The 144,179-nt window shown below is 40.4% G+C and overlaps 1 pseudogene; it reads left to right on the top strand.

Annotated features, from left to right (window-relative positions):
* The first annotated feature begins 76,056 nt into the window (after nt 1-76,056).
* LOC123800327 (NADH dehydrogenase [ubiquinone] iron-sulfur protein 8, mitochondrial pseudogene) lies at nt 76,057-80,456 on the top strand (annotated as a pseudogene).
* Nucleotides 80,457-144,179: the final 63,723 nt, after the last annotated feature.

Here is a 144,179-nt window from a genome sequence, read left to right as displayed (position 1 = left end):
CAGGGAACAGAGCAAGTGACCTTTGCCCTTGACCTCTGAGGCACTGCACTGTATGGGAGTGCTCAGACACAGGATTTCCTGGACCCAACCTCTGTTGCTGACAGTCCCTTAGCTTACAAAAAAATTCCAGGTGAATAAAGGACAAGCCTTGTTTAGAAGGACGGAAAACAGTGATCAGACAGGCCTTGATGGGCCCCAAATCAGGGAAAAACATCTTTCCGAACTATAGCATCTGTCTGTCCAGGAAACTACTGGACTATATCGAAAGGATAGAAATTAATCTATAAAATTCTAATGCTAGCATGGCTTCACAACCTTATCAAAAACTCTGGCAATGTGACCCTTTGTGTGTGTGTGACAACTTCTTTTCCAGTGGCTTAAACATTCTGGTAGTTTTACTTTGATGTAAACTCTTCCCAAGTGATACTCAGATCCGGATCTCACTCATAGTAGTCCCTTGAAACATGCCCACCCATCACTGGGTAAGTGAATGAGTGATCAACAAAGCAACATCCCTTTCTAGCAAACATTAGCATTTTAATCTGAAAAGCAAATAACAAAGCTGTCTGAGAGTCAGCATTTTACAATCTGGTTTCTCTAAAAGCTTTTGATACAAAGGTTCTTACAGAGGTTAAACATTACAACACATTTTTTAAATAAAAAAGAACAATTCAAAAATAAAATAATTTTCTTTCGGTGCTAAATCAAATACATTTAAAAGACCATTTCGAATCTTGCAAAACAACGTGAGCCTTAATTAATACACAGCAGAGAAAGTTCATTATATATGAAGTTGCCTCTCGGCTATTTTTAATCTTTCCATATAACGGCCTCCACATACAAGAACCAGGGTGCCCAGCTCTGTCCCCCCTTCTCCTGTTCTAGCTTCCATAGCGGTGATGGTAGCACTTTGGAGCAGGGATGAAGGAGACTGAGCCCTAGCCAGGCTGCCCTGTCTTTGGAGAAACCACTTAGTATCTCTGGGAGCCGCGCTTCCCTCACTTGGAAAATGAGAGAAGAATGCTTGCCCTACCCACCCCCCCCTCCGAGAGTGTGGAAAGGGCTTTGAAAATGTTAAAGCAGAATATAAATGTAAAGCGCTCTCATGACAAATCACCAAGAGAGGCCCTTCTGGCTTCCTTAGAGTGGCTCCATGGCCATCAGCCTGCCCCCAACTTTTAACTGGAGGGTGTGGGAATTTCCAGGGAGGTGGTCTCAGCTGGGAATGAAAGGCACTAAGTATTTCATCTTCTAAATTCAAAGGCACAAGCACAACCATCTGAAAGGGTTTATTTCAGAAACACCCATTCTGAAAATCCCACCCTAGCTGCCTACGTAAAGAAGGCTGGGGCTAGGGGGAGTCCCCAAACTTAGGTCATGAGGTAGTAACTCTGTATTATGGACTGCATTGTGTCTCCCCAAAATTCATATGTTCAAGTCCTAACCCCCCAGTGCCTCAGAATGTGAGACTGAGTCTGTAAAGAAGTAATTAAGTTAAAATTAACTCATTAGAGTGGCCTCTAATCCAGTATGACTGGTATCCTCGTGAGAAGACATTAGGACCAGAGATGGGTATAGAAGAAAGACCATGTGAGCACGCAGGGAGGAGAAGGCCTTCTGCAAGCCAAGGAGAGAAGCCTGCTGACCCCTTGTTGTTTAAGGGGCCCAGCCTGAGACACGTCGTGACGGCAGCCCCAGCAGACTAATGCAGTGTACCTGCATCTCTCTCTCCGTGAAAAAAGGGGACACACTGGGCTTGGCACCTCTTTCTTCAGCCCAGTTCTTTTCCCCACTAGGTAGGGTCAGTGGTGACTGGTCTGAGGGTTGCTGAGTTGCTGAATCGCCCGGGTACCTGATTATTTGACCCTGCCCGGGTAAGAAAGGGGGCAGGAGACCGAAGGTGAAACTGGGAGGGAACCAACCACCGCCACTCAAGGAGAACACCTGAGTCTCCTTTGGGCTGAATGGAGCTGTGCCGAGTAGCTGGCTTCCCCTACCACGGCCTTCCACTAGAGCAAGGGGACCTCAGCCTCTTGAGGTTGAGGGGGATGAGAAACAGCAAGAAGCCCAGGCTCGGCAGACACCCACGCCAGGAAACAGTACAGCAAAATACCTCACCTGGAGGAGCCCCTGAACAAGCCACGGGTGAACTGTCCTCAACAGCCAGCGTTTGGACACGGATGGCCCAGGGAGGGTGAACAGCTGGTTGGGAAAGACATAAAACAAACAAAACAAAACACCACAGCAACCTACTGAAAAGAAATGGTAAACTTGGCTGTTGGACACAGAAAATGTGTTTCCTCCTGCCATCATCAGGGAAGACGATCGAGAGGGGAGACTCTTCTACTGAAGGTTCTGACAACAATCCCAGTGCGGGGAGGAGGGCAGTGTCCGCACCCCCCAGCAATTCTCCAGCACCAGCTGGGTATCCTACAGTTCCATTCAATTCTGGCACTATCTATCCCCGCACACTTCACTAACGGCAAGCCCAGGTGGTCACCTGTGCTTCTGACTGCCTGGCTCTAGACAGAAGGTTCCAATGACTGCCTCTTCGGGTTTGATTCATTTGCTAGAGTGGCTTGTAGACCTCAGAGAAACATTTTACCTAACAGCCGGATGGAAGAGATACATAGCGCGAGGCGTGGGGCAAAGGTGAGGAGCCTCCAGTCTATCTTCCCACCAGCCACTCTCCCCAAATCGCCCAATCTGGAAGCTTTCCAAACTGTCCTTTTGGCATTTTATGGAGGCATCATTACAAAGGCACAACCGATTAAATCACTGGCTATTGGCAATTGAACCCAATCTCCAGCTCCTTTCCCTTCCTGGGAGTTCAAGGGATGGGACTGAAGGTTCCAACCTTCTCATCACAACGTTGGCTCCTGTGGCAACCAGGCTCCACCCTTTAGTTACCTACTGGCTTTCTAAAAGTCACCTTCACCGAACAAAGACACCTTTGTTGCTCTCATCACTGAGGAAATTCCAAGGATTTTCAGAGCTTTGTGCCAAAAAGCAGGGACAAAGACCACATATATATTTGTTTTAAATCACAATATCACACCTTCCTTTTCCCCAAACAGTTCCATCCTCCAAGTGAGGCCCACGAATGGATAAAGTAGAAATGTCTTAGTAATACAGTTGGATTACAGAAACCAATGGACTCATGGAATTGGGAGGAAAAGAAAAGAAAAAAGAAAAAAAAAGGAAAAAAATTTTCTAGTCAGAATGGGAAATTTGGGGTCAAAAAGCGCAGTCTTGAGACTCAGGGGGAGTTGCACGTTGTGCGGAGCCATTACACAGCTTCTCGGCCAAACCCTCACACGGGTGAAGCGCGGTAGGCTTCCCGGCAGGCATTTACTCACACGTGGTACACCTGCCCACGCCTCAGTCTCATAATTTACCTCATCCTCACAGTCTCACTCCTAAACTTGAACCTCACCTCTGCAGCAGACGAACAGTGTGATACAAGTAAGACACCCGCTCTGGCACGGCCTCATCTGTAAAATGGGGACAATAATCCATCTTGCAGAGTGGTTTAAAGAGTAAATGATACACAACATTTAAGATCAAGTCGGGTACATACTGATGTCGGAAAAACCTTAGGGTTCGAAGCCGACGGTCAAGAAAGAATTCTTGAGACATCTTTGGTGCAAAAAGGTGGTTTTATTAAAGCACGGGGACAGGACGTGTGGGCAGAGGTCCTGAGGGGTGGTGATGATATACCTACAAGTTGGGAAGGGGTTAGGGACAGCACAAGTCTCTAAGGAATTTTGGAAACAAGGTTTCCAGGGCCTTGAGGGGGCTAGCTATTGTTGGGAAAAGGTCATTTATTACCATCTAATAAAACCTTAGTCATGAGACCCTTCAGATGTATATCGGTGGGCCATAAGCCTGGGGGATGATGGCCAACACGTATCTTGGGGGGTTTAGAGATAAAGGAAATTTCTAAAGGAATTTTTATGTTAAAGTAGACTTACAGGACCCTGGGCATTGGGCTAAGATTGCCTGTTGCCCTTAGCAACGTATTAACATCAAGGCAGTTAAGTCCCTAGGCAAATGTCACTCTGCCAGTTTCAAGGACTTGTCAATGGGCTGTAGGTGATGAGGGAACAGAAGGCAAGCTGAGGACAAAGCAGAAGTTGACACCCTGCAAACCCCCGCCCCCCATGTATGCAACATTCCTCAGGCACTCCTGGCTGCCCTAAAACTAAGGAAAGGAAAAAACAAATGGTTAACTGACAGAGATCACAATCCTGTGAGAACTGAGTCTCCCTCAGTTTACACATGTCCTAGTGATTTACAAGGAAGAAGCTTTCTTATCAATAGCCTAACTTCCAGAGACCCATAATTCAGTTTCCTGAAGCCCTAACATTACCATCCCCTCCATAAAATTGAGGGAAGCTGAGGCAGAAGGAAATGCAAATAAAACAGAATTTCTTTTGGACCTGCAGCCCATTGATAAGGACACAGTGAGAGTGTATTGGCTTGACAACAGCAGGGCCTCCAATGTCCTGCGAGTCTTCTTTAACATATGGAAGTGCTTTCTCAGCCTCGCCTTTCCCTTACCTCCCCCAACCCCATGGTATATAATCAGCCACCCCTCACAACCCAGGGCAGCAGCTCTTTCTGCCCACGGGTCCTATCCCCGTGCTTTAATAAACCACCAATTTTGCACCAAAGACGCCTCAAGAATTCTTTCTTGGTCGTTGGCTCCGGACTCCACCCCACTGAACCTCACATATATTCCACAACCTCATCATTGGTAGTAAGGAAATTTAATTTTTCTTCTGCCTTTGTTTCCCACGTCAACTCTACATTCTTTTTTTCCCTTTCTTTCTTTTTTATTTATGGGAGAGAGAGAGAGCAGGGGAAGGAGCAGAGGAAGAGGGACAAGCAGACTCTGCACACAGCCTGATGCACGGCTTGATCTCAGGACCCTGAGATCATGACCTGAGCTGAAACCAAGAGTTAGACGCTCAAGCTACTGAACCACCCAGGCGTCCTCCCCCTACTATATTCTTGATAAATGATAGTTACCATTATTAACAGCAATAATTATATGAGAAAATCTTACATTCTAGGAACACTAATCTATCGATGTTATCCAAGCAGAGATATTCATTCCCAGTGCAAGCTCTTCGTCTAGAAAACACACGGCACTGTAGGGGCCAAGGGCAGGCCACCCCAGAATTATGTCACTATGGCATATTATTTTAAACAAAAGAAGGCAGCCTATACAAAGCAGGAAATAGATCTCTCATGTGAAAGCTACCCTCCCTGTTCAAGAAGGTAAAGACACATTCTTAGAGAAAATTTAGATCTGAGAAAGCTGTATAAACAATCTTTGTTACTTCTGACTCATTTACTACTCCAGCCCAAATTCTGTTTAGAGTTCCTTACTAGTATTAGAGGCAGGTATATGGGTTCTAGCAGGAGGCCTGGAGACCAGCAAAGAGGAAGTCGTGGCCACCTATCTGGCAAGTCAGAGGTCTATGTGGCAGCACTCCAAAACAAAGCCACAAGAAGCCAGATCAAACCAGACAGGCCCAAGATGGTTGGTAAAGGAGACTTGAAATGCCTGACCAATTAAGGAAGAAAAATCACGAAATTCTGCTTCCAAGAAATCTCCACCTTAAGTAATACATATTCTATCCCCCAGGTAACAACTGTCAATGCAAAATGGAAACCCAAACCCCAGGGCTCGCAGCTCTTGCTCTCTTGAGCTCACCCACTCTACATCGAGAGTTTACTTTCATTTCAATACACTTTTGTCCCTCTGCTGTGTTGTGTCTGTTCTTGAATTCTTCCTTGTGACAAGACCAAGAGTCTGAGGTGACATCTTTGGGATGGGCTGGATCGAGGCCCCAGGGCCTGGAGTCTCCCCAGTTCACCAGGCAATACTAACTGAAGCTCCCAAAGTTAAATTTTCTTTGTCCCGTCAATTCCTCACAGATTTATTGTCTCTGACTAAGAAGTACAAAAATTGTCATTTCTTTAGTTTGAATTTCATTGTTGGCCCTTTATGCTTATGTTATAAAACTTTGTTTTTCTCCTGTTAATCTGTCTCATAAAAATTTAACTCTTAGGCCAGATGGAAGAACCTTAAAAATTGGAAAAATTTCTTCTTCCTCCTCAGTACCTACCCCATAACACATGACCATGGGGGCCACATCAAATGTCACCTTCTCTATGAAACCGTTTTCAATGCCATCCTTGTACCTCTTTCATCCTCTTTGCAACACTACAGAAGAAACTTCTTCCTCCTGCTAGGTATCGTTCAATTTGCTGAAAAAGTACTTAGCACATTAGTTTTTCCAGCTAAACAACAAACCCTCTAAAGGTTCAGAACATGGTTTATTCAGTTTTGTGCCTAGTAGGTAGTATGTGCTCCATGTTTAATACCTTGAATTAGATGGTTAGCTCCTGGATTCTTACCTACATGAGGCGTTGAACTAGAAGATGCTCTGTGGTGGTTGCATCAGAATCATCTGGAGAGCTTGCTGAAGTACAAGTACTTGGGCTACATCATCAGTGAGCCAGACTCAGCCAGTTAGAAGGGATCCAGGACATTTTAATAATCACTCACCCTTCCACAAGCTAATTAGTGTATAAGTGAGACACCCACAGACTGCTCCAGCTCTGGGATTCCATGATTACATGAGTCAGCTCACATCTGAGTGTGCCCTTTGCTCATTTCCCAACTCAACTCTTCAGCCTTTTTTAATTATGGGAGAAGGAAGAAAGACTTTGTTCTTTTGTTTCCAATGTAGGAACCAATTTTTACTGAGGACCAATTGCTCGTGGTTGAGCACAGAATTGCTTTAGCATTCAAATTAGTTCATTGTTGATGAAGCATTTCTTGAAATTATTTCAAAGCCCACAAACTAGCCTTTTTTTTTTTCCTTACAACAGTCTATCAAGCATCATGTACGGTACTCACAGTTCAAAATGGTCTTTCTGGAAGCTTTAGGAATTGTTCTCTAGCTCTAAAGGCCCATGAGCACAATTCTGTGAGACTCCTCAAGTCTCCGCCCTACAAGTCTTGCATTTCAAACCTGGTCATTTTTTTATTATGTATCCTCTCTCCTCCAACCCAAGTTGCAATATTGAACACTATTTTTTTTAAACAAATGAGAAAAAGTTGTTTTAAGGATGCAATATCTAAAAATAACATATATTAGCGTAGTCCCAGGTATTAAAATAGAGATTACCTGGCCATTTCTCATTTTCTGAACTATACAGCATCCTTCCAAACCCTCCCCTTCAACTCCCACCAAACTTATGCAGCTGGACAAGAGATAAAGCATTGAAACCTCTGGAGAAAGATCTTAGACCTATGGTCACCAAGAAGAAGAGGAAGAAGTAAATGAGGCAAGTGGCTGGAAGCTAGAAAGTTGTCTTTATCTTGGCACCTTCTACCAATCAAGAAGAAAAGTTGTTCATATTTCCCTTTCCTGAAGAAAAGTATAGAAGAAATGAAATTGGGCATATTTCCAGTCCTCAATTGAATTGCTGGTGAACTCTGATTAATTATCCTGGGGAATTCTGGTTGAAAATCCCACATAAATATGCTATTTCAGCAAGTGTAATTAGAAAAAAATAACATATCTACAACATTGCTTGTTAAGAATGCTGCATCCCATAATAAACATTAAATACCCTTTTTCCTTTAAACCTGATAATTACCTTTGCTCTTCCACAAATATTAGAGGCTGTTCTGTCTTCTGGTCCTGATACTCCACTACCTACCACCAAGCTCGGGTTTCCGGAGAGACAGACCATAAGCGGCCCTCACAAACACACTGATCCTTAAACATGCCTTCTTCCTCGAAGTTCTGTCCCTTTTCCACCTTGAGGAGCTGGAAAGGTCCATGTTTAAGAGTGTTGACCTCTACATGGCACAACGCACCACCATTTCTCACCCCTGTGTCCACAGCAAATTTTTAAATTGTGAAACATACCACGTACATATGGACTAGGGTGTGCATATATATATCAGATATATGGGGTTTACGTAATAATATAATCACCAGTTTATGTTACATGCACGTTAAGAAATAGAACATTAGGGGTATCTTAAAGGTTCCTCCTGGACTGTGGGCCATGTTTCACTGCTCTCAGAGAAAACCATCAGGTGACTTGTATGATAATCATTTCCCCTCTTCTTTTTATAGTTTTATACCTACATGTACATATTTAAACAACCTAATCTTGTATTGCCTGTTTTTGACCTTTACGCAAATGAAAACATACTGCGTGTGTGTGTGTTTTACACGCGAGCGCGCGCACGCGTGTGTGTGTGTGTGTGTGTGTGTGTGTGTATTTTTGAGATTTGCTTCTCTTGCTCAGTATGTTTGTAAAATTCTTGATGCATGAAGCTATGGTTCATCACGACCATTGCTGTATAATATTTCACCATATAAATTAACCATAATTTTTGTATCTGTTCTCTTCTTGGTAGACAGTTAGGTTGTTTCATGTTCGGGTTATGACAAACCTGTTTTGATTGTCCTTCTATGAACCTTCCGGTGCCCATTACAAGAGTTTTTCTAGGATAGCTAGCTGAAGGTAGACTTGCCAGACTGGAAGATATACACATGTACTTTATGAGATAATGTCAAATTGTTTTTCAAAGTGGTTGTACCATTATACTCCCACCTGCAGTATAGGAGAGTTCTACGTATTTCCATCTTTGCCAACATTCTCTAAAGACAAACCTAGCCCCCTTAATCCTTCTCAGCACAGAGCTTGAAGATTTTATTACAAATTTCTCAAAGCTGGCATATAAGAGAAAACCTGTTTGTCATCTCCAATATAGAAGGAACCTTCAATTTTCTTTCTAAAACCTTAGAATCTGGAGAAAGCCTGTAAGAAGCCAGCTCCTAACTCCCAGTCCTTAAAGCTCCACATTGGCCTCTCTCAGCCTCCCAGAGTCAAAGGTACCCTAATGCAAGAGACCTCCTCAGTCTCCAAATACATGTTTCTGAGGCTTAAGATCAAAACTGTAGGAAAACATGTTTTGTTTTGTTTTTAAAAAAGAGAAAAAAATTTAAATAATCCTTCCCATCTTCCAACCAAAATATTTTATTTCTAAGATGACTATTTCTATCACACTCAAAATATTATCAGTGAGATAACAGTGGGAAAAAGAGTATCTGGACATGAAGAGAAAAATACTACAAAAAAACTCAAGAATTTTATTTTCAGCACTAAAGCATCTGCACTTTTTTAGACTTACGTATTAAAAAAGGTATTGAAAATTTTCTTGCTTTGCTGGTCCCCTAAAGGGGCTCTAAGGAGCAAATAAAACATGGAGAAATCAGGCTAAAATTTCCAAATATGTGCCAAGAAGTCCAGTCCTCAGGTTCCCCCAAAACAGAGCAACATAATCACTAAAGCCCAGAAAACGGTTGCTCTTCCCTCTTTTCCAGCAAAGCAGAGAGGTTGTCCCCAGAACAGAGCAGTCTCTGTGGTCCATTATGTAGACCTCTTACCTCTTTAAGAGTAATACACAAATTGCCTGAATAGTACCCAATTCACTTAGTCATTATTTAAAAGCACCCAGTCATGTTTTCTTTCAACTCAATGTGTGACTCAGGAAAATCAGTTAAGCACAGTGGCCCCACTAGTAAGTGGGGTGCGGGGCCAGACGATTTCTGACACTCTACTGCACTTTTACATTCTTTGATTGTTACTTTTCATATCTCCAGGTTGAGTGCTACTGGTCTGATTGACAGCCTAATACAAAGTATGCTTTTACGTAGGTCAACTATAATTGTTCCTGAAAGCATTTGCTCTAGTTGAGCTATGAACCTGCCAAGTTAATTTATGAAGCTGACGACTGATCACCAAGCAGACAGCTTAATAAAACACGATTACTACTAATTTCTTAACTTGGCCGTCAGTCTGTGCCTAGTGGCTTTGCAATGGAAAAGAGTGATGGCAGGTACTACTGGGTGGCTCCCAGCAGCCGTTTCCCCTTCTTCTTTTTTTTTTTTTTTTTAGTCTCATTTTCTTTCTTGACTGCATATGGGAGTGGGTACATGACTCCATCCTGTCCAATGAAGCGAAGATGGTGACTGCTAGGTGCTTCTGGAGATGGCTTCTCTCTCTGATGAGAGACAAAGGTATAAAAGTAGATGACTCTAACCTGCCACTTCTTCCTTCCTGCCTTTGGATTTTGTCCTGACAGGACATGATGGTTAGAGCTGTGTTACCTATTTAGCGACATGAGGAAAGGCGTGAATGAAATGCTGAAGGCAACCAAGCTGAAAGCAGGAAAGAGAGTTCAACGACATTGCTGAGAAGCTCAATTATCCCTAGAACCACTGACCCCTGGATGTTTTGTTACATGAGATCAATAAATCTCTAAAATTTACTTGAGACACTTTTATAAAAGTATTCTTATACGTACTGCCCGAGACACACTTCTTCATACAAAGGTCTACGATATCTAAAGGACATTGCTCTGAGGACATGGATGCCTCCGGGCCTAGCTTCACAGTTGATGAAATGATTCACCTCACAAGATGTAGAGGATTTGGTCCTCTGCCACCTCTTAGCATTGGCTTTAGGCAAATCACTAAAATGGACGAGTTATCATGCCCTCTCTTTAGCTGAATTGTCCAGTGGGAAAATGAGGAACATACTTAGGGTGCAAAGAAAATGCACACAACATGAAAAGAAGTCTAGCTGTAATAAATACCCCGGAATTTTACAATCAGAAAACTTAAAAATAAGTTATTTTAATATCAAATATACGTAAGTTCTACAATTTACATTAAAATATTGCTCTGAATTTGAATTTGGTCAAGATTTCTAGAGCACATTTTCATCCAGCTTTTCTCTTATCCCAGACCTACTGAAGATGGAACCTTGTAGGCCATTGTAAGTAGTTGGAGACATTGAGCCTAGCCAGAGAAATAGGACAGGAAAGAATGAAGAATTTCAGAACTGCTATGGACTAGTGACTACTGTAAACTTCCTATTCTTTCTAAATGGAACTGTTTATCGTACCCTCCTATTCCTTCTCCGTGAGTGTATATTAGAAGGAGGGAGATAAGATAAACTCAGTCCATAGGTCACCAGACCAGGACACACCTCTTCTGAACATGGAGATTATCCCTATCACCTGGAGATCTTGCGCTGTGCAAAGAATGAAGTTTCCAGATGGAACTTTGACTTGTCCTCCTAAGGAAGTGGCTGAGTGTGCTCTTCATGTAGACAGAAGAACAAACCAAGGATTTGGTAAGAAGGCAAGAAGGCAGACTGCAATGGAGATGATTTGTGCTCATCCATATTCTTTCCCCTTCTCCCTTCTGGGCAGATTAGAATTCCCAGTCACCCTGCAGTTAGGCAGGGTTGTAAACTACTTTCATCCAGTGAAAGAAAAAAAGTGATAGGCATTTCTTCTAGGCCAAAGTATTCTGAAGCCAGTATGCCATCCTGACAGTCTTCTCATCTCCTTTGGCAAGAAATGAGATCGTATTTTAAGATAGTGGCCTACAAGATAGAGGAAAGCTTCCAGAGAGAGGAAAGTGTCTCCTACCCTGCATTAGATTTTTAACAAGTTTGTGGCTCTAAACCACTGGGCCTTTGTTATTAAAGCAGAACTTATTATATTCTAATTACATTCTAATATAATAACATGATGGGGAAAGGAGGAGAACTAACATCTTTCCAATACCTAGGTCCCTGATGCCCCCCTTCTTGGGCACTATGCCTCTCCAATGCCCAAAGACAACCCCTTATGCAACACACCAGGCCCACTTCCTCTGACAACCACATTATATCCAGAAACGATTCCCTTTTCGTTGGCCATCAAAACTTCTTCCTCCTATCCAAGGTCTTATAACAAATATACGAAACAATTCACATTTAAGCATTACCATTACAATAGCAAGCTCAGATTTTTTTCAAGGAAGAAAGTACTCTTAATTTTGCTCACTTGAGCCTGTATCCTATATCTATATATAAATCAGTGCCTACAGGAATGCTTTTGCGTGGAATCTTATAAAAATGACAGTAGGATTTATTAATCACTGACACCCTGTGATTAAAGCTATTTATAGTTAATTTATATATAGCTAGAAAACCATACAGGTTATGCAGGTGTATCTGATCTAGTCTCCACTTTTTATTGCTAAGGAATGGTGATCACCTCTCATCAGAGTAGCTAAGCAAATACTGTAACCTCCTTGATGATTATTCTACTCTGCCTGAGTAGTCCTCAACATTCCACCTCATACTCTTCTCTCTGGGGCATGCTAATGTTGCTTCTGAGTCCACGTGACTCACACATGTACACTTGTCTGAATTAGTTTATTATCATCTATGCATATAAAAGAAAATTTCAAATTCTTTTAAAAATTAAAGATTATCTCATGAAGTTCAGAAGGAGAGGAGAGTCCAAAGATGTATTTTGATCAGTGGCTCAACAATTTCACCAGGAGCCCCGGTTCTTCCCTCATCTCTTCTTTCCCACTTTCTGCATTGACTTCATCCTATGCTTGTTTCCCTTTGTGGTCCCAAGATGGCTTTCGCCTTTCCAGAAGTCTCATTCAGATAGGACAATATCTAGCCCAAGGTAGAAAGAGGATGCTCACTTCCCATATCCCTTTTTAGGAAGGGGAAACTTCCTCAGAAGCCCCACAAACATGTCTTTCCTTTAGGTCTCACTGGTCAGAGTCACATTACACATCCACTCCCAAACCAAAACCGGCACTAGGACTAAGAACTTAGAACAAAAGTTCTCAATGAGTAGAGGATGGAGGTCTGCGGGAACCCCAGGCCATTTCACGGAATCCATGAAGTCAAAATGATTTCTGTAGTAATGTCAAGATGCTATTTGCCTTTTTCACTGCACTGCCATTCACGTAATGGTGTGAAATCAACGGTAGATTCAACTACTATCAGCTCCAATCCAAATAGAGGCACTATACTGTGTTAGTCATTACATTCTTTACTGCCATGCACTTGCAGTAAAAAATAACATTTTACTCAAGAATGTCCTTGATAAAGCAGTAAAAATTGTTAATAAATCTTGACATGTGAGCCCACATCTTTTTAATATTCCGTGTGGTGGAATTGGAAGTATATGCATGAAATACTTCTGCGGCATATAAAGCATGTTGGTTGTCTCAAGAAAAAAAATCACATGTGCAACTGTTTGCTTTGCAAGCTGAACCAACCACTTTTTCAGTGGAATACCATGCTTTTCTTGAACAACAAAAATGACCAAAAAAACTAGAATTATTCATACTTGGGTATTTAGCAGAGATTTTCCTTGGTAATGAATGAAGTAATCTTGCCACTTGAGAGAGAAAGAGGGTGGGCAGAGGGAGGGAAGAAAAAACAATTAATGACCGTGTTGTTGCCAGTGAAAAAAATTTAAGTTTTCAGGAGAAAATTAGAACTAGGGAAAATTTGTTCTGCTACCATGAGCTTGATACCTTCCTTTTTTTTTTTTTTTTTAAAGATTTTATTTATTTGACAGAGAGAGACAGAGAGAGAGCACGCACGAGCAGGGAGAGCAGTAGGCAGAGGGAGAGGGAGAAGTAGGCTTCCCGCCGAGCAGGGAGCAAGGCGCAGGGCTCAATCCCAGGACCCTGGGATCACGACCTGAGCCGAAGGCAGATGCTTACTGACTGTACCACCCAGGCACCCCAGCTTGATACCTCCCTGATACTAAAGACTTTTCTTAGGAGATTTTGGGGATATCAGTGAATGTGATTGTGATTTTTTCTATATTAACATTTGAAGAAGAGCAGCATAACTCTGTGAACCAACATTCTTCGAAGAACCAGTGCATGATGTTGTGAACTGATGTATGCTTAGAAGTGCCATTCACTGTGTAGGATAGGTCAGTGGGCTTTAACAGGACAGATGAAAAGTCCATTAACATGGCTTTAATTTCATCAATTAACCTTGAAAAACCACCGCTTGTTAAGTTTTAGTATAATATCCAAGAGGAATATCCACAGTTATCTGAAAAGTTGACTTATTAAGATATTTCTCCCTTTTCCAACTACATATATGCAGTTTTTATGCCCTAATGAAAATAGCATATTGCAATAGATTGAATGCAGAAACTAAAAGGAGAACTGATTCCATCAAATAGTAAAGATATCTGCAAAATTGCAAAACTCTTCCCACTCATTTGTTTTGAAGAATATAGTCCTTTGCCTTGAAAACGTTACTTTAGTAAACATGTAGCAGGTTTATTATAAAATGTACTTATAACTATTTAAAAATATTTCTAAGTTTTAGTTTCTACAATAGTTAGTGTTGATAGAGATAAACCACAAAACAGAAGCTCATTTGTGTCCTCAATTCTTTGAGGGTAAAGAGTTCCTGAGACCAAAGAGTCTGAGAATCATTGGCTAAGGCTAATCAGGATCCATCATCAGATGTCATGAGATTTACCAGAAGCACATGGATTTCTGTTGTATAGGAAGATACATGGATAAATGTAGAGTTCTGTTAGCAAAGAAAAAGGGAGCATCTGACACAGTTATAGTGGAAACCTTCACTTCCCTCCAATATGTTCTGCAACACATTAGCTGCAATGCATTTGAGTAGTTAATAGGAATGGCTTTGTGACATGGCAGCTCTCAGTTTCCCTTGTTGCCATGTTCAATCCCTTCAGCTCTGATTCTGCAGGCTGATTCACGCGGACAAACGGAGTAAGGGGCTCGTTCCTCCCACTGCACTCATCAGGCCATGATCACAGATGGAGATTCTTGGTCTTAGTGCAACCAGAGGGGAGAAGTGTAGAAATAGGAATTGAGAAATATTAATAAATGGTTACCTTCAGGGAGTGGTGCCTTTATATTTTCTTCAGAGCAGGAACGTAGGAGCAAAACCTGGTTGGAAAGGAGTCTATGGGACTTGTTTTGAAACTCTATTTGTTGAGCAAGCATGCAGTCGCTTTTAATCCATGATTTATAGTACAGATACATAAGAATAGTAAAGCTTGGTGAAGATGCTTTTATTCACACATTACTTCAGATTTAGAAAATGACAACTGTCCATCTCCAATTACGAGTGACCTTGGGATGCGGCAGTTGATGGATATTTAAGAGAAGGGAAGTTACAAGGGGACTCCCCTATTTCTAACACACTCCTGGACACTGCCTCGGCCTTGAGGAAGGTGGGAGGAAAATTAAGGGACCATGGGATAAGGCGCAAAAATCCACTGCTAAGTCAGGGGTGCTAAATAAACAGTACTACTCAGGAGTAACACGGGTGAACAATTTCTGGTCCTTTTGGTACTTGAGCAATAAAGTGTGACAGATGACAGGATAAGAAGAACCTTTTGCTGGAGACTCAGCTAAAAAATATTTCCCTCTGCTTCCAAGATTCAACATGCTTAACACATTTGATAGAGTCCTAGCAACCGCTGAGATGCTGGTCACGAGGGTAACAGCATCCACCAGATGTTGCAAGCTTGCTTGAGAAAGCGACTGAGCATAGGATTTGGGGTAAGGGAAAGCCATCTAGATGCCTGAGTCTGCCCAGGAGTTCTTAGTATCAATAGAACAGTCTCTCCCATGTAATATCTGGTGTATGTATTCTATAATTCCATTAATTAACCTGTATAATACAACATTGTGCTGAAGGCTCTTGTCTCAGGTCTCAAATAGTCCCAGGAGTTTCCTGGGAAGTCACTGGAAAGTGGTAGGTCATCTAACAATATTTCAGTTAAATTGATTAACTGGGGAAACTCATCATAAATCTCACGGATGGGTGAACTACAACTTACTAATGTAACAGCAATTATACCTCATGCAGGAATAGCATTTAACTCTTTACAAAGCCATTTTACTCTGTCATCCTCATAGAATCTAACCTGAAATTACCTCACCTTATCCTAAGAACAACATGCAAGATATGCTTTATCTCCCTTGGACAGATAGGGAAACTGAGGTTTAAACCCACATACACTTTTAAGTGATTTCCCCAAATTCACAAGATAAAGTAGGAGTCGAAACATAATTTGAGCCCAGGTATTCCAAATTCCACATCATAGCTGCCTGTTTACACACTTGCCCTGCTACACCCAGGAATATGAACTTAGCTTCTGAAGTCATCTGACTTGCTCATTTCATGACATTCCTGTCTTGACACAGAGACGGTCCCTCCGCCTCCCCCTTCCTCTCTGCACTTGGTTGGGCCGCCTGCTTGGCACACTACCACTGTCTGCGGCCTGGTGCTGTGGAACGCGCTTTCGTCTCTCCTGTAAAATCCTTGAGAGGGGGTGGTGACCAGCCTCACTGATCTCTGTGGTTGGTTGGTTGGTTTTTCCCACAGAACCCTGCTCAGTGCTTGGCCCATAGTAGAAGCTTAGTAAATACTCGTCCCTGGTAGATGAAATGCTCACACATCTGCCCTGAGCACTGAATGGTTCTGTGAGAAACTCACTCTCACGATAAATCAATTCTCCTGTGCAATTGCCTCTTTCAAATAAAACTAGACCTGATCCTGCAGACACAGCTCGAATTCAACCAGGCCAGCCAGCAGCATTCCCAGCCTACTGGGATCTTCACAGCCATTCTGGGAAGACGAAGAGACGCACTTCCTTCAACAAAGGCCTTGGTGCCCCGAGCAGCTGGGAGTGCTGTCATCAGGCCGTGCTCAGCTTCAGCTCCTTCAGGGATTGCCATGACTACGCTCCCTCCAGGAACCCTCGTATTTATGAGCGATCTGTGTGGGGGTTCAAAAGACCTGGCTATCTCAATTCAACAACAGACAGACCCTAAAGGGCCATTCTAGCTCCAGGGCTCCCTGTGGGGTCAGTGGAGGGTGTCACTAATCCAATGCGACCTTTCAACCTCGCCCTCTGCCCAGCCATTCTTCCTGTCCCTTGCCCAGCTGGGGCTCTCAAGCACTCCCCCTAGGAAACATCCTGCACATTAGCTCCATGTCAGAGTTCCCAATCCGAGACACACCCTCACTTCTTCTAGGATTTGAAACAAATCCGGAAAGGGTTCTAAAGGCCCTTCCTTATTTCTGCATTCACCTTGTGGAATTAAAGCCAACCAGGACACTGCTCCCTCTCCCTTGTGCAGTGAAAACAGCTTTTCTCTGATTATATAAATAATACAGGCTCAATATAAAGTATTTTTACAAAACACAAAAATAAAAGTCATGTGAGTGTTATCATGCTAATTGTCTTTAATATTTTGGTGACTATCCTTGCACTCATCTCTTTACGTATACATATAGTTTTCCAAAAATCTGGAAAATTACATAAACAGTTTCTTGGTAATCATGGACCCCATAGGTTATGCACAGATCCACAATATATATTGTACAGACTTTTGGTTTTGCCTAGTTTTCCCTTCTCCCCCTTTCCTCTGCGATCCCTACACATCACACAGGAAGTGATGTTAGTTACTCAGTACATCTCCTTATATTGACTTCTCCATGATGTTACTCACATACACACATGTGCATAGATATTATAGGTATTTTTACCACTTCTTCCAAAAACGAAATCGTTTATTCTTCTGTATCTTGCTATTTTCACTTAATATATTACGGCTATCTCTCCAAGTAAAGTGGTATAGCCTCATCTTGTTGCGTCATATTCCACCAAAGGAATGTACAACTAAACATTTGAATCCTCTGCTTTTTTTTTTAATGGGTGTCTGCATTATTTCTAGATTTTACTACTCCAGTGTTGAATTAATCATCTTTATACGAGTGCTTCTACTTCTAAGAGATAGGTTCCCAGAAATGGGACACGGGAATACTGTGGCCAAAGATGTGTACATGTTTATACATGTGTGTGTATATATACATATGAAGAGCTCTCTGTAGAGATATCTATTGGTTTACTTTCCAAAAGAGATGCAATGATTCATAATTTCTCAAGCGATACTTGGGTGGGTGTATTCATTTTCCTGCTATTTCATGAGTAGGTATTATCTCTTTTTGTCCATCTGATGATTTAAATTGCTATCTTACATTAATTTGCATTTCTCTAGACACTACAGAGGTAGAGAAATTTTTCATATATTTATTGGCTGTTGGATTGGCACATTCTGATCCTTTCTACATTTTCTATTTTTAATCTAGATCTCTACTTGAAAATTGTTCATTATTAGCCTTCTCGTATTTTGTTTTTAAAGATTTGAGAGAGAGAGAGAGAGTGCACCTGCAGGTGTGGGGGGGAGGGAGGCTGATCAGAGGGGGAGGGGGAGGGAGAGGGAAAGAATCTCAAGCAGACTCATGCTGTGCATGGAACCCCACACAGGGCTCAATCCCAAAACCATGACCTGAGCCAAAACCAAGAGTGGGATGCTTAAGTGGCAGAGCCACCCAGGTGCCCCTAGGCTTCTCCTATTTTAAAACATAAATAGGAAGATATTTGTAAGTTGAACATGAGTTGTACTGGTAGCAGGGAAGTAGGGGTTGGGAACACTGTCTTAAGGGACTACTTAGGAAGGCTGATTAGGGGCAACTAGCAAGGAAAGAAAATATCATTGTTGAGCTACCACTTTGCCCTATGTGCTTTGCCTACACTCACTTCTCATTTTCTCAACATCTCTGAGAAGTCAATACTATTATCCTTCTTACACAGGAGGAAACTGAAGCTCAGAGATTTTCAGGAGCATCTCAAAGTCACTCAGCTCCCGATTCATAGCTGGGCTTTGCGTTGTGAGCCAGGGCCCCTGTCCTACCACCACTCCACGCAGCTTCCCAGCACACTGGAAATTTTACAAGCTTTTATTTGTACCCTCTCCACATAAGGCATCGGGTCCTGTGTGAGCTTCGCATGCTCCCTTTACAGGGTCAGGAAAGTGGGTCCCAGAGGCATAGGGGTAACAGCTAGGGCAAGAGATAGTCCAATATTTTATAGGACTGGATGGTTATGGAAAAGAATTTATCTGCTATAAATACCTATTGCATGAAGCTGCTACCCCATCATTGAATAGTTTCACAGGAACCTATTACACCGCCAAAGCTCTTTAGGGAGCAATAACATAGATGTTGGTATTTTAAGAATTGATTTTTCCTCAATTTGTTGTTCTCTTGTACCTCAATGAGCTTCCTTAGGACAATTACTTTGAATTCTTTGTCAGGCAATTTGTCGCTCTCCATTTCTTTGGGGTCAGTTACTAGAGCTTTATTAATTTCCTTCAGTAATGGCACGTTTGCCTGATTCTTCATGATCCATGTAGCTTCGCACTGGAGTCTGTGCATTTGAATGAGCTTCTTTCAGTATTTACAGACTCTTTTTTCTTTTAAAACAGGCAAAGACCTTCTCCTGCCAGGTCTCCTTTCTGATGGGATTGCCTCCAGAGTATCAGTCAAGTGAGACTGGATCCAGGTCACATGGCTGCTGGTTAACAGGCCTGTTACCAGGGGCATGGATGGGTGTCTCCTGCCGGGTCCCTATGAGATCAGGACCAACTCTGAAGCCGCAGTAAAGTGGAACTGGAGGTGGGTCACAGGGCTACTTCAGGTCCCATGGTTTTGTGGTGTGGAGGGCTAGGCAGGCGTCAAAGAAGGAAACTGGACACTTATCTAACGCCATACACAAAAATCAACTAAAAATGAATTAAAGACTGAAAAGACCCAAAACCCTACAACACCTAGAGGAAAATATAGGGAAAAATCTCCTTGACGTTGGTCTTGGCAGTGATTATTTGGCTAGGACACGAGAAGCTCAGGAAACAAAAGCAAAAACAAAAACACAAGAGGAACAACTAAAAAGTTACTGCACAGCAAAGGAAGTCATCAAAATGAAAAGGCAACCTATAGAAGGGGAGAAGGTATTTGCAAACCACATATTCAATAATGGGTTAATATCCAAAATATATAAGGAACTCCTACAACTCAATAGCAAAACCAAAACCAAAACCAAACAGAAGACTAAAAACAAGGCAAAACAAAAATTCTATTAAAAATGGACAATTGACCTAAACAGACATTTTCCCAAAAAGGACATACAAATAACTGAGAGGTAGATGAAAAGATTTTCAACATCGCTAATAATTAGGAAAATGCAAATCAAAACCACAATGAGCTATCAGCTCACACCTCTTAGAATGGTTATTTTTCAAAAGACAAGAGATAACAAGTGTTGGTGAGAATACAGAGAAAAGGAAACCTTTGTGCAGTGTTGATGGGAATGTAAATTGGTACAGCCACCATGTGTGACACTATGGCGTTTCCTACAAAAATTAAAAAATAGAGCTAACACATGATCCAGCAATCCCACTCCTTTTCCAAAGGAAACAAAATCAGTCTCTCAAAGAGAGATCTGCATTCGCAGGTTCACTGAAGCATTATTCACAACAGCCAAGATATGTAAACAACTTCCATTGTCTGTTGACAGATGAACGGATAAAGAAAATTATAGACTAGAATGCTATATAGCCATAAAAAAGAAGGAAATCCTGCCATTTATGACAATATGGATGAACCTAGAGGATATTATGCTAAGTGAAATAAGCTAGACCATGAAAACAAAGACTGTATGAGCTCACTTGTATATGTGGTCTATGAAAACTAAACACATAGAAACAGAAGAGTGGTCACGGGGGACTGAGGGGTAGGGGAAATGGAAGATGTCCATCAAAGGGTAAAACTTTCAGTTATAAGTTATGGAGACCTAATGTACAGTATGGTGACTATAGTTAAGGATGTATTACACACCTGAAATTTGCGAAGTAGATCTTAAGTGTTCTAATCACACACAAGGTACTATGTGAGGTAATGGACATGTTAATTAGATCAATTGTGGTAATCATTTCACAATAAATACTGAGATCAAAACATTACATTGTATACTTATATACAATCTTTATTTGTCGATTATACTTCAATAAAGCTGGAAAAAATGAATAGATTTTTATGGGTTCAGTCTCTTTTAATCTTGGGCATGTCAGCCTTCTTTTTCTTTGTACCACATGTGATCTCTTATTCCAAAAACCCGACAATGACTATAATGACTAATGACTATAATCATTATTAATAATAGCAGTGTTAACCCTCATTCTATTCATACCAGATTTTACCAACAGCTATTTTATTATAGCAGGGCTTCTAGGGGCCAGCCACTCTCTTGCTTTTCCATTCATTGCCTCATTGAAACAAAGTGTGGATAAAGTCCCATGCATTAGTCATACTAACCTAAGGTAAAGGAGGACATATAAGGTGTATTTAAATTATCCTCTTTGCTGTCCACTGGAGGCTTTTACCCCTCAAGCTTCCTGTCATGCCCTGTGGGTCACTGTTGGATAGTCTTACTAATGCCTGGCTCCACTTGCCAAGTAAAGAGAGATGGTGACACTTAAAAAAAAAAAAAAAAAAAGCCTGCTGTAAGTAGGTTGCTTGCATACGTTATCTTGGAAAACCTCATGTTCTGTTCATCAATCTCTGCACTGTGGGGAGGGTAAGAAGCGGAACGTGCTTGGCTCCGGCTCCCAGCACTTGCATTAGGAAATTATTGTCTGGTTGCTTAGAAGTCCATCTGCTCCTGCTGGGTATTGCCGTGCTTGGAGGTCTAAGCCCTGTAAGTCATACCCAGTCACTGCCAAGGCCTCAGATTCGCTGCAGCAGAGGTGATTAGGGTTGCACGTGGGGAACAGGCTGCAGGAATAGACGGCTTTCCAAAGCTCTGATTTTTTCATCTAGGTGACCTATGGCACATTGAAAAGAAAGGATGCGCAATTCAGTCACCAAGAGCTGCTTTCCTACAGCTCATACACTCCACACCGCAGTGCGGCTCTAGGTCTTTCCACCCTGCTCTCTGCATTCAAAAGGCAAATCGGGGCTTTTAGTAGCATGGTGAGCGGTGTGAGTCTTTCATTAATAGGTCTTCCTGAACTAGGAAACACACAGGCAGCTCTCTAAGGCCTGTCTGCCACGCTGGGCACACTGGTGCCGAGGATCCTGCCCATGGATGAAGCTTGGGAGGCAGAGGAGAAGCCAGGGAGGAGCTCTGGGCCGGAGACTCGACTCAGGGAAGGTCTTGGGGAGAGGGTAAAGTGGGTGAGCAGTAGGTGCTGACAGTGGAGACTCCTGTCTTCTCCAATGATTTGTCCTCTGTTGTGCACTTAATGGCTTCATTTTTCTGGAATTGGAAAGTCATAAATATACTGTTTCATGCTGTTAACCTTCCAAATCAGCTGCTGAGATTCTCCCTTGATGTGGCAGTTGCATTTTTCTTGTCCTGACTCGATGCCCTTCACTGGTTGCAGAAGACATCCCTTCCAAACATCTCTCACACAGCAACACTCTCCCTTTTCCTCAGCGAGGAACTCACGCTCTATGTCAGTTCTCTGCTACAGACCAGCGGCAACCGGCACAGCACCGCGGCAAATCGGAGCCAACTCTTGCCCCACTTCCCATGAGCTAGCCTGCGATCCCCTTCGGCTCATAAGTATGTAGGCTGAGACGTCCTACAGAAAACACGGACTGGAAAATTAGCAGGATGCATTACTAAAGTACAGAAACAGTCCAGTATGTCACCGCAGAGGGGCCGGGTGCTGCTAGAAAAGTGATGCTGAGACTGGTCCTCGAACCAGTCTCTCTGGGCTCTCTCTGGGCTCTGACATGAGGTTCCCTTCAAGCTATCCATTTCCCTATCCGGAAAAGGGGAGCTCTCAGGCCCTGACCATTCCAAAGCTCCCAGCAATGTCTTGGGTGTCGGCCAACACACAGTTCCAACGTTTTCCTATATTCTGTTTCTCCTTCGGAGTGTCTACCATGGACCACTGAAGATGGGACCAAGGGCTCAAAAGGGAAAATTCCGCCTATCCAGGACCTCACAACTCCTAGGTAACTTCAAAGTACAGAGGAGGCTGGGTATAAGCCTCCCCCGACGCAAAGGTGGATAACTACTTCCTTCTGCCATCCAAACCGCTAAGTAGTAGTTTTACTTTGGGCAAATAATTTGTACCTCTTTGAGGTGTTAGGAGGGAAGACCTACCTTACCAGACCATGGTGAGGATTAAATGAGATGATGCAAGGGACTGAAGATGACAAAAGTGAATAAATGTCTTATAAATGGTAAAACTGTGGCACTGATATTAAGTGTTATTGTCATTATTCTTGGTAATTATTTAGTTTATGCATAAATGCAAGCTTTGATGAGGATCCAGTGTAATTTTTAGAGCTTTTGTTGAGTGATTCTTAGCATTCCTGGGAATATCTGAAACATAAGACAGGAGTTCTCAGCCAGGTTATATTAAAAGTTTGAATTAATAGAAACCATTGTGTCGGGCTCAAACATGAAGTGGGTAGATGGCACATAGACATTAAATTCCTGGCTAGTCTCAGTCTGAAAAACTGCGAATGAAAAACATTTCCCTCTTACAAAATCCTTAGAGGGTCATCATTTTCTCAAATACCTGTACAATTTCTGAAGGGTGCCTTGCTTCCATTTTCAGCTTATAAGCATTTTCTAGAACTCTATTAAACATGCTGAATATTGGATGCAGACAGAAATTAATTCCCTTGGAGCTGGGCTTCCAGAAAAAGCTACTTCTCCTCCTGCGCCCACTTCTGCCCCATTCCTGCACCTGTGCGGCCATTCAGCAGGCAGCCTCTTTACGCCCCCGCCTTCACGCCAACACTGTCGGCACTTACTGCTCATCTGATTTCCCCTCTCCCCGACACCTTCCCTGAATTTGCCAGGGAGAGGAAAATTAGTCCTTGTTGGAATTTTTGCAATTATTTTTCATTTTTTGCATCATATATTCTGCCTCCCCAGTTGGTCTTCACCGGCCCCCAGTGACCACTGAATTCCTACTCCTCTGTGTTGTACTCATGCTGCAGAATTCACAGCAGCACATACCAACTTGGAACCGTAACTGGAAGAAGTTCAGGCAGCTTCCCCAAATACGTGGGTTACTCCCCAAAAGTTATATATTTGAAGACTCTGACTCATGAACTCTATAATGTATATAAGCAGAAACATTTCCTAAGAGAAATGACGATACCACAGTTTTATTTTTGAGACACAAAACACGAGAAATAAAGGAATTTAATACAATATAATGCAAAGAGCAGACCATTACTCACGAGAAACAGCACCTTGCTTAGCAGCTGACAAGAATTACTAGCGAACTTCCTGCAACAGCAATCTCCATGAGCAATAACTAAAGAATATGGCTCTGCCTCTCTCTCACCAGATGGCCAATAGACAGACACTCCTGCAGTTAACTAGCAGAATTCAGACTCACAGAAGATCATGTAACACAAGCCGTCAACAGTGTTTCTCAGACTTTGGTCTGTGTAAGAATCACTGAAAGAGCTTTTTAAAAATTGAGATCCCCACACCCCAGTCTCAGAGATGCTGGGCAAGTGGAAATTCAGGTAGAGACCCTAAAAAACAAACAACAAAAAACAAAAACAAAAAACAGCTGCATGTTTAATGTGCACCCCAGGGAGTTCTGATACAGTTACTCTACACTTAAAGTAACAGATATGTACTTCTGAATTTTCATTTTTCATCTGCAGTGTATCTGTATGCCCAAGGTCAAAGACCCACTTATCAATAGAGCCAGGACAAGGAATAACTAATCATAATCGTCATCAGTTAAATGTTTTACAGGAGACTAGAAACAAATCTCCTGCCTCCCGTGCAAAAGAGTCCCACCATCTACCTCTTGCTTCCTTACATACCTTCCTCATCGCGCAGGCATCTTTAAAGCATTTACTGAGCATCTACTATGGTCAAGACACCACGAGTAATACGTTCAAAGACAGAGACCTGGTCTCTCTCCTCTTGGAGCTTATAGAGTAGCAGATAATTGTTTATAGATAGAAGGAAGGATAGGAAATAAAAACAATGAAAGAAATGAGTTGATTAAAAAGATTAAGGATCCACTCAAAATTCATGTAGTTAATGTGACAAGAATGAAGAGGGACATTTCAATATAACAACTTCTCCATTTATTCTTTATTCCACAAGTATTTATTATTATATGCTAAACACTATGTTAGGCATTAGGGATACAGCAGAAAATACGAAAGAAAACATCTTTGAATTCTGGAGGGGTAATTCTAGTGGGATGAGAACCAGGTAACTAACAGTTAAACCATGTAATTAAACAACATAATTACACATGAAGAAAAGTGCTCCAAAGAAAATAGATTGGGGAATGCCACGGAGTGAGAGGAGGAAGGGGCAGAGGGTAGTTTCAGTAGGATGGCCAGGAAAAAGCGACTTTGGGGAAATAACATTTTATCTGACACCTAAAACCACATAGGCACCAATTATGTATGCAAAGAGCTAAGAAAAGGAGTGTCCCAGGTAGAGGGGACAGCAAGTACAAAAGCCCAGGTATAGGAGTAAGCTCGTCACCTTAAAGGAATAGAAGGAAGAACAATTGTACATTTGAATGCAAGGTAAAGAGTGACAAGAAAAGTGGGATAACATGAAGTCCAGGATGTGGTCAGGAGCCAGAGGCTCTGGGATTGTGTAGGCCACTATACAAAAACTGAATTTCATACCAAGGGCAGCAGTTGGCCATGAAAAGCAGGGAGATTATTCAAATTGCATTTTTAGAGCTCAATGGATAAGCTGTGAAGAATGAATTAAAAGAGAGGATGGACATAAGGAGGAAAACAAGAGATTACTACTTACTTGTCAAGATGTTTCATGCTCAGAGACGAAGGAAGGACATTCACCAAGAACACGGAAGAGCGAGGACGACGTACATGAAGACGTAAATTGCCACCTTAAGTAGATTCACTGTGTGCACAAATCCTCTTGGTGTTCAAAGTGCAGCACAGACTGTCCAGTCTGGCATCCAAGACCATCCACCCCGGGGCCCAGCCCACACCATCGGATTTATCTTGTCCCGCTCACCCCCGTGTCCCAACATGATTGGACTCCTGTTCTCCAACTATCCTTTCCATGTCCAGCACAATGCTAATTCCTTTCCATCTCGGTTTGTTCTTGCTAAAACTCTTCATCTAAATGTGAGGCCTTACAAATATTTCTTCCTCCCCAAAACCTTTTCTATCAGATACAATCTAGGCCTTACAAATGTTTCTTCCTCCACCAAACCTTTTCTATCAGATGCAATCTCTTTTTCTTGGGAAAAAAGACTTCAGTTCACACAGTTATGCCCAGCATGGTCGCCATTTGTTTCTTATATCTTTCCTTCCCTAAGAGACTGAGCTGCTTAGAGAAGAAACGGAGTCTCACTTTTTATTACCCATGATGCTTTGCACAGGACTTCAGAATGGAGCAGTTCTATCACCTGAACTTGATTAACTCTGGAGCTTCCTTCCTCCCTCTTACCCACTGCCTGAACACATGCTGTTCCAGCTTGCAGTTCTATGGAGAAGGCTACGCTCTGTGATGGCCTGGCCCTTCATTCTTGTTCTGTCATATGCATGGTATGATTTTCAGTCTCCTGTCTGTTCAACAAATGCCTCTTCATCTCTCAAGACTTAGCCAAGGGTCACTCTCTTTATGAAGTATAAAATGGCACCCTCACCCTCTCTTCAAGAACTGACACCTCCCCGTTAGAGGTTCTCCTCCATACCATGTGAACTTAAAATACAACGCTCTATACACCTTATTTAACATGAAATGTGTAATATCTTGCAGGCATTGCTAATGTACGAAAATAAGTAAATGCGAACGCTAAGCCGACAATAAAAAAAAGGCCAAGAGATAAAAACTACAATAGACAAGAGATGCCATTTGTTTTTATAAAGTGGAAATCCCTGAGCGGGCAGAGAAAGTGGAGTCCCCAAATGGCTGGATCCCCAGCTAAACCCTCTATAGTGAAGCTCACCAGTTCAAAAGCCCTGCACTTACAAAACACACCAGCTTTGTGTGTGTTCCTCACTCTTAAACACACATATCCACAGACTAAACATTCGTAAAAAGCCTCTACTGAAGAGAAAGGGAATTCAGAAGCTACAGAGACAAAGACAGGGAGAGATTCCTTTAAAACTGTAATTAATTTCTCCAGAGAGGAAAAAATGCTATAAAAAGGAACATTCATATCATTTCAAAAATAGCTCTTAAAAACTAAAAACATGTGAAAGCAGGAATACACACACATACACACACTGGAAAATACAATTGGGAAGATCTCAAAGTTCCCCCCAAGAAGAATAAAATAACTGAGAGATTAAAAAAATATTTAAGAAGGGGCGCCTGGATGGCTCAGTTGGTTGAGCCTCTAACTCTTGGTTTCAGCTCAGATTATGATCTCAGAGTCGTGGGACAAAGCCCCATGTCAGGCTCTGTGCTGGCCATTCAGTATTTTCTCTTCCCCTCTACACTTTGGGATTTTCTCTTCCCCTCTACACTTTGGGATTTTCTCTTCCCCTCTACACTTTGCCCCTTCCCTCCTGCTCGTGCATGCTCATGCGCGTGCGCGCGCGCGCTCTCTCTCTCTCTCTCTCTCTCGCCAAAAAAAAAAAAAAAAAAAATTAGAAGACTAACCTGAGTAATTCAAATACCAGAAAGTATAGGAAAAATGGAGAGGGGAGCAATATTAAGAAATAAAATACAAAAACTTCTTAAAACCTATGTTTCTATAAGAAGAGTATCCATTGAAGCCTCAGCTTAGTGGTTGCAAACCCTCACTAATGCACATAATTGTCAAATCCCACAGTTTTGGGTTTAAAGAGAATATCTGAGAAGGTCCCAGGGGAGAAAAAATAGAAAAGTCATTTACAAATAATCAGAAATAATATCATCAGTGTCTGGAATACTGGAAACCAGGGAACAATGGAGTCATGCCTTTAAAATGTCTAGGGAAAATTACTTTCAGCCTGGAATCCCATCCTCAGTGAAACCATGATGTATGTTTAATGGTAGGATAAAGATATGTTCAAGGACACTAGGTCAGAAAGCTACTAGAGGATGGGTATTCAAAACAGAGGGTATTCTATCAGGAAAAAGGGGATCTAATCCAACCAGAGGGAAAAAAAGAGAGAAAGAAAGAAGTGAAAGGTATTTCTAGAATTTTCCAGGGGTGGGGGAAGAAGTGAAAGATATTTCTGGGGGGAAGTTGTGGGATTTAAACTGCACAGCAGGCTTAAAATAAAATGTCTCAGATTGGCCAGGAAAAGATTGCTCTCAAAGGAGAAAACAGCGTAACTGATCAAGATTACCTAGTACGTCTGATCACAGCGAAGAGGCTTCCAACACTGTCAGAGAGTATCGTGATAAGCACACAGAAAAGAAAAAAAGTTGCAAATATTAACTGTAAAACGGAGGCAAGAAAGAAAACATGACACAATAGCATTTTCATAGTCCTGATGCTGTAAACACTAAATACTGATATAACCAAATGCTGATATAGTTATATTGAGTGAAGGTGGGGGGGCAAGTACACTGGAGGTGGCTGGGAAATGCAGGTTATGTATTAGATCTCTCTACATCAAGAGGTAATCTAGAATTTTTTTTGTTTCAAAAATCAAGAGATATCACTATAAACATGTCAACGACATAGAAATAGCTTAAAAATCAACTTAAAAAATGAAAAAGATTGCCTCTGGGGAACAGGAAAAGAGCAAAGACAGGTAGGAAAAAGAAAGGAATAGCAGTGTGTTTTATTACTCTTGGCAAAAAATTTAAACAGACTTTTGATGTATGAGCTACTGAGACCATTCTTCTTCTACTCTTCCCTATGTGAGGGCAACAACATACAGAACGGTATGTTTCACTCTCTGAAGAACAGTACGCTTTGCAAAATGATGATTTGTTGCTATAAATGACCCAGAAACATAATGATTTTGAAGGTGTTTGGGCAGTTTTTATATAGTATGGAGCCAGAAAGTCCGTTCTGAGTGCATGAAATCTGCCTTATTCAAAATCTCCAAAAAAAATTCATGCTATTTATGTAGGCCATAAAATATGATTAGCCAAAATGGGTTAATTCATTCAGTCATTCTTTTACTGAATGGCCACGAAGTGTCAGGCACACCAATGTTGAGCCTAAAAACAACAGGAAACAAGCAGAGTACTGAGAGGATCAGATTTGCATTTTAGAAGCTCCTGGGCTGTTCTAGGGCCTGGACTGAACAACAGTTAATAATACCATACTGAATACCTGCAATTTGCTGAGAGAGATTTCAGGTGCTCCCATCACACACATACACGCTACAGGAGAAAATGTGCTAATTAGCTTGACGGTGGTAATCATTTCACTATGTGTATCAAATCGTGTTGTATACCTTAAATATACATAATTTTTATTAAGAATAAATTTTAGAAAATAGGTAGTGAAGACTAGAAGGCTTCACAATAGTTCAATTAAAAGCTGACAGACAAAACCAGGGTGGTGACAAAGGAGATGAAGAGAGAAATGCATTCATTTGAGACAGATTTTGGAGGTGATATCAATATTTTTTTGGTGGCTAATTGGATTTCAGGGTTGACAGAGGAAGGCATTAAGGATAATTTCCAATTCGGGGCAACTGAGCAACCAGGTGCTTGGTGGTGCCAGTAATTGGGATGGGCAAATTACATTACTCAACCACGTAATGATCTTTTTTATGCCTCTTCCTTAGAACTGGGTTTTCAGTCAGCCGAAATCTATGAACGAGGCATCTGGGAACTTCGAAGAACATCAAGTCTCACTTCTTGATATTGTGGGTTCAGACCCACAAAGGAAAGGCTCTCTATTGCCCCTTCTGCTCAAACAGCCCTTGAATAAATGAATTTAGTTTGGGGTCCAGATTTTTTGTACTAAAACTAAAAGCTGTTCTTCTCATTTTATTGCTTTCTTAGGACTTTAGTAGGGTGTTCTATGTCTAATTGTGTTCCTACCGGGCTGGCTGAGAGCCTGACTCTGCTTCCTAACCCCCTAGAAAACACATCCACAGCTCTGGTGGCACCAACCAAAGCCACCCCAGAGCTCGCTCCTCTGAGTGGCATGAAAAGTGCCTCTATTTGCTTTGGAGCCTTATTAAGAAATAATATGTTCTATGGTCAGGAAGATGTGGAATCTATAATCTGTATGCATGGTGGAATGGATTCTAATGGAACCACAGGACTCCACAAGATCGAGGAAGCAGATGCACCTGCTTCACCACTTGGGGGCTGTTTAACCGGCCAGACAAGAATTGAATATCTTAATCATCTTCAATTGTATAAATTCTGTGAGGCAAATATTTCCAGGTGAAACTCAACTTGAATCCAATTTTCAATGACGGACTCTATTGTGAAGAGGCAGATGATCAAACCGATGGAGAAGGGACAAGAGGGGTTGGACAGGAGCCACGTGGGATGAGGAGCTCACACGCTCTTATGATCCAAACCTGCCAGCATCTGAGAGTCTGTCCAGAAAACAACTGGAGAAAATATCAGACTGAGTAACTAGATATGCTTTTCTTGGGCTTAAAACAATCAAGTCTGCTTTGAAACTGTTGGGGAAAGCATCTTTTACCTCTCCTCTATCAGTAAAATAAAGAAAACCATTAACTTCCTAAGGGATACATTCATGTGTCAGCACCAAGCCAGCAATACAGATTCAGACTCAAGATGGCCTCATTCCTTCCACTACAAGTGTTTAAGAGTCATTGACACACTAGTTCCTTTTCGCTGTCTCCATTGTACTTGCCTGGACTAAGCTAAGGAAATAAGTAGTATTTCTCTTCTCAACTTCCTGTAAATAAGACATTTTTTTTTCTCAGCTTGTGTGAAGATGTGTTTGTGTCTCTCAATGGACTTGTATGACAAAAAGCCTTCCAGAGATTTCCAAAGGGGCAAGAGAAAATGCAATCAAAAAATATTTCCCTTATGAGGAAAGGTTTCTGATGTTGAATAAGTTAGAGTATTTTAATAAAGAGAAATAAAGGAATGTTCCAGTCATGAGGAAAAATCTCATGTGGGGGTTCTTGGCAATATTTATATTTATATTGAGCATAGTTTAACAAGAAAGCAGAATATAAATACTACTGAAACCTCAAACTTCTCACACATTTTCTTATTATTTTCTGAATTTTTTAAAATACAAGAATGTGCAAGCTCCTCTTACAGTCGATTCTTCAGGAAGCATGAACAACTCAGTAAGGAGCAAGTTTAATCTATAGGAGTTAAATAAACACACATGCGCACATGCACACACATTTCTCTACATAACGTCCATGAAAATACTCTAAATATCTTGTTAGTCATTTAAATTCTAGTATAGTCTTCAAATTAGACATTAAAACATAGGTTAAGCATACCTTAACTTCATAAACATTTTATTATCATTGTTCATGCTTCATCTGTAAGTATATCCTCAGCAGTCCACAGGCATATCTCACAGAAAGCTCATTTTTATTTCAATTCTTAAGGAATTACAAAAAAACTTCCTTTCAGACTTTCAAAAATGTGGCATTTGGTTGTGTCAAGTATATCCCCACCCGTGACAAGAAACGTCTGAACTTTGAGTTGTCTATGAAACAAGCAGTTTCTTTCACAATATAGTTTTGTTAAGGTTTCTCACCCTTTTGAATCGCAGGCCAATGTTCATCAGAGACCTGTTGGAACCCTGCAGCATATTCTCATTTCAACAGTGCTCCAGGACCTGTGTTGATGAACATTGGGTTTGTAGGTCTCCTCAGGATAGTTTGGTACCAATATTTGGAAAATGGCAATTCCTCAGAGCCAGACATCCTTCTAACACATGTAAGAGCTGTACTGATATCTTTTCTGGGCTACTTTTCTTGCCCTTCTAAGTTCTTAAGTCTGTCACAAGTTGGGACTGATATCAGACAAATTGGGCAGTATAAGAAAATTATCTTTCTCCACTCTCTTTCATTGTCTAGATCTCTATTCTGGGGCTTACTCCAGGAAACACCAGTACCCCTGGGCTGGTTCGGGCTGCCTAGACCCTTGTCCCAGATTCCGTCTCCTTGAATCATATAATCCATATTCCTCAGGAGAAAGATACAAATCAGGACCTACACCAACCAATCTGACCAATGACTGTGTTATGACATTAATAATTATTAGTGGAATAATAAGAGGGCGTTTCCCCAAACCCCGGAATGAGTCCATTCTGTCAGCTACTATTCTGTTCATCATGTAAAAGAACAGCACACACATCACCGTTCCTCCCACCCTGTGTCCATGGCAGACAAATATAACTGACGGACTACACTTCCCTATGGGGTAGACAATGCCTCAAAGCCCTTTGCGGAATCCTACTTCATGTAGTCAATGCTAATCTATGTTAATTATCTATTGCTGTATTCAGATTACCCTAAAACGCTGTGACCTAAGTCAACAAATATTTATTACCTCACAATTTCTGTGGGTCAGGAATACAGGTCTGGCTTAGCTGGGTTCCTCTTAACTGAGTTAAGATCTGTTTCTAAGCTAACTCCTTATTTAGCAGACCACCTTAGTCTTTGTTGGCTGTTGGCCAGAGGTCTTTGTCACATGGTCCTCTTCATAGGAGAATTCATGACATGGTTCGCAACATTTTGCAGAGCTAGTAAACAAAAGGGAAGGGAGAGGGAGAGAGAGGAAGCCATAGACTCACTGTCACCGAGTCTCAGAAGTGACATTCTATCATTATTACTGTATTTTATTGGTTCTGAGTCACTGGGTCCTGTTTGCACGCAGGGGGAGGGGGTTACACTAAGACATGAAAACCAGGAGGCAGGGATCACTGGGGGCTATCTTAGAGATGGCCTACCTCACTATCAATTTATCAGACTGGACATGCAACATGGACCTTCCTCCAGAAATTACTGTTAAATAATTTCAACTGAAGGCATGAAAACTTGAATTTAGTAAATGATCAAAATCTAAAATGAAATTCTTTCTTGAGCTATTGTAGTTGTGGGTTTTTGTTTGTTTTTTTGTTATTGTTTTTGAGAGAGAGTGTATGCATGAATGGGGCAGAAGGAGAGGAAGAGAGAAAGAATCTTAAGCAGGCTCCACATCCAGTGTGAAGCCCCACATGGGGCTTGATCTCACAACCCTGAGATCATGACTTGAGCTGAAATCTAGAGTCAGATACTTAACTGACTGAGCCACCCAGATGCCCCTTGAAACTATTGTTTTCAATGGACACATGTCTTTGGCTTCTCTTAAAAATGAAATACCTAATTTTGGAAAATAGTGATTTCCTTCAGAATTCCAAAAAAAGCAATACTAGGTCTGCAATGAGATTTCCTCCTGTAGATAATACTTATAGTTTCTTATTTAAAAATGTAATAAATAGCTTTTTAGAAAGATTACAAAACCTGGACAAGCATAAGAAAAATAAATTTACCTCAGATTCTACCTTTCACAAATAAACTCAACAGTTTAGCCTCCTCCCCACGGTGAGTATACATGTGTATTTATATTTTACATTGTAAAATTTCACACTTGGTTGTGAACGTTTTAGTATTTACCCAAAGGGAAACAAAACTGGAATGTTACTTTATCAAGTATGTGTCAAGATGGCTCATTCACTTGCAGGTATATGGATGTAGACATTAGGGGAAGAACTGTAAAAACCACTTGGGTCATAGCATGGTGTGGGCCTGTGGTGACTTTGTTATGCCTTGCAAAAATCTCTCAGTGCCATGATAATGGTTTAGCAATAAAAGAAACCCCAAGAGAGGAAGGCATAATATATTTTCTCTGCCGAACTGGATTGAATGGTTACGACAATAGTTAAGAGCCTTTTTAAGAAAACAGATACAACAAATCAATGATTTGATGTTTAGTCTATTACTTTTGTTTAGTATACTTTTTCATATTCTGTTTACCATGTTTCACTAAGATAATTCCCGCTATTGAGTTTACCCATCTGAATCTTCTTGGCCTCTTCATAGTGTTTTAGGTTTGGGTTTACTAGCAAAGTCTAAGAAGACCACTTTATTCCTGTAAGTTATCTTTAAAGCATATTTTACTAACAATGTTAGAGCTCAAATGTGTACCTCATTAGGTCATTGGGAGGACTGAGTAGGACAATGTTAATAAAGGGCTGGTACATAACCAGCATACAATAATGGTAACAATTTGGGAAGGAGAGCTGAAGCCAATCAGCTTCTCTGAACTGGACTTTGCTTAGAAATTAATGTGTATAGGAGAAGATATTTGCAAATGACATATCAGATAAAGGGCTAATATCCAAAATCTATAAAGAACTTATCAAACTCAACACCCAAAAATGAAAAATCCAGTCAAGAAATGGGCAGAAGACATGAACAGACATTTCTCCAAAGAAAACATACAAATAGCTAACAGACACATGAAAAATTCTCAACATCACACATCATCAGGGAAATATAAATCAAAACCCCAACGAGATACTACCTCTCACCAGTCAGAATGGCTAAAATTAACAAGACAGGAAACAACAAATGTTGGTGAGGATGTAGAGAAAGGGGATCCCTCTTATACTGCTGGTGAGAATGCAAGCTGGTACAGCCACTCTGGAAAACAGAATGGAAGTTCCTGAAGAAGTTAAAAATAGAGCTACCTGATGACCCAGCAATTGCAATACTAGGTATTTACCCAAAGGATACAAACATAGTGATTCCGAGGGGCACACGCACCTCAGTGTTTATAACAGCACCGTCCACAATAGCCAAAACAGAAAGAGCCCAAATGTCCATCGACTGATGAATGGATAAAGAAGATGTGGGGTGTGTGTGTGTGTGTGTGTGTGTGTGTGTGTGTGTGTGTGTATACATAATGTAATATTACCCAGCTATCAAAAAGAATGAAATCTTGCCATTCACAATGACATGGATGGAACTAGTGTGTATTATGTTAAGCAAAATAAGTCAGTCAGAGAAAGACAAATATCGTATGATTTGACTCATTTGTGGAATTTAAGAAACAAAACAGATGAACACAGGGAAATGGAAGGAAAAATAAAATAAGATAAAAACAGAGAGGGAGGAAAACCACAAGAGACTCTTAACAATACAGAACAAACTGAGGTTGCTGAAGGGGAGGTGGGGGGGGATGGGCTAAATGGGTGATGGACATTAAGGACGGCAGTTGTTGTGTGAGCACTGGGTGTTGTATGCAAGTGATGAACCTCTAAATTCTACCCCTGAAACTGTAGTACTTCATTATATGTTAACTAACTAGAGTTTAAATAAAAGCTTGAAAGAAAAAAAAAAAAAAGGAAGTCATTGCATATATACAGTGAGGCGGAAGAGAAGACTCTGAAAAAGCTTTAACTCCCAGGTGAGTTGTAAAGAGGTCAACAAAAATGAAAGAATGGAAAGAACCTTCTTTTTTTTTTTTTTTTTACTTCTGTTTGGTACCCATTTATTTCTTTAATGGTTCATAGAACATTTTAAGAAATTTCAGAAACTGAATAAACCTTGTTGCAGTCATCTGAACTCTGACCTGGGAAATTCCTTCAGACTCCCCTGTTTCCTCCTTGTGCATCTCTCCTCCATCTTGTTTCCCTTTCAGATTCAACCTTACTCAATCTGTTATTGTGGCAAAGATGGCTAATTTTCAATCAAAGATTCAAGCTCTCCCTGTGCTTGTTGATCCTTGGCTAGGAGAAGATGGTCTAGCTCGTGACTATTTCCCAGCTCCCTGCAGAAAACTTAACTAGTTCTTTCCAGGGGAACGTGAGGGGAACTGGTGTGTGTCACCACCAGGATGGGATAGTTCTCTTTCCCCGTGTGCTGGCTGAAAGAAAAGGGAAAGTCAAAACAGAGGACAGAATTAGCCTGGTGCCTGAGTAATTATATGGAAAGCCACCTGTGACACACAGACATTGGGTTGTTAAATAAGTGAGAAATAAACTTTATATTGTGTTAAGGCACTGCAGTTTGGGGGCTTCTTTGTTATATAGCAGCTAGCATTCTAAATAATTGTTCCCCAGTTCCAGACTATCTCACTACTGACCAGCAAACTCCATAGAGCTCTATCTCAGCCAATTACTCTTCAGCTGCACACATTCCATCTGTGGGTGCTTAGGACTGTACCCAGTTACCTAGCTAGGGTGCCAACCTACCTCACAAACCCATCTACTCCTCTAGACCTCAAATACCCATGAAGAGAGAGGACATAATGTGTTTGCAAACAGCTAGCTCTGGTCTCTGTGTCTCCTTGAAATTTCACTGTCTTGTCCCCAGGTTCAATCAGAGAAACCCTGCCATAAAATAACAACGAGTGGATTTTGAAAACTGAGGCACAATTTAATGGATACAAGATACAGCAAAGCTAATTGTGGCATCAGATAGCATTCAAGACATACTTCAATTGCTAAGGCAGAAGACAAGGCAGGGGTGAAAAGTCCAAATTCATTACCAAGCACCAGTAGTTTAGGCATCTGCTATACGGAATCTGGAGCCAGTAGCGATTGATCTCAGTTTCCAGGCACTGGCCGACGTTCTGGGATATAGTTGAGCCCCAAATAACAAATACACCATACCCACTGACAGTCTGCAGCGGAGGAAGGCAGACCTCAAGTGTCTCCTAGGTAGAAGGCAATTGTCAATTCCACTCTATCCGTGCAATGCTGATGGACTCTCTCTAGAGTTCTACTCCGCGGCAGTTCGCCCCCGGGGCTGCTGAGACAGTCCATTTGAAGAACATACCCACAGCTGTGTATTGTACCTGCTACAAAAGGCCAGCAAAATTGGCTGCAGCCGTTCCCCCAGTCACCCAAGACCTCTGGTGGTCCACATGCAACTGAATGTGACTCTTCTACCAAAATCAACTTCGAATGGAGGCAAAAGACATTTAATTTAGGACACACAGAAGACACTGAGGTCATTACAAATTAGGTAAATAATTTTAAGAAAGTTGCCATGTCTATCCCTAATTTTATTAGTTTAATTTGTTAAAGATTAAAGCCCGTTAAGCTTTTGGCTTTATATGTGTTTGGATAAATAACAAAGCATCTTTCTACTGTCATTTCTTATGGCAAATGTAATTCATAGAGCATGCAAACTGTATTTATTTAATTTAAATGGATACTGGTTCTTCTTGTAGCTTTGAAACAAAATACGCTTCTACTACGTCTAAGACCCAAGTCACCAAAGTACAGCCAAATTGTTTAGCTTCTGGTGCGTCACTATGGAAGCACAAATCTTGCGTCAGAATAGCAGTAGAGAAAGGCTGCTATCAGAATTGAGCCAGTGCCAGTAGAGGCTGTATTTGTTTCCTCCCTCCCTCCCCTCTCTATTCCTTTCCTCTCAGGAATGGCTAATGACAAATTTCTTATAAAGGGAAAAAAAAGTGGTAACTCTGATGGAGATAATAAAGTCATAAAATCCATGTGATTCCTAAGGAAGCCACTAATAGAAGCTCAAATTATATCTGATTACAAATTATCTAATCAATTAAACCATAAGGACTGTGTATGCCCCAGTGAGAAAGAAAAATAATTATTCTAGGACATTTTTACTAAAAACACATTCACCTGAAATAATGAGGCAATAAGCTACATATTTTGGTCCTTTGCAAGAATATACATACTGTCTCAATTCTCCAGCTCAATTTGCACATGTGAAACGAAGCCCTACATGACACATGCATAGACTGTGACTTATACCATAGTATTGGCCCACCTGGACTTCAGGACTTGATCCACCTGGTGGCTGAACTGAAGACTCTTTGTCAAGGTTAAGAAGAGGGCTTTGGTGATGGTTGCTCTATTACCCCGAGCTAGATAAACCTACGCTTTCACCGCCAACTATTTCACATAATATTTACTATCTCAAGTAATAATGAATTTCTATATTCTAAAATGTTAGTAATGAAACAGGCCTGATAGAAGGGGAGAGAGTGAAGAAAAGAAGGTAATTAAAATGTTGAAAACATCTCTGTGCCACATACCGGAGAGAAGCTTCACATACATGGCTGCATTTAGTCCTACAGTACCACCATGTTCCTTGTAGTTCCACCACAGAACTATATTTCTTGTTTTACAGATGAAGACTGAGGCTTCAGGGGAATAAATCATTTGCCCCAAAACACACACCTAATGAGTGCTGGGGCCGGAATTATAATTTCTCTGTTTGATTCTAAAGCCTTTGTCCATACCAATATCCTCCTGCCTCTCAATTTCTCTGTGCCACGCTCCTCATTGGTGAAGCTGTAGACTTAAGCTTGCTAGTATAGTCTCAAAGGAAATAAATTTGACTATGTTCCTACAAAGCATAGCAAGATCTAGGCAAAAGCCTGGGGCAAATCATTCTAACTTACAACAGATTAAAATTATATATAAAATCATCATTATACCAAATTTTCCTTTTAGACTGTCAAACTGAATATGTCCCAGAAGATAAAGACGGCAATAACACTTGGTGACTAATTCTCAAGATATTCAATGTGCAACTATAAATCAAAGAAATAAGACATAACAAAAAAGAAAAATAACTTTAAGATGTTGTCGGTGCTTTCTGAAAATATACTCAGTGTTGCCTTGATGTAGGGTGGCTTTTTCTGTTGGTGAAACATATAAGATCACCTAACCAAGGACTTGGCAAAGCAAAAAGGAAAAATATCAGAGTCAAACTTTATCCAAATTGTAGCTTTCAATTTTAAGTAATCAGTAGGCTAGATAGCTTTCAAGATAGTTTAGGCCAGGGTTGGCAAACTTTTCCTTGAAAGGGCCAGATAGTAAATATTTAGGATTTGTAGTCCTATCACAACTATTCCGTTCTGATGTTAGAGCAGGAGAGCATAGACAATACATAAACACATATGAGTGGCTGTGTTCCAATAAAACTTTATTTACAAAATATATGTGGTGGGCTAGATTTGGCCCACAGGTTGTCCTTGGCCAACCTTTGTTTTAGGCTTTGTGTTTTGCTCAGGTTGGGAGTGGAGGAGGTTCCCTAGAGTTAATGTCCCTTACAAAACAATGGGCTCCTGATGAGGAGGGGAAGGGGGAAAAAAAAAAGAGATGGAAGGAAGGCCTTAGCATTGCCTTGGTGCTAAAGCCAACCCAAAGGTTAATGTCTTCAGAGACGCTGAAAGAAACTATATAACTCTTGTCTAAAGGTAAGCCCTTTAACTTCAGGAATTTCCTCATTAGCCAGACGAAAGGCTGATGGAGATCAAAGAGTTTGAGAATAGTTCTTCAAATGAAGTCTTGTAGAGTCCGGATATGTAAAACAAATTAATCCACTGACACTCTGGTTAAAGCTGGAATGAAAGCCTCACCTCACAAAACTGATCTTGGGTCAACTAAAATGCCCACATCTCTTTCCCCCAAAATCCGAACTTCAAGTGCAGGTTGAAAGCCACCGTGCTAGACAAACGCAAAGGCTCTAATTCTGACATTCTGTGACCGTGTGATTTAGTATCTCTTTATTCCTGCTCTTAAGGTATATCTCCATAACATGAACAATACACCTGTTTTAAGAGGCCATTATCTGTGGCATCTTCCAAGTAAACAGACACCAATCACTAGATCTCTAAAAGGGCAACACAGCTGCTTTGATTCAACCTAGCGTTACTGTTCCTTTCTCTACAAAAAACTGATTACTCACAATTGTTTAGCTGTTCAAAAATTCACCAAAAAAAATTTCAGTAACATAATTCAGCAGGGCTTGTCTTAGTGTCCGTGCGTATTGACTTGAATTCAGATTTATCCCAATTTTAATCTTGTCTTCCTCTGCTTAGGCTGCCATCACAAAACACCACAGATTGGGTGGCTTCACTGAGAGATTTATTTTCTCATAATTCTGACTGCGAGAAGGCCAAGATCAAAAACAAGCACGGTCGGCCTCGAGTGAGACCCGTCCTCACTCCCTCCCTCTCTTCTTTCCTCCTCGCCATGCGAGGACACAGAGGTGGGGTCTGTTGACAAGCCATCTATGGACAGTTTCGGTGTAGTTCACCCCAGGTGAAGTTGATTTGGGCGTCTTTGCTATTTTTAACTTCTTTATCTAACGCCATCCTTCTCGTCAGATGTGTTATGAACTGGTTTTGGGTAATATCATTTGGAAGCAAACATAAAAATTCGATGGAAATGTTGCTGCTGTGCTTGGAACCGGGGCACTAACAGCAAGTATCATCTGGGATTTGCTTCTTTGGATTAAATGTAGGAAGCACTCCTGAAGCACTCTGCCTCCCAGCATGACAGTGGAGTGCTGGGCTTAGCGGCCTCTTTCAAGCAACAAGTATGTGGGTTACGACGGTGTTGCCAGCAGCGGCCCCTCTGCGGTCACCGGAAGTGAGTGACTTCTGGGAGGCTGACGCACAGACTGACGGCAGGTTTCATTGGGCGGAAACACTGCCTGGCTAGTAATCGAGTTTGGGTTTGCAGCAGAGGTGGACATTGTCCTGCTGGTAAGGTTTCAACTCCTGCAAATGCCTTCCTCTAGTGTCTAGCCCAACGCTGGGTGACAAAGCAGCATTCGGGGTAGCTTTCCCAGGTGTTCAAAGGTCAGAAGACAGCCTCCCCTCTGAGATTTAGGACTACTCGGGAAGAGAATACCCAGAAACACTGAAGGGGGCTGTTACTGCAATTATGGTTGGGGAGTAGAACAAGTGTGCTCCTCCGAGGACAGTTCTAGTTGTTTTTCCAGAAAGAAATGCGGCCCATTTTTAAGCACATTTGGTCAGAGCAGCTGTGGTGTTTTATGCAGCATTTCCTTTTCTCTCTCTCGCTCCTTTAACACCAACAATAAAGTTTACTTTTTCTTCTTTTATAACTTCACAATACATAATGCATAGTCACTGCAATTACTCCACGAGGCAGCATGGTCTTGCATTTATCCCATTTTATCACCCACCGGAGGACACCATATTTCCTATTACTGCTGGTGAACTTGATGCCATTATGTGTAATTTCTTCCAGATGAGCTGTAGCACTTAACTTTCTACTTCAAAATACTGAGTTATGTTCAAACCAAGCCCAGCTTCTATAAAGCGATTTCCCAGGGCAGAGAATTCAAGTCTAATTAAACACACTGCTTCCCCGTCAATGTCTTCTCTGTGACCAAATTGTTTCTGAAGAGGTAGGCAGGTATCAGATAAAGCATGGAAATAATTTTTAGGTGTTGGGTGGACATTAATGAAGATAGTAGCATATAAACTGCTAAAGATGGCGTAACAATAGTCACGAGTGAACAAAAATAAATTCTAGAAGGATTTTTTTTAAAAGCTGTAATTCAAGGCTTTTTGTCTTGCTCTGCTTTATTGCACATGCATAATACTTTTTGTGTTCAACACAGGAGGAAAAACCCAGAAATATAAATTTAAGAGAGACTTTCTGGCATTAAGTGTCTACCGTGTACTGATGTGGTAAACAAGCTATACAGTTCACTTCTAATCCTCACAACCCACACAAAGTATTACAGACATGCAATCCCTCATCCAAAATCCTGAGAGCCGTATGTGCTCCAGAATTCAGAAGTGTTTAGGTTTTAAAAGATAATAAAGCACATATGTGGCACGTGTTCTATAACAAAGTGGGGTCTGGTAGAGCATTTCGTAGACCAATTACAGAATATCTGCAGTGAAACATGACTCATCACATTAAGTGGCATTAAAAAAACCATACATGCTAAAAATGGTTCATCAGTAACCATCAATATATTTGCCACACACTCATTTGATTTTTTTTTTTTCAGAAGCTTGTGGATTTGTATTTGTGAATTACCTGTTGTAGGTGTTTAGACAAATTAAAGAAAGGTTAAATACAAAGTTGATACCGCTAGCATACAGCTAGGCTGGGATTTGAATCCAGGACCTTCTGTCTCCAAAGTCTATGTTCTGACAGGCGAAGATGGATAAGAGAAAGCAGAACAAAATAGAGGTCAGGCAAGGGGAGCAACAGGGCAGAAAAACAAAAGGACAGCAAGTCGAATAAAGAAAGAGATAGATATAACATCAGTTGCCCAAGGGGAGGCAGAGGGACAATGAGAACAGTCATCAAAAATGGAAATGGGATGAGCAGAGTGGGAAGAGGAATCATGTGCCAAGCGATCGGACTGATGGGTTCTGCACAGACTGCGAGATGAGGCTATGGGGAGGACAGAAAACTTCTCATTGTACCAAAATTGTCTCCAATTTCCATAGCTCACAACTATTTATTAAAATATATGCAAGCAATGCCTACTATGTGCCAACACTAGGGCTAAAGCTATGAAAAAGATGGGCGTGTCTCTGCACTTATTAGCTGTGTGACCCTAGCAAAATTATTCAACTACTTGGGTTGCAATCAGTTCATTTGTAAAATAAGGATAATAATATCTAGCTCACAGACAGTAACTGATCAGAATTAAGTGATACGGTACATGCAAAGAACCAAGCGTGGTGCCTAGCACAAAGCAAATGATGTTGTTTTCCACTATTATTATGAGAATTTTATTCTTTGAGACAACAGAGTTCTCCAATCAAAGGAAAACTGTCCAAGTTCTGGAAGTATTTGCAGAAAGCAAACCACAGTACCAAGTACCAACTTCTGGTTGAATATAATTGCTGTTCAATCAGCAATCCTGGTGAGTTTGCTCTATTTTCAGCTCCACCCCTAACTTGTTGTGCTATCCTGAATGAGTCATGTAATAGCATCTGCTTTCCTCCTCTGTGAACTGACTTCTGCTCTCTTTAACTCAAGGGTATTGGAGACGGCACTGGGGATAAATGAAGAAGAAATCACTGCGCCAGCTAATATGCTGCTCCAAAACATGGGTTTTTAGAGAACTCTCTTGAACTTTCTGATCGGAAGACTAGGAAAGACACACATGGAGAGAAGGCAAGCTTCTCTTACATGATTGTACCTGAATGAGAGGAGTCTGCCTGGGTGACCACAGCACAAGCAGAGGAAATTGGCATAAACATTGCTTTTCTCAATCCTGCAGTAACATTCCCATTCAAAAGTGCAATACTCATTTGAATACAAACATTTTCTCCCAAGTCAGAAAATTGAGAATTGCTAAGAGAACTGATCTATTTCAGCTGCCTTTATAGAACAGGTTGATAATCCGAAGGGCAGTTATTTGTTTCTGGTAACATCAATAATATATTTGGTGGGCAATTATTTTGATTGAAAACCACCTATGGTGCTTTGCCTACCTATAGGATTGCATCCTGTAAGGGAAAAGAGTCAAGACCTTGGATATATCCAGTGCCTTGGGTGCACAATTAGGAAAGAAGTCTCTAGGAGCTAATTAACTGAAAGTACAGTGTTTACTTATCTATTTGGTCTAAATGAAATGTGGAGAACCCATGCTTGAACTTAAGGAGAAAGTTACCATCTTGTATACAAGAAATTTATATATGGAAAAGTTGGATCATATGATGACGGTGCCCTCTTATCTATGGGATACAGTTCCTAACATTTTAGGGCAGTAACCAAGGGGCATAAAAGATTCTCTTTTGTCTGGGATAGAAAACTGAAGGCGTGAGACAGAACCTTAGTGAATAGACTTAATACTCCCCCCCAAATACAGACACCACCCACCTGAATTTTCCATCTTTTTTTTTTTTTAAGATTTGAGAGAGAGAGAGAGCATGAATGGGGCGGATGGGGGGCAGAGAGGGAGAGGCAGACTCCTCACTGAGCAGGGAGTCTGATGCGTTCAGGGCTCGACCTGAGGACCCTGGGATGATGACCTGAGCTGAGGCAGATGCCTAATCTACTGAGCCACCCAGACACCCCTCATCCTCCCACCGCTCTCTAGCCATACGCAACAGCTTGCACACTGCCAACCCTGCTATGAATTCTCTTTCAGTCTTTGTACACTGTGTTCCCTTTGCCTGGAATCCTTGTTCATTCTCTAATCTCTTTGTTAACTCACCCTTCATGTTGACCCTGACTCCTCCCTGACCTCCTACATCTTGGTTAACTATCCCCTCTTTTTGTGCTCACATCACACTTGTCCCTCTGCAGGATAAAAGTTGCTCTCCTTATCCGTCTCTTCCACTTGACAATGAGCAAATTGAAGGCAGAGGCTCTGTCATATTCACAGTTGAATTCTCAGAGGCTAACACAGTGCTAGCCACATAGCAGACACTCAGAAAATACCTGTGGAGGGCACCTGGGTGGCTCAGTAGGTTAAGTGTCTGCCTTTGGCTCAGGTCATGATCCCGGGGTCCTGGGATCCAGCCCTGTGTGGAGCTCCCCTGCTCAGTGGGGAGTCTGCTTCTTCCTTTCCCTCTGCCCTTTTCCCCCTCTCCTGTGCACGCCCATGTGCACTCTCAAATAAATAAATCCTTAAAAAAAAAGAAAAACAAAGGATCTATAGAATGGTGCGTGAATGAACAAAGGAGGTGACGTGCATGGAATTAATCAAAGGGGGACTGATTCGCTAGCTCAGCCTACCACTGCCTCTATCAACATCACAACAAAACTTCTATGAAGCTTAGAAATGAATGCGGGTATTTCTAGCCACCTACAGCGCTGGCAGCTCTAGACCTTCATGAGGCTTTAATTCTAGTTAGGAATTTAAGTAAAGTTATGGTTATAACCTCAGTGAAAGAAAGAAAACCTGTCTTGGCAACCCATTCGTAGTTTTGTTGATGAAAATGAACAAGAGTGAGAAATGGAAATCTCATTAGACTTGAAAGTATTTTTAGTTGGAGAACATTGGCTTTAGACTGCCAGAAAACCAAATGGAAGAGAACTGTAATGAACTGTAAATATGTTAGTGAAAATGGTCAAGTGGGATCATGCTTCGAAGAATTGCCTACTCTTTCTACCCAATCACAGTCTGGTTGCCCAGCAACCACTCCATATGGGAATTGCACAGCATGACGACATATTAGATCCTGATGTCAGAAGTGGACTGACAAGCCAAAACCATTAAGTCTTGCAGTCTGGCTTACATTAACCTTAGTAAACTGTGAACGAGTCTCATCCTTTGCCTACACAAAAGGTGAAGTCTGTCACACAAATACTTCGGGTGCCCTGAGATACCTTGGATGTGTTTAAGGATAGCTGAATTCATCACACACACAGACTCCATTACCTGTGCTATCCCGGACTCTTTCCATAGCACTAGTTAGCGTACCAGGGATGAAAGGTGGTACCTAGGCTGGCCATGGCAGAAAGAGAAAGAAGATGACCTGTGTTTTTCTGTGCCATTTCGAGTCTCATATTCCTTCACTTTTACTGACCTCTCACTTTTACTGTCCACTCCCCAAAAGAAGGGAAACCACAAACTACAAAGCTAATGTTCTTGTTGGTTCTTTTACTTTATCAATAGGAGAAAAGAACACTGTAAAATCAAGTTACCATTTATTAAAAATTACTATACTATTCTTATATATGTTATGTATGCCAAACATTCTTATATGCACTTGGGTTGTCATGCCGAGTACTCATATGACTTAATTTTATGAGATACACACTATTAACACCACCCTCATTTTCCATGTGAGAATAATAAAGGACAGAAAATTTATTTATTTATTATTATTATTTTTTTTAATGATTTTTTATTATATTATGTTAGTCACCATACAGTACATCCCCGGTTTCCGATGCAAGGCTCGATGATTCATTAGTTGTGTATAACACCCAGTGCACCATGCAATACGTGCCCTCCTTACCACCCATCACCGGTCTATCCCATTCCCCCACCCGCCTCCCCTCTGAAGTCCTCAGTTTGTTTCTCATAGTCCATAGTCTCTCATGTTTCATTCCCCCTTCTGATTATCCCCCCTTTCTTTATCCCTTTCTTCCCCTACCGATCATCCTAGTTCTTATGTTCCATAGATGAGAGAAATCATATGATAGTTGTCTTTCTCTGCTTGACTTATTTCACTTAGCATTATCTTAAAGGACAGAAAATTTAAATAACTTGCTATAGTCTAAATACCTGCTAAGTATCAGAACTGGGATTCAAACCTGGCTGACTGACTCCAAAAACGACCCTCTCAACCACTGAACAATGCTATCTTTCGAGGAGAAAGGGCCAATAAGTTTATTAAAAATGTTCCTATCACTAGTAATCAAAGAATTACAAATCAAACCTAAAACAGCAACGTGTTATTCACCAATCCAGCTATGATTTAACACAATAAAATTCAATGTAGACAGTGTTTGTAAAATGTTTAATGTGGGGAATCAGGACTTTCTTGTCAACTTTTTGTTGTTATCATAGTGGAATGGCAAAAAGTTGGGAGTGTAATAGTGATTAGCCATATGCATACTTTCAGTGAACTATGGGCAGTTTTTTAATTATTTTGTTATCCTATGTTGTTTGTTCTGGTTATATTTGTTTAAATGTAATTTTATGTCTTTTGATCAATCAAAAAGATCGGGCTTGCAAAAATACTCAGGGTAAACAAGGGTAAGGTGAAACTCCTACTTTGAGAGATTGTTGGTGCAAATATTAATTAGTATAAACTTTCTAGAGTAAACCTAAGCACTATGCATCAAGAGCCTTTGAAAAGCTATCTTTTGACCTACTCCAAGAAATCTATCTGAAGGAAATCATCAGTTTTTGGCATTAAAACATTAAATATTCGCTAAATATTATTAGAGTTGTAAAAAACTGGAAATAATCTAATGTCCAAAATTAGGGGACTATTGTGTAGCTATGAAAGACAAAAGAATCACAGAATAGAAAAATTCAATATACCGTGAAGTGAAATTAGCAGAATATAAAGCTGTGTATATTAAATCCCTATTAAATATTTTCTCTTTCTCTCTCTTCTATCACACACACCACTACTTGCCAGAGAGAGAGAGAGAGAAGGAAAGGGATAAACAGAAGTTTCTCTGAAATATATCATCCAAAAATAAGTATTGATATTTATATAATGACAGTTTATTTATTTATTTATTTTTTTTTAAGATTTTACTTATTTATTTGACAGAGATAGAGACAGCCAGAGAGAGAGGGAACACAAGCAGGGGGAGTGGGAGAGGAAGAAGCAGGCTCATAGCGGAGGAGCCTGATGTGGGGCTCGATCCCATAACGCCCGGATCACGCCCTGAGCCGAAGGCAGACGCTTAACCGCTGTGCCACCCAGGCGCCCCATGACAGTTTATTTTTAATTCCAAACATTATTTCTAAAACTTTTTGATGAGTATTCTTTGTGCAAAAATACAAAAAAAGCAATGAAAACCTATGTTATCCCCTAATAATGTTCTCTGAGCCTGAAGTAGAGGACCAGAAAACCAATCTAGTGATGGATTATTCTTCATTGTTGATGTTCTTGGTGACTCAGTAGTTTATCACTCCCATTTAACATTTTAACTTAGATGTCTTCTGTGCCACAAAGCAGAGTTAAAAATACGAAGCTATCGGTTTTTAAAAAGCAATCCTAACAGCAACAAAGTACTTTATAGTTTACAAAGCCCTTTCTCAGAGAAGATAAGGCCAGTTTGATCCTGAATTGACCTTTGAGTAGGCAAGTCCTAATATAAAACTTAAGAAAAAGAGCAGACCTCACTCTTAGGTGCTTGAGGCCAGCGTGATCACTGACCTCCCCTTCTAATACCCCAGCACTGAACTAAGCAGATGGAAGCCCTACTTGGCCAAGATCATGGCGTTAGCCAGCAGTGAGGTCAAGGCCCAGACCTGGACCCAGTTCCTTTGATTCTAAATCTGTCACACTTTCCATTAAGCTAGCAGAATAACCAGATGGCCATTCTGTGAGGGACGCAGCAGGGAGAGGAATTTCCCTTTTCCTGAGCTCCCGCTATGGGGGGCGTGGAGCACCTAGGCTTCTGAGTAGACTAAACTTGGGATTAAATACGTAGCCATGTGTTTGTTATACGATGTGTTTGCAAGTAACTTAACATTTTCAAGCTATAGTCTTCCTGTCTGTGAAATAATGGTAATGTCAACATCTGTAAGCCTAGCACAAAGATTAAATGTTTAATATGTGCTTGGTGCCATGTGACCTTGGGCACAGCTGTTATTTCTTGTTCCTGCCACCCATCACCCCGCTGCCCACCCCCACTGACGCACAGGCACAGACCTGATTCCAGCCTGCCTATCTTCCCTTTTGTGTTCAAGAAAACAGAGTTAAGCACCACCCTGCAAAGAATCTAATACTGTCATACAATGGGCATAAATCTTAAAAATGCCTACCTTTCCGGGGTGCGTGGGTGGCTCAATCGTTAAGTGTCTGCCTGGGATCAAGCCCTGCATCGGGCTCCCTGCTCCACTGGGAGCCTGCTTCTTCCTCTCGCACTCCCCCTGCTTGTGTTCCCTCTCTCGCTGGCTGTCTCTCTCTCTGTCAAATAAATAAATAAAATCTTTTTTAAAAAAATGCCCACCTTTTCTGGATATGTTCTTTAACCTCTGTACATTTGCTAAAAACAGTGTTCAAGCTAATATAGACCATTGAATCTCTTTTGATGTGAAATATAAGAAACTACTTGGGTACCATAGCATTCAGTCATATATTCAGCTTAGAGAATGTTAACTGAGTAAAATGCTATTTCAACTGCGCGTAACCGGGGCCTTCTTAAGTCTTTCATTTTCATTATTTTCTTTTTAAACATGGAACATCTGGCTTGAAGATAGGTGATGAGAAAATGCACATACATTTTATTTTGTCACTCCGAAGGCTTTATACTAAGCCTAAAAGCTTTTGGCTAAAGAGCAAAAACACTAGAGACCCATTTTGAATAGCAAGAGAAATTGAAAGGATTTCAACTCATCTGCAGTTGCCGTGGCTGGCAGGCGGTACCTTTTTTTTTAATTGATTTTTCAAATGCATATAAGTCACCAAGCTTGCAGATTCCAACCTTTCCAACAGAGGATTAGCAAACTTGCACAAGAAGGAGACTTTTGAAAAATCTTAAGTTATTTAGACTCTCAATTTGAAAATGGGGAGACTGGAGACATTGACAGTAATTCTAATGGGATGAAGGTTCCCAAATGAACTTTAGCTAGAAGGCCAGCTCTTAACTACTTGTATGAATACAGAGGTGAGGCCAAGGAAAGGCCTCTTTGAACAGCCCCCTGCCACAGAATTCTTGCTAGGAGTTTCCAAATTGGGCTTGTTTGGTTTCTTCCTCTTTGTCCACATCTGTTAGCTTTATAGTGGGAATGCAGGAATGAAATGCCATGTACCAGGGAATCTGATGGAACAATCCATACCTCAGAGTAACCGATCCTTTGAGAGTCAAGCTGCCACTAAATAAGGGCTCCTGCAGTCAGCATGGCTGAGTAAAGCCCTCTGGTGCCCCACCGTCGGTCATTCAAAGGAAAAAGATTCTAAATTACAAGGTTAAATGTGAGGAAGTCCAACAAAACGCTCAGTTTCTCCTTTATGATTACTTGTTTCCTTTCATTTGCGCTAATATTGAATTACAAACAGATACTTCTTCTCATTTTGAGGATCCCCTTGCTGTGCTGGTTCCTTGAAAAGAAACTGTCTGCATATTGGATACCAAGCACTGAATAATAATTATTTAAAAAAAAAAAATCTAGTAGTACTAAACCATTTGTTTTAGAGAGAGAATCCATAAACAGTTACTGGTTTTCTTGTTCTACAATTCTCTGTTTACATCTCAATTAGAGCATTGAATAATACTTCTGTGAAATTATGCTAAATATTTCATATAAAGCTTTTAAATATAGATTCTGTAAAATGATGAGTTTTACAGTGTGTTCTAATTCCCTGTGTATATGCCTATATTCCCCGAAGGCTGAGAAGGGGTTTCTTCTCTTCTCTTCTCTCTTCCTCTCCTTCTTTCTTCTAGCTTCTGTGCCTACAACAGTGCCTGGTAGAGGAGGCATTCAATCAATGTCTGATAAGTGACATGACAGGTTCCAAGGAATCTGAATTGGTTTTCTCCTGTTGGTGTTACTGGTTGTATCTCTCATATAAGAAGGAAAGGTTTGAGAAGTTCCACAATTGTCCAAGGTCAATCAGTGGCATAGATGAAACAGATCTTAGATGACCTTTCTGATGTCCTGAGAGCATCCTTTCCACACACCATCCTCTCTCCCAACAACCACCTGCTGTAATTGACTTCACGGCGGCCAAGTTAAACCAAAAATGGCAGTGGTTGTAAACAACGTAACACACTTCTGAGATGTGTTTATGCTGGAGATACCAATAAAGGAGCTGCTTCTCTCAACTTAGCTACCAAAATTAGTTACACTAACTCATAAATACGGATATAAACATTTGATTGTCAAATCAAATATGGCTAATTTCCCCAGACAGAAGAATCGCTTTTTGGTCTAGGAGAAAACACTCTCTCCTTCCCACTTCTCCTGGGCTGTCAGCCAGTTTTTTCAAATCTTGCACTCTTCCATGAGTCCAAGGATTTGAGGTGGGGAGATGGAAGGGAAACCAGAATTTCTTACAGGATACTTCTGTTTTCTATACCTCCTATCTCCCCTAAGGCAATAGAGCATAGTCCTACAACCACTTAAATGAAGAGAGGACAGAACGGGGTGGGGGGTGTAGGTGGAGAGGTGGCAAGAAGAAAAACAAAATAAAGTTTTTATCTCAAAACATTATCCAGCCATAAATATTTATATAGTATATTTCTAATCAGGAAAAAATAATTACAAGAGGCAAGAACATGAATAGAAAATTCACGAAAGAAAAAATATGTCCCATCTCTACTTTCAAAATAATCAAATTTACTAGTAATTAAATAAATGCAAATTGAACCATTCTTTCGGACTCTTATGAAAAGATTCAGAAGTTTGCTAATAAGCTATATTGGAGAGAACAGAAAGACGTTCCTGTTAACCGACTTCACGGAAATTTTTAAAATAATGTTTGAGGGGCACCTGGGTGGCACAGCGGTTAAACGTCTGCCTTCGGCTCAGGGTGTGATCCCCGCGTTATGGGATCGAGCCCCACATCAGGCTCCTCCGCTATGAGCCTGCTTCTTCCTCTCCCACTCCCCCTGCTTGTGTTCCCTCTCTCGCTGCCTGTCTCTATCTCTGTCAAATAAATAAATAAAATCTTTAAAAAAAATAATGTTTGAAAGGCTTCAAAATTTGTATTTCTTTTGACCCAAGAATTACGTTTCTATGAATTTACCCATTGAAAATAATCACACAAAATGACAAAGATGTTTGTATGAAGATGTTCATTACAACAAACTAAATGCCCACCAGTGAGGAACTGGTTTTAAATATGGCCTTTCGCATGCAGTGGTGTCTTCTGCAGCTGTTAGAAGTGACGCTAGTAAGTTAACACAGACGTTGATAAAACAGTATTACATTCTACCCTGTGACATTTAGACAGAGATAAAAAGTTTGAAAAGTCATATAATATGAAAGGAGGTTATTTCTTAAAATTCATTTGAGACAGTTTTATTGTCCTCTTTAATTTTTTAATTTGGTTTATTTTCTGTGATTTCTAAGTATTTATGATTTTCATAATTAGACACACTTTAAGGATTACAGTTACTCTCATTCTAGAAAGAAAGAGAGGAAGGAAAGAGGGGATGAAAGGAAGAAGAGAGATATGTCTTCTGGTAAAACCAGAGCGACATGCCTTAAGTCAAAGAGCTGACAGCAAAAAGTGCTCACGGGGAACAAGTAACAGGATCGGCATAAGTGACAAGATCCTCAAAGGGACTCTGCCCTTCAGTTCCCCTGAAATTCTCTGTGCAGCAGGTCTACTGGCCAGATGATAAAATACTGTAATGGGGCCACTTCTGCCTCAGATACCCTCATATCATTGGCCTCATCTTTCTTCTTCAGGGGTTCCTCCAGAAGCCCAACCTCAGCTCCCCTATGAACTTCAGCTCAAAATTCCCAGAACCGCATATTATTTCTCTCCATGTTCCCTGCTTTGGATTTTTACCTCTCCTGCCTGTCAAAATGCATGTATCCTGATCTCTGTCCATAGCAACGGATGCTAGTGAGCGTTAACTATGATTTAATTACAACTATTTTCGCACTTTCTTTAACTTTTTTTTTCTTTCTTTTTACAAGAGAGCATGTTAGGTGCTTTGGGAAAAATAAATACCAAGCATGGTTGTTATACTCAAGTTTGGGAGGCCATAAATAAGAACAACTAAATAATGCCAGAGATTTTTTTTTTTTTTAAGATTTTATTTATTCGACAGAGAGAGAGACAGCCAGCGAGAGAGGGAACACAAGCAGGGGGAGTGGGAGAGGAAGAAGCAGGCTCCCAGCGGAGGAGCCCGATGTGGGGCTCGATCCCAGAACGCCGGGATCACGCCCTGAGCCGAAGGCAGACGCTTAACCGCTGTGCCACCCAGGCGCCCCGCCAGAGATTTTTAAACCTAATAACAGCAATGTGACCTATACCGTGGTGCAGTATGTATTTTAGTCAAGAGTGGAGTCAGATAAGTTGGAGATTTAGAGGTCACAAGACCGGAGTTTGAGACCCAGACCTGCTAGTTTCTTGCTCAGTCAGGGTCTCTCCATTCCTCTGGGTCTCAGTTTATCAATAAATTAGATACTATAATACTAACAGTGTCCTTATGGGATTTAAAGAGTAAGTATTTGTAAAATACTGCCTCCATGGATACAGAGCCATAATACCCTCCAAAACCACCATTTACCTTATAATACCCTATGTGATCAGTTTCCTGATCTATCTCCATGTTAGACCAATGCTGTTTACTTCTCGCTGCCTTGGAGAGAATTCCTATGTTAAAACCAGGCAGGGGAAAGGTGCCTGAATCATAGAAGGAGCCACATCTGGTCAGATATCACCACTGGTGCCTGGACCCTGGGAGATATTAAGTCATTTCTCTGAGTATCAGATTGAAAATTTCAGTTGAGTGATATGGGTAAGGCAAACACTATGAACACTATGGGAACCTTTCTTTAATATTCCCTTTAACCCATGGTCTCTCAGTACCAAGTTTTCAGAAGTCACAGAGAAGGCAAAACAGCACAGTCTCTATTTTATTTCTGTTTCGATCTAGAAGAAAAAATTTCAGATGAACATTGAAATTATTTCAAGAGTTTAAATTGTGTCCTCTCTTATACTTCCCCACTTAATTGAACTTTGGCTTTAAAAGGATTCTGAAATTCCAAAATTACAAAATAAAAGGAGGTCTGGTTCCTTTAAAAATGACAGATCTCTCAAATAGTGGATGTAATAGAACTACTCCCCCCCCCCAGCCTTAAGATATAATTGACAAAAATATTTAGTATTTAAACATGATGAGTTGATACACATATACATTGTGAAATGATTACCACAATCAAGCTAATTAACACCTCCATCAGCTCACATAGTTAGTGAGAACACTTAATATCTACTACCTTAGCGAATTTCAGGGACACGTGCAGTACTGTCAGCTACAGTCACCATGCTGGGCAGTAGAGCACCAGCACTTACTCATCTTGTAATTAAAGGTCTGTGCCCTTCCAGGTAAGTCGAGATTGGTAAATAATATATTGATTTAATTTAATTTTTTAAAAACGTTTACTTAGTTTAGGGAGAGAGAGAGCAGGGGGAGGGGCAGAGGGAGAGAATCTCAAGCAGACTCCCTGCTGAGCACGGAGTCCAAGGCAGGGCTTGATCTCAAGACCCTGAGATCCTGACCCGAGCCGAAATCAAGAGTCAGATGCTTAACCCACGGAGCCACCTAGGCACCTGAGACTTTAAAGAGAAAAAAGAAAAAGGCAAAATTCTGCAAATTACAGATTTTGTGGGCTTGTAATTAAACCATAGGAGAATCCTAAACTGCTTCTGTATTGGGCAATTCGTGAACCTTTAGAACATAATCCTACGATCAGTGGCTTACTACAAGTCAGTCACATTGTGAATGAAGATCGCAGGCTTAATTTATGTAAGTCTGTTGGAATGAACAAGAATACTTTGTGTTTAACATTTGCTGATTTTCAAGCCACTTTCACGGTATTTCTTAAAAACCTCCTAACAGCCCCCAAGGCTAAAAATGGGTTTTTGTTCCAATTTTCATTCAGGAGGAAACAGATAAAAGGTAATTAAGGGTTGCAAGGGAGCAAAGCTAGTGAACGGAAGAGCAAGAATGTCAGCTTGAACCTGTGACTGGTGAGCCAGTGTCCTGGCCACTGGCATCACAATTCCTCCCCAGGCGCCAAATTTACAGGTGTGAAGACATTAGGAGGAACATCGACTATGTGATTTTTTTGCACTGTTTAACAGTGGAATGATTCATTTCACAAACAAATACAATCCCCTTCAGTTCAGGAGTCAAACTAACAGCTAAGCGGCTGAGAAGTAGGACAGATGATTCTTATATTGGTACCCATTCAAATCCCTGCATCTCTAAAATCCTAAATTAGAAATTTCTGTAACGCTTCAATCAATCAGAAAGACCAGATTTCTCCCTGGACATTTGCTACATACTATAAATTGCTTAATTTATGAACGATTGTTAAATGAATTGACATTGGAATGACTTCAACCTCAGCAATCACTGACAATTTCTATCTAAGTTTTAAATCTTTGTTTTCTGGGTTAATTGCTTCTTTTCTGGTTTTTATCATACTGGAGGTCGTGATTTTGAAAATTGGCCATTATTTTTCCATTTTGAGGCAACTAATCAGGATACAAAGATAGGCTATGATCCACTTAAAATATCTGTATCTATTTGACCATTGTATCACCCCATAATGAAGCAAATCTTTGATTTAAAGCTATTGTTTCCTTCTTAAAAAGATTTATTTTATTTGAGGGAGGGAGGGTGGGAGGAGGAGAGAGAGAGAGAGAGAGAGGGAGGGAGAGACAGAATGCACACGTGTGGCAGGGAGGGGCAGAGGGGGAGGGAAAGAAATCTCAAGCAGACTCCCCACTGAGCGTGGAGCCAGATGCAGGGCTCGATCTCCCAACTGTGAGCTCATCACCTGAGACCAAATCAAGAGTTGGACACCTAACCGACTGAGCTATCCAGGTACCCCAAAGCTACTTTTTTCTTAAGTGATATGACCTTCTTTTCTAAATGCAGATGACCAGCAGACACAAAAACTCTTTACTTCTATTTTAGAATCCTGTTGAAAAATCTGGTTGCAATGAAGTTCCTGTGATGTTGTTTTTTCACCCAGTCTTGCGCCTCCACTACTACCATGGCACACCCCCTGACACGCACACGGGCATGTGCTTGTGCCTGCATGTTGCACACACGCGTGTGCATGTGCACACAGAGTTCTACAGTTACATTTCAAGAAATCTGAAGATTTCTCCAGGAACACATTTAAGGTCATACGGGATTTAGTCCTGGGCATTTAAATTAGGCAAAATCACAAACCAACTGTGAAAAGCAAATATGGGTCCTTTTCCCTTCAGTCCTATGAATTTTTTTGGCTTTTCCCCTTCGTTTTTTTTCTTCTTGCCGCATTACAATGTAAAACTGGCTCTGAATGTTCTTGGCTTGGGCTCCCTGTGTGATAAGAAGTCCACTTATCTATTTCTGAAGTCCAGTGCTTCCCAGGACTCTGTCGATCATTTTCCAAGCTTTCCTATCTAGCCACTCTGTCACCAGCAAATCAGCTTCCCCACACCAGCCTACCATATCATAGCCTATGCCTAGTTCATCCTTTTGGAGAAAGAGCAGAGGGGCAACAGAGCAACCATGCAAGAAATGGCCATTTGTCAAATCTTTTCTTTCCAAGGCACAACCCACTCCTCCAGAAGATTAGATGTGGCAATTTCCTTGGAAGTCTTTAAACTATGCCACATTCATGGGTTATCGGTTATCACTGTGGAAAATTCAGCCGGGACAAGGTTGGCCACAGGCATTATATTTCAATCATTTTGCAGGGCCTAATTTTCCCTGACACAGCAAGTAAGGGAGAAAAGTTGCTAATGTTAGCTAATAGGTCTATTTAATAGGCAGTGAAATGCAGTAATGTCAGTTTCCAGGAGTCAAAAGCTGTTCAGCAGAGCTGTGATTTATAACCATTCTGGAGTAATATTAGTTAAAGTATTTGGCAAAAAAAAAAAAAGACAGTATTTAAAAAAGGAGATTATGGTGTCAGTAGGGAAAAGCTCCCAGTTTGAGAACCTATCTAATGGGTATAGATTTAATCCTGAAACTAAGAATCTGACTTCTATTACAAAGCTACCTTTCCTATAAATATGGCCAAAATAGGAAATGACTTAGGTTATCAAAAGAACATATCTTTGACCATAAGACCTACCTTGAAAGGCCTGCCATAAGGTCATTAATTCAAGCACCTGACACTAATTTACTTGGCTTTAGAAGTTCCTGTCTGTTAAAATGAGGATAAACGTGGTTGTATATAGCATATAAAGTCAGATTTGTCATTAATGTCTTAGACTGAATTAATTTATCAGATCTTCCCTTAAATACAGGATTTTGTATGACTGAAGTCTGTTATAATCCTGCTGGGAAGAGTAAAAATACAGGGAGGTGTGGAATACTGCAAGGGAGGGCCATGGATGATAGAGCCTTGTAGAAGGATAGGGAGCAAAAACAAAACTAAAGGGGTTTGAACTCCATGAGTCCGCTTATAATACATGGATTTTTTTTCTAATAAATACAGTATTGTAAGTGTATTTTCTCTCATGATTTCCTTAATAACATTTTTCTGTAGCTTACTTTGTTGTAACAATACATTATATAATACATGTAACATACCAAACATGTATTAACTGTTTATGTTATTGATAAGGCTCCTAGTCAACAGTAGGTTAGTAGTTAACCTTTTGGGGAGTTGAAATTTATACATGGATTTTTGACTGTGTGCAAGTATTGGCACCCGTACCCCCGCTCCCCACCGCCAGTGTTCAAGGGTCCGCTATATTCAACTCTGTCAATGTAGCAGGAAAGCAGCCATAGACAATATGTAACAGAATGTCTGTGCTACAATTAAACTGTATTTACAAAACAGACAAAACCCAAATTTGACCTATGGGCTATAGTTTGCTGAATCCTGCAGGAGAGACCTCCACAAGCCTTATTTTTACATTTAGACCCCTCACCTCACGTAGGTAGCAAAGCAGAGCAAGCCCTAGACTTACGAGTGCTGGCCTCCACTTCTGTCCCTGACGCTAAGGGCTGTGTTGTCTTGACTACCTTCCTTAGCTTACTGGCCTCCCTGAATGGTCATAAGGAAAAGGTAAACACCGATCTCTTTCAAGATCTGAAATCTTTCAATCTATCCTTGAGTACTCAGGTAATTCTCAAGAAACATGTTTTCTCAAGTTGGGAAACCTCAAAAACAATTTTTTCTTTGTAAATTATTAAAGGCTACAGTCATCACCTTGATCACTGGCATGGACCACCACCAATCAACATGATTTTATTAGAACACAGTAGGCTGAAAGGAAAAATTCACTGAAAGAACTTTAATGGCACACCAACACTATTTTTTGCCATTTCATAGTTTATCAGGCTCCCACATCAAGTTTGTTAAAACAAAATCTGAAGATCTCATTAGCTTGAGTAAGTGATTCATAAATTGGGCAGCATTCCATCTAGAGGGAAGCTCCATAAAGCTGCAGAAAAGAAAAGGTTTTTAAAGACAGAAGGAATGGAAAAAAGAAATTCTTAGCAAAAAACAAAAACAAACCATTGTTTTAGGCAGGGTTGTCCTCCTAGTATTGACCAGGACATTCTAGTTAAGCTGGTTAAAGTTTACAATCCTGGAATCCTGGGGGCTTTGAAATTGTGATTAGGTTAGTTATTAAGTCTTGGTTTAGTGATGCGGGGCCTTAACACAAGTGACTCCATTTTGAGCCTGTGGTTTTCTTTTTAACAGGCCGCATATCTCAACTGATTCAAGTATTCAAACCCTTTAATACACATTTCTTTTGAAACTCTAATTTTCTTAACATTTCAGTGAAAGCTGTATTTTATTAATGCGGAATGATTATTTTAAAGTTATTCTAGTTAACATAAAATATTTGGGAAAAGGAGTTAAAATATATTAATGAAAATGAACATACAAATTATTAGAAAATCAAATGAGCTATCATTAACCATAAATTGCATTAGACATTAATGGTTGTTATTTAGAGCTAATAAAATGCATTCATTTTAAATGTATTTGAATTTTTAAGATACATTAGTAAGATTTATGATAATTAAACCTTTGGAAATTTTTCTTAATAACAAACAGAAGAAAAAAGTAAAATCATGAACTTCCTATCACTAGGAATATTCAAGAAGCACCTGATGAGTATTAAACATGTTATTAAGAAAATGTGTACATATTAAGCCAATAGTTAGCATAAGGAAGGAAATAATAAACATTAGAATAGAAATAGAGAATAGAAAAAGATCAATGAAACTAAAGTTGGTTTTTTGAAAAGACAAACAGAATTGAAAAACTCTTGGCTAGACTAAGAAAAGACTCAAAATCAGAAGTGAAGACATTACAACCAATGCCACAGAAATAAGAAGAATCATACGAGATTATGAACAATTGTACGCCAACAAATTGGATAACCTAGAAGAAATGGATAAATTCTAGAAAGATAAGACTGAATCATGAAGCAACAGAAAATCTGAACAGACCAACAACAAACAAGAAGATTGAATCAGTAATCAAGAGCCTCCCAACAAAGAAAAATCCAGAGCCAGCTAATTTTATTGCCAAATTCTACTAAACATTTAAAGAAGAATGAATGCCCATCCTTCTCAAATTTGTTCAAGAACTGAAAAAGAGGGGGCGCCTGGGTGGTTCAGTCGTTAAGCACCTGCCTTCGGCTCGGGTCATGATTCCGGGGTCCTGGGATCAAGCCCCGCGTTGGGCTCCTCACTTAGCTGGGAGCCTGCCTGCTTCTCCCTCCGCCTGACAGTCCCCCTGCTTGTGCTCCCCCCTCCCTCCCTCCCTCTCTCTCTCTGACAAATAAATACAATCTTTAAAAAAAAACTGAAAAAGAGGGAACACTTCCAAATTTATTTTACAAAGTCGGCAATACCTTGACACCAAAACCAGATAGAGACACTATAAGAAAACTGCAGGCCCATATCTCTAATGAACACAAATGCAAGAATCCTCCACAAAATACTAGCAAACTCAATTTCAGAGCACATTATAAGGATCATAAGAAACGTATACATTGCATGAGGGTTTGGCCTCACCAACCCTAAAGATAATTTCTAGTTTTATAAATTCATAAAGCCAAGCAAAATATAAATCCTATTTCCTGAATATATTCACGGAAGTATTTTTAAAATGTTCTTTGTGGGCAAAGTATGATAGAGAATACTCAACAGAGGCTGAGACATGAATGAGAAAAATAAAAGATACAGACCTTTTAAGAAAGTGAGAAGACACCGTCACAGATTTTCAGAGAGGAAGTAACTAGCAGGTCCGGACCCCTGACTCCCAGCTGGTTGCTGGCAGAGCTGAAACTAGAACCTCTACTTCTTATTCTAGGCTTCCTTCCACTTTACCACTTTGAGCCTCCATAAATAGAGAAAAGTAACACAAGAAATAATACAGACAAGGCCCAAAGGTTCTGCTGTAAGCAGAAAATGAGGGCTTTCTTCAAGATGGGCAGACAGCTGGTCAAAGTACGCTGCCTGAGAGGTAAAAGGAGAGGAAAGGGACAATGGGAGATGCAAATCATCCCAGGCCAAGGGAGAGCCAGGCACTGATGCTTCAAAACAACACGAAAACTTAACTGGGGAAGAGGACAGTCTTATATGTTCCCTTGACTTGGAAACAGAAGAAAAACATAAGACATCTAGTGCCTTCACATACTCATTCATTCAGCAAATACTTCTTAGCACCTACTGTGTGGCGTTTTCTGGGCCAAGTGCTGGAAACATGATCAGCAAGGAATGCATGGCCGTCATCCTCCAAGATCATACAGCCTGAGAAAGGAGAGAGATGTCTGGCCTAGCAAAGCAGAAGTACAGGAGCGATTTTAGAGAAAGCAGCGTGGTGGGGAGAGACTGACCTAGTCAAGGAGTCATTAACACAAGACTTGCTGGAGGAAGTGGTATTCATCAGAGTCAAAGGGATGAGTTAGACGCAAGCGGGCAGAGGGGGAGGAAACGAGTTCCGAGTTCCCGAGGAGGAAATCATTCTCTGTTACCCTCTCTTGAACTGGCGCATCCTCCCGCTGGGGTTTCACGACATCGCCAGCCATGCTTTTTCCATCTTCTAGGCGGGCTTGGCCTGTCTGCAACATCTCAACGGCACTCAGCCCCACAGTCCTCTCCTGTCTACACTCTTGTACTGGGTGATTTCCACCCGGAGCTCTAGTCTGATTTCCAGGCCTGATCTTGCCACTGCAAACTAAGATGTCCAACGACAGATTTCAAATCTGTTGTGTATCAGGCATTTCAAACACACTGCGGCTTACCCGGGGTAGCCCTCTGCCCTTCTTCCATTTTGTGTGTTGAGTATACAAGCTCTCTTGGAACACGCTAACATGAACAAGAGAGGCCACGGTTGGTAAGGAGAGAAAGGGAGAAGTATGGAAGCTCAGACACAAAGGAGGAGGAGGAGTTGGCTACGTGCTGAAGGAGAAAAACAGGGTTGCAAACCAATGACACCCTGCTCTATTTTTACCTTATTTGGTCTCTTAACAATGTCCCAATAAGGCATAGGTGAGTTTTAAAAATTCTGTATTCTTTCAATATGTAGCTTAAATTTTCATAAAAAATTAACCATATTTATTCTTAGCAATGAAGTGATCTTTACACAAAAGAACATATGAACCTGGATCACTGGGAGAATGTCAGTGATGGTCAATGACTCCAGGGGTAGGCATTAATTCCTGGAGACCAGACTTGGTTTTGCATGGTTCCTCCACTCCACGTAGCTGGACAGGTAAAACCAAAGAACTCTTGCAGCAATCTGAGTCATTATGAAAACAAAAGATAGCAAAATGGTTTGCTAACTTTTTTGAATTTCTAGGTATACGGCCTTGTCTTTCAGTAAAAATAAATAAATAAATAAATAAATAAATAAATAAATAAATAAATAAAATCCAGTTTTTAACCTAACCACATCCTTCACTGACAGTTTTTTGTTGCAAATACAAAATGCAATAACGAGAAGAGTGAATAGTTCAACTCTCAGACTGATTTATAATGACAGTTTTCTGATACAAGGGAAATGAAGAATTGAGCAGATTCTGTGAAGTGAAAATCCCCAATTATGTTGTTCCCTTGAATTAATTAAACAGGTGCTAGGGAATTTTCAGAGCAGCACCTCTGAGACCTCTGTTGTATGGAATTACAGTTGTTAAATGTTGTGCTCTTCTCAGCGCAAACACGGAGGCAAATCCTGACTGAGCATCTACAAGGTACAAAGTACAAAGTACTCCTCGACTCCCTCAGGAGTTGCTACTAATCCTGATGCGCTTCTTACACTTTACCAAATTTTTGTTAAGAAAAATAGTCTGCTTTGGAGTACTTCCAATATTTATCAAACGCACTACTGAAAAAATTAATTAAAAATCTTAACCCATTTCACTACCATCATCCTAGTCCAGGATTTACAGAAGAAAAATACTTTCACTGGGTTCCGCATGCATAAAAGAAATGATCCTTCTTTTTGGATTAGGACTTAAGGTCTCTCAGGAACTGGACCGTCTCGTCCATGACCAGGAGTTAAACTAATCTAAGTTTGTGACTTTAAAGCCTGCAGCTTTTGAAAAAACCTCACTCCTGATTTCCAGAATCTAAGAAACTAATCAATGTTTTTTCTTTGTTATCTGGCAGATGCCTCAAAGATCACTGCATCTACAACAAAACTTGTCATCTTCAGCAAAATCATTCTGCCATTTATATTCTCTGCTTCTTTGGATGAATATCTAGTATCTCAAACTGGAAGCCAAGAAATTAGCCTAGAATCTTTTACCTTAGCCTTCATGTTCAGTCCACCACCAAGTTCTTTGAATTCCTCTACCTAAATATGTCTAGAACCCCTCCTGCCTCTCCACTACCAACTCCGCCACTCCAGGCCCTCACATCTCATCTAAGCAACTGACCATAGCTTCACTAATACTTGTTTTCCTTCTAGCCATGTCCCTTTTTCCCCATCAGACAGTCAGCAGTCATGAAAGCCTGTGCTCCATATTGTCATGGAATTTATCTTTCTTTTTTTTTTTTTTAAAGATTTTATTTATTTATTTGACAGAGAGACAGCCAGCGAGAGAGGGAACACAGCAGGGGGAGTGGGAGAGGAAGAAGCAGGCTCCTAGCAGAAGAGCCTGACGTGGGGCTCGATCCCAGGACTCTGGGATCACGCCCTGAGCCGAAGGCAGACGCTTAACGACTGAGCCACCCAGGCGCCCCTGGAATTTATCTTTCTGAATCATTGCTACCATTTCAAAGTTCTTTAATGGCTTCCTCTCCCTACAGAATATCATCTAAACTCCTTTGCATGGCTTACAAGACCCTTTTGATCTGACAACCTGCCTCTTCTCCTATGAATCTTAACCTGTATGTCCCTGACCACTTTATCTTCCAATTCTCTAGAAAATGCCTTCACTCACTCAGGTCTCCAGGCCCAGACACATTTGGCTTACTCTTTGCATAGAATCCTGACCCCTTCTTGCCCATCCATGAAACTCTGATTTACAATTCAAGCCTAAATTCAGAGTATCTGCTGTATAAACTTTCCTTGACTCCCAAGATCTCACAATCTCCTTTCCCTCTCTATGCTGAATATATCAAAAATATAATAGTTTCCTTTCATAATGATTTTTTGCTTTATAGGTCTGTCTCCTACTAGGTTATGCATTCTTCGACGTTAAGACCCTTGCAACTTTATCACTTATGATAATGCCTGACATGTGGTCAGATACAGTATTTTTAAGACATTTATTTGAATAAATGAATGAATGAATATAAAAATACATGGTTGACTTGAAAAAATAAGGAATCATTTTTGCCTCAACTGCTTTCCAACTCTCCCACTTACTATTATTCCAGGGGCTTAAATCACCTTGGAAACTGAACATCTGAATCCTGCCTCTTGGTTAAGTTCCTTCATGGCTGTTTTATGGTGTTTCTTGCAGAAAGGGGCAGGGGTAAATGGAAACAACAGATGTGGGAATGCAAAGATCGATTTTGCCTTGGTCACCTCCAGAGTCCCTTTCAGTTCAGTCTCGTGTGTGTCTCTGCTGAGGCAAATATATGTTGCTATAATGAATAATTTCAGGTCATTTATCAGACAAATTGACTGGATTTCATCAACACTGAGAGAGAGGTTAGGAATGGAGTGAGGAAAATCACATAAAGTAAACCTGTATCCTCCTGTGAAGAACCGACCCAGGGCTTGCAATGTATTAGCTTACAAAACTGGAATGTTCTCTTTGCTGTCTTTACACTGGTGATTTGCCACTGCAGGGCTTAGTTAGTGAGAGAACAGGGTATGTGCGCAGCATATGGAGGCTTCCAAACTCACATGAACAAGACCAAAAATGGAAATATGACCAGAAATAAAATAAAAGAGAAAACAACCCATACCTTTTGTTTTACCAGCCCAGAGGGTTCATATTACATCCGTTACTACTTGCTCATTTTTAAATTCAATTTCCTAAATGTTTTCTAAGATGTCATGTGAAAGGCCAGCTACCACTGGAGTTAGGAAAGACCTTAGACACCATGTGGTCAGGTGCTTCCCAGACAGTGACCCCAGTGCCCTGGGGTTCTGATGTGATACCTCAGGGACCAAACAGGAGGGCAAGATCCAGCCCCCTTTTCCGTGCCTCAACACCAGCACCAATCTTCTTGCCTATTGCGTTTTTTTGTTCAATAATGGAGTCTCGCACATGACTTCATCTGGTGAGGATGAAAGAATTCTGTTTAAAAGTTCATAATACTCTGTTATGCCAAATGCCCTTGACCTACAGAAGAGGAGTCTGAGGCTTGGAAAGGTAAGTGATTCCACAGAGTGGAAGATGACCAGGACCTGCCCATTCTAATGCCAATTAAAATGAAGGCAATACACCTGACAATAAGGTTTAGAGCCCAACTGCCTGAGTTCAAACCCTGCTACTGTCACTTGACCTTGGGCAACTTATTTGTCCTATTTGGTCATCAGTCCTCATCTGAAAGATGGGATTCATATTGGCACATGCATCATAGAATTGTTTTGAGGAATAAATTGGTTAATCATAAGAAGTGTCTGGTATACAGGTAATAAGCACTCAAAATATTACCTGTTGTTACTATAGCTCTTTTTTGGTTTTACTGAACTCAAAATCTAAAGGGTTAGACAACATGGTAGTTTCCTTTCATGGCTGTAACAGATTGTGACAAATATAGTGGCTTAAAACAGCACCAACTTATTATCTTAAAGTTATGGGGATCAGAAATCCAAAATGGAGCTCAATAGGATAAAATCAAGGTGTCAGCAGGGCTAATGTCCTTCTAGGGGCTCTAGGAGAGAATTTTCTCCCTTGACTTTCCCAGCTTCCAGAGGCTGCCTGCATTCCTTGGCTTCTGGTCCCTTCTTCCACCTTCAAAGTCAGTAAAGCAACCTTATCCCATCTCTCTCTCTCGTTCTGACTCTCCAGCCTCCCTCTTTTACTTTGTTCACTTAAAAGACTCCCCATGATTCCACTGGGCTCACTTGGATAACCCAGGATAACTTTCCCATCTCAAGACCCTTAACTTAATCACATCTACAAAGGCCCTTTTGTCCTCTAAGTTGATATATTCACAACTTCTTGGAATTTGAACATGGACCTCTCTGGAGCACTACTATTCTGTGTATCATAGGCAAGTTATGTAAATACGCAAAAATGGTTTTGTAGAAGAGGGAGTGGTGTGGACTGGTTGTGGCTTACCTAAAAGGAAATCATAATAAAAAAATCTTAGAGTAGACGAACCAATACATCCCAGACCTGACTTGCATGAGGCCACTGGTTTGGGATCCCTGCTCTATGACACTTCATTGTTTGGTTAGACCAGGTCTACACGAAGCAAAGAAGAAAGGTGGTAATTGCCAGAGACTGTGTTACCTGAGAACTCTAGATGACTTGAGATAGTTTTCTCATAATGAAACAATGTAAGTTTCCATCCAAATTCATGCCGTCTGCTTCCTACATGCTTTAAATACCTGGCCATGGGAAATGACCCAGTTTTTATCTCCCTCTGTTGACTATTTCAAATTAAACTCTTTAACAGCCAATAACCACAGGAGTCATACCAACAGGTGCTTCATCCTACACTCCCATTTCATGTCTCTTTTTTAGCCATTACACCTGGCTGACTTGGCGATCCTCCAGGGATGGCATCTGTTACCACCGTTTCCCTTGAAATACAGGCCCACGGTTGTTGATCTGCAAATGTTGATGAAAACCCAAACTGTATTTGTCTCTGTTGTCTCATGGCTTTGCCACCATATGCTAAATCAAATTACATTTCACAGTCGGCAGTTGAAAGAAATGAAGAAATAGTCAATGCAAAGGCATCTTCCTTGGCACCATTAGGGAGGTAAAATATTAAACCTGCCTATCTGTCTCCTTTATTCAGTCTGATTATCATCATTGTTAACATGGAAAGTGGCTCTTTAAAATGAGCACCGGAGGCAATGCAAGCTGGTGCAGCCACTGCCGGAAAACAGTATGGAGGTTCCTCAAAAAACTTAAAATAGAACTACCATATGATCCAGTAATTTCACTACTGGGTATTTACTTCCAAAGTAAGTGGAAACACTAATTCAAAAAGATACACGCATCCCTTTGTGCGCTGCAGCGTTATTTACAAAAGCCAAGATATGGGAGCAGCCCAAGTGTGCATCCATAGCTGAATGGGTAAAGAAGATGTGGTGCACACACACACACACGCACACGCACACACACACACACGCACGCACACGGGAATGCTACTCAGCCTAAAAAAAGAATGAAATCTCGCCATTTGCAATATGGATGGATCTAGAGGGTATAATGTTAAGTGAAATAAGTCAGAGAAAGAACCATATGATTTCACACATATGTGGAATTGAAGAAACCTAAAAAAAATGAACAAAGAATAAAAGAGACCAATAAACAGACTCTTAAATATAGAGGACAAACTGATGGATGCCAGAGGGGAGGCGGGTGGGGCCTGGGTGAAACAAGCGAAGGGGATTAAGAGCACACTTATGATGAACTGTTGAATCATTATATTGTACATCTGAAACTAATAAAACCCTATGTTAATTACACTTGACTTTTTTTTTTCAAATGAGCACTAGGGGCTCCTTCTCCTGAGTGCACACATCAGTCCCTGAAATGCAGATTTGTCATCATAAGCAGGAGTTTCAAGCATGAAAAGCAAGAGTGTCCTTGAGGCAATGACCTTGAGGGAAGGAATAGCAAGGAGTAAGTAGGAAGAAGAGCGGTAAGAAACAGGAGATGAAGTTGTCCTGCGTCCATAGGCATGACAGCGGGCATGTGGGACAATAACTAGGGGTGACTGTCAAAAGTCTTGGGAGCAAAACGTTGTCTTCATCCATCTCTGACCGCTGGGTGAGAGAGCTACAGGTAAAAGAGTCTAAAGCCCATGGAGCCATTAGTTCCTTGAACTTTAGTTTATGAGTCACTATTTACCAGCAGGTGGAAGGAAACAATTACTGCCCTATGCCTTATTTTCAGGAAGGAAGCAAACTTCCAAGCACTGGGTCTTACCCCACTGAGTCAGTTCCTTCATCACAAAAGCTACTAACGGCCACTGAGACCAAGTGAAGAAGATGTCGGCACACAGGAGGGTCAGGCAATACACTGTATGTAATTCCTCCTGCTGTTTTAACAAATTACCACAACCCTAGTGGTTTAAAACAACAGAAATTTGTTATCTTATGGTTCTGGAGGTCAGGAGTCTGAAAGGAGCCTAATGAGGCTAAAATCAAAATGTGGATAAGGCTGTGCTCCTTCTGGAGACTCTAGGGGAGAACTGGTTTTCTTGCATTTCTATCTTTCAGAGACCACCTGCATTCCTTGATTGCAGCTCCTTCCTCTGTCTTCAAAGTGCATCACTCCAACCTCCGCTCCTGTTGTCACATTTCCCTTTTCTAACTTAGATCCTCTGGTCCCCCTCTCTAAGGACGCTTGTGATTACTTTGGGTCCACCTAGATAACCCCTGATAATCTCCCCATCTCAAAATCCTCAATTTCACCACATCCACAAAGTCCCTTTTTTCCAGGTCAGGTGACATGTCCACAGATGCTGAGGATTAGGATGTGGGGCTCATTCTTTTGTCTAGCAGACAGATTTGTCAAATAGGACTTTATTCCAGAAGATACAAACCCAAATGTCCACCATAAACAGACCAGTAATATAAATCAACAGACCAAAGAATGATGGAAAGGGAAGTAAACTGGAGCATAAATAGCCTTCTGAGGCTTTCAAATTTGAAAAAGCATATGTAATTACCACGTGGTTAAAAAATAAAAATTGTCTGTGGTTCATGCCTGCTGATCTACAGCCATTGTTTTAAACCAAATATTTGCTCTGTCTTCAAAGAGCCCCTTTTGCCCTAAGAAAGGGAGACACTTTCTGTTAGAACAGCCACACGCACTCTGCAGCCAAATACCCACTGCCATGAATCTATAAAAGGCTAAAAAGAATATGCGAAAAAGAAGAATGAGGTTTAGAGGCCCGTGTTAGTGGAAGAAGAATGAGGTTTAGAGGCCCGTGTTAGTGGAGAGACCCACCAACAACTCATTGGAATAGGCCAGGAAGGAAGCTGACACTTACAGAAAATATGGGATCTAAAAAAAAAAAAAAAAAAAAAAAGATGGTGACCCTGTTCCCAGCAGGCTCAGAAAGAGTTCTCTGGCTTGGAGGCAGATGAGAGCCTGCTAAGTAGTCTCCAAGGACGGATGGCTCATAAATTTCTGAAAGTAGCCACTGTGATATTGTAGCACAAGTTCCAAGGACATAGAAACAGTAGCAATGCCATGTTTTTGCTGGACTTGAACTTAGAGATGTTCAGCCAGCACCTGAGGGGTGGTGTGGGTTATCAGGGAGAGGGGGATGGGGCATCACTGCGTGAAGATGTGTTGAGTATTTGGTTATGGTAAGAATGGACTTCCTCCTCGGTTATGGAACTCCAGGTTTGCAAACACCCTGAAACTTGCATCAAAATTGGGATACACATCAAAGGTTTCTAGAGGTTTGGACCAGTATTTAAGACATGGTAGCAGGGAGCAATAAAAAGTTGTAGAGTCAGCAGAGGAGGGCAACTGAGGCAGCTCCTGCATGAGGGGGGAATTCAATCAAAATTCATACAGGAAAAGACATGCCCTTCTACTTAAAAAGCAAAGGAAACAAACAAGCAAGTACATGGATGTCGGGTTACGAAAGGGAAGGTTCTATGCTTGTCTTGAAGGGAGAAGTTGAGCCAAAGAAAAATTTATTTGCATACAAACATAACATAACATAAATGTATTCAAGGGAAAGAGGGGAGGAAAAAGTAGAGACAGAGGGAGGAAGACACAGACAAAATGCTTTATTGAATGATTTGTACTCAGTAGGGGTGAAATGATAAATTAGCTTTTTCTGTTGTTCTATGCAACTGCCTTCCAACAAGTTTGTCAGTCATCTCCTTGCCCCTGGGTGACATCTCAAAAGACATCCAACAGCTTCCCCTGTCACTCACAAGCACCAGGGAATAGTCTGATATAAAATGCCCAGTTTAGTCCTAATATCAAAGCCTTATTCTCTAAGTCAAACCCTCTTCCCTATCCTCCTGCGTCTTGGGCTGGTGGAGGCATGGAGAGCCTCAGCAGGGAGGGAAGCTGGGTCAGCTTCGGACTTTCACTCTTGTTCTCTTCTACTCACTAGGCAATCTGGTTTTCCAGGGCTCAAGAGGAGGGAGAGGGGGGAGAGAGGAGACAGAAAAGATTCGGCCTGACTGGAAGGGTTGCCCCTAATGTTGGAGGCCACCAAGAAAGCCTCCCTCCCCTGTTCTCCTCTTCCCCTCTTCCTGCCTCCTGGTCTCCACCTACGTGGAGTCTTCAGAAACCCCCATTACTGTGCATTTCTCCCCCACTTTTCCCAGGTCACAGGAGATACCACCTCCCTCACCTCGAGCCGGTTGCTCATGACTCTCCCATCAGCCCTAGCACCCAACGGTCCACCCCATACGTGCTCCCTGTCATGGGCTCGTGCACCCTCCAGGAGATCCGATTGGGCAGAAGCTTTCAAGGTGGCCCAAGTTCAGCTCCTACATCAGTGCCTATCTGGTCCATACCTAGGAGAGCGGACCATTTTGAATGCAGCCCTGTGTCCTTGCTCTCCTGTCACAAATGGTTCCCCTTAAGCACTTTTCTTCATAAATTGTAGGTATAAATCAGGTTCCTCAATATCAGCAGGCATAGGTCAAGCTCTGCAGATGATTTCCTCTCAGGAGATGAGATCAGAATTAAACACCCCTCTGCTTATCTTCTATAACTTCCTGAAGTTACCCACAATCTTAACATGGCCAGTACAGATGGCTGAAAACCTACTCTTCTCAGCCTTTGGAATCTCCGCTAGAACTCCCAGATGGAGGGAAAAGCCACAGCTGATATCCTGTTACATACATGATAGATACATGTACCTGTGCGTGCGTGTGTGTGTGTGTGTGTGTGTGTAAACATATACGTATATGTATGTGTATATCTATCTATCTCTAGGTAGTGGCTAGCTGCCTGAGAAGTAAGGAATTGGAGCCCTAGAATTCAAGGAACAGAGGTGAGGGTAGAGCAGCAATTTCCTGCAAGGAAACAACCAACAGATGCCAAGAAGAGAGCTGATTAATAACACTGGGGAAGCAAGAAATTTGAGAACCGTAATGACTGGCATTTAATTTTTAGTGGTTTCTGAATCTGGGCAGAAATGCCCTTCACTATGCCTAAATCTTCAGGACAATTCTGTCACCATATCATCGTTGAATTAGTGCACCATTGCTTTGGATAACAAAGGAGAGGAGTTTTCATTTCCATTTAGGAGAGAAAGGCAAGACAGATTTGGAGCAGGCAGCATTGTGGTGAAGTGAAGGTGGGAAGTTCTTAATGACTGAGCCAAAACAGAAAGTTACAGGCAAGGTTTGGGCCAGAGTTAGCCCCTCTTTTTGGGAATGTGCAGAAATATTGAGAATCTTGGACTTCTCCTGGCTATTTAAATTGGAAGCTTGGTTTATTCCATGTGAATGTCAAACAAAATAGTGCCTTCAGAAGGCTGGAGAGTTTGAAGGTAATTGGAACACATATAACCAACGTAGTATTCCCTGTTTTTTAAACTTTCCGGTATAAATTTGAGTTTCGAGTGTTTGATCAAACTTCAAAATGTTTCCCATTAAATGGCAATATAGCAAAACAGAAACATTCCAAAGCGATTAAACGCCTATAGGGATCAAGCACAAACTATGCAGCTACTAGCACAAGTCTTACGTATTCTGTTGACAGTGGGCAAGTTTTGAGGATTAGACTGGGCCATTTCCCTAACACCTTTGAACCTCTGGGATTTCAGTGTTTTATTCCTTGTCCCGTCACCTCCGTTGCCTCCAAGTTCCCTTATTCAGACCACACGCTTCCAGTTTTGAGGATGAGAACAGGATTATGATCAGACAAAAGCAGAGGACAGGGAAATCAGTGGTTTTCCCAGGACTTCAGAAGTTTCTTGCAGCGGTCTTGCTGGGAGCCATAGGGCAGGATACAGATCCTAGTCTGGTCTCTGCCAAAGTCGCCATGATGCCCCGCATGCCATGGTAAGGTCAGCATTGCTAGGCTGAGCTGTAGGTTTTCTCCATGGAGGCTGAGGTTTTATAACTTCTGATATTCCAGGCCCTTGTAGGTTGACTCGTTGAAGCCACAGGAGAGTGGCTCATACCACTCAGGCTCACCCAAGGCTCATTTGTAAACCAGAAACTCAATCTGCTAATTTACAGGGATTCAGATACAGCTACCATTTGTTTGGAGCATGCCGCATGCCAAACATTGAGCTCGAGGCTTTCTTACTCATGATCTCATTAAATTCTCCTGTGAATGGTCAATGGATGTCCCCAAAGGGAAGCTTACTTAGAAAAATGAATAAGGTTTAAAGAGTTTCTTGGAAATATCAAATCAAGGCAAAGAGAAATAGATCACCTAAGGAAGTAATCTTAAAATAGAAGGATGCTCTTGAGTCTTTCTCTTACATACACCTGCTTACGAAACCAATAACAGTAAGGAAACCCAGACTGCTCCCCACTGGCAGTGCAGGACCCTGTCTGATCCAAACTTTCTCCTACTCTTTTCAGTATGTTATGCTGATGCTTTGTGCCTCCCCACAACGTCTTATTCCCTCACAACCAGGAGGCCTCTGCAGACGGAGGGGCAGGCACAGTGTGTTCTCTTTAATATAGGAGAATGTCCCCCATCTCTTAAATAGATGCAAACTCTTTCTCGAACTGGACTTAACTCCTTTGCCATAGTAGCAGACTGGGCAAATTGCCTCCAGAATAAATCTCTGGAACCTTCTCCACCTATGCTGAGAGCAGAAGGTAACCTGTGCCCTCTCTGTGGCTCTAACCATGGCATGAAGACGTAGGAGGGAAGAGGGACACAGATGGAAGAGATTCAAACTTTTAAAGTTTATAATCACAAATAGTTATACACTTAAAAAAAATAAAGTTTATAATCACATGGAAGAACTGTCAGGTGTGCCAGTTTGAGATTTTTAATTAGTTTAAGCATTTATGCAGGTGCCATGCATTATGTGTAAAGAGATGAATGAGTCACTTTGCTTTCAAAGAACTCATTGTCCACTGGGGAACACAAACATGTAAGGAAATCATTCTAATGCAGTGAGCTAAAGGATAAAGGAAATAAACATGCTAGCACCAGAGAAGTGAGGTTTGGAAAATTGCGACTCTGGCCAGGGAAAGTCTCACAGCTTAAGGTGACATTTGAGCAGTTTTAAATGAAAAACGGAAATTCACTGGACAGGAATAGGAGGGGCAGTGGAAGAGGGGGTGAAGAGGAATGTGTAGGGGAGGGTGTTCCAAGTAGAAGGAACAGAGGCCTAAGACACCACAAGACTCTTAAGAAAGTACGAGACACTTGATATATACCTACAGCGACTCATGAGTGGAAATGAGGCTGAGAGTCAGGTGGGATCAAGTCAAAATTGGCTAATTGGTAAGATTAGAAGGCTGAATTGTAATCAGTAGCCAATAGCTACCGAATCTAAGCAATGGCATGTCAAGAATGTACTGGCATTTTTAAAAGAATAGTGTTATGATTTGTGCAAGTTATCTTGCTTTGTAACTGCTAAGTAAAAACAATGTGTGAATGATACTTGTTTTAGGGCAGACTATTATTCTATTTCATCGTGTTGAAAGCACTATTTTGATAATATTCTACATATTTCACAATGTACTTTCTTCTCTTGTCTAATATTTCCTGATATACCAACTACTTAACATACGGTATGTAGCTCTGGTGTGGTGGGAAGAGGGCTAAACCTAGAGACAGAAAATTTGGCTCTGAGTCCCTACTCTCCCTCTTTCTAGCTGTGTGACCTTGTTGAGTCACTTTTCTGAAATTCAATTTTCTCATCAATCAAATGGGGATACCGATATCCACCTTCTGGTTGGCTATGAGGATTCAGTTACGGAAAAATGAGAAAGCCCTGGGACCTAAAAAGTCCCCCAGGGATTCCAATTCATGAAGTATAGGATGCCGTTAGGTGATATTTAACAGACGCTGCTGATCTTGAGGGGTCAACTTCAATCTCCCTTTCTTTGCTGGAGGAGAGCATTCAGGCTCAGAGAGTGAAGGCTTGAGCTAGAGCTAAACTGAAGTCTGGACCCCCAGAACTATGCACCTGTGTAATTCAGGAATGGTCCTCTGGCATGGCTTCATAAACAGGAAGCCAAAACCTCAAATGAAAATTTATACAGAAGCGTGTTAATATATGTATATATGGAAAGAGGTCCTGATTCCTTGATCCAAATGTGACTGGCTTGCTGTTTAAATAAAAGAAAATCTGATGGTTAAGAGAGAATAACATATTCCACTTCTTCCACTCAATGACAAAATTAGCTCTCTTCCTTACAAGAAACTTTATTGTAAACTCATAACTAGTTCTAGTGCTACCTACTGATCAAAAGTTGATTTGCTGAGGATGAAAGTAAAATCTTGATTGAATAACCACTAAAGAGAAATAGGTGGATTCCTATTTTAACCCATATGGTCTGTGTGACAGCTTTTAGGAGCAATACTCTTAATAAATCTGTCAAAATAAAAACAGAAAACTGGAAAAATAATTTTTTTAAGAAAGTGAACATAGCCTCATTTATTAAAAATACTTTGTGTTCTGAAGATTCCAAGACTAAACAGAATAGACTACATGAATTTAAATAAAACCATTTCAAGTAGAAAGGGGGAAATTTATGCTAGAATTATAATAAAATTCAGAGTAAGAGATTCCATTTCAGAGAAAATGGTGGGCTACATCATCAAACCAATCCTCTTGCTGAAGAAAACTAAAAACACTGGACAAAATGTACTTTTTAAAAAAAAAATGCTCAAGTGCATAGAAAAGTTAAAAAGATAGGATTTAGAATTTTCTAATCTTACTGAGTGTAACTGGATCACTGAAGCTTCTTTTGTTCATATGGCATTTACCAAATCTTCCAAAATTAAACTCCAGATTTGACAGCTTCATACAAGAAAAAAGAGAGAAGCAAAGATCTAGAGCTTTAAGATATAAAAACCAGTAGGAGACCTTCCTCACATTAAGACAGACCTCAAAGGACTAATGCCTCAGCCAAAGATGAAACAGAATTAAGCATGTGTCCCAACTACTCCCCACAAAGAGAACTGCATGCCCACCCCTGAAGAGAAGAATTGAAAGGAGAGTTACACTATGCAGAAGGGGAAAACAAAACAAAAATGCTGGAAAAGAAAAAAATCAGAAAACTTGGTCACCAAAAAAACAAATAAATAACTTCTCAAAAAGTGATCCCAGAGTATGATGGTCCTCAAGGGCCAAGCAGAACTGAAAACGAATCTTCTCTGGAGATATAAGTCTTCATACTAAGCCTCAAAGTATCATTACAAATACCTATCTTCAAGGACGAAGAGTAAAATGAAGCTGAGGATACATGGAAACCAGGCATATCAAGAAAGCATCAACAGAAACAAAAGACAACATAAAAAGATCCAAAGTCTTCTGGTATTAAAGTTGGAAGAGCAGATTATAAATTAACTGTGCTTAAAATGTTAAAAAAATAAAGACAAACTTGAGATAAATAATAGGAAAATACTGAAAGTGAGTAGATTTGAAAAAGAACCAAAGAGTGTCTGAAAATGTTAAGCATAATAACAAATGGCAAACTCAGTGGTGGTGTTTGACAGCAGATGACACAGAACTTCAGAGAGAATCAATAGGGAATTTCTGAGAGGATGGCAGAGTAGGAGGAGCCTAAGCTCACCTTGTCCCCAAAATGCAATTAGATAACACCCATATCAGTGTAAATAACCCAGAAAATGACCAAAAGACTGACAAAACAGACTTTCCACAGCTAAATGAAGAGAAGAAGCCAGAAGGAAGAGGGAAGAGACTGGTCAGGAGCTAAACCGACCCATGGGACTGCCCATGTCCATAGCAGGGAGGGATGCCATGGATGCAGGGAGGGTACAGGAATGGACCCCCACACCAGGCACCCCAAGCAGGGGGACTCATGGAGAAGACAAATCCCTATACTGTCTGGCTTTGAAAACCAAAGGGGACTAACAATCAGTGGGGCTTAACACCTGGAACTTTAAAAATCTGCAGGTTTTCCTCTGGGAAAACCAAAAGGATCACCTGAGTCCCCAACCTTAAAGAGACAGCAAGCAAAAAAAAAAAAACAAAACAAAAAACAAACAAACAAACAAACAAAAAACCCTACGAGATACTGCATAGAAGCAGCAGCTTGGAAAATAACTAGGGTATACAGGAGGGAGATTCATTTACAAATCTCAGGGCACATGCTGGAGGAGCAGGGATCTTTAAGAGACTTTTCCAAGAACAAAAGAGTTGGTGGTCACCATTTCCTCTCCCTACCCCCAGCCCCTACTTACATACACAGACACCGAGGGAACCAGCAAAGCACAAACACTCTCCACCTAGCTTGCTAAAAGTGTGCCCCACCCACACATTCTCCTGAGGAAAATCCCCTTCTATCCTAGCCTCAGCAGGACTTTTCCAAGGCAGCAGCAAGTCCCCTCCTGCAGCAGACCAATGGTGGACCTTGCCAGTACTGCATGCCCTCCCCCACATTCTTCTGCAAACATGCCTTTTCTAGCTCAGGCTTTCTTGGCAAGAATCTTTGAGGGCAGCTGCAGGTCTCTGTGCATGCCCTGCCTCCACATTCTCCTGCAGACCTGCCTCCTCCAACAGTCCTTGACAAAAGTCCATCCAAGTGGTGCCACAGCCTGGCAGTGTGCAAGCAGCCCCAACAGGGCCAGTAGGGTGTAAAGCCTCGAGTTTTAAAACTCAGCAGCCTTGGCTAAATTAAAGCACAGAGAGTACTGCACTGCTCTTGGAAAGAAGGCAGGCAAAAAAACTGGGGTATACAGCATGGAAACAGAGATCTGAAGAGTGCCTGGGGAACACAGTGAGATTATTTGCTCTTCTCAGAGTATTTCCCTAAGAGGAAGCATTCATGGACACAACTTTCTGGGGACCAAGGAGCTGGCTAGTGTCATTCCTTCCCTCCCATTCCTTCCCTCCCCCACCCCCCAGCACAAACAAAGAGCCACTGACAGGAGGCAGCACAGTGCCAACACTGGCTGACTAACTTGCTTACACTAAGCCCCACTCTCCTGTGCTCCATGAGAATTGCCCTTCTCAGTCACATTTACTTCAGTCCCTGTGCAACAGGCCTGTCCCCCAAAAGACCAGCACAAACCTCTGCCCACACCATGTGTCTCAACCAGAGAGTTTTTCAAGGCTTCAGTTCCAGTGGAAGTGGTGACAGGTCTCATTTCACAAGCAGACCAGAGCACACCTAGTTAAAAGTCACCACATTCAGGCCAGGGACCAAACACTGCCAACAATAGGCAAAGAGAACTTCTGCAGATGACTGGCCTGAAGGATAGAGCAGCCAGAATACAATGGCAGAGTGCATGCAGCACACACTGGAGATACTTCCTGAGGCATCAGGCACTGGAGACTATATAACCTCTTCTTCCCAAGGCCATTACTTTAGGGAAGAAGAGACACAACTACCTTTTCTAATACAGAGAAGCAGGCAGAAACTTAGACAATGACAAAGGAATTTATCCCAAATGAAAGAACAAGATAAGGTCATGGCCAGAGATTTAACCTAAATAGATATAAGTAACATGCCTGATGGAGAATTTAAAGCAACAGTCATAAGGATATTCACTGGACTTGAGAAAAGAAAATAATGGAAGACTTCACGGAGACCCTTACCACAAAGGTAAAAGAGTTAATAAAGCATCAGAGATGAAGAGTGCAATAAATAAGATGAGGAACATGCTTGATGCAATGAACAGCAGGCTGGAAGAAGCAGAGGAATCAATTAATGACTTAGAAAGCAAAGTGGTGGAAAGCAATGAAGCTGAAGAAAAGAGAAAGAAGAATTATGTAAAATAAGAATAGACTGGGAACTCAGTGACTCCAAATGTAATAACATTTGTATTATAAGAGTCCCAGAAGAAGAGAGAAAAGGGGGCAGAAAATTTATTTGAAGAAATAATAGCTGAAAATGTCCCTAATCTGGAGAAAGAAACAGACATCCAGATCCACAAGACACAGAGAACTCCCACCAAAATCAACAAAGGCAAGTCAACACCAAAACATATTGTAATTAAATTTGCAAAATCTAGTGATAAAGAAAAAGTCTTTGAAGCAGCAAGACAAAAGAAGTCACTAACTTACAAGGGATACCCAAAAGTCTAGCTGGAGATTTTTCAACAGAAACTTGGCAGGCCAGAATAGAGTGGCATGATGTATTCAAAGTGAATAGATTTAAAGTGAGGGGATAGAGAAACATTTATCATGTAAATGGATGTCAAAAGAAAGCCAGAGTAGCAATATTTATATCAGACAAAGTAGACTTCAAAACAGACTGTGGGCACCTGGGTGGCTCAGTCAGTTAAACATCTGCCTTTGGCTCAGGTCATGATCCCAGGGTCCTGGGACTGAGTCCCACATCAGGTTCTCTGCTCAGCGGGGTCCTGCTTGTCCCTCTGCCCCTGCCCCTCCCGCCCTGCTCCTGTGCTCACACGTGCTCTCTCCCTCTCAAATAAATAAAATCTTTTAAAAAAATACACTCTTAAAAAAATAAAAATAAAACAAAGATTGTAACAAGAGGCAAAGAAGGACTCTATATAATAAAGAGGACAATCTAACAAGAAGAGACAGCAACTGTAAATATTTACCTACCCAACTTAGGAGAACTCAAATATATAAAACAACAGCAAACATAAAGGAACTAATTGATAATAATACAATAATGGTTGTGGACTTTACTACCCCACTTACATCAATGGACAGATCATCTAAACAGAAACGGACCAGATGGACTAAACAGATCTATTCAGAACACTTCATCCTAAACCAACAGAATAGACGGTCTTTTCAAGGGCACATGGAACATGCTCCAGAATAGATCACATATTAGGTCACAAAACAGCCTCAACAAATACAAGAAGATTGACCTTTTCTGACTACAATGCTATAAAACTAGAAGTCAATAAGAAAAATCTGGAAATATCACAGATACATGGAGGTCAAACAACATCCTACTAAACAATCAATGGGTCAATGAGAAAATCAAAGACGACATTTTAAAAAGACATGAAAACAAATAAACATGAAAACACAACAATCCAAAATCTTTGGGATGCAGCAAAAGCAGTCCTCAGAGGGAAATATATAGCAATTCAGGCCTACCTCAAGAAGAAAAGTCTCGAACAATGTAACCTTACACCAAAAGGGACTAGAAAAACAACAAAACCTAAAATCAGCAGAAGGACATAAGATTAGAGCAAAAATAAATTATATAAAAGCTAAAAAACAAACGAATAGAACAGATCGATGAAACCAGGGGTTGGTCTTTTGAAAAAATTCATAAAAATTGATAAACCTCTAGCCAGACTTATCAAAAAGAGAAAGAACCCAAATAATCACCACCACAACCACCACCAGAGAAATACAAACAATTATACGAGAATATTATGAAAAACTGTATGTTAACACATTGGACAACCTAGAAAAAAATGGGTAAATTCCAAGAAACATGTAATTACCAAAACTGAAACAGGAAGAAATAGAAAACTTGAACAGACTGATAACCAACAAAGAAATTGAATCAAACATCTCCCAACAAACAAAAGTCCTAGACCAGACGGCTTCACAGGCAAATTCTACCAAACATTGAAAGAAGAGTTAATACCTATTCTTCTCAAACTATTCCAAACAACAGAAAAGAAAGGAAAACTTCCAAATTCCTTCAATGAGGCCAGCATTACCCTGTTACCAAAACCAGATAAAGACACCGCAAAAAACAAACGAACAAACAAAACCCAGAACTACAGACCAGTATCTCTGATTAATGTAGATGCAAAAATCCTCGAAAAAATACTAGCAAATCAAATCCAACGATACGTTTAAAAAGTCATTCACCACAGTCAAGTGGGATTTATTCCTGGGTTTCAAGGGTGATTCAATATTCACAAATCAACATGATACATCACATTAATAAAAGAAAGGGCAAAAACCACATGATCTTTTCGATAGATTCAGAAAAAGCATTTGACAAAGTACAACACCCATACATGATAAAAACCCTCAATAAAGTAGGTTTAGAGGGAACATACCTCAATATAATAAAGGCCATATATGAAAAACCCACAGCTAATATCATCCTCAATGGGAAAAAACTGAGAACTTTTCCTCTACAATCAGGAAGAAGACAGTGATGTCCACTCACCGCTTTTTCTCAGCGCAGTACTGGGAGTTTGAGCCATAGCAAACAGACAACAGAAAGAAATAAGGGGCATCCATATCAGCAATGAAGAAGCAAAACTTTCACCGTCTGCAGATGACATCATACTAGATATAGAAAACTCTAAGGACCCCAACCAATAAACTACTAGAATGGATAAATGAATTCAGTAAAGTCAGAGGATACAATATCAATGTACAGAAATCTGTTGCATTTCCATACACCAATAATGAAGCAGTGGAAGGAGAAATTAAGGAGTCAATCCCATTTACAATTGCACCAAAAATAAGATACCTAAGAATAAACCTAAGGCAAAAGATGTATACTCTGAAAACTAAAAAATGCTGATTAAAGAAACTGAAGATGACACAAAGAAATGGAACAATATTCTACATTCATGGCCTAGAAGAACAAATACTGTTAAAATGTCTATACTACCCAAAGCGATCTACAGATTGAATGCAATCCCTATCAAAATACCACCAGTTTCTTCGCAGAGCTAGAATAATCCTAAAATTTGTATGAAACTACAAAAGACCCTGCATAGCCAAAACGATCTGAAAAAAAACAAAACTGGAAGTATCACAATCCCAGATTTCAAGATACACTACAAAGCTGTAGTAGTCAAAACAGAATGGTACTGGCCTAAAAATAGAATTATAGATCAATGGAACGGAATAAAGAGTCCGGGGGGGGGGGAGGGGGGCAGAACACCAATGGTTATATCATCAATTAATCTTCAACAAGATGCAAGAACATGCAACGGAAAAAAGTGTCTTCAACAAATGGTGGTGGGAAAACTGGACAGCAATATACTAAAGAATGAAACTAGACTACTTCCTCTCACCATACACAAAAATAAACTCAAAATGAATTAAGGACCTATATGTGAGACCCGAAGCCACAGAAATCCTAGAAGACAGCATAGGCAGTGATTTCTCAGACATTGGCTATAGCAACACGTTTCTAGGTATGTCTCCTCAGGGAAGGGAAACCAAAGCAAAAATAAACTATTAGGACAACAACAACAAAAAAAGTTTCTGCACAGGAAACAATGAACAGAACCACACAACACCCTATGGAATGGGAGAAGATATTTGCAAATGACCTAACCACTAAAGGATTAGTATCCAAAATATATAAAGAACTTAAACAAAAACCAAATAATCCAATTTTAAAAAATGGGCAGAAGAGGGCCAGGCTGATATGCTGCCGGCCTGCACCTACACTGCTCCCTCGCTGGCCCCGGCTGCACCTGCAGGGCACCCCACTGGCCAGAGCCTCCACAGCAGCACAGGGCAGGACCTACAAGTTCTTGAACATGCAGAAGCCCTCACGGACATGACGGCAGTGACCGATAGGGCGCTCAGACCCGGCTACGGTCTGAGCTCGTCCGAGGCCTGGGCGTGACCCCGAGCTACCTGTTCCAGGAGGCTGCCCATCAACTGCCCATTCAGGAAGGGCCCGCTGAGTCCACACTTTGGGGGAGGGGGTTGCATGCCCTGTGCCGCTACCCAACCAGAGAGGAGCACTACACTGCCTGCAAGCTTTGTGACGCTGTCTGCCCCGCCCAGGCCATCACCATCGAGGCTGAGCCCACCGCCGATGGCAGCTACTGCATCACCCACTACGACACTGACATGCCCAAGCGCATCTAGGGTGGCTTTTGCCAGGGGGGCTGCCCTGTGGATGCCGCCATCAAGGGCCCCAACTTTGAGTTCTCCACGGAGACACACAAGTTGCTGCTGTACAACAGGAGAAGCTGCTCGTCACTGGGGGCAAGTGGGAGGCCGAGATCTCCGGCCAACATCCAGGCTGACCACCTCCACTGCTGACGCCCCCTGCCCTGCTGGCCTGCAGCCCCTGCAGCCCGATAAAAAGCTCTGCCTTCCCCCACCCCGCCAAAATGGGCAGAAAACATGAACAGACCCTTCTCTAACATCCAGATAGCCAAGAGACACATGAAAAGATGCTCAGCATCACTCGTCAACAAGGAAATACAAATAAAACCACAATGAGGTATCCCCTCACACCTGTCAGAACAGCTACAATCGAACACAAGAAACAACAGGTGTTGGCAAGGAGGTGGAGTGAAAGGAACCTGCTTACTCGGGTGGTGGGAGTGCAAACTGGTGCAGCCACTCTGGAAAACAGTATGGACGTTCCTCCAAAAGTTAAACCAGATCTACCCTATGACCCGGCATTCCACTACTGTGTATTTACCCCCAAAATATAAAAACACAAAATCAAAAAGATATATGCACCCCTATGTTTATTGCAGCATTATTTACAACAGCCAAACTATGGAAACAACCTAAATGTCCATCAATAGATGAATGAATAAGGGAGAGTGGTATATGTATGTGTGTGTGTACACACACACACACACACCAGAATACTCAGCATAAAAAGAATGAAGTCTTGCCATTTGTAACAACATGGATGGATCTAGATAGAGAATATAATGCTAAGTGAAGTCAGAGAAAAATTCCACATGATCTCACTCATATGTAGAATTTAAGAAACAAAGAAAAAAAGAGAGAGAGAGAGAGACAAACCAAAAAACAAACTCTTAATTTTTTTAAATTGATGGTTACCGGAGGGAAAGTGGTGAACTGGGTAGAGGGGATTAAGAGGACACTTATCACGATGGGCACTGAATCATTATATTGTGCTCCCGAAACTAATATAACACTGTATGTTAATTATACTAGAATTAAAATTAAAGAGTCACTAAACAGGAAAACAGATAAAAATGAATTAAAAAGAATGAAGCTCGGAGTTTCACAAAATTGAAAAATATATAAAAGCAAGATTGGGAACCTGGGTGGCTCAGTTGGTTAAGGATCCACCTTTGGCTCAGGTCGTAATCCCAGGGTCCTGGGATCGAGCCCCTGCATCAGGCTCCCCGCTCAGCGGAGAGTCTACTTCTCCCTCTGCCTCTGCCCCCCCCAGCCCCGACTCATGCATGCTCTCTCCCTCTCCCTCAACTAAAATCTTTTTTTTTTTAAGTAAGTCAAATAGACATAGAGAACTGAATGATGAGGTCTAATATATATCTTATCAGCGTTCCAGAATGTAAGGAAAGAATAAATGGAGCAAAAGCAGTATTTGGGGGGCAGGAGGGAACTGCTGAGAATTTTCCCAAACTAATGAATGACCATAACTACAGATTCAGGAAGCCCGAGAGAAATCCAGGACAAGATAGATTAAAAGAAATTCACATTATGGTAAAACTGCAGAATCCTTATAACAAACCTAAGATGTTAAAAAGCCAGAGATAAAAGGTTACGTCCAAAGAGGCAGTAGTCCAACTGTGAGATAACCTCTCCACGGCAACAACAGAAGTCAGAAGACAACCCAGCGGTAAAACTGGCTGGAAGGAAATAGTTTGATAACCTAGAATTTTTAACCCAGAAAAATATTTCAAGATTGACAAGAAAGTATATTTTCAGATAAGCAAAACAAATGGTTACCCCTTTATTACAAGAATCCATCATTTATGACCTTCCCAGATGGAAGGTCTGAGACGCAGGAAGGAATGAAGGACAAATATAGAGTGGTAATTATGCAAAGTTGTCACTCCCCTGGTCCTCTGCCTTCTATTTATTCCTGTTAAGAAATTGCTATTCCTTTGAATCAACTGTCTTTGTTCTCTGGATAATTTTAGAATGTCTCTTTTCCTCTGTTGTTCTGCTGTGTCATTAAAATGAAACTCAGCTACTGAGTATGGATTTCTATTTATTTTTTCTATTATATACCTGGCTTCTTAAATTTGTAGATTAGTGTGTTTTAGTAGTTTCCAAGCAATTATCTTCTTGAAAATTTCCTCTGAAAATATTCACAATATTTTGCGTTTCATTATCAGAAAAATATAGGTACCCATATATATATGAAGAACTCTTAAAACTACATAAGAAAAAAAAGCAATTGAAAAATGGGCAAATAACTTGAGCAGACACCTCACCAATGAAGAGGTCTGAATTGTCAATACATATTATATGATAAGATCATCACTAATCACTATGGAAATTAAAATTAAAATGACAGATACCACTACCCACTCATCAAATTGCTAAAATAAAATGAAAAAAACTAACCATATAAAGCAATGGTGAGAATACAGAGCAACTAGGTCCCTCAAACACACCTGAAATGAATTTAATATGTTATAATCACTTTGAAAAACAGCTTTGCAGTTTCTTTTAAACTAAACATAAACCTATCATGGGATACAGGCACTTCACTCCTTGGTATCTATCCAAAATAAATGAAAGCATATGTCCACATAAACTTGTGTGGATATTCAGAGCAGTTTTGTAACAGCCAAAAAAAAAAAAAAAATCATTCCAAATGTCCACCAATAGATGAGTGAATAAATTGTGGCACACCCATACGGTGGAATGTTACCCAGAAATAAAAAGAATGAACTCCTTTACACATCACAGTATAGATAAATCTCAAAATCATTATGGTGAATAAAGTTCTAGAAAGTGCAAACTAATCAATAGTGACAAAACTCAGATTAGTGATTGCCTGGGAATGGAGACGGAGGAAGGAAGGGACTGCAAAGGGGCCTGAGGGAACTATGGGGGCGGCAGCCGGGTTTGACATCTTGATTGTAAGGACAGCTGTATGGGTGCGTACAAGTCTCAAAATTCACCTATGTACGTTTTAACCTATGAAATTTATTGTATGTCAATTATAACAAGTTTTTTTTTAAAATAGCAATAAAGCAAAAAGGGTCACAGAGGATAAAGGGCTTGAGGAGGACACGTAATAGAAGTATTCGGTCGCACTATGTTACTCATCCCTGGAAAGTTTTCTTTTTTCTGAAGTGTGAATGAAAATCTTTCAAGCATTTTGAAGACAATTATCTTCTGAAGTTTGAACTGAATGACAGCTCAGTTCCTTTCACTTCTGTGATTTGGAATCAATGGCCTTTGTCATTACAGATGTTGACACATTTCAGACTTTCTGTGTACCAGATATTTCTCATGAAACCTCATTTTTAAATATCAGCTGTTTATGAAATTCCATTATACCTCCTGTTCACATAATTGTACAGGACTTTTCCAGTCCTTTTTTAAAGCAAAGATAATGGTCTAGTTGTCCTAGATGCTCACAGCCAACTACCCATAACTTTAGTTTACTTTGTTTTTGGTTTTGTTTTTTAAAGAAATACTGCTTTTATAAAGCCGGGGCAGGGGGTGGGGGGATATGATGCTTGTTAAATTCAGTGATAAATAAACTGGAGAGGCCACCTGGATATTAAGCAATTTTTCTTTTTAATAGAAGAATGTTTTAATTCAGAAAAGGCATCATATGAAATAGCTCTAGTGGTTCTTTTAAGTTTGTAAGTTTTAGTGGGACAGTAATTATAATTCAATGTGTTAAACATTAAATTGTGTATTTATAATTTGTTAAATGATGTTTGTTCATATAACCAATATTTTAAAAAGTTTATTTAAATGTGTAATATTATGATATAGTAGTGATGTGTTATACCATAAATGTTAAAATGAAATCATACTACAGGGGCACCTCAGTGGCTCAGTTGGTTAAGTGTCCAACTCTTGCTTTTGGCTCAGGTCATGATCTCAGGGTCATGAGATCAAGCCCCAGGTCAGGCTCTGCACTCAGTGGGAAGTCTGCTTGGGATTCTCTTTCACCCTCTCCCCTTCTGCCCCAACCCAACTCTCTAAAATAAATCTCAAAAAAGTCCTGTTACAATGTTCTCAAAACATATACACAAATTACACAGTTCATGTCTCTCCACAATGGCAGAAAAACTATAAATTGTAAATAAACATACTTGTATACAAACATGAAATTTTAATGCCTTATTCTCTTACCACTTCAACTCCAGATAAGCATGTTAGAACTTCCCACTGTCTTCCACACCTCTTAACCTCTTTTCAACATTCTCCATCTTTTTGTGCCTACATGTTGCATTTCCAGTAATTTCTCTTCCTCTATCTTCCAGTTTACTAATTCTTCCTTAGATTTTGTCTAATTTACAAAGATTTCGTTTTGATTAATAATTTACAGAATTCCTTGTTGGTTTTGAAATCAAGTAGGTCATGTTTTATTGTTTCCTTTTGGCTATAGGTATTTTCAAGCCTTTTTCTTTATGTATGCATAGGAACATAAGTGTTTTGTGCTGTGAGTGTTTTATAGGTGAGTATTTGCAGATCTGTATATTTTTGTTATTTCTGCTGGTGCTCACTCATGTGCCTTATTTTCTTCGGTGCTTGGTTATTTTTCACTACTATTGCTTAATGTTTTGGAAAAAATAGTTGTAACCACAGTTTGAAGTCTAGAATGACTCTGCATTACTCTAGAGTTTTGCAGTTGTGCCTGCATCTAGAAAGATTTATCATTCTGTGACCACAGTAAACTTCATAAGCAACTTGAGAATTTCTGAACTAATCAAACAATTTGAATCTGACCTGAAAATATATGCAAGGGCACATCTGCGGCCACACGTTTTCAGGAACATTCTCCCCTGCTCTGCTCAATTACAAAACAAACTTTAGGACCTGAAGTTGGGTGGAAGTTAGGCTTAACTTCAGGTCACTTTTATTCTGCGTATATAGCCGATTAGAACAAGTTTATTGTAAATAGAGTCTTATTAGACTCTGGATCTGTGTCCTGGAACTTGATTTCTGTTTACTTTGCCCTTTGATATTGTCTACATTAAAATTCAACCTGAAAAAATCCCTCTAGGCAAGAGCAGATTTGGGTCAGTTTACCTTTCTGGGTTTTCACTGTTCCTTCCATTTTATCCAGGTTAATTTTTTGTTACTGCATCAACTTTTTGATAATTTTAATTATATTCCCCCAAAATATTTTCTCCAGCCATTTTTCTTTAGGGTGTAAGTGATACATGTGTATGACAGTGAACAGGAGGGGATGAGGCTGGAAACCTGGCCCATCACTACAGGAAACTGAAATCTGCACATTGTTTGAACAATTTAAAAACATTTTTAAAAAGCACTCACAAAAATTTATATTGGTTGGATTATTTTAGGTATATCAGATCACCTGTGTGATCTGTTATCTGAACCATCATGAAAATACTAAAATAATAATTTACAAATCCTGTCCCCATAGCAACACAAGTACTTCTCTAGATTTCTTCCTTTGCACTTGGTATTTTGCTCAGTCGTGAATTTTCAAAGCAATACCTTAGGTATCTATTTTGCAATTAAATCAATTGCTTCATTGTTAACCCAACACTCACTCTCTGTCCTTTCAAGGAATGTTTAAACACACTGATGAAGAGAAAAGTAAAACATAGTTGCAGACTAGTTGTTTACAGGAAAATAAAATGGATGGCTTCTGAAATACAATATAAATCTCAAGCAGGTTTCTAAATTTAATTGTTAGCTTTTGTAAGACAATGGCAAATCTTCACTAGTAGTAGCAACACTGTGATTTGTAATTTATTCTTCCGGAGTCAAACTGAAGGATGAACTTGAAAGTAAATCAGTCCTATCTGGATAATATTCACATTATATAAGAAATATTGGCAATGACTCGAAGTGAATATTTCAAAAACATCCACACATACATACAATATAGGGATGATGGGCTATAACTGGATTAGTCATAGCACCTCAAATCACAATAAATTTCTTGTTTTCCCTTCTTACTAGTCTCTACCCTCCCTCTTCAACCCATGATTATGAAAAATAACAAAGGGAATAACTTAAATCTTCAAATAATTCTTTCAGATTTTTTTGTAGCTATATTTTTACCCTGACTTCTCCAAGTGGGCCCAAGAAAGCTCAAAGTGATATGAAGTATTGTTTAAAAATATATAATCTCATCCTCCCACAAATCTCTAAACATACTATTCACCATCGAGGGATATAGAGCATCCGAGAAGAGTCTGGGAAAAAAAAAATCTAGAACTCAGCAAGATACATGTTATCAAAAGTTGGATAGATATGGGTTCAAATCCTAATTAAGTGTGGTACTTCAGGCAAGTTATTGAAACTCTATGTACCAGTCAGAGTTTGGTCAATAAACAGAAATTGCTTGAGGTAGGTCAAATACAGAGACTGGAGAGTTAGAAAGTGTTGGGATGACGAGTGAGGCAAGGATCAGGGAAGTCACTGCTGTGCTCAGAAACTCAGGAAGAGTAAGAATCATGGGAAACTGCCACTGCTGACTCACAGTCTCACCCAAGGAAGTCACTCATCTAACCTCAGATCTGTCCCCCTATAGGCCATGTGCCTATACCACCCCATCAGGAGCAATATGGCCTCTCTTCTTGCAAGGGCCCCAGTGGCAGAGTAACATGGTAACTTGCTGTCAGAAATTCTGGAAAATATAGTACCCAGGCTTTTAGCCTGTGCAACACAAGAAGAGAAGAGCTGGCAGAGAAGTGCTGCTGACCTGCCACCTAAAAATCTAGAACCTTCTATATTTCTCAGTGATTTCAAATGTAGAAATATTTTAAAGAGTGTATCAAGATTGTGGTTGGAGCCCCTGCTTCAATATTCTCTTGCATCAAATCCCCTAAAGTGAGAGAAAAAAAATACTTATGTAAATATGTACACAAATTTATTCAGATATAGCTATAGATGATATAAAGCATAAGAGGACAGGAACACACAAATTGTTAAGAATCTTTGAAAGATAGAACACAGATGGGATCAAATTGATAACAGCTGTGATAAACAGCAAAAAAATAATAATCAGACCAATATCACTGTTAAAGACTAAAAACAGAATCTAAACTGGATTGAACTAAAAAGCAGAAAAGTGTTCCGGAAAATCATTACAGTTAATTAATTAAAGAAGTGAATTTAGGAAAATAAGATCAGGCCTTTTCACCCTTGCAAAATGCAAGAGAACCAAGTTTTTGCATGATTTATTCATTTTTATTAGCGGTGCAGAGTTGGTTTCTCATTATCACTTTAAAACTAATTTTCATGTAATTTAATGAATTTTGATTCAAATATTTCTTGCATCATTATCTGAATTCTTTAACTCAGCATCTAGTAATAGAGGACTTAAAAATTACAACTTTTCTGATTTTCTTTAAAAGGCATTGTATTGCCTTTGATACTGATCATACAATTATACAAAAATACCATATACCAGTTATAAAGCTTTATTTAGAACTATATGAAGGGGAAGTTTCACAATTCAACTGAAAATTTAGCAATTCAATGTGATATATAGGATATGTGATATGTATATATGTACATATATGTGATACATATGTATCTGTCTGTGATACATAAATATATTTGTGGTTTTAAAAGTAAGCATTCAATGATAGTCTATGTATAAGAACAAAGCCCTTCACGAAAAGATGCCTATGCATTTTAAATTTGACTGGCTCAACACTTTTAAAGATGATCTACTATAATAGTTGTACACTATTTGCTTAAATTTAGCTACAAAGATGAGAAATTAAAAGGGACAAAGGCCTTAATGCAAGGGCATAGTCAGAAGAGGCAAAAAAAAAAAACTCTGCTTCCTGGAATTATGGTATATTAAGCCTGGTTCTGTTAGAAGCAGGTGTCAGGACAGGATTAAATATGAAGGCATTTTTATTAAGGGAAATGGCTGTGAGAGAAAATGGAAAGGAGCCAAAAGTGACTGCAAGAGCGTCAAACCATAATACAAGTCTGACCCCCAACCGAAGGAGAGAGGGAAGGAAATTGGGTGGACATATCATAGATTACTAAACATCTAAGAAAATTTTGGCAAGTCCGTAGGAAAGAACCAAGCTAAAATCCAGCCAGCAAATGAGGCCTCTATCCCCCAGGAATATGCCTGCTTTAGTACCACTACCTAGATTAGTGGTGGGCCAGGAACCAGCCCCTAAGAAACAAGGAGAAAGAGCTGTGATGAACTCAGAAGCAGCAGCTCATCACCGGTCACTTAGGCTCCCAGGAGCTGGAGGTCCACCCCATGTATTCTTGACGGCTGCACATCCACAGTCCACATTCTACAACCAGCAGAATTCGGAGACAGCCTTCTCTTTGAGGGACTCCTTGGACTCTTTCTTCTCATGGTGACCCGCTCTGAAGGCTAGGGAGGATTCAAAGGCAGAATCCAATTTTATGTGGGCAAATGTACCCTCTCTATACCCAATTTTAGAGCTCAGCCTTTGGTTTATATAAATATTTCTTCCATGTCTCAAGGAAATTGTCTAAAGCAAGTTAAATGCTAACCCCCCCAAATCTGTAACTCTTTCCCAATAAAGTGTTTGGGGGTGTTACGGATTTAATTGTGTTCCCCCCCCCAAAAAAAACCATACATGGGAGTCTTAATGCCCTGTAACTCAGAATATGATATTATTTGTAAACAGGGTCTTTACAGAGGAAATCAAGTTAAGATGAGATCACTAGAGTGGGCCCTAATCCAAAATGGCAGGAGTCCTTACAAAAATAAGAAATCTGGACATGCAGACAGACACACACAGAAGGAAAACGATGGGAAGACACATAGGGAGAAAGCCACATGAAGGTGGAGGGTTACAGTGAGGCACCTACAAGTCACAGAGCAGTACGTGTAGATAGCAAACCTCAGAAGCTGGGAGAGGCACAGACCAGATTTTCCTTCATAACCCTCAGAAGGAACCAAAACTGCTGACAGCTTGAATTTGGACTTCTAGGCTCCAGAAAAACAACAAAACAACAAAATCAATGAAAACAGGAACTGGTTCTTTGAAAAGATCAACAAAATTGATAAACCTTTAGCTAAATTCAGCATACAAACCAAGAAGAGGGGCACCTGGCTGGCTCAGTCAGTACAGCATGTGACTCGATCTTGGGGTCATGAATTCAGGCACCATGCTTGGTGTAGAGATTACTTACAAAGAGAAAGAGAAAAGAAAAAAAAAAAAGAAATAACAGAAGGAGAAATGAGAGAGGGGAAATAACTGACACCACAGTAATACAAAGGATTATAAGAGAATATTTTGAAAAAAGATATAGCAACAAATTGGATAGCCTAGAAAAAAATGCACAAATTCCTAAAAACCTAATATCCCAAAACTGAATCATGAAAAAATAGAAGATTTGAACAGAGCAGTTACCAACAATGAAGTGGAATCAATAATCATAAAACTCCCAACAAACAGAAGTCCAGGACGGAACGCTTCACAGGTGATTTATACTAAACATTTAAAGAAAAGTTAATACCTATTCTTCTCAAATTACTCCAAAAAACAGAAGAGGAAGGAAAGCTTTGAAATTAATTCTGTAAGACCAGCATTACCCTGATACCAAAGCCAGATAAAGACAGTGCACACACACACACACACACACACACACACACACACACACAAAGAGAACTATAGGTCAATATCTCTGATGAACATAGATGCAAAAATCCTCCAAATATTTGCAGACTGAATCCAACAACACACTGAAAGACTCATTCACCATGATCAAGCGGGATTTATTTCCAGAATGCAAGTGTGGTTCAATATTTGCAAATAATCATGATACATCATATCAACAAGAATAAAAACCATATTTTAATAGATGAAGCATTTGACAAAGTACAACATCCATTAATGATAGAAACCCTCAATAAAGTAGGTTTAGAGGGAACATACCTTGACATACTAAAGGCTGTATATGAAAAACCCACAGCTAATATCATCGTCAATGGGGAAAAACAGACTTTCCCCTAAGATCAGGAACACGACAAGAATGTTCACTTTCACCACTTTTATTCAACAGAATACTGGAAGTCCTAGCCGCAGCAATTAGTCAACAAAAATAAAAGCCATTCAAGTTGGTAAGGAAAGAGTAAAACTTTCACTATTTGCAGATGATATGATACCATATATAGAAAACCCTAAAGGCTCCACCAAAAAGCTACTAGATTAATCCAATTAAGTCACAGGATACAAAATCAACATACAGAAATCCAGTGCATTTCTAAACTGATAATGAAGTAGAAGAGAAATTAAGAAGACAATCCCATTGACAACTCTACCAAAAATAGAACACCAAAGAATTAACTAAGGAGATGAAAGACCTGTACTCTGAAAACTATAGAACACCGATGAAAGAAACTGACACAAATGGAACAATATCCCATGTTCATGGATTGGAGGAACAAATATCATTAAATGCCCCTACTACCCAGAACCATCTACAGATTTAATGCAATCCCTATCAAAATACCAACAGCATTTTTCACAGAACTAGAAGAAATAATCCTCAAATCTGTATGGAAATACAAAAATAAAATACAGGAATAGCCAAAGCAACCTTGAAAAAGAACAAAACTGAATTCCCAGATTTCAAGATATACTACAAAGCTGTAGCAATCAAAACAGAATGGTATTGGCACAAAAATAGACACGTAGTAAACAGAACAGAATGGAGACCTCAGAAATAAACCCACAATTATATGGTCAATTAATCTTTGACAAAGGAGGCAAGAATATGCAATGGGAAAAAGACAGTCTTCAACCAGCGGTGCTGGGAAAACTGGACCAATACATGCAAACGAGTGAAACTGGACCACTTTCTTACACCATACACAAAAATAAACTCAAAATGGATTAAGGACCTAAATGTGAGACCTGAAACCATAAAAATCTTAGAAGAGAGCACAGGCATTCTCTGACATCAGCTATGGCAATATTTCTGTAGATAGGTTTCCTCAGGAAAGGGAAAGAAAACCAAAAATAAATATTAGGACTACGTCAAAATAAGAAGCTCTGCACAGCAAAAGAAACAATCAACAAAACTAAAAAACAACCTTCTGAATGGGAGAAGATCTCTGCATAATGGCTTATCTGATAAAACACATCAGAAGAGTAGTATTTTGGATACTACTTACACAACCCCCAAAAAACAATCCAGCTAAAAAATAAGCAGAAGACATGAACAGACATTTCTCCAAAGGAGAGAGAGCCAACAGACATATAAAAAAAAATGCTCAACATCACTCATCAGGGAAATGCAAATCAAAACCACAATGAGATATCACCTGACAACTGTCAGAATGGTTAAAATCAAAACCACAAGAGATAAGTGTTGACAAGGATGTGAAGAAAAAGGAAAACTCACGCAATGTTGGTCAAAATGCAAACTGGTGGAACCATTGTGGAAAACAGCATGGTGTTTCCTCAAAAAGTGAAAAATAGAATTACCATGATCCAGTAATTCCATTACTGGGTATTTACCCAAAGAATATGAAAATACTAACTTGAAAAGATATGTGCACCCCTACATTTATTATGACATTATTTACAATAGCCAAAGTTTGGAAGCAGCCCAGGTATCCATCAATAGATGAATGGATAAGAAAGAGATAAAGTGATACATATGATCTATATATGTACACACACACACACACGCACACACACACACAGGACTATTACTCAGCCATAAAAAATAATGAAATCTTGCCATTTGCAACAACTTTGATGGAGTTAGAAAGTGCAATGCTAAGTGAAAGAAGTCAGTAAGAGAAATACGTATGATATCACTCATGTGGAATTTAAGAAACAAAGAAAAAAAAAGAGATAAACCAACAACTGATAATATCGTACAAAATTGATGGTTACCAGAGGGGGGGGTGAGGAGATGGGTGAAATAGGTGAGGGGATTAAGAGTCCACTTACGATGAGCACTAATTGACAGAATTGTTGAATCACTATATTGTACACCTGAAACTATAACAGTGTTAACTACACTGGAATTTTTTAAAAAACCAAATTTTGAGATATTATGTCTCACTTAAATTAACTAAAAACATTCTCGTTGACTCCCATTTCAAAATTTGGGTGTAGGCGCTTGTACGTAACAGTGTAACTTCCTGTTTAATCCTCTTTAAATAAAAGGCTGAAAATTGCTGTTGGATGCCAAATGATTTCCAAATGACTTCAATTGCCTGGAATGATGAATCTGGATCAACAGAAAGAAAAGCCCTCAATTCTTTTTCAAAAATTAAATAGAAGTCATTCTTGAGAAAAACATCTAGTGGCTTTAATGAATACAAGGTTGCTATAAGCTGTAATGTGACACAATTGACAGGAAATTTAATGCAGTCTTAGCCCAAAGGCAGATTAAGGAACTTCAGGTCAAAGGAACTGATTCCCTGGGGCTTCACATAGACTCATAAATACCTGGAATGTTGAACCTTATTGAGAAGGACATTGGCAAAAGGATGAACAAGGGATAAAAGATCTCAAAACCAAGTTATAAAAACAATTTAGAGACATTATGCATGCAGAGCCTGGAGACCATTTAAGGAAGATTTGATATGGCAAACATCTGAAGCTTTATGGGAGAGTGATTAGACCGGTTCCATGTGGCTCCAGATGGCAAGAGTAGGAGCAATGAGGATAAGTCACAGGCAAAAAGATTTGGACTCAAAATATAGAACTTAGCAGAAACTAGAGCTGTCCAGAGGTAGAAAGTCTTGTAGCTTGAAGGGGGAGGCTGAAGCGAATGAATCTTAAGGATGTTGAAATATTCTCGCAATGAAGACACAGTTGCATTGAATGATCTCCAAGGATCTGTGATTAGATGATAAGAGGATATTAAAACTATGCCACAGTGAAATGGCTAGCATGGAATGAGCGAGAAATTAAGGAGTTTTAAATGTAAAAAGAAAGACAGACAGGACTCTAACCATGAGTGTATCTGGTGGTTAATAAGAAAAAGAAATGGGGCAAGGGCAGAAAAAGCTACATAGACAGCAAATGTATTCTAAAGAAGATGGAAAATATTGATAGGAAACATATGTTTTACTTTTTAGATGTTGTTTTTCTAAAGATGGATTCAAAACAGTTCTTTATACCACTCATTACTTATCTTTCATAGTTTCTGATATCAGATAAACTGCATAGAGAATGCTTTTTTCCTACACTTTTGATGTCAATATATTTAAAACAGGATTCAGAAGCAGAAAGAAAGCAAGAATAAATGCTGTTGTCGATGTCTCAGAAACTGTGTGACTGTACATAAAAGCTGCCAAAGACAACTGTGGAAGTTAGAAAGTATGACTTTAAACAGAGCACTTCAGTTGTTCACTATCTTTATCTCCCCAAATGTGTAACAGCTGTTACATTGTGAAACTTACTAAATGAGTAAAACAGTGTTCTTGCTCAGACTTTTTGTGCCACTTTAAATTATGAGTTCAGAAGTTGATCAACAGTGAATTATACATATGTTATACATATGATGCAATACTGAGTTAGAATCAAATAACTGTAACTTTCAAGAAAAACCAACAGTGTGGAATTTGATTATAATCAGGCCCAATTGTAGGAGAAGGGTTTTGTTTTTTTGTTTTTTTTTTTTTAAGATTTATTTATTAGACAGAGAGAGAGCACAAGCATGGTTGGGGGAGGAGCAGAGGGAGAGGGAAATAGAAACTCAAGCAGACTCCACGCTGATTACAGAGTCCTGCGCAGGGCTCAGTCTCACAACCTGAGATCATGACCTGAGCCAAAATCAAGTCAGAAGCCACTGAGACGCACGCGCACACACACACACACACACACGCGCACACACCCGCATGCACGCGCGTGCACACCCACACCCACACACACACACCCTGCCCCTTGGCAGGAGTTTTTAAGTATACTTTCAAGTAACGGGCTTGAAAACTGATACTTTATTGTGCTTTCATCTTCAAGATCATGACCTAAGGGGCTGGTATCTCTTCCCTGACCCTCAAGATGAAAAGATCTTCAATAAGGAAGTTAAAAGATATGCAAGATGACAGGTTTGGGGGCTTCTGTGACCAGCTTCTTCATCCACCCCTGGAACCCTATAAAGAAAACAAACAGGACAAGGAAAAATGAGAAGGGGCACAAAATAGCTCCACACCTTCTCAGCAACCAAAAACAACCAAAAATAGCAGCTGTTTCTTCTCATGCCATGGGAATCCAGTTATCCCAGCCTGAAGAAAACCGCTGTGGTGTTAAAGACTATACCTAAGGCCCGTGAGGCCAAGCGACTTGAAGTAAATACATGAATAAGGATTCCAATAGTTGGAACTGTGTTCCAAGATGAGTTACACGTGGTTCCTCCCCTCAAGGGGCTTCTAGGGCATAAAAGTGACATGAACTCTCTCACACAAGGATTATAAGAGGGGTGTACACAAAGTGTATGAAACTCCACAAAAGTGGAGAAGTTCATCAGAGGGCGATCAAGAAAAAAGATGCAGTGCTGACTCAGAGCGTGAACGATGGGCAGAATTCCACTGGATGGAAACAGTAGAAAGAGCAGAAGAGATTGCAAATGGAAAGGCCCAAGAGCATGAAATGCCTGGCAGACCAACCACTGGCTCAGCACCCCTGGAAGCCTCCCGGTAGCCCTGCCATGTCTCATTATCTAATATCCCCATCCCCGCATGGATATTCCAATAACATTGACCGAGTTTGAATTCATTTGGTTCCCAGCAAGACAACAGAAATTTCCTTAGGCCAGCTGACCTGGCAGGAGTCTGCTTCTTCCTGTGAGTGTTTAAGGTCACAGGGAGGTGGGAAAGAATTAAGGTCTGAGTTGGGGCAGAGGCCATTTACATGTGTCTCAGGGATCAAGGCACAGAAGGAAGAGCTACATCCCTGTCAAGAATGCAAGAGGAGCAAATAACTAAGCTGAAATGATTCTAAGTGGGAGAATCCAGAGTGGCCCTATTGAGTTTCACTGCAAAAAAGGAAACTATGTTGCTAAAACAACAACAAAACAAAACAAATCCATCATCTGTATCCTTCCATCCAAACACCTCAGGTTCTAGCCAATTGCTCCTGAATACACTCATTTAATCAAACAGGATATGCTAAGCTTGAGCAATCAGTCAAAGGTTTGGCCGTGACAAGTCTCTGGCCTATAAGGTCAGACCTCAAATTGGAGTTTTTGTGTCTTCAAACCCAATGAGCCCCTAGACCAGCTGTCTATTGGAGGTGGTCTGGAAATAGGACTTTTTACAGCTTACACTTTAGCTCTAACCCAAAGGTTAATACAGATGTGGTTGTAATTCATTTCTTATAAGAATCTTTAAATACGGTGTCTCACATAGGGAGATGAAGCTGCTGATCCAGCTCCAGAAGGATGTGGAATTTTCCCATGGAACTGGTTTATACAGTAAGTCACTTATATCACTAAGACCCTTCTGTCAATTTCCCCAGGTTGTTGGGACCCAGTAGCCTGCTGGTATGGGAGTGACTTGCAACCGTGATTAATTATGGAGTCCATACAACATTCCAGGCACTGTGCTAAGTATTTTACGTGCATTCTACCACTCAATCCTCACAACACTCCCGTGAGGTCTTGGCGGGGTTCTATAGATGAGAAAACAGACTTAGAAAGGCTGAATGAACAACCTGTCATCACACAGTTGCTAAGCTGGAGCTCCCATTCTAATAGGAGTGGACAGACAACTAATGTACAAGGAAATCTAAAATATGTCAGATAGTAATAAATGTTAAGGAGAAAATAAAATGGGAAGAGAGGCATGGGGATACAGACATTTCCATTTTTTTTTTTTAAATAGGGCTGTCCCTATTAAGGCATGAGTGGGTAAGGGGGCAAATCCTGCAGATATCTAGGGAAAGGTCACTGTAGGAAAAAGGAAAAGCAAATGCCAATGCTCTGAGGGTAGAAACGGCCCATGTGTTGAGACAGAGCAAAGAGTCAACGTGGCTAGAGCATAGTGGGCAAGAGAGGAAGTGTGGGAGGGGAGTTTGGAGCTGAAACATGGCCCAGACAATACAGGACCAGGCTCTGGTTGTTCTAGGAGGGACAGATTTCAATGAAGGAGCAGGAAGGGCAGTTAGGAGCTACCGTGATGCAGCAGGGAAATGACACACACTAAGGTGGCAGAGGGAGCAGCTGAATTGGGGACAGTGGGTCACATTCCAGATATACCGTGTAGCAGAGATGAAAAGACTTAATGGTCGTTCAGAAGTCAAGTGTGACGAGGGACAGGAGTCAAGGCTGACTTTATTTGAACAAATGGAAGGACAAAATCTCCATTTGTTGGTATGGGGAAATTGGTGGGAGGTCAGGTGGAAGGATCAGCAGGGAGGCTGTGGGAATCAGGAATTTGATTTCAGACATGAGTCAGCTCACAGACATGAGAAAGGCCAGTTAGGCAGATAAATACAGAATTTTGGAGTTTAGGTAAATACATGGGTTGGGTGTAAATTCTGCGATCATGTGCGTGTAGAAGATACAGAAAATCACGTAGCTGGATGAGATCGTTTTGGGAGTACAGATCCAGAAAACGATGGGAGAACTCAGTCCACCGACATAAGGTTGCATTACGATGTGCATCGCTGGGCTCATCTCTTCACATACAGGACTGCCCACTTCCCCAAACATACCTGTACTTTATCCACCCTGCTGACACACTACATAACAGTTTCCAACTACCCTTTAGCTATGAGAACTTTCATCTAACATTTTAAAACTTTGAGACATTCTCAAAGTGCATGCATGCAGGCACACACATAGCATCTGTCTGCTAAGGACTGCCTGGCATGATGTCTCTCGTTCTGCATTCAGGCGAGGTCAGGGAGATGAACAATCCATGGAGGAGAGTGCAAAGGAACAGTCAGTGAGTTCAGAGAAGAGCGAGCGTGTGCGCCAGAAGCCAAGTAAAGGTGTCTTAAGAGGAGAGAATAAACAACCGGATCGGAAGCTGCTGATACACTGAGTAAGAAGAGGATTAAGACAATCTGATTGGAATGTGTCCCAGAGAGAATGAGAAGAGGAACCAAAAAGTCAAAATGATTGCACTGGCACAGACACCCATCATCAGTTTAAAGTCACTTCCTAGCACTCACGGGAAAAGGAAAGAACCTCACTGGATACAGCTCCACTCAAAAGTGTCCACATGTCCCTGAATTCTGACTTATCGGCACCGTCTCCATCTGGAGTGCAATCTTCCACTTTAAATAATGCCCTGCTTTCCTCCTATTCTTCAGCCATTAATTACATGCACTCAGTTCCTCCCTAGCAGTAATCACATCCCTTGAAGTCATTTATCTGACAAGAGTTGGCCCTTCTGTGTATGCTGATTATTTTTATCTTTAACAATAAGAAATTGCTTCACTTGGAGATTATCTAGATGAAAATGTTACCTTCTGCATCTTTCAGTGTTGTCTGGTTGGACACATTATCTCAACCAAATCACATTCATTTGTCGAAAGTGAGAGCATTTTTTTTCGAATTAAATGGCAAGTCACAATCCTTCATGACCATATTCCTGGCAAGTCGCAATCATAAATCCCATCTGAATGACTTAGAGCATTTTAACCTGTTAGTGGATTCTTCTAGTAGCAGTGAAATCCTTAACATCACGTAGAATGCATTGATTTTTTTAAAAATAGTTTTCTCTCTCACCAGCCTTAAAACATCATGCCTGTCGGGCACAGCAGAAAATTAATAACCAGGACTGAATCCCAAATGTTTAGCTCTGACAATGAGCGGACGCCCTAACTGTGTAGGGATATCTAGACAACAGCAGGTAAGAATGCGACTCTGGAGACAGACTGCCGAAATTAGAAGTCTGCCTCCACAATTCCTAGCTGGGTGACTAGGATCCATTGAATGGGCACATCAAGGTAGCTCGTGGAGTTCTTGAGAAATTAAATGAAATGACACATGAAAAACTCTTCATCCGGTGAAGACAGAAGTACTTACTTGCATGGTAAGTACTTGATGAATGTCATCTATCTTAAGCAGCCTACCTAAAAGCAAAATCTGTTGAGCAGACTTTTCCTTTGTTGCTTCTTCCCCTGGGCCAGGACATCTTTTATTTTTTTTTTTTTCAGCAGTTCTTAAGATTTTTATTATGACATAATTACATCTGTATCATTGTTATAATTTTGAGGTGACTACTAAGCTTTGTTATACAAATATAAGACCACCTTTCTGCCATATAACCTTTAAAGAAGTTAAAAGCAAAGGAATATAATTGAAAGAAATCTGTGTCCTATGCCTTTCAAAAGACCAAATTTCACTGTGACAAAATTACATTTTACATTTCTTCAATGCATTTGGTAATTTCATAGAAATACAGGTTTATATACTCCTTTTAATAACTTTCCTGTATTAGATATTAAGAAATTACAAGATTACAGGGGCGCCTGGGTGGCACAGCGGTTAAGCGTCTGCCTTCGGCTCAGGGTGTGATCCCGGCGTTATGGGATCGAGCCCCACATCAAGCTCCTCCACTATGAGCCTGCTTCTTCCTCTCCCACTCCCCCTGCCTGTGTTCCCTCTCTTGCTAGCTGTCTCTATCTCTGTCAAATAAATAAATAAAATCTTTAAAAAAAAAAAAAAGAAATTACAAGATTACAAATGCATCTCATCAATATTAGCCTCCAAAAATATTCTTTTTATTTAAAAGGCAGTAAATAATTTGCATCAAGGTGTGGACTGGCTGGTTTGTTCTCAGGCGTTACTTGTTTATTAAGAGCAAATGTGGTAATTTGGAAAATCTCTGATTCCCAGGGAAATATTTATACCACGTGGGTTGAGTGCTTGATATATGTCATGACAATTAATCTTCCAATATTGTTTCTAGGTGGTTATTATTTTTTTTAATGATTTTTTTATTATTATTATTATTATATTATGTTAGTCACCATACAGTATATCCCCGGTTTCCGATGTAAGGCTCGATGATTCATTAGTTGTGTATAACACCCAGTGCACCATGCAATACGTGCCCTCCTTACTACCCATCACCGGTCTATCCCATTCCCCCACCCCCCTCCCCTCTGAAGTCCTCAGTTTGTTTCTCATAGTCCATAGTCTCTCATGTTTCATTCCCCCTTCTGATTACCCCCCCTTTCTTTATCCCTCTCTTCCCCACCGATCATCCTAGTTCTTATGTTCCATAGATGAGAGAAATCATATGATAGTTGTCTTTCTCTGCTTGACTTATTTCACTTAGCATTATCTCCTCCAGTGCTGTCCATGTTGTAGCAAATGTTGAGAACTCGTTCTTTCTGATAGCTGAGTAATATTCCATCGTATATATGGACCACAACTTCTTAATCCAGTCATCTGTTGAAGGGCATCTCGGCTCCTTCCACAATTTAGCTATTGTGGACATTGCTGCTATGAACATTGGGGTGCATATGGCCCTTCTCTTCACTACATCTGTATCTTTGGGGTAAATACCCAGTAGTGCAATGGCTGGGTCATAGGGTAGCTCAATTTTTAACTTTTTAAGGGACCTCCACACTGTTTTCCAGAGTGGCTGTACCAACTTGCATTCCCACCAACAATGTAGGAGGGATCCCCTTTCTCCACATCCTCTCCAACAATTGTTGTTTCTTGCCTTGTCTATTTTTACCATTCTAACTGGCGTAAGGTGGTATCTCAGTGTGGTTTTGATTTGAATTTCCTTGATGGCTAATGATTTTGAACATTTTTTCATGTGTCTGTTAGCCATTTGTATGTCTTCATTGGAAAAGTGTCTGTTCATATCTTCTGCCCATTTTTTGATTTGTTTATTTGTTTCTCGTGTATTGAGTTTGAGAAGTTCTTTGTAGATCTTGGATACCAGTCCTTTATCTGTAGTGTCATTTGCAAATATATTCTCCCATTCCGTGGGCTGCCTCTTAGTTTTTCTGACTGTTTCCTTGGATGTGCAGAAACTTTTAATCTTGATGAAGTCCCATAAGTTCATTTTATCTTTTGTTTCTCTTGCCTTTGGGGATGTGTCATGAAAAAGGTTGCTTTGGCCGATGTCGTAGAGGTTGTTGCCTATGTTCTCCTATAGAATTTTGATGGATTCCTGTCTCACATCGAGGTCTTTCATCCATTTGGAGTTTATTTTTGTGTATGGTGTGAGATAGTGGTCAAGTTTCATTCTCTTGCATGTAGCTGTCCAATTTTCCCAGCACCACTTATTGAAGAGACTGTCTTTTTCCCACCGGATGTTTTTTCCTGATTTATCAAATATTAGTTGCCCAAAGAGCCAAGGGTCCATTTCTGGGCTCTCTATTCTGTTCCATTGGTCTATGTGTCTGTTTTTGTGCCAGTACCATGCTGTCTTTGTGATCACAGCTTTGTAGTACAGCTCGAAATCCGGCATTGTGATGCCCCCAGCTTTGTTTTTCCTTTTCAACAGTTCCTTGGAGATTCAGGGCCTTTTCTGTTTCCATACAAATTTAAGGACTGTTTGTTCCAGTTCTTTGAAAAATGTCCTTGGTATTTTGATCGGGATAGCATTGAAAGTGTAGATTGCTCTGGGTAGCATGGACATTTTAACTATGTTAATTCTTCCGATCCATGAGCATGGAATATCTTTCCATCTTTTTATGTCTTCCTCAATGTCTTTCAAGAGTGATTTATAGTTTCTAGAAAATAGGTCCTTTACGTCTCTGGTTAAGTTAATTCCAAGGTAACGTATGGTTTTTGGTGCTATTGTAAATGGGATGGATTCCCTAATTTCTCTTTCTTCGGTCTCGTTATTCGTGTATAGAAATGCAACTGATTTCTGAGCATTTATTTTGTATCCAGCCACGTTACTGAATTGCTCTATAACTTCTAATAGTTTGGGAGTGGCTTCTTTTGGGTTTTCCATATAGAGTATCATGTCATCTGCAAAGAGAGACATTTTGACTTCTTCTTTGCCAATTTGAATACCTTTGATCCCTTTTTGTCGTCTGATTGCTGTTGCAAGGACTTCTAGTACTATGTTGAATAATAGTGGCGAGAGTGGGCATCCTTGTCGAGTTCCTGATCTTAAGGGAAAGGCTTCCAGCTTTTCCCCATTGAGAATAATATTTGCAGTAGGCTTTTCATAGATGGCTTTTATGAGATTGAGAAATGTACCTTCTATTCCTACACTCTGAAGGGTTTTAATCAGGAAAGGATGCTGTATTTTGTCAAATGCTTTTTCGGCATCGATTGAGAGGATCATATGGTTCCTGAGTCTTTTCTTGTTGATATGCTGTATCACGCTGATTGATTTGCGAATATTGAACCACGCTTGCATCCCAGGTATGAATCCCACTTGATCGTGATGGATAATCCTTTTAATGTACTGTTGGATTCTATTAGCAAGTATCTTGTTGAGGATTTTGGCATCCATATTCATTAGGGAAATCGGTCTGTAATTCTCCTTTTTGATGGGGTCTTTGCCTGGTTTGGGGATCAAGGTAATATTGGCCTCATAGAATGAGTTTGGTAGCTTTCCTTCTGTTTCTATTTTTTGAAATAGCTTTAGGAGAATAGGTATTATTTCTTCTTTGAATGTTTGGTAGAATTCCCCAGGAAAACCGTCTGGGCCTGGAGTTTTGTTATTTGGAAGGTTGTTTATCACTGACTCAATCTCTTCATAATTAATTGGCCTGTTTAAGGAATCAATTTCTTCCGGTTTCAATCTTGGTAGTTTATAGGTTTCCAGGAAGGATTCCATCTCTTCCAGATTGCTTAGTTTATTGGCATATAGCTGTTGATAAAAATTTCTAATAATCCTTCCAATTTCAATGGTGCTCGTCGTGACCTCTCCTTTTTCATTCATAATTTTAATAATCTGGGTCCTTTCTCTTTTCTTTTGGATAAGTCTTGCCAGTGGTCTGTCAATTTTATTGATTCTCTCAAAGAACCAGCTTCTAGTCCTGTTGATCTGCTCTACTGTACTTCTGGTTTCTGCTTGATTGATTTCAGCTCTAATTTTGGTCAACTGCTTCCTCGTGCGTGGATTAGGCCTGTCCCTCTGTTGCTGTTCCAGCTTCTTGAGGTGAGAATATAAAAACTGCATTTTAGATTTTTCTATTCTTTTGAGTGAGGCTTGGATGGCTATGTATTTCCCCCTTAGGACTGCCTTTGCAGTATCCCATAGGTTTTGGACTGTTGTATTTTCATTCTCATTGGTCTCCATAAATTGTTTAATTTGAGTTTTGATTTCCTGGTTTATCGAGTCATTCCTGAGCAGGATGGTTCTTAGTCTCCAAGTGTTTGAGTTTCTTCCAAATTTTTCCTTGTGGTTGAGTTCCAATTTCAGAGCGTTGTGGTCTGAGAATATGCAGGGGATAATTTCAATCTTTTGGTATCGGTTGAGACCTGTTTTGTGTCCCAGAACATGGTCTATTCTTGAGAATGTTCCATGGGCATTAGAATAGAATGAGTATTCTTTGGTTCTGGGGTGTAGTGTTCTATATATATCTATGAGGTCCAACTCGTTGAGTATGGCATTCAAAGCCTTTGATTCTTTGCTTAGTTTTTGCCAGGGTGTTCTGTCTATTTCTGATAGTGGAGTGTTGAGGTCCCCTACTATTAATGTATTTTTATTTATATGTCTCTTTATTCTGGTTAAGAGTTGGCTTGTGTATCTTGCTGCTCCCCTGTTGGGGGCATATATATTTATAATTGTCATATCCGCTTGTTGAATACTTCCCTTAAGAATAATATAGTGCCCTTCTGCGTCTCTAACTATAGTCTGTAGTTTAAAATCCAATTTATCTGATATGAGAATTGCTACCCCAGCTTTCTTTTGAGGTCCATTTGCGTGAAAGATGGTACTCCATCCCCTTACTCTCAGTCTGAATGCATCTTTGGGTTTGAAATGAGTCTCTTGTAGACAGCAAATGGATGGGTCATTTCTTTTTATCCAATCTGCAACCCTGTGGCACTTTATGGGATGGTTCAAACCATTTACATTAAGACTGATTACTGAGAGATATGATTTTAATGTTGCCATGTTGCCAGTAAAGTCTTTGTTTGTATTGGCTGTGACTTTCTGTTCTGTATCACTCTTGGGGCCTTTTTACTTTTATAGAACCCCCCGTAATATCTCCTGTAGGGCTGGTTTCGTGGTTACAAAATTGGTTAGTGACTGGCGATTCTGAAATGTCTTTATTTCTCCATCAATTCTGAATGACAGCCTTGCTGGATAAAGGATCCTTGGCTGCATGTTTTTCTCTGAAAGAGCTTTAAATATGCTCCCCCAACCCTTTCTCTCATTCCAGGTCTGTGTAGACAGGTCTGACGTAATTCTGATGCTTTTGCCTTGGTACGTGAGAAATTTCTTTGCCCTGGCCGCTTTCAATACTGTATCCTTGCATCTAATATTTGCGAATTGCACTATGACGTGACGTGGCGTAGGTTTGTCATGGTTGAGCTTGGGAGGGGTCCTCTCTGCCTCTTGGACACGAATGTTTGTTTCACTTGCTAGATTAGGGAAGTTTTCAGCTACAATTTGTTCAAATATCTCTTCTAGACCTCTGTTTTTCTCCACCCCCTCGGGGATGCTGATGATTCTAACATTGGATCGTTTCATTGAGTCAGTAATGTCCCGTAACCTACATTCGTGGGCGTGGATTTTTTTAAGACCATCTTCTATTTTCATTTTTCCTCTATTAACCCATCCTCCAATTCACTAACCCGTTCCTCTGCTTCTGCGACCCTGGCCGTCAGAGCCTCTAGTTTTGCCTGCATTTGGCTCATGGAATTTTTAATTTCTGTCAGATTTGCTCTCATTTCTGTCCTTAGGGATTCTATATTCTCAGTAACCTTTTCGTTAATACTTTTTTCAATTCTACTCATCATTTTGACCATTGTTACTCTGAATTCCATTTCTGATAATTTGGTTACATCCATATCCATTATTTCTGTGGCAGAGGCCACAGACTCACTGTCTTTTCTTTGCTGGGGGGGGCTTCTCCTTCTTGTCATTCTGATGAGGAGAAGTTGCGGGGTTGTCCAGAGCCCAAATTATTGACTGGGTCCCTAGCCGTGCCCCTTGTTTTATAGGGATCTTAGGGATGTGGGCTTCTTCTTTAAAGATTTTATTTATTTATTTATGTGGCAGCCAACCAGCGAGAGAGGGAACAGAAGCAGGGGAGTGGGAGAGGAAGAAGCAGGCTCCCAGCGGAGGAGCCCGATGAGGGACTCCTTTCCGGAACGCCGGGATCACGCCCTAAGCCGAAGGCAGGCGCTCAATGACTGCGCCACCCAGGCACCCGGGTTGTGGGCTTCTTGATTTTTCAGCCTGCCTTCTGTGTTCTGGGGGAGGGGCCTGCCGCGCCGATACTCAGGCAACCCTGTTTGGGTAGAGTCTCCGCGTCCCCTGCGAGGGGGGATGGGGATGGGCACTCCCTGAGCCGGTATTTCCAGGCTTTTGTTCTCTGGCGGCTTTCCCTGGCGGTTTGCTGTGCCTCTTCTGAGAGTCAGAGCAGCAGCGGCCAAATTTCAGCCTCTGTCATAGAACAGAGGGATTGCGGCCCGTTCTCTACTAATGTTCTGGCCACATTAACTCTGTTTCTGTTGGTGCTGCTCAACCCTGCAGCGTCCCGGGATGTGCGCCCCACACCCGGCGTCCCAGCCCTCACTTCCAGGGCCGGCGCGTCTCTGTCCTTTGTGTTTCTAATGCCGCCAGCTGCCAGCCGCCCCGCGCCTGCTCCCGGATCTCCCGGTCTCAGTCTGGATCCGGTGAGCGCACCAGGATTCCGGGGTTCCGCGAGATGCCTGGTGGCGCGCGCACCCGGCTCACGGTCTCAGTCTGCTGTTTTGCGGGTGCTGTCCGCGAGCCCCGCCCGCTCCCCCGTGCAAGTGGCTGCTGCTTCCCGGCGCCCGAACACGGCGGCTCCCTCCCCCTTCCGTTTATCTTCCTATATCTGTGCACAGTTTCATGGCTCCCCACTTCGTACCTCAATACTCAGCGCTGGAGATGTTCATTTGTAGAGATCCAGATGCGTCTTCCTGCGTCTCAGGCTGGTTCCGTGGTTGTTTAGGCTGGTCTGGTACCTATCCAGCTCGACTCGGAGGACCGGCTGAAAACGGTGTCTCCTACTCCTCCGCCATCTTAACTCCACCCAGGACATCTTTTAAACCTGAAGGGACAATAGAATTTGTCCCACAGCAGCCAAATCCTGTCAGAGGGTGAAAATGAGAATATGGTCAAGTCTGTGCTCCACGTAGTGGTGATTTTGTTCCCACCAAGGTCATTTACTTGCAGCCCTGGTAAGACCTTCACAAAGTAAATGTCCCAGGGCTTGGGTGTCTCTGACGAGGAGCACAGCTACTGAGAAGAAAACGGTTGAGTCTGTCACTGCTGACTGTGGTGTTCTTCCTGGGTGAGGAGACATGGTGGACACGTCAAGCAGGGAGACAAGGTGAAGGGCAGGGTGAAGAGGGAGAACTTAAAGACTCCTAACTTTTCTAATGAGGCCATCAGCCTCACCCTCTGTCCATTTTTTATTTTTTTGGAAAGATTTTATTTATTTGAGAGAGACAGAGTGAGAGAGAGATCACGAGCAGGGGGGGTAGGGTAGAGGGAGAAGCAGACTCCCTGCTGAACAGAGAGCCTGATGTGGGACTCGATCCCAGGACCCTGGGATCATGACCTGAGCCGAAGGCAGCCACTTAACTGACTGAGCCACCCAGGAGCCCCTGGCCATTTTGCCACAAACCTTCCCTTTGGGAATTCTTCCCTACAGAGATCCTCAGGCTTGCTTTTGCAGAACTTTGTACCAGCCTTAATTATTTTTAATTCACACAAAGCACCTTCTTGGGGGTGGTATGCCAGCCACACTTGCAAGACTTCACTGTAAATGCTTATTTTAGTCTAGTCTTAGCTCATTTTTAGCTACATCATCGCTCACTCTTGATACGGAAAAGAGGAAAGTACCTTAACAAGGGGAAAGTTCTCGACACAAGTACAGAAGACAAAATATGTTTTAGGTTCCCCAGTCAGCACTGTATGGGCCATCTTATTTGGGAATACAGATGTTCCAGACTTCACTTTGATGAATCCTAAACTGAGCTGGAAAAAGCAGAGAGCCAGATTTCCAAACTTCCTTCTATGAATATTGTCAAACGCTGCCTTAGTAAGAGACGCCTCTGAGAAGATCCGCAGTGTAAACCCCACTTTGACTTTTCCCTCCATTTTTAATGTGTATTTTTTTTTTTAGGACAGTTCTAGATTTACAGAAAAATGGCCTCTAGTTGACCTCCAGTGACTCTCCCATTTCCAAATTACAGAGCCCTTGCTCTGTCCCAACTTTTAGGGAGCTGGTTTCATTTTATTTGTTTCATCACAATCTGCAATCCTTTCTGGGGTTCTCTGCCTCAAAGATTTTTATTTGAAGACATTAAGGTCCACTCTTTGTGCTTTAAACTTCTATGGGTTTTCACAAACATATAACAGGAGGTCCACCATTATGACCTGCTAGAACACGGTGTCGCCACAGTAAAAAAGAAAAGAAAAATACCCTGGCTTTCACCACTTAAACTCTCCCCTCCTTCCTCCTCACCCTCTGATAACCAACAGTCTATTAACTCTATAGTTTGGGCTTCTTCAGAAGGTCACAGAACTTGAATCATACGTATGTAGCCCTTTCAGTCTGTTTTCCACTTAGAAATATGAACTTGAGGTCCATATTTTTTTTGTAACCTGCTATCTCATTTGTTTTTATCACTGAATAGTCCACGGCATAGACGTACTACAGTCTGTTTATACATTCACCTATTGAATGACATCTTGGTCGCTTCCAATTTTTGATGATCACAAAGGAAGCCCATGTGCAGGTTTTTGTGCAGATATACATTCTGAAACCAGGGCCGTGATTACTGGTTTGATAAAGCTAGGTTTAATTTTGAAAGACACTGCCAAAACGTATTCCTAAGTAGCTGTGCCATTGTGCATTTCCACCAGCTGTGAACGAGGGTTATTTTTTCTCTGCCTCCTCCCCAGCAATCGGTATAGTCAGGGGTTTTGTTTTGTTGTTTTGAATATTTTTGCCGTTCCAATAGATGTATAGCCCTAGCTCATTCTGATCTGAAATTCCCACCAACCAATTATGTTCAGCATCTTTTCATATGCCGTCTGTGTACGGTCTTTGGTCAGGAGTCTGAGCTCTTTTGCCAATTTTTACATCGGGTTGTTTACCTATTGCTGAAGGTAAGAGTTCTTTGTATATTTTGGACATGAGTTCTTCATCAGGTGTGCATTTGCAAATATTTTCTCCTATTCTGTGCTTGTGTTTCATTCTCATACAGTGTTGTTCAGAACAAAAGTTTTTAAGTCTAATGAAGTTCAACTAAATTCTTCTCTCCTGGATCATACTTTTTGCGTTGTATCTGCATACTCCCCACCAAACCTGACATCATATAGATTTCCACCTAGGTTATCTTCCAGTTTTGCCTTATACTTAGGCTTAGGACCATTTTGAATTAATTTCTGTGAAAGATGTAAGGTTGGTGCATAGATTCGATTTTTTTTGCATGTGGATGTCCAGTTGTTCCAGTACCATTTGCTGGAAAGACTAGTCTTTCTCCACTGAATTGCCTTTGTTCCTTTGTCAAAGATCAGTTCACTGTATTTTACGAGTCTATTTCCGGCCTTTCTATCCCACCCGTGGATCTCTGCACCTGTTCTTGTACCAATACCACTATCTGAATTACTGTAACTTTATAGTAAATCTTGAAATTGAAATCTTGAAATTAGACCGCCAACTTTGTTTTTCTCAAATAATGTCTTGGTTATTCAAGGTCTTAACCTCTCTAACTTTTGAATCATTTTTTCAATATCTACAAAATAGTTAGGATTTTGACTGGGATTGCTTTAAAACTATAGATCTAGTAGGAAAAAAATGACATTTTAATAATACTGAGTCTCGTTATCTATAACTCTATCAATAACTCACCATTTATTTAGATCTTTGATTTATTTCACCAGAATCTTGTAATTTTCTGCATATAGATCTTGTACATATTTTGAATTTATAGCTCATTTTTTTAAATGTTAAATGGGTTATTTATTTTTTATTTATTTTTGAGACAGAGAGAGAGAGTGCACATAAGCAAGGGGAGGGGCAGAGGGAGAAGAAGACTCCCCACTGAGCAGGGAACCCAATGTAGGACTCCATCCCAGGATCCTGGGATCATGACCTGAGGCTAAAGGCAGACACTTAACCAACTGAGCCACCCAGGTGCCCTTATTTTGAATTTATAGCTCATTTTTTATTGTTGCTATTATAAATGGTATTTTAAAATTTGAAATCCGATTGTTCATTGCTGGTATATAGAAAAGCAATGAACTTCCACACATTTACCTTATAGACTGGGACCTAGCTATTCTCACTTATTTCCAAGGGATTTTTGTTGCTTCCTTGGAATTTCAATTTTTTATATAGTCAATCATGTCATCTGCAATCAGAAATTTCTTGCACCCCAGTAAGTATCTCTTCTCTTTCTGCAGTCTTACTGCATCAGCTAGCGCTTGCAACACAATGTTAGAGAAGTACTTTTCATCCTGTGACTTATTTACAACTGCAAGTTTGCATCTCTTAAATCCCCTTCACGTATCTTGTCCAGCCCCATCCCTCTCTTTTTGCAACAAGTTTGTCTATATATTTGAGTCTGTTTCTTGTTTGTTCATTTGTGTTTTTTTGGATTCCTCATATAAGTGAAATCACACGGTATTTGTCTTTCTCTGACTTATTTCACTTAGTGTTACTACCTTCTAGGTGGGGCCGTGTTGTGGCAAATGGCAAGTTTTTTTTTTTTTTTTTTTTTTTAAGGCTGAGTAATATTCTGTTGTGTATATACACCACATTCTTTATCCATTCCTCTACTGATGGACATTCAGGCTGCTTCCCTATCTTGGTTATTATACTAATGCATCAATAAACATAGGGGTGCATGTATCTTTTCAAATTAGTGTTTTTTTTTTCTTCGGGCAAATACCCAGAAGTAAAATTAACAGATCATATGGCATTTCTATTTTTAATTTCTGAGGAACTGCCGTACTGTTTTCCACAGTGGCTGCACCAATTTACATTCCCGTCAACAGCATACAAGGGCTCCTTTTTTTCAACCTCCTCGCCAACATTTGTTTCTGTGTACAAATGTCAAATCATTATTGTACACCTGAAACATGTATTTTATGTCCACAAAAAGAAAAATGATGAGACATCACGCCTTGTTTCCAATTGCATCCTTGTTTCCAAAGCATCTAGTTTCTTGCAAGTATTATGTTAGCTCTAGTTTTTTTGGAGATTATTTTCACTTTTAAAATTCTGTGTTTCCCAACTTATTTGACCATGAGGCCCTTTGACTGAAGTACATCTATTAATATTGCACTCAACAATGCTGTTCCATGGAACACAGGAAAAATCTCATCATGGTAATAATTGTTCAGGAGTAACAGGTCAAATTTACCTTCAGAAGAAAATAAGATCAGTTCTAGAGAGAGATAAGAAAACACTGGAATGGTTTTATGTGGTTGCCAAAACAATTTGAGCTGGTACATTTGTATCTGGGGTTTTATTCCTGTGGTTTCTAACCTTTATGTCTACCTGATGCATTTATTCATAAAATGTTTGTTTTACATTGTCAGGATTAGTGTGAGTTGCAAGAATACAAAGATGAATAAGGCATAATTCTTGCAATGGAGAAATTCACAGTCCAGTGGAGAAACAGAAATTAATTCCCAAGCAGCCCACCTGCTTGTATGGAAAAGAACACCTCAAAAGTTCCCCTCAGAAAGGACTCTTCAGGGTAAATAACTATGAGTCTCATACTCCTGAGACCATTAGCTTTTGCTGAGGATTTTTTCATTATGAAACTTTAAAACATACAAAAAATATTTTTCAAAAATAAAGTACCCATTATCTGCCACCTACTTAAGAAATAAAACAGGATCAATATTCTTTTTTTTTTTAAGATTTTATTTATTTATTTGACAGAGAGAGAGACAGCCAGCGAGAGAAGGAACACAAGCAAGGGGAGTGGGAGAGGAAGAAGCAGGCTCCCAGCAGAGGAGCCTGATGTGGGGCTCGATCCCAGGACTCCGGGATCACGCCCTGAGCCAAAGGCAGATGCTTAACGACTGTGCCACCCGGGCACCCCAGGATCAATATTCTTAAAGCCCATGTGTACCCCAACCCCAAATGTATTTAAATTCCTATTCCTTGCTTCAGGTAACTGTTATTTTCATTTGGGTATTTATTTTCTCTGTGAATGTCTTCATACTTTATTCGGTGAATGGGTGCTCCTAAATAATATATACCATTTTGGCACAACTGTAGATTTAATGTATAGGATGTCATAAAGGATAAAGCTTCTGCCACTTGCCCTCTTCACTCTATATTACATTTGTGAGCCACAGCCCTACTGACAGCTCTAGTTCATTTTCACCACTGAATAATGTTCCATCGTATTAACGTAGCACAATAAATGCATCCATTCTCCCCTTGATGACATTTAGGTCGTTTCCAAGTCATTGAGATTTCAAAAAAATGCTGCCAGGAACATCATTACACATGTCTCCTGGGCACATGCGCCAGAGTGTCATTCATCCAGAGCTGCTACCTGGAAAGGGACACGCAACCTGACCTTCACTACTTTTTATTAAATTGCTTTCCAGAGCAGTCGCTCATTTTTTTTATTTTTATCAGTCCTGGGTGAGTTCCCATTTCTTCCTGCTTTTGCCAACACTTCGCCGCCAGCCCAACAGCTGAAGCGGTACCTGTTGTGTTCCTTACTTGAGAAGCCGAGCGTCCTTACACGGACGAGCCGTGGAGTTCTTTTCTGTGACCCTCCAGTTCACAACCTCACCAATTTCTCCTGTGATGTGATCTCGTGGTCTAGATAGTGACTAAATAGGATTTAAATATCTTTCCCACAGTCAGTACTTGCCTTTTGGCTTTGTTTGTATGTTGTGATATGCATAAGCTTTTCATTTTGTATAATCAAATGTACCATTCTTTTTCCTTATTGTTTACTCTGTCTTAAGAAATCCTTTCTTGGACTTGGGTCACATAATCCCATATTTTCAATCAAAGCTGTTAAATGTCACTGTCACATTAGGTTGTATTCCATCTAGAATTGATTTTTGCAGGACTGAGGCTGCGATAAAATCCTATTTCTTTCTAGGGGCCGACTTGTTTTCTTAGGGCCTTTTACTAAGATGCTCATCTTGCCTCAAATGATTTGTCAAAGGAACTATGTCACTTACCAATTTTCCATATATGTGTGTATTTTGGAGCTCTTTTAATATATCCAATGGTCCTATGTTTCTTCTTTTAACCCTGCATGCCTAAATCACACTCTTATTTACTAAAGCTTTTTAATAAATCTTGCTTTCTGGAAAGAGAAATTGCCGTACCAATTTCCTTTTCTAAAAATTGTCTTAGCAACTCTCAGCCCTCTTCTAGTATTTATTAAACCAGGTTGATCAAGACTTTCTGAAATAATAAAACTAGCATTATATAAAACATAGGTTGATCTTGGAAGAACTGATATATTAATATTAAACCTTATTATCCATGCACATGGAATACATTTCCATACATATAGGCCTCTTAAAAATATTGTCAGCAAAGTTTTATAAATCTCTCCTTATTGTTCTCATACTTCATTTTTGATGATTCATTTGTAGATATGTTATATATGTGACTATGGTACATAGTACATATCTGTACTGAATTAAGTTTTGTTGCAGGTACGTATGAAACCAAATTATTTTTGTTTCTTGATCTATGTTTAGTAACCTTGCTGAGCTCTTATTAATTTTCAAAATTTGTACATTCTCTTGGGTTTTCCATGGAGACAATCCTATCCACAATTACAAATAACAGTGGGTTTCCTCCTTTCCATCTTTCTTCCCATGATCCGGTTTTCTTTTTCTTACTATAATGGTAGGACTTCCACTGTAATATTAAATAGAGGTGGGATAATGAGAAATTTCATTTTACCTGATTTTAAAGGAAATATTTCTAAACTTGTTTCATTAACTATGAGTTTCCTTTAAGTTTTTAGTATATGCCATTGGTCTGGTTAAGGAAATTCTTCCTAATTCTAGTTTGCAAAGAATTGTAAAGGTTCATTTTTTTTAATTAATGAGAGAATGCTGAATGTTATCAAATATCTCTCTACACTTATATAGATGAGGTGAATTATTTTCTAAAGATAAACCAAACTGGCACTCTTGCTAAAAACTCAGTTTTAACACAGTATATTATCAATTAGTATCATTGCACAATAATGCTACATTAATAAGCCACCCTGAAACTCACTGACTTCGAGCAGTAATCATGTACATTGATGAATCATCATCAGTCAGCTGGGGAGACTGAGGAGGCTCTGGTTCATCTACAGCACCTGAGAAAGCTCTGCTAACCCGAGTTTGGCGTATGTCTGCAGGTCAGTTGACATAAACCAGGCTGGGCTAGGCAACTCTAACAGGTGCCAATCTAAGTTAGCCAACTAGCTCTGCTCCACAAGACCTCTCTCCTCCTCAGACCAACAGGTTAGCCCCTGCACGCTCTTCCCATGATGATGGCAGAGGGACAAAACACCACTCTATTGTACAGGCTCATTCTAAGCCCTTACACATCATGTCCACCAAATTCCCACTGACCAAAAGAAACACACACACACACACACACACACGGTAGAAACTCAAGTCAAATGTTGGGAAGTGTACTCTACTTTTTGTTAGAGAAATTGTGCGGTTATGTGGCAAAGGGTATGAATATTGGAAACAGTGAAGAACTCGGGGTCATAATGCAATTGACCACAATGTATTATTTTTGGAATATATTGCTTGGTTTTATAGGATGCAAAAATATTTATTAAATACATAATTTTAGATTTGTCCTTTTGTGGCTTTGTGATGGAAAAAAGTTCAAATAACATTCTCTTTTATCATGACAAACGTGAAAAAAGTGACTAGTGCAAATTTTCCCATACATCTAGGACCTGAATTGCCCCCAGAGATTTGCCAAAGCCAGGAAACTTCTTTTCTCTATTAATTCTTACATTTTTTTAAAGAAATTTTCTATGCTCCAGGAACCAATTTAACTTGAAAGTTCTCAAGAATTTCTTCACATATTTAAATAAAAGATGTCACTATGGGGGCGCCTGGGTGGCACAGAGGTTGGGCGTCTGCCTTCGGCTCAGGGCGTGATCCCGGCGTTATGGGATCAAGCCCCAGATCGGGTTCCTCCGCTATGAGCCTGCTTCTTCCTCTCCCACTCCCCCTGCTTGTGTTCCCTCTCTGTCAAATAAATAAATAAAATCTTAAAAAAAAAAAAAGATGTCACTATGGGTGTATCAGTCTGAATCAGTCTAAGTTCAGTCAGGAATACAATCTCTACTGCAGTATTAAGGGGCTTAATATACGAATTGAGACAAACCTAAGTGTTGTAAAGGGACAACTTTTCTTGCTAAACATTTCCCACATAAAAGACCTTTTGACTTAGCTGACCCATTTCACAAAATGGGCTCAGTCTCACAACAAGACACCATTAACAATAGTAACAAAGAATGTGTAGAAATGAACCCAAAAATGAAGGCATAAAGCCTTTCAGAGAAAATGTTTTAGTTATATTAAAGGACAGAAAAGAAGTTAGAATTCAGCGATACACTCATTTATGCATGAGATAATTAAATATGGCATAGAGGTCAATTATCTCCCAAATTAATCTATAAATTCAATACACTAGCCATAGAAGTAGCAGAATAAGGCTGCAAGGATTAAACAAACTCATTCTAAGGTTTATGTGAAAGAAGAGCCAAAGTCAACTTTGAAAAAGAGCAAGAAGGAAGACTCTACAAGCCATTAACATATGTTATTACAGCCTAGTAATTAAAAAAACATAGGACACTGATAGAGAAAGTGGATTATTTCAACTAGCACACTAATGGCACATAAGAAAAACAGACCAGTGCACGTGAAAGCTTGAGGTATGATAAAGATGGTACCACAAGGCAAGAAGAAGAGCTAAATTGCTCCGTTGATGATCTATAAAAACCAGTTCACCACACGGAGAAAAATGGAGCAGGACCCTTAATCTTTAAGCACGTGCCAAGTGCCAAGTAAATGAATTAAAAATGCAAAGATAAAGATAAAACCATAAGTCATAAAGAAGATAATGTGAAAATATTTTTCTGGCCAAGGTTGTAGAGAAAGCTGGAACATTTATTCGAAACACTATAAAGTTTAAAAAAAGAGAGAGAGAGAGAAGAGAAAGAACGAATGTGACTATATTAAAACCAGATTTCCTAAAGAATATTATAAAATCATGAGCAGATAGATGGCTTGGAGAAAATACTGGCAACCTTACAACTGATGAGGGAATACTACTTGATTATAAAACAAAACCAAACCAAAAACGAGTTCTTGACAAGTAAGAAAAAGACAAGAAGCACAGAAAAAAAAAAATTGGAGGAAGCGTAACAGATCAGGAAAGAATCTCAAATTCACAATAGAAAAATACTAACTAATGCAACAATGAAAAGTCAATGTACACCCACTAGATTGCAAAAAATGAGGAATTTTTTTTAGGATATTGGGAGTTGTGGACCTGAACACTCATGCACTGCAAATGGCAACAATAATGAACTCACCCAGCCATGCTCGAATGGCGGTGTCCCAGAAGATTAAATATCTGTATGTTTTATGACCCTGTGATACCCCTCCTGAGCTCTGCATCTCAGGAAATCCTCTCAGAGATTCCTAAGGGTCTGTATACGTTCAAGTGTGCTCATCATGACACTGTCCGTACGAGAGGAACTGGAGGTGTGCTTAAAGTCTATCATCAGGATGAATGTGATAGAATGGGGTACTTGTAGAGCATGGAATACTACGAAGCTCTAAGCAGCAGCACACCAGATGCAACATATGGTGTTGACCAACCTTTAACACATATGAGCAGTGAGCAGACTATTAGAATGGGATTTATGGTGCAATACCATTTAGCTACATTAAAACCAAACACAATCATGAATCAAAACCACATGCTTTACAAGGATATGTGTGTACTTAGATGTGTGTATATATACAGTTAAATATATAAATATGTATTTAAGAATATAAAGCAAATCCATTAATAGGGAAAAATAAGTAGGAGTAAAGCCTTGCATGAATTGACCATGATCGTGTGATATGTACACAGGACTATGATGAACTCCATTCTCTGCCTGAGTTCCAGTAGTTAGAAAAAGGAGAAAAGGTGCCTACGTTGTCCTTACCCCTAAGGGCACTCAAACATACCACATAATGACAAAAATCCTCTGGTGCAAAGTTAGAGACTAGAGGAGAAAAGGCTGAATCCCACAAATTTTCTCTGGATTTTGCAGGATTTATTTTCAACAGACCAAGATTTTAGAGTAAATTTCCCCCATATTCAAGGTATCAGGCTGTTTTAATCCAGTCATGGTTCTTTCAAGTATGGCAGAGGCAAAGATGGGTTTGCTCATACCACCTCATTGGACAGTATTGCTTCACACAGTTGCATGAAGAATGTTCCCCATGAGGTTATACAACACTTCTGCATCCTCATAGGGATGAGCCGATCTATTAAGACGCAACTGATAAATGTTTTATTCTGATGATTGTTCACATCCTGGCCAATCTTCCAGCTATTGTAGCAGACAAAAGGGCTGACTGCTGAAATTAGTTAATGGTTCCATCCTAAAATCATTTATTACTAACTTCTGCCTACCCATCCCTCTCACTCACTTCTGATACAGCGAATACAGGCAGGAAAAAGGCGGTGATTGGTTACAAACCTGTGTCACAAAGTCGGATTTGCTTTAATGCTCTTGTTTTGAATTAAGAAGGTCGCGTCAATAAATGTTACTTAAACTAGAAGGAAAAAAATATTCAAGAGAAAGAGAATCGTGAAAGTCCCATTCTATTACTCACTGGTCAGACCCTTGGAAGAACTATGTTTTGTTCTGGAAGTCAGTTTTTAAGAAGGACTTCTACAACTGATTCCTATACGAAGGAAAATGAACGTGATGGTTCTAAGATTGGAAACCACATCAAATCAGGAACCAAGGCTGTTGGTACCAGAGAAGAATATTTGACGGAGAACACTTTAAATGCAGGTGTTTGGATTCTACTCTTACTGGGGTCTCCAAAGATCTGCTGGGTTTAACCATCTTACACATTCTCGAACAGCAAGTTGTTTTAGTCTGTCTGACGGATGGCAATGAAGAGTTAAGTATCAGATTAGATCTACTAAGGGACACTTCATGGACCCCTCCAGCCCCAACTTTCAATGCATCTAAGACAATGTTTTTAACGTGTAAAGGGAAATGAAGATGCTCTCTTCATAAGTGGCCTAGGCACTGGATTTGCAAATCACCACTTCTTCCTGGTTCCAGATGGGATGAAATAAAAGATTTTCCCCCTCATCCAAGATTTTATTGCTAGCTTGACTCTGCTGGACACATATAACTGAGACTTTAATATCTGCAAAAACCCAAGAACACGATCTTGGAATGAGTCACCATTTTTTATGGCAGAGGCTGCCAATGAAGTCCCCAATCAGAAGTGGTATTTGCAAAGCGGGGGCTGTAGTTGGAACAACGTACAGGGTATTTCTGAATTGTCTGTTTTCCTCTTTTTTTCTAAACTGCCTGATGGTCTATCTACAGCACATTAGGACTAGGGCTTAATAGCGCATTTTATCAAAACCAGCTATAAAGCCTGATGGAAAAGCCATGCAATTTTTAACTAGCTTATTCAGGAGTACTGTCAAGATGGAAATCATGAGGATTTAGGTTAGTAGCAAAACCACAGAGAGCCAAGAGAAGCACAGTTTCTGGATCCCTGTCAAGAAGAGGTCACTATGGCAAGCAAGGCCTTTATACACAGCCATCACCAAAGACAGAAGCTCTGGGGGCATTTTTCCAAAACAGGCGGGAGAGTAGGGCCCAAGCACTGTTCACTCTAAGCCCAGTGGGACTCACGGGTCCAGTCTGCACCATCTTTTCATCTATGCCAAGCTGTTTGCAGGGACCAACTTTTAATCTGGCACCTCTCTCAATGTGTTTCATTCACTGTCAAGGGTGAAAGTATTCAGTTTGTTAGCTTTCGTGGGCAACCAACCAAGGAAGCAACTGTTAACTTCTTTACACGTGCCAGGCAACTATTCAGCAGCAATGATCTCTATCATTTTGCATGAAGAACATCCTTATCTCAAATAAATAAATATTTTGAAACCCAGAAACTGGTAAGGCTTTATTTATGCATTTATCTGTGAAAAGAAGCAAGGCAATGGGAACAGAGAAATCCCCGTTCAGGTATTGCCTGAGCCAGGAAATCTTCCTTTTCTCCTTGATTATATTAATATAGCAGTAGTTCCCTGCAAGGATGGTACCACCCCCTAGGGGACATTTTAGGAATTTGTGGGGGGAGTGGTTTTCGGTTTTTTGGTTGTTTTTTGATACAAGTAAAATACTGTACGGTGACTAACAAAATAAATAAAGTCACGGCAAACCAAAAAAAAAAAAAAGAGAGAGAGAGAGAGAGAAAAGAAAGAACCCTAACAGTGTTTTTGGACTCTACAATAAGTTGCCCCATAACACACACTGAAGAATTGCATACCCTGCAACTTCTGAACGTACCACAGGATTTTCTAACGGGTAGAAATCTTAATCCAAGCCAAGAACCTAAACTACATCTTACATATAAACAGAAAGTGTATTTCGCATAATTTTAATATACTTCGAGGTTTCCAGGAATTTACCACGAAGACAAATACTCGGTTTTGTTTAGAGGTTTACAACAGTTGCTCATTTAGAAAACCATGTCATTGACAGCAAGCCTCTTCCTGGTCTCATTCTGAATTCCCAGCTGTCACATTCAGAATGATTCTACCTCTAATTGTAGGTATCTGACTACTTATGCATTGTAACACATTTTACTTAAAATTAGAAAATTATTTCTTAGGTTACAGTTAAGGAATTGTACAGATCGCTTTTAGACACAAATCTTTTCAGGTGAATATACTGCAAATATTTTCTTCCAGTTCATAGCTTATCTTTTCACTTTCTTAACTGCTCCTTTTGAAAAGTAGATGATCTTGATAAACCTAATTTATCTTTTTATTTAGTGTTTTTTGTATCCTGTCAAAAGGTCTGCCTACCCAAATTTCACAAGTTCATTCTCCCAAAGTTCTTCGGCTTGCTTTCTAGTTGTATGGTTTTAGTTATGTCTAGGTCTAGGATTTCTTTTAATTATGTTTTATGTATGGAATGAGGCAGAGGTTAATTTTTTTTGCATATGGATATGCAGTTTCAGCATCATTAAAAACGTAAAGCTTTTTGTCACTAAAGTACCTTGAAATTGGACAAAAATTAATAGATCACAAATGCATAGCTCTACTTCTGAACTCTGTTCTATTTTCTCCTTGCATAAATACCATGTTGCCTACAGTGTCTATGTTGTCTTAACATCAAGTGGTATGATTCATCTAACCTTTTCTAAGATATATGCATTTCTGCATAAGTTTAAGCATTATTTTGTTAATTTCTACCAAAAAAGTGTTCGGATTTAAGCATTATTTTGTTAATTTCTACCAAAAAAGTGTTCGGATTTGATTAGGATGGCCTTGAATGTATAGACCAAGTTGGGGGAAAATGGGCATCTTTACAATACTGAGTCTTCTGGACCATAAGCATTATTTTTCTCAGCATTATGTTGTAGTTCTCACTGCAGAGATCTTCCTCATCATTTCCATGGATCCTAAAAGTATTTCATGATGTTGCTGTACCCAGTATTGTTTTAAATTCGGTTTTCTATTTTGTGTGTAGAGAAATGTAGTTTTTGAATATTAACCTTGTACCCAATAACCTTACTAAAATCATTTACTAATTGTATTTTTTTTTATAGATTTCTTAGGATTTTCTATTATAAACAATCATGTCATCTGCACATAACAGGTGTTTTCTTCTTCAATTGCTATACCTTTTATTTCTTTTACCTCTATTGTTCCAGAGAAGAACTCCAGATCAAAGTGAAATAAGAGGAGTAAGAATAAACCTCCTCACTTGGTTACTCCTCTTTGGAGTAGAGCATTCAGTATTTTTCCATTAAATTAAGGGTTAGCCGTAGGTTTTTCATCTATGTACTTTCTTAGATTGAAGATATTCTTTTCCATTTGTATTTTGAGAGTTCTGGCGTAAGTAGAGGCTGCTCTTGTCAACTCTCTTCTCTCCATCTCTTGGAATGACCGTATTCTTTTTTCTCACTGACTCTATTAATGCTGTGAATGCCACTGATGGATTTTTGGATGCTGAACCCACTGCACGTTCCAGGGATAAATCACAAGTGGTCATGAGATTTTATCCTATTTATCTATTGTTGGATTATCCTCTTCTGTGGACTTCTGCATTATTAATTATGAACATATTAGTATTAATGAAACAATATTAAGTACTGGTCTTTATATAATGTCCTCATTTGATTTTAATATCAGGTTTACTGATAAAATGAGTTAAACAGTAATATTACCTCTACTTTCTGAAAGTTTATATGGGATAATTGTCTTTTGTCTTGAATGTTTGTTATCATTCACCAGTGACCCCAACTGACCCTGGAATTTTCTTTGCTGTAAAGTTTCAAATAACAAATCAATTTCTTCAGTCTTCTCAGATATAGGGCTATTAATGTTTTCCATTTCTTCACGAGTTCATTTTTGGATTTGTGTCTTAAAGAACCACAGCTTCACCAGAAGTCTGACTAGTTTCTCTGAATACAAGGCAGGACCGTCCTTCTCTGGCAGATTCTCTCCCCTACCTACTTTGAACCTCAACCAGCCTCAGATATTAATGTCTCACTCACTTCAGAATGACCAGTCTTTCTGGAATTTAATTTTTCTGAGATTTGTGTCTACAGATTTCAGATTTTTTTAAAGGTGTAATTTTGTTTACTTTGTAACTTTTGTTTTGACGGTGAAGGTCTATTACTTCTGTATCTTAACAGAAAACAGAACTCCATATATAATTTTAAATTTATATTTTGTGTATTATAACGTATGAACTTCAAGATAGGAAGAATTGCAAAATATCTGTTATAAGAGGGGCACTGGTACTGGCAAGTTTAAGAATTAACAAGTTTGAAAGACATGATTTTGTGAGAATTATTTTGTTTTGATTTCCTCATCTATAACATGAAAATAGTAAGACCGGCTTTCTATTTCATGAGGTCTGGCCATATTTCATGAACACCTGGGATTTTTCTAAACTACCTATTCCAGGACCTACCATCCTAAAGATTCTGATTCATTGGTCTATCATAGGACCCAGACATCCGAATGATCTAAAATCTCCTAGGCTGATCCTGATATATATTCAAGGCTAAGAATCCCCATCATGGGGTTTTGTGAGGTTCAATAATGTAATATATGTGAAAGTCTTCCATAAACTGTAAACTATTAAAGAACTGCTTATTGCTTTAGAATGAGTATCTTATTTTCATAAATGCAAGAAAATACGACCTGGCACCCAACAGGATGAACATGAAACATAATCATGCCACAGGAAAAATTCCTATCAAGGTAATAATCATGTGTTCACCTGTAGGGAAGAGAATTATGCTGAAACAGCACTAAGAGCAAAAACCAGAAATCAATTCCATCATCTAAGAGAGAGAACACATTATCACTTATCACGTGATTCATGCATCTTTCAGGAATCTATGCGTGCAACTTAGCATGTGAAAAATTGTAAGTTTCTTTGTTTCTTTTTTCATTCCCTGAATCTGACCTTTGCACACAATCTCTCTTCTGTTTAGGATCTTTTCCCCCACAGCTCTCATTATAGTTGAATTTTACATTCGTATATGCAGTTATTAGGCTTATGTTGCTTTCTTTCACCAGAGTGTAAGTTTATTGAGGGAAGAAACGTCAAGCTTACCTGCACTGCAATACCTGATACACACTAGGGGCTCAATAAATGTCCACGGAATCACTGACTGACTGAAGCCTTACTCAGAACTCTTGGAATGTATATTGAGTAAGCATTTCTTCCAGATTAAATTTTAGTTTATAAAGACCACCACTTGGATTTAGATAAGCTTTTCTATATTAGTATCATGCATTTGAATATAGATAAGAAATCTTGGGAAGTCTGAATCCATTTCCTTTTCCTACAGTCACAGTGACTATTTTCTTGTGCTAGCTTAGGAGGAGTTGGGAAAGACAGGTCTGCAGGGTGGGGAACATGGCTCTGGACTCAGGCTGCCTGGATCAAAATGGCAACTCTGCTACTTACTATCTATAGGCTCTTGGACACACGTAACCAGGATAAAAACAACACCTACCTCATAATGTTGTTGGGAGAATTAAGTGATTTATATATTCACTGTCTACTGGAAATCTGTAGTTGGATGCATTACAACCATCTTAAATTTGGAATATCCAAAACCAACTTCCTGATTTGGTTTTGGATACTCCCCCCAAACTGCTTTGCCCACTGACTTCTCTAGGTCATTAAATAACCATCCCATTCTACCTGTCCTTGAATGTCTTGAGTTTTTCATGCCAAACACCTTGGAATCATCCATATCTTGTTCTTCTTTGAAATATACAAAATACCAGCAAATCCTGCAGTTTCTTTCTTCAAAGATAACCAGGACCTGATCACTTTTTATCACCTCCTCACTACTGCACTGACACTCCGGATTGTTGCAATCATCCAAAATGATCTCTGAGCTTCCACTCAAAAAGGCACCCAGAAAGCCTATTCTCAGCACAGCAGGCTTTATATTCCTATTAACACTTAAGTCAGACCACAGCACTCCTCTGCTCCAATCCTTCTGGTTACTTTTGAAGTCCATTCATAGCCTTCCAAGCCCTCTCTATGGCACCCTTATTTGCTGTCTGACCTTGTTTCCTCCTTCCCTCCCCCCACCCAGCACTGTTGTTGCTCCAGCACTGGTCTTCCCAGTTTCTTTTTTCGTTTATTTTATTATTATTATTATTATGATATGTTAGTCACCATACAGTACATCATTAGTTTTTGATGTAGTGTTCCAGGATTCATTGTTTGCGTATAACACCCAGTGCTCCATGCAATATGTGCCCTCCTTAAAACACTTCACCAGGCTAGCCCATCCCCTCACCCTCCCCTCTAAAACCCTCAGTTTGTTTCCCGGAGTCCATAGTCTCTCATGATTTGTTTCCCTGTTTTCCCTTCCCTCATTTTTCCCTTCCTTCTCCTAATGATCTTCTCTGCTATTTATGTTCCACAAATAAGTGAAACCATATAATTGTCTTTCTTTGCTTGACTTATTTCACTCAGCATAATCTCCTCCAGTTCCATCCATGTTGACGCAAAAGTTGGGTAATCGTTCTTTCTGATGGCTGAGTAATATTCCACGGTATATATGGACCACATCTTCTTTATCCATTTGTCTGTTGAGGGGCATCTCATCTCCTTCCACAGTTTGGCTATTGTGTATTTTGCTGCTATGAACATTGGGATGCATGTGCCCCTTCTTTTCATTACATCTGTATCTTTGGGGCAAATACCCAGTAGTGCAATTGCTGGGTCATAGGGTAGCTCTATTTTTAACTTTTTGAGGAACCTCCACACTGTTTTCCAAAGTGGTTGTACCAACTTGCATTCCCACTGTTCCTTAATCACTGTAAGCCCGGCTCCATTCTAGGGTCCTTGCCTGCAAGTCTCTTCCACCAGATATTTGCATGGCTTGCTCTCTTACCTCCTGCAGGTTTTTGATTCCAATGTCAAGTTCTCAATCAGACCTTTCCTGGCCACCCTACTTTCAAGTGTGTGTTTATCAACACTGCAATGTTTCCTAACTTTCCTGCTTTATTTTTCCTCAAGCACTTCTCATCATTTAATACACTACATAATTTGCAAGCGTATTTATTGCATGTTTCTCTTCAGCCTTACCCATTAGACTATGAAGTCCATGAAAAAAGGGATTTTTCTATTTTTTTTTCATTCTTGTATTCTAACTGCCCAAACTGTGTCTGGCAATAAATACTCGTTGAATGAATGAGTGAAATAACACATGAAAGTTATTCAGCACAGCTTCTGACCCTCAGAAAAATCTTATAATTTTAGTATTTTTATCTGTGTTCAGCCTCCTAGTTTTCCAAAGGCAGTGAAGCATATTCTAAGTTCTTGAAAGATGCAGGAAAACTTTTATCCCTTTACTACGGACATTAGCACTGTGTTTAGTTGGGCATAACGCTCTGGAATTCCACAGGCTACAAGTTAGCTGTACCTGTGAAGGCTGTTACCCAGCCCAGGATACACTTGGGGAGGAGAAATTTAATGTTCTTCCTTTCTTCAATAAAAAGCCACTTCCAAATCCCATCAGCAGCTCCAAAACCCTCACTGACCACTCATTTCCCCAATTCCCCCTCGCTCTAAAATTTCCCCACACCCATGTTACAGTTTGGTGCTTTAGGCATAACTTTTGTCAGGTAGATCTGTTTCTCCAAGTAGGGGCATAGGAAACCTACTATACACCCCAAAATAGGCACTTTCTGAAGTAGTAGCTGAACAAGAGCCTTTTAATAATATCTTTTTATTATATTATGTTAGTCACCATACAGTATACCCCAAGTTTTTGATGTAAAGTTCCATGATTCATTGTTTGCATATAACACCCAGTGCTCCATGCAATACGTGCCCTCCTTAATCCCCATCACCGGCTATCCAATTCCCCCACCCCCCTCCCCTCTGAAGCCCTCAGTTTGTTTCCCAGAGTCCATAGTATCACATGGTTCATTCCCCCTTCTGTTTACCCCCTTCTTCTTCCCTTTCTTCTCCTACCGATCTTCCTACTTATGTTCCATAAATGAGTGAAACCATGTAATTGTCTTTCTCTGCTTGACTTATTTCTGAGCAAGAGCCTTTAAAAGGCTGTTTAGTGGCAGAAAATCAACTATGCAGCTAAATTCTTAATCGAACAAAAAGTTAAATATATTTTTTAACAGGTCCACATAGCTTCATACAATCAATTTCCCTTCATTACTTACATACTTCTCTGAAAATTGTGAACAAAACCCAACTCATACATCATCCTTAATATAATTCTTTCCAAATCTAAATCGAAGGACATAAACCATCTTCAGACAGTGGCATTCCCTCTTGAACTCAGCCACAGAAATTCAGAATTAACAAAATCAGTCAGAATTAACAAAATCAGAGTGTAAAGGCTTCTAGGCCCATGACTCTACTTTCATGCTTGCATTCTTACAATTTCAGAACTATAAAATGTCAGCATCTGAGATCATCCACTCTGAATGCATCATAGGAGGAAGCTGAGGCTTTCCCGTTGTCACAGAGGCAGCCAACAGTAAAAGAGATTGGGGCTTTGGTTTCATGTCTATAATGCTTGTTCACCATCCAGCACCCACTCAAGCATCAGGTACCGGCCTCATGATGATCCCTGAATATTAAGCATTATCATTGCACAAGGATGTCCGAGTTCATATGGGTTACAAAAAGCAAAGCAATTTATTTCAACTTGTTCCAAGAGCTGCAGTGAATTTCCACTTGATGTGAGGCCAGAGAGAGAACTATGGACAAGAGAGCATGCTTTGGATTTAGCTGAAAGTTCAGAAATCTGAAGTACAACATCCACTTAGGACATTGGCTATAGCAATGTCATTGTCTGGTTTTGATTACATAGGAAAGTAGGACCTAATCCACACTGCATCTGGGATGATAGAAGTAACTTTTCAGAAACAGCAAGAATGGTACTTTGTACAAGACTCATTTTATCAGGGTAGGGTACTAAAAAATCCACAGAAGCTGACCTTACATGCATCTGATGGCTCTTGATACAGAAATACATTAAGTTATAAAATTGTTATTACAGACTATACTGCTTCATTACAGAAAACTGCCTGCTATCTTTGTAGCAATTTGAACGGGCCTTGAAATTTCTAGCAGCAAGGTCATCATCTAGAATCGATACACAAACAGTAATTTCACATGCTCTCCCACAAGAGCTCTTCAAGACACCCTCTCCTCTGCCTGCGTTTTAAGAAGCAGGACAAGAACAGCTATCCTAGCCCAGGGAGACGTAACTGCCAAGCAGGAATTCAGCGTCACAACATAGCTAAGTTTCAGTGGCACATAGAATTACTATCCAGTTTCAAGCGGGCATGAGTTTTTCTTCGACACAATTCTGTAAGTTCAGGCTTCCAGCAGTATTACTCACCCATGAAAATGAGAATTACCTGAGGAGAAAATAACTGGGAGGATTATTCTTCGATGAGATTAAGTAGGGCAACCAAGTTTATGTATTAAGGGACAAATCAAGAATGAATGTAGTGAATACCTTTTGAAGGTATGGGTTGTACATTATGTTTGGGGATCCAAAGACTGGATAGAACACAGCTCTCACTTCCGAAGGAATCCAAATCTGGTTGGGGGCAATGGTATCTAAACAAGTGCTAGAATCTATTGGGGAAAGCTCAGGGTCTGCTGTCACCCCAATCTGGGACCGAATTCAGCTTTGCTGATTTTTAGCTGGGAAACCTTAAGTTTCTTCACTTCTCCTAGGCTTTAATTTTCTCATTTATAAACAGGATGCCTCCCTTTGGAGATACTCTGAAGATTAAAGGGGATAATGCACGGAAAGGGCTTAGCACATCTCCAGGTATTAGCATGCAAGATTACCACCATGATTATTACATGAGGTACAAATAAATACTAGTACATAGCATCGAAATACAAGCAGTGTGCCATGACAGCAATTTATTCTGCCTGATGATGAGACCTCTGCTCTGAGCAACACATGCCCTTTACAAAAGCAGTACAAATCACACGTACTGAGAGATGATTATTACTCTGAAAAGGTTCTAAACATGAGATTATTACTATTTCAGATCAAAGTACATTGGCTATGCAAGGGGTAGCCATTTGTCTGAAACTACCACCTCTGTGACTGATGAGAAAGGCAAATCTATTATCTGCAAGGTAAAATTGTCTAACAGAAGTAAATCACAAGGAAACCTAATTTACCTCATAGTAAAATTTGTTTTAAAATGAATCTGACTCATGTTAGGACAAGAATCTTCCAGCAACACTAAATGATCTCTTCATGAATTCTCACCTGGAAGCTCTCCATAGACCCTGTCTCAGACCACTCAGGCCACTGTGACAAAAATAGATTCTCAACATACAAAGTCAGACTCTTTATTACATGTGGTACATTTGTAATAGTTAATAAACCAGAATTATTACATCTTTTTAAATAAAGTCAGTATTTATCTAGATTTTGTTAGTTTGTGTCTAATGTCTTTTCTGTTCCAGGATCCCATTCATCATCTGACATTCTGTCTAGTTGTCCTTCTCTTTAGGCTCCTCTTGGCTCTAGCAGCTTCTCATGCTTTGTTTTTGATGACCTTAGCAATATTAAGGAACAGAAGTCAAGAATGCTATAGGGTATCTCTCAAGATTTTTCTGATGTTTTCCTTATTAGACTGGAGTTATGGATTTGGAGGAGAAAGACCACAGAGCTCAAGTATCATGTTCCATTACATCATATCAATATCCACATGATTTATCATACTATCCAGATGATTTATCACTATTAACATTAACCTTGATCACTTGGCTGAGGCAGTGGTTATCAGGTCTCTCCACGGTAAGGTTCCTCATTTGTCCGCCCTTCCTGTACTATACTCTTGGGGAGTATACGCTCCTAAGCCCACACTTTGGGAATGAAGAGTTATGACCACCTCCTGCAGGGCAAGAATCTACATAAGTTGTTTGGAATTCTCCCACAGGGGGAGATCTCCTTATGCTCCTCCATTTATTTATTTTTTCAATCACTGGCTTATGTCAGTATGGACTACTGGATATTTTATGCCTTCTGTTATATTCCAAAATTACGTAAGTTTTTGCTCAAATTGTACAAGCTTTGGCCCTTGCGAGCTTTTCCAGTTAGTTCTTAGGTCTCCTTGACATACCCATTTTATTTTGAGTCCTTTACTTTCTGGCACCACCACATACTCCAGGCTTACCTCGTCTATTTCTTTTATGGAGACTAGAATTAGAAACATTAAAAGTATCTACGGTTCTTGTGGTTTTCAATCTCTGTATTCATAACAACTGGGGCTGGACAAGTCTTTATCGTGGGAGCTGGAATGTGCATTGTAGGGTGTTCAGCAGCATCTGTGGCCTCTACCCACCAGATGCCAATAGTACACCCACCCCCTCACTCAGTTGTGACAACCAACGTTTCCAAGACATTGTCAAATGTTATAATTACTTTAGTCCCAAGTCTGAAGAAAGCCCTTTGATTTCCAGATATTTAATGAAAGTCAAAGACATCTTCTCTTTTGAAAATCATTTTCCAAATAAGATCTAAATTAAAATAGAATCCCACTGACCATTAAATCAAACTGTGTCAAGAGATTCTCTCTTTTCTTACATTTTTAAAATGTATCCTCACTTTGAAAATTCCTTATTCTCCGTAGCTTTTATTTCCACTTAATAAAAATGTGATTTTTCTTTTTAAACGGGTTAACTTTGCTAGTCGCTTGCTGACAACCATTTACTGATGTTTGACCTACCGCTTTCCTATCAGATGAGGGTTTGCTGTCTATGGAAGACATTCTGAGGTATTAGGAGAAACCAAATCTTCTAACACCTTGATCTTGGACTTCCCAACCTCAAGGATTATGAGGAATAAATTGCTGTTGTCTAAGCCACCCAATTTGTAGTATTTTATTTTGGTGGCCCTAGAGCAGATTAGTGCATCCTCAATGCTTTTTTAATTTTTGTGATACCAACCACATAGTACATTCTAGGACAATTCTAAACATGTTGGTTTGCCTACATAGGTTGACGAGCTGCTTAATTAAATGAGCTGCTGAATTAAATGGTCATTTGATTTTCTGTTGAATTCTCAACTAGGAAACTGCATCATAGATATTGTCTATATTCACAAATCCTAAGATAATACTGTCCATTAGAAATGACCATTGGTTGAAACTAAGTCTCTTTTAACAAAGGTCTCAAGATTCTCATAATAAAAAATCATAGTCTTGGGGTGCCTGGGTGGCTCAGTTGGTCTAGCAGCTGGCTTAGTTTTGGCTCAGGCCATGATCTTAGGGTCCTGGGATCAAGCCCTGCATTGGGCTCCATGCTCAGCAGGAAGTCTGCTTCTCCTTCTCCCTCTGCTGTTCCCCCTGATCGCTCGCTCTCTCAAATCTTAAAAAAAATAATAATAATAATAAAAACAGCCTTCTTTTTCTAGTTCAAAAAAAACAAAACAGTAACAATTGAACCTTCCTACATGTCCGACGCTGGGCTCTGTGCTTGGCCACTGGTGAAGTCACATGAAACAATAGGCCTCTCCACAGAAGAAATACCTTTAATCTGGCTACTGAGATGGCTCCCATCGTCTGGCCAAAAATACTTATTGTCAGTTTTAAGTAAACTTGAGATCACAATTTTACCTTACTGCTGAAATACAGAAGCAATTGACCTTTCTAACCTGCATAGTCCCCAAATAGTGGACTATCAGTCAGTATTCATAGTAGGCCACAGCTGGGAAAAGACACCTTTCACAGAGCTGTGTTCTCTTCATCCCTGCTTGTGAGTTTATTCTTACTTCAGTCTATCTCTTTCTAAACTTGGTCAGTGATACCTGCTACCTGATGCTTTCAAACCAACATTCCAACTTTTGCTAACTTACTCTTTCAGTGCATCAGATTCAGTAGTCCACCTGCTTCCAAGGCACAGCAGTAGTCGTTTTACCAAGTATTTTTCACGGCATGACAAGGGTAACCAGCTTTGCAGACTATCACATCTTCTTGACCAGTAAGCCAAGGCAGCTCCACTTGTAGGCAACAAATCCTGTAATGGTCATGGTTCAGCACAAGAAAAAGGAGCCACTCTAGGGATTTGCAACCGGAAGGGATTTTGTACACGCTATTCTAACAAAACCAACGGGTCACTCAGAGTAGCAGTGTCAGGACCTCAGGAGAGCTTGAGAGAACTGAGCTCTCGGGTGTCAGAGAAACTGACTAAAGCAATGAGCCAAAATGGAAGTAACAATCAAGGCTTCAACCACTTACTGTGATAATACAAGCAAGAGGTTAACACCAGAGGAAGTGCTGACTCTCCAAGGCCATTCTGTTTTCTCCTGTGGAAAGGTGCCCGGGTAGAGGGTCAAACAATAGACCAGTACATGGGGTAAGCCCAGGAGAGGGCTTAGGGAGAGGGGGTTGAGGGTGGTCTCACCGTTGAGGAAACTCCAAACAAAAGGCTCCTGCAATTGTACAGACTCTGGCGGCAGGGGAGTAGAGTGGGAGGAGGGGAGCTGGGGGTAGAAACGTACTGGGTATTAAGTCAGAACAGGGGAAAATATCTCCAAGGCTTCTTCCTTCTCTCCCCTTGTAAGATGGCCTCAGCCGAGGCACCTGAATAGGACCTCAGCAAGAAGGCTCCAGATAAAGAGACTTCTGAATGAAAGCCCCTGGGCTAGGAATGCTAATATGTTTAAGAGCGTGGGAGGGGGGGGCTGGGGGGGGCAGTCTTGACTGCAACTTCCCTTAGAGGGAGTAACATCCTGGCTGTGTACCAAATCTTGTGTGTAGGTGGTTGGGGGGCTGTTTTCCCTGAGAAGTCTGCCTGGTAAAGCCTTTGTAATTGCCTATGGTAGGGCTGGGGTGGGGGTGGGGGTGGATCGCGACTAGGTTTTTTTTGGGAGGAGCCAGACTCCTCCGCACCGTCTTGGCAGGGCCTTCAGGAATCAGAACTGACCTACCAGGAAAGCCACTGTTGCTATAGAACCACTCGGTGTTCTAAATGAAGGAACCAACCGACGTGTGTTATCACCACTGCCACCACTGCTACCACCACAACAGTCCCTAGACACCCAGGAGCCTGGAGACTGTTACAGGATAACCTCATTTCTTCACAGTCTAGCTTTCCACAAACCACCAACTAAAGGAAGGTGAAGATGGAATGAGCTTGAACAAGGTGTCAGATGAGGCTTCTAGGTTTTAAATGTTATAATTTTCAGCATTTAATGAGCACCTATGTTTGTCTCTGAAGAACAGAAAAAGGCAGGAGACAGCTCTTGCCCATGAAGAAACCAGAAATCTAGATTTCCTGAAGACATTCATCCCTCAAGCATCTATGATCTTAGACTGTCTTTACAGTCATATTGCACAATATATCTGCCACCACTTAGGACTCCTCTCCTCTCTCAAGACTGCTGATAGAGTTTCCAATTCTCCTCCCACCACCAGGCAGAGTAATTTCTAAACCTGATACCAAGTAGATCAAGTCTCTCCATACACCAGAAGTCATATTCTTCTTAATACAATCAGGACCATCAATGGCATTTTCTCTTATATGGCAGCATGACTATTATATACATGGTCCAAAGAATAATTAAGTAACTGGGGACGGGTTTCTGTTACAATAATTATGGGAAGTAAAGACCTCTGACTGAAGGAACCCCACTGAAATCTTTAATAAAGTCTGAGGAAAACTATTTGTCATGCAAAGAAACACTGAGTTAAGGCAAATACCAGCTTAGAGTAAGAACAGCAACGTCCGCATCTTCATTATCCCAGCCTCTCCCTCACTCATCACTTAACCTTCTATGCCTTTGCTAAAACCTCATTAGTAAAAAGGAGACCTGCTTAATAAGCATAATGGTAAGGCTTTAATGGACTTTGGAGATCATTTCCATCTAGGACTCAAAGCACTGAAATGCAAATTCTTTTTATATGAATATTTGAGAGCATTAATTAAGCATTTTTAATGGGGTTTAATTGTCAGGATAAAATAAAGTTCCCCAGGGGAATCTGAATTTTAACAATATGAAAGTAAGGGGTGTTTAAATGGGGAGAAAGTAGTCTGGTAACATGAATTTTGGTTAGCCAAATTAGTTTTATAACAAAACAATTTTTAATCTGTTTCATCGGCTTTAAAACTTTGAAAAATCTCTTCGCCCAGGGAAGTTACTTCCTAAGACTAATTTTCACTGCTTTAGAAATATCACTTTTTGGGCTTTGTTCTTTTCTTGGCAAATTTTGGTTTTGTTTGGCTTGTTTTTTTGTCTGGCAGGGATAAAAAAGACTAGAGGAGTATCCTGAAAGGTAAGTAGTTTTCAGTGGTGGTAACGTAAATTGAAGCATATGTAAAAGTTTAAGAGTTTATCTGAGCACAAATCAATTTGAATTGTGCAGTTGTGAAACCAGTGGTTAGAAGTACTCCCCTAACAGATGCCTGGCCATAGACCTTTCTAGAGAAAAAGCAGCAGCAAAGCAAGATGATTGATCCACTATCGCTTAAAGCCTCATTGGCTGTTTGCTAATGGGTTGTCTTCAGGTTTCAAATTTGTGACCTTGAGGCATTTACAAGCCTAGGTTTTGGTTTCCTTACCAAAGCTGCCACAGCATTAGGGCAACCTAAGACTATGGGCTTCTTGTTTGATTACATTTAATAGCAAACACATTTCAGTCTAGAATGAAACTGGATTTCTCTTGGTGAAAAGAGAATGGATAGCAGATAGTTACTCAGCAGTATCTCCCGTAAAATACTTCGACAGAGAAGCACAAGGCTCACCAGGTGAAAAATCTGCATGTTCCCTCTAACCAGGATTATGTTCCCCCACCCCCTTCACCTACCTCCTCTCTATTTATTCTTGATTTATTATCCAGGTTTCACTTCCTCTGAGGAACTTCCTGAATGCCCCAAGACAAGGTCAAAGGCTCCATCGAAGTGCTTCTTAGCACTGTACTTCCACCAACCTTTCATTCTTATTTTGCATTTACTTACTTGTTTCTTCTACAATATATATTCCCTCTGTAGAAACTGTATCAGGCTAAACATTGTTCAGTAGCCCTAGCATGCTGCCTCATACAGAATAAAACAATATTGAATGAATGCACGAACATACCCAGAGTTAACCATGTGATCAGTTGGTGACTGGGTTAGCTTCAGGTGGAAATATCATAGCCTGGCATCAAACTGGCTGGTATCAGTAGGAATTATAAGATAACCCAGAGCATAATTTCCCCAAGGTTTCTTTATACACCCTGTGGAGTCTGGACTTCATTGATCTGGATCTGGATGAGAAGAATGGACATAAGATCATGGTGATGTAGGATGGAGAATATTTTAGTTGGCATTCATTGGTCATTTTAATATACATTATCCTCGGGGCGCCTGGGTGGCGCAGTCATTAAGCGTCTGCCTTCAGCTCAGGGCGTGACCCCGGTGCTCTGGGATCGAGCTCCTCCACTAGGAGCCTGCTTCTTCCTCTCCCACTCCCCCTGCTTGTGTTCCCTCTCTCGCTGGCTGTCTCTGTCAAATAAATAAATAAAATCTTTAAAAAAAATACACACACACACACACACACACACACACACACACACACACACACACATATTCTCACTCCCTTTAACCCGGGGGAAGGTATCTCTAATTGCCAAGCCATTCAGAATAGGAAATTTATACCTACACTAAGCTTCAAATCCATCTACCCTTTCTCTATCACCAGCTTGCCTTGGACATGGTGACTGATTCAAGAATGGGCATCTAATCCAAAGTCAGACCAATAAAGCACCTGGAGGCTCAATGCCTGGGCATTTTTCAACTCTTGGAAAAAGTGAACATTCTAGATGTTCCCATCTTGGTCCTATGCTAAGACAAACTTTTTAAATTCAGTAACAAGGAAGCTGAGTCAAACATCGGGAGAAACACATTTCTTAGTGGTCGTTTGAGCTTTGCATAAAAATTCACTAGAAGCTAGTATCTGTCCTTGCATCAGAGTAAAACCTCCTGACACTTGAGAAAATGTGTTTGCTACTTCTGAAAAGGAATCACATGCCACTGCACAAACTTGTTATAGCAGGCAACACACTGCATTGAAATAGTTTATATGTGCATTCTCCTCTCCTGTAATCCTTGGTGCAGCCATGTCTTGTCATATAGGACAGTGCCTGGCACAGGATGACTGAGTACCCTGTAAATCTTTGCAGAATTAAATGAGTAAGAGCTGTAATGGAGTTCAACTGTGTTTTCAAATACTTTTTGTTCTAGATTAATTTAAGTAGTCATGTTCTTTTTTTCTAATTATATTTTAAGAGGTAATTAGATACCAACCTTTAATTGTTCTGAAGGTTTTACAAAGAAACTGTGTGCAGGATATAAATTTATTGGCGAGTGACTCCCACATTGGACGTCCTCAGCTTGTTTCTAGAGGTGTAAGGAAGTGAACATGAAGACTAAAATTCCCAAAACCAAGTCAATTTTTTCAAATTGGTCATGATTCCTTAATTTCACTTAAGATTTTTATCACCTTTCTTCTAGAGGCAATGTCTGCTGTGAGCATTCCCTATGGGCATGCATCAATGGAAAATTAAAAAGCATATTTAAATGCAATATTATGCTGCAAAAATGCTGGCAATGCCCCAGAGCTGACTATGTGTGCTAGCAGATATTTGAGAATTTAGTTTGCCAGTGGTGAAGAATTCTCAATAATTCCCTTCTTGGATAAAAGTAGGGCATTAGCAAAGAAGTAAACTCCATCACACAAGCCACAAGTTCCCATTTTTCACCATAAATGTGTTCCTAGAAACCATGCTGGGAAGCAAAAAGATTAAAAATAGATTTTTTGCTTTTATACAGTTTAAGTTTAAAACTGCAGTTACCTATTCACGTAAGTAATATTTATATACTGGTTAGGTAGAATATTGACTGAACTCTCTTCTGGAACCAAGAGAATAAAACAACTGGACTCTAACATAGGCTGTGTCTCTCAGTAACTAATGAAGTAGAAAATCGAGTTCAAAGTAAGAAATCTGAGGACGAAAAAAGATGGCGGAGGAGTAGGGGACCCCTTTTTCAGCTGGTCCCCTTGAGTCGAGCTGGATACCTACCAGACCATCCTGAACACCCACGGAATCAGCCTGAGACGCAGGAAGACGCATCTGGATCTCTACAAATGAACATCTCCAGCGCTGAGTATTGAGGTACGAAGCGGGAGCCGTGAAACTGCACACAGATATCGGAAGATAAGCGGAAGGGAGAGGGAGCTGATGCGTTCGGGCACCGGGAAGCAGCCACCTGCACGGGGGAGCGGGCGGGCTAATGGACGGCACCCCCGAAACAGCAGACTGAGACTGTGATCCAGGAGCACGCGCCACCAGACTTCTCACGGAACTCCGGTGCGCTCACTGGAACCAGACTGAGACCAGGAGCTCCGGGAGCATACAGGGGCGGCTGGCGGCTGGTGGTGTTAGAAACACAAAGGACAGAGACGTGCCGGCCCTGAAAGTGAGGGCTGGGACGCCGGCTGTGGGGCACACATCCCCGGACGCTGTAGGGTTGAGCAGCACTGACAAAAACAGAGTTAAAGAGGCCAAGAGAGCTCAGTGGAGAGCAGACTGCGACCCCTCTGTCCTGAGACAGAGGCTAGGATACAGCCACTGCTGCTTTGACTCTCAGAAGAGTCACAGCAAACCACCAGGGAAAGCTGCCAGAGAACAAAAGCCCGGAAACACCGGCTCACAGTGTGTCCACCCCCATCCCCCTCCCAGGGGACAGGGTGACTCTACCCAAACAGGGTTGCCTGAGTATCAGCGCAGCAGGCCCCTCCCCCAGAAGGCAGGCTGAAAAATCAAGAAGCCCACATCCCTAAGATCCCTATAAAACAAGAGCACACTGCCTGGGTCCTGGTCAATAATTTGGGCTCTGCGCAACCCCGCAACCACACCTCATCAGAATGATGAGAAGGAGAAATCCCCCCCCAGCAAAGAAAAGATAATGAGTCTGTGGCCTCTGCCACAGAACTGATGGATATGGATATAACCAAATTGTCAGAAATGGAGTTCAGAGTAACAATGGTCAAGATGATGTGTAGCCTTGAAAAAAATATTAATGAAAAAATTAACGAGAATATAGAATCTCTAAGGGCAGAAATGAGAGCAAATCTGGCAAAAAAAAAAAACTGCTATGAATCAAATGCAGTCTAAACTGGATGCTCTGATGGCCACGGTAAATAAGGCAGAAGGACGAATTAGTGAATTGGAAGATGGGATGGTAGCAGAGAAGGAAAAAAGGGAAACTTTGCTAAAAAAAAATCCAATCTCAAGAATGTAGATTACGGGAGATTACTGACTCAATGAAATGTTCCAATGTCAGAATCATCAGCATCCCCGAGGGGGTGGAGAAAGAGAGAGGTCTAGAAGAGATATTTGAACAAATTGTAGCTGAGAACTTCCCTAATCTGGCAAAGGAAACAAGCATTCATGTCCAAGAGGCAGAGAGGACCCCTCCCAAGGTCAATGAGAACAGACTTACACCACATCACATAATAGTGCAATTTGCAAATATTAGATCCAAGGATACAATCTTGAAAGCAGCCGGGGGAATAGATTCCTTACGTACAGAGGGAGGAACATCAGAATAACGTCAGACCCGTCTACAGAGACCTGGCAAACCAGGAAAAGTTGGCAAGGCATATTCAGAGCACTAAGTGAGAAGAACATGCAGCCAAGGATCCCTTATTCAGCAAGGCTGTGATTCAGAATGGATGGAAAGACAAGGACCTTCCAAGACCGGCAGAAACTGAAAGAATATGTGACCACCAAGCCAGCCCTACGAAATATTAGGGGGGGTCTATAAAAGTAAAAAGCCCCCAAGAGTGATACAGAACAGAAATTTACAATCTATAGAAACGAAGACTTCACAGGCAACATGACATCATTAAAATCATATCTCTCAATAATCACTCTCAATGTGAATGGCCTAAATGCTCCCATAATGCCACAGGGTTGCAGATTGGATAAAAAGACATGACCCATCCATTTGTTGTCTACAAGAGACTCATTTTGAACCTAGATACATTCAGACTGAAAGTAAAGGGATGGAGTACCATCTTTCACACCAATGGACCTCAAAAGAAAGCTGGGGTAGCAATTCTCATATCAGACAGATTAGATTTTAAACTAAAGACTGTAGTTAGAGATACAGAAGGACACTATATTATTCTTAAAGGATGTATCCAACAAGTGGATATGACAATTATAAATATCTATGCCCCCAGCAGGGGAGCAGCTAGATACACAAGCCAACTCTTAACCAGAATAAAGAGACACATAGATAATAATATGTTAATAGTAGGGAACCTCAATACTCCACTCTCAGCAACAGACAGATCACCTAAGCAGAAAATCAACAAAGAAACAAGAGCTTTGAATGACATACTGGACAAGATGGACCTCATCGATATATATAGAACACTACACCCCAGAACAACTGAATACTCACGCTTTTCAAATGCACATGGAACTTTCTTCAGAATAGACCATATACTGGGTCACAAAACAGGTCTCAACCAATACCAAAAGACTGAGATTATTCCCTACATATTCTCAGACCACAATGCTATGAAACTGGAACTCAATCACAAGGAAAAATTTGAAAGAAACTCAAACACTTGGAAACTAAGAACCATCCTGCTTAAGAATGAGTGGGTTGGGGCACCTGGGTGTCTCAGTCGTTAAGTGTCTGCCTTTGGCTCAGGGTGTGATCCCAGCGTTCTGGGATCGAGCCCCACATCAGGCTCCTCTGCTGGGAGCCTGCTTCCTCCACTCCCCCTGCTTGCGTTCCCTCTCTTGTTGGCTGTCTCTCTCTGTCGAATAAATAAATAAAATCTTAAGAATGATTGGGTAAACCAGGGAATTAAAAATGAGACTAAGCAATTTTTGGAAACCAATGAGAATGAAAACACATTGGTCCAAAACCTATGGGACACTGCGAAGGCGGTCCTAAGGGGAAAATACACACCCATCCAAGCCTCACTCAAAAGAATAGAAAAATCTAAAATGCAGTTTTTATATTCTCACCTCAAGAAGCTGGACCTGGAACAGAAGAACAGGCCTAACCCATGCATGAGAAGGCAGGTGATCAAGATTAGAGCTGAGATCAATGAATTCGAAACCAGGAGCACAGTAGAGCAGATCAACAAAACTAGAAGCTGGTTCTTTGAAAGAATAAATAAGATCGATAAGCCACTGGCCAGACTTACTCAAAAGAATAGAGAAAGGACCTAAATGAATAAAATTATGAATGAAAGGGGAGAGATCACGACCAACACCAATGAAATAGGAAGGATCATTAGAAACTTTTATCAACGGCTTTATGCCAATAAATTAAACAACATGGAAGAAATGGATGCTTCCTGGAAACCTATAAACTACCAAGACTGAAACAGGAAGAAATTGATTATTTAAACAGACTGATTAATTATGAAGAGACTGAAGCAGTGATCAAAAACCTCCCCCAAAAACAAGAGTCCAGGGCCTGATGGAGTCCCTGGGGAATTCTACCAAACATTCAAAGAAGAAATAATACCTATTCTCCTGAACCTGTTTCAAAAAATAGAAACAGAAGGAAAACTACCAAACTCATTCTATGAGGCCAGTATGACCTTGATCCCCAAACCAGGCAAAGACCCCATCAAAAAGGAGAATTATAGACCGATATCCCTGATGAATATGGATGCCAAAATTCTCAACAAGATCCTAGCTAATAGGATCCAACAGTACATTAAAAGGATTATCCATCACGACCAAGTGGGATTCATCCCTGGGATGCAAGCGTGGTTCAACATTCGCAAATCGATCAGTGGGATAGAACACATCAACAAGAAAAGAGTCAAGAACCATATGATCCTCTCAATTGATGTAGAAAAAGCATTTGACAAAATACACCATTCTTTCCTGATTAAAACCCTTCAGAGTGTAGGGATACAGGGTACATTCCTCAATTTCATAAAAACCATCTATGAAAATCCTACAGCGAATATCATTCTCGATAGGGAAAAGCTGAAAGCCTTTCCCTTAAGATCAGGAACACAAGGATGTCCACTCTTGCCATTATTATTCAACATAGTACTAGAAGTCCTTGCAAAAGCAATTAGAAAACAAAAAGGGATAAAAGAGGTGCACCTGGGTGGCTTAGTCGTTAAGCGTCTGCCTTTGGCTCAGGGCATGATCCCAGGGTCCTGGGATCGAGCCCCGCCTCAGGCTCCCTGTTCTGCTGCAAGCCTGCTTCCTCCTTTCCCACCTCCCCTGCTTGTGTTCCCTCTCTCACTGGCTCTCTGTCAAATAAATAAAATCTTTAAAAAAAAGGGGGGGATAAAAGGTATTCAAATCAGCAAAGAAAAGTCAAACTGTCTCTCTTCGCAGATGACATGATACTCTATATGGAAAACCTAAAAGACTCCACCCCCAAACTACTAGAACTTATAGAGCAATTCAGTAATGTGGCGGGATACAAAATCAATGCTCAGAAATCAGTTGCATTTCTATACACGAACAATGAGACAGAAGAAAGAGAAATTAGAGAATCCATTCCATTTACAATAGCACCAAAAATCATACGATATCTTAGAATTAACTTAACCATAGAGGTAAAGGATCTATATCCTAGAAACTACAGATCACTCTTGAAAGACATTGAAGAAGACACAAAAGATGGAAAAACATTCCATGCTCATGGATCAGAAGAATAAACATAATTAAAATGTCTGTGCTACCCAGAGCGATCTACACTTTCAATGCTATCCCGATCAAAACATCAATGACATTTTTCAAAGAAGTGGAACAAACGCCCTTAAATTTGTGTGGAACCAGAAAAGGCCCCGAATTGCCAAGGAAACTGAAAAACAAAGCTGAGAGCATCATGTTGCCTGATTTCAAGCTATACTACAAAGCTGTGATCACAAAGACAGCATGGTACTGGCACAAAAACAGACATATAGACCAATGGAACAGAATAGAGAACCCAGAAATGGACCCTCGGCTCTATGGGCAACTAATCTTTGACTAAGCAGGAAAAAACCATCCAGTGGAAAAAAGACAGTTTCTTCAATAAAGGGTGCTGGGAAAATTGGACAGCTATATGCAAAAGAATGAAACTTGACCACTCTCTCGCGCCATACACAAAGATAAACTCCGAATGGTTGAAAGATCTCAATGTGACACAGGAATCCATCAAAATCATAGAGGAGAACATAGGCTGTAACCTCTTTGACATCAGCCACAGAAACTTTTTTCATGACACACCTTCAAAGGCAAGAGAAACAAAAGAAAAAATGAACTTGTGGGACTTCATCAAGATAAAAAGCTTCTGCACAGCCAAGGAAACAGTAAAAAAAAAAAAAAAACTAAGAGGCAGCCCACGGAATGGGAGAAGATATTTGCAAATGACACTACAGATAAAAGACTGGTATCCAAGACCTACAAAGAACTTCTCAAACTCAATACACGAGAAACAAATAATCAAAACAAAAAATGGGCAGAAGATATGAACAGACACTTTTCCAATGAAGACATACAAATGGCTAACAGACACATGAAAAAATGTTCAACATCTTTAGCCATCAGGCAAATTCAAATCAAAACCACTCTAAGATACCACCTTACGCCAGTTAGAATGGCAAAAATGGACAAGGCAAAAAACAACAAATGTTGGAGAGGATATGGAGAAAAGGGATCCCTCTTACACTGTTGGTGGGAATGCAAGTTGGTACAGCCACTTTGGAAAACAGCGTGGAGATCCCTCAAAAAGTTAAAAATAGAGCTACCCTATGACCGAGCAATTGCACTACTGGGTATTTACCCCAAAGATACAGACGTAATGAAGAGAAGGGCCATATGCACCCCAATGTTCGTGGCAGCATTGTCCACAATAGCTAAATTGTGGAAGGAGCCGAGATGCCCTTGAACAGATGAATGGATTAAGAAGATGTGGTCCATATATACAATGGAATATTACTCAGCCATCAGAAAGAATGATTACCCAACATTTGCAGCAACATGGACGGGACTGGAGATTATGCTAAGTGAAATAAGTCAAGCAGAGAAAGACAATTATCATATAGTTTCACTCATTTATGGAACATAAGAAATAGGAAGATCGGTAGGAAAAGGAAGGGAAGAATGAAGGGGGGGTAAACAGAAGGGGGAATGAACCATGAGAGACTATGGACTCTGGGAAACAAACTGAGGGCCTCAGAGGGGAGGGGAGTGGGGGATTGGGATAGGCCAGTGATGGGTATTAAGGAGGGCACGTATTGCATGGAGCACTGGGTGTTATACGCAAACAATGAATCATGGAACACTACGTCAAAAACTAAGGATGAACTGTATGGTGACTAACATAACATAATAAAAATTTTTTTTTAAAAAAGTAAGAAATCTATGGGACATATGGCACCATTTCCCTTTTCCCAACCTATGGAAGACAGAACTATCTGCTCTTGTCATTTTATTCCTGCTTTACCTAAATTCAACCTTAGACCCTTAATACTGAACTCCAGGTGGTCACTAACATTCATCTGGAATTGTTACCAATATTGGGATATTTAGTGTTGGCCTAACATCCTAGACTTGGGGTGTTGGCCTATATGGCTACAACCAGGTAACAAGCATTCACCTGGTGACATCACCTTAAATTGCACCCATAATCCCAAGAGAAGGAATGCAACATTTTAAAGCCTAATTCAGCAATTCCGGTCTACAAACAGTGGCAAACATAAGCTATTAAAAATAGTGGCTTGTACGAAACTTTTCTCTCTAAAATCCCCCAACTCATGTCATCATGGGGTACTTTAATAATAGTTTAACCCAACCGTTATGCAGATGGGCAAAATAATTCAGTTCAGCCAGATCCATTTACTTCAGCAGGTAATTACTGATATTCTGATATCGTGTATATGTAGCACATTAGTGGATTCTTTAAGGACTTTAAAAAAATTTTTGCTTTAATACTTGTGCTCAAAAAGTTTACACTTTAATATGAAAAAGTTATATAGAGATGACTCAGATGTTAGAGTTAGCAAACAAGGCATTTAAAGTACCAATTATAAACACATTCAATAATTTAAAGGAAATTAGTCATAAGAAATGAAGATGTGTGGAAAATAAAGAGAAAAATGAACACAAATAACCAAATCAGAACTTCAGAACTAAAAGTATAATATCAAAGATGAAAAATTTACCAGATAAGCTAACAGATTGGAGACAAAAAAAAAAAAATATTTGGATAAGTATCAGCCAAGAATTTTCCAAATTTGGTGAAAATACACACTTAGATACTTGAAGTTCAGTAAACCAAAATGAAAATGAATTCAAAGAAAATCAGAGTCAAATAGTGAAAACCAAAGATGAAGAGGGAATTTTCAAAGAAGCCAGAGAACACCGATGTTTACAAAGAAGAAAAATACATGTATGAATGATGGCTTCTGTCCCATAAATAATGGAAGTGATAGAAGCCAAAAGATAAAATACTATCAGAGCAGAAATCTATCGACAGAAAATATTTTAAAATGAAAGAAAAATAAAGACAACAAAAGTGAACTCACTGACAGCCGATTATGCTAACTTAAATGCTACAGGAAGTTATTCAGGCTGAAAGAAATCAATATATGGAACCTCAGATCTACAAGGACTGAAGAACATCAGAAATGCAAGTACGTGGGTAAATATAAAATATTATGCTTTACCACTGACTTTTTTATAAAGCCCTTGAATGTTTACAGAAAACATTGCAACATTGTACTGTAAGGTTTAGATGCGTTTGCAATATACGTGGTAGCAGCACAAAGGATGGGGTAGAAAGTCAAATGTCTACCACTGAATACTCACATTCCCTCTACACAGGTTGTGGTGAGCTCGGGATATATGCTCCTAGAGCAGCCAAGAGGAGTAAATCCAAAAAGGTGTAATTCAAAAGCTAATAGTGGTATTATGGGTTGAATTTTGTCCCTCTAAAAATCATACATTAAAATTTTAGTCATCAGGACCTCATAACAGGACCTCATTTGGAGCTAGGGTATTTAGGGCTGTAATCAAGTTAAAAGGAGATTAGAATGGGCCTAAATCCAACAGAATTGGTGTCCCTTTAAAGGGAAATTCGGAGGCAGCCTTGGATATAGGAAGAAAGTGGTACCAAATGGAGACGGCCATCTATAAGCATTTACAGGGTACATCAAAAACAGGCCTTTTATAGAAACTGAAGAGCCGATTTTATAACTTACAGAAAAATTCAAAGGACACAGAATAGCCCCAACAGTCTTGTAAGAACAAAACTGAAAGACTTCCATCACATGACTTTAAATCTACATAAAGCTGCAGTCGTCAAGTTGATACTATCCTAATAACAGGCAAATAGAACAATGGAACCTAATAGAGCACAGAAATAGGCCAAATCTTTGATGGTCAGTTAATTACCCACAATGACAACAAGGTTACTTAAAAGTTGGAGAAAGGAAAGTCTTTCTAACAAAATGATGCTGTAACAAGTAAATATCCACATAAAAACTAAGCTGTAGACTCTGTCCCACAAATAAGAATTATTTTGAGATGGACCATAAACCTAATTACAAAAGCGAAAACAATAAAGCTCTCAGAATAAAGCACAGAACACTATTTGTGGCCTGGCGTCCGGCAAACATTTCTTAAACAAGACACAAAGTAAGAATCATAAAAAAAAAAAATGGATACTTTAGCCTCATCAAAGTGGAAAATGTCTGCTCATCAGAAGACACCATTAAGGGGCGCCTGGGTGGCGCCGTCGTTGAGCCGCTGCCTTCCCTCAGGGCGTGATCTCAGGGTCCTGGGATCGAGCCCCGCATCGGGCTCCCTGCTCTGCTGAGAGCCTGCTTCTTCCTCTCCCACTCCCCTGCTTGTGTTCCCTCTCTCGCTGGCTGTCTCTCTCTCTCTCTGTCAAATAAATAAATAAAATCTTTAAAAAAAAAAAAAAAAGAAGACACCATTAAAAAAATGAACAGGTAAGGCTCAGACTGGGAGAAAATAGTAGCAAGACCATATTTCTGGAATACTTCTGAAATACAAGGAATTTACTTTCAGAAGATACAAATAACTCCTATAATTCAATAACCAAAGACAATCCTGTAAAAATGAGCAAAACTTGAACAGACACTTCACAAAGCAAGATAAGCTGTCGACAAGGCCCTAAAACAAGCACCTGAAATCCTTAGGCCTCAATAAAACGCAAATCGAAGCCATAAGGAGACAGCAACACGGACTCCAAAGATGGCAAAAAAGACGGACAAACCCTGTTCGGGAGACAGGGAGCCGCCAGAACGCGCACAGGCTGCGGGCGGAAATGCGACCCTGAACGGCCGGCCAGAAAGCAGTGTAATGGCTCCTTACGAGGTTAAACATCTACCACCGCTCTTCTCCTAGGTGAGTAAAAACACGTGTTCGCGAACAGACCCGTTCAGAACCGTACACCCCCCCGGGTGTGCAAACTAGGCTGTGAACGCAGAGAACAAGGAGGAAGGGACACGGGGAGGAGGCCGTCCGATCAGGCAAGGCCACTTACCTATGAGGCTTGTGCTGCAACAAAACGAGATCTCTGCACCACCTGCCAGCATCTTAGAAGTTTATCGAAACGCCTCGCCTGGACTCGGCCAAAAATCCCGTCCAACTCCTTGCTCTCAAGGCTGCGTCCTCGAACAAAGGGCTTTCACCGTGGTGAGGGCGGGCCCGGCACGCGTTCCGAGATCAGGGGAGGGGCTGAAAAACCTCCAATCGCCTGGATCTAGCTCGGGTCAACCGGAGGGGACGACCGCTCGCTGACCTCTTCCAGCAACAGAAACACAAATTGTGGTTTTTCCGTAAGAGGGATCCGATTCACCAATAAAAAGAAATGTATTACTGACGCATGTAACATGCATGAATTACACAGGTGTTACTGCTGAGGAAAAGAAAGCTAGACACTAAAGAGCACACAAATTGTAGGAGTCTATGTATATGAAGTTCTAGAACAAGCAAGACGAATCTATGGTGA

The sequence above is a fragment of the Ursus americanus genome, chromosome 6, assembly GCF_024610735.1.
Source record: "Ursus americanus isolate L20-20 chromosome 6, mUrsAme1.1.p, whole genome shotgun sequence".
Classification (NCBI taxonomy): Eukaryota; Metazoa; Chordata; class Mammalia; order Carnivora; family Ursidae; genus Ursus; species Ursus americanus.
This window is presented reverse-complemented; position numbering and strand designations above follow the sequence as displayed.